At 27.5% G+C, this 137,755-nt stretch overlaps 2 protein-coding genes across 6 annotated transcripts; both read right to left on the minus strand.

Moving 5' to 3' along the window:
- Positions 1-4,849: 4,849 nt before the first annotated feature.
- On the minus strand, positions 4,850-71,202 carry LOC101235387 (nucleolar protein 14). Of its 4 annotated transcripts, none has more exons than XM_065795973.1 (31): positions 70,826-71,202; positions 70,666-70,707; positions 70,361-70,453; positions 66,975-67,116; positions 66,811-66,869; positions 65,602-65,670; positions 65,433-65,525; positions 60,130-60,213; positions 59,964-60,032; positions 59,816-59,895; positions 57,370-57,440; positions 52,448-52,468; positions 51,760-51,882; positions 51,196-51,251; positions 51,083-51,113; positions 50,401-50,461; positions 50,235-50,322; positions 49,667-49,752; positions 49,074-49,180; positions 43,815-43,846; positions 42,593-42,694; positions 28,925-28,987; positions 28,735-28,819; positions 28,355-28,421; positions 24,235-24,303; positions 24,041-24,151; positions 14,827-14,860; positions 14,231-14,352; positions 6,873-6,960; positions 5,066-5,136; positions 4,850-4,991 (listed from the first exon to the last, which is right to left on the minus strand). In XM_065795973.1, the coding sequence occupies exons 1-31, from the start codon at positions 71,006-71,008 to the stop codon at positions 4,886-4,888; spliced, it is 2,508 nt and encodes an 835-aa protein (XP_065652045.1). In that variant the 5' UTR covers positions 71,009-71,202; the 3' UTR covers positions 4,850-4,885. The 4 variants fall into 4 exon arrangements, with proteins under 4 accessions (XP_065652045.1, XP_065652044.1, XP_065652047.1 ...); XM_065795972.1 differs by having other exon boundaries at positions 52,430-52,468; XM_065795975.1 differs by lacking the exon at positions 24,041-24,151.
- A 511-nt stretch (positions 71,203-71,713) lies between these two features.
- LOC124818087 (uncharacterized) lies at positions 71,714-112,609 on the minus strand. Of its 2 annotated transcripts, XM_065795977.1 has the most exons (5): positions 112,533-112,609; positions 112,017-112,127; positions 83,414-83,579; positions 79,095-79,205; positions 71,714-71,980 (listed from the first exon to the last, which is right to left on the minus strand). In XM_065795977.1, the coding sequence occupies exons 2-5, from the start codon at positions 112,090-112,092 to the stop codon at positions 71,740-71,742; spliced, it is 594 nt and encodes a 197-aa protein (XP_065652049.1). In that variant the 5' UTR covers positions 112,093-112,127; positions 112,533-112,609; the 3' UTR covers positions 71,714-71,739. The 2 variants fall into 2 exon arrangements, with proteins under 2 accessions (XP_065652049.1, XP_065652048.1); XM_065795976.1 differs by lacking the exon at positions 112,533-112,609 and having other exon boundaries at positions 112,017-112,162.
- Between the last annotated feature and the right edge of the window lie 25,146 nt (positions 112,610-137,755).

Here is a 137,755-nt window from a genome sequence, read left to right on the forward strand (position 1 = left end):
AAATCTTAAATAATAATTTTTTTGTAAAGTAATTGTTATTTTTTAAATTTTTATAAAATTTTGCTTCTTTTGAGACCCAACATGACATACTTTTGAAATTTTTTTTTTTATATAATATTAGGGACCCATTAAAATTTTAAAGGTCTGGAGGCACCTCAAGAAAATTTCCTAGAGCATTGATATTTTTCCAGAGTATTTCTGAAATGAATAGACAACTTTTGCACACCCAGGCTAAATGAATTGTAAAAAAAACTAAAATTCACTCCACCCTATTATACAGGCCTACAAAAAGTTTATTGGATTAAATTTGGCACTATCTCTTACATAATTTTGATACGCTGAATTCAAATCTGGCATCAGATTTTTATGGTAAGTTACAGATTTTTTGCAATACCTTTCTATTTTGCAAATTATTAGCAACAATCCTCAAAAACAGATTTGAAACTTATTTTGAAATCCTAGGATATTTTTTCAAAAATTTGTTTACAAAATTTAAACAAAAATAGAAAGCAGATTAAAATAAATATTAACTGCTTAAAATTAACATTTTAAAAATGTCAAAGTCTTATCAAAGTTATCAACTATTTATTGATTGATAACAAAATAATCTTTTACTTAAGTTTTAAAAAAAATTGTTTTAAAAGATTAATTAAAACTACTCAATCAGGAAAAACCTTTTTCTTGTTGTTCTTTCGTTTATAAACGGTTATAAAGTCTTCTCGCTTAATAAGTGATGTGTCATCACGATCTTCGATTGTCTTGAGATCTTGGTGAAATCACTCTCTTTGATCTTCTCCAAGATTTTCAGGAAACTGGTAACTATTTATGAAATGAAGTCTTATACTCATTTTATATTTCACAAAATGCTTTTAACATTCCGTCAATTAAATCTGCATAGTTTTCTGCTTTTTTATTTCCAAGAAAGTTTTTTACAACAACAACGAACGACAACGAAGCCGTTCTCTCTTTGGTAGTCATTGTTTTAATAAACTCTTTATCATTTATAAAATAGCAAATTTGTGGCCCATTAAAAACTCCTGCCTTTTTTTCTCTATTGACAATCCTGGTAATGCTGTAACTATGTATTGAAACCAATTACGCCAGTTTTATTATTACAAAAAATTGTTTCACGAATCCAAGTTTAAGATGGTGTAGCGGAAAAACTATTTTTTTCGACTAACAATCGGTTCATTCACAATACTTTGCATGCACACTATGAGAGTATTGCGAATGAGCCATTCTTTGACTGTCCCACATACAGAGATAACATGGAAATTTTGTAAAACCTTTCTGCTAAGGAGAAAATCAACCATTTTTAGATCTACACAAGTAGTAGTATGTAGTGTTTGTGATATTTGATCATTTAAGCATTATTTTAATGTCATTGTAAATCTCTTGCAAATAAACAACGATCAATTGGTACAGAACCAAAAACATTGCCGTTGTGTAAAATAACGCATTTGAGGCTTCGCACAAACCGGAGACTCTTTATTGATAGCTCGACTATTAGTCTCCATTCTGTTGACTCCATTCTGTTGACTCCATTCTGTTGGATTGTTTACAGAAATACCCAACTGTAATAAGAGACCTCAAACATCATGACAGTAAACAAATAAATTGACTTCTGAAAAAAAGTTAACAAAGGTTTCATCTCTTGTTCTAAAGTAAGAAACTTTTGCAAAGCTATCAAGTAGGTTCTTTTTCTTTAATCGAGACGCTAATAATTCTGCAGCATGCTTAGAATGTCCTAAATCGCGAACAGACTAAAACACTGAGGCAAATTGAATTGTTTAGCATTAGGTCAGAAGTCTTCCAAATCTGATAAAAATTCTTCTGTTTCTGTAGCAAACATGCTTTGTTCATCGTCTGACAAAAATTAACCTTTAAAAAATGTAACAGGAATCTCGTTAGAATGTTGAATTGGTCTAATAGCAGAAGGAATATTGCGATAAGCTATTTTTTGTCTCTACATTCTGCCAATACCAGGAATATCGACAAGGCAAAAGTAGCAGTCATTAATGTGGTTTAGAGGTTTTCACCAAACCATGGGGATTCCGAAAGGTAAATTTGCGAAGACTTCCTTCACAAATACGGCACTCAGTATGGAGAACTTTTTGTCTTGGTCACCAAGATTAATATTGAAATACGATTTACATGCTAGTTTTACAAAATTAGTAATGCTTCATCGTTGTTGAACAAGTATATAGCAACCACAGATATAGCAGAATGAATTAGGATTCTGCTTGAACTTATGTAGATATTAAGAAGCCATCATATTATATATTTGATCTGAAAAAAACTATGACATTGTTACTTTTTTTTATAACTATTGAATGAAAACACCTGAAAAAATCATAACCTTTCAAAAATAATAGATTGGTTATTGCAAAAAAGAAAAAAATAAAGCTATAGCTTGCCAACAAAAACGGAACTTATATTTAGATTCAGCGTTTAAAAAATATCTTAGGCAAGAGAAAAAATTTTTTTTTTTGTAGACCTGTATTGTTATGTGTTAATAATAACATGTGAATATGTATTACATGAATAATTATGTGTTAATAATAATATGTGCAATACTTTTTATATAATTATTACAATTATAATAATTATCTATACTTGTTACCAGGGAGGCACAGTGGGCCAGGTGGTGGACAAAACCTAAAAAATAAATATTTATTATATTCAAAAACATATATTAAAACATATTTGTAATACTCTAATTTAAAGTTTTGAAAATTGTTTTGAGTATAATAGTATCTTTTAAAGCCACAAAAATTGGTTGCGGTTTCATTTATGATAAAAAACTTTTTTTTTTTAAAAAAGCGTGAATTTTTTTTTTTATACATTGCTATAATAAACAGTAACTTTTAAAATCTTATAAACTTACGGAATTAGTTTACATATTTAAAATATTTAACAGTAAAGCTTTTCGAAAAAAAATCTAAAGTAAAGATCAGTCTTTATAATACACTTATAATCTGGCTTTAAAATAACGAGGTGAATTTTTAACATTTATTACTTTTATTTTGTACAAAAAATGTCATATTATTTAGGGAGCCAACGAGAACCTATATTAAATACTTGAACTAGTAAATGTAATATGTATACAATCGATTTAAACTAAATACATTGCCCTTAACTTCTCCTTTTGGGTTTTTTTAACTTTTCAAAACAATGACTTGTAACTTATGTTATTTGCTTGAAATCAACTTTTATTTCTTGTAAACAAAAATACATGTTCTTTATTATTTAATTTCATAACAATTGCACTGTTTACTTAACAATTTTTTTGTTTAGTAATAAAATAAAAATTGGCGGCATTTACGGATTTATTCAACAAAATAAACTAGTTCCTAATGATATACCATTCTTTTCATTGAAATTAACTGTTCTAGTTTCTGCAGATATTAAACTAGAGGATTCTGAGTGAAAAACTTTATAAAATTATAATGTAAAAAGTTAATAGCTGCAAACAATGATAATACTCATTTTGAGAGAAGTAATGAAAATTGACTAACTCAGGATTTTCAATACACCTACGGTACATTAAATGCTACATCATCAATCATCAGTTAATGAAGTTGGGAAACCATGTGGCTCTTTTGAAAAGCTTGTAACAGAACAAAAAGAAAAAGCCTAAGAATGTTAGTAATATTTTATTTACCCATAAATTACTTCATGCAATAAAATTAAAACTAAGAAGTGTGCTTAAGTACGAAACTGGCACAAAAATTTCTGAAATTTGAAATAAAAACCTCATTAAACCTGCTTAGATATATTCACCCGATGAAACTTTATCATTAACTATTAATGGTGATATATCAAAATCAACATACCAGCTTCTAAGAAATGGTGCTGAAAAAAAAGGCTGCCACATATCCTTTATATAATGGTATAAGATCTTCAAAAGCTAAATACTATCCCAAGAACACTTAAATAGATGGCTAGTCAGTACAAAATATCGCTAAAAGATCTTTTAAAACACACTCTTAAAAAGCTATGTGATATACAAACTACTGTGCTTAGGAATTAACTTAACTAACATTTATATGCAAGACTGGTTTTGATGGTGCTACAGAAAATAGTGACGAATGAAGAGTGCCTGTTAATTAGTTGTATAGTACCTTTAGAACTCAGTAGACTTTATAACAATAAAAACGTTGTAATATCATTCACCCAGAATCTGCGGCCAATATATTAAAAATAAAAGATTATTATATATAGAGATGATAAATAATCTACAGACTTATTCAAAACGTCGTGAACATGTAATAATATCAATGATAGAGTTTAAAATCTATTCACTTATTTATATTTTTTATTTATTCCTATATTTCAAATCGATTTCATAATAATATCGATAATAGTTTCAAATCTAGTGATAAATTTTTATTTTTCCCGAAGTAAGTGCGCATTTTATGATTAAAGTTTGTTGCATCAATTTTTATTTTAAGTTTATTCCGCCAGAAGAGTTGGTTATTCATTTCCACGATTTTAAGAAATTTTAAGGAGTTATATCCACGATTTTAAGAATTTGAAATTAAAAAAACTTAAATACGCGTTTTTAAAGTCTTATAAAGTTTGTTAAATAATTTTTAGTATTGGCAACTATTTAACTAAAATTTATAATAAAAGTAAATACATCTTAATAAAAAGTGGTTCTTTGGACATATAAAGGGTTTTAGTAAAAAAAAAAAGATCAAAATAATTTTGTCTAATATCCGGCCTACTGTGGGATGTTAGAGTATTTGGGATCTAACTTTCTTGCTAAATCCTAGATTAGTTTAATATTCTAACAGGTTTTTATTAAAAAGCAAATTATTAGTAATTATTAAAAAATAAACGCAAATAAATAAAAAAATATATATACAAAATTTGTAAATATTTATTTTCTTATTTTTTTAGCACTTTTTTGCATTTCTCGAATTTCTTTTCGTTCATTAGATAATGCGTTTTCTAAAGCGCGTACTTTTTTACGTCTATCTGCATCCCTGTAAAAAAAACCCATTGTTTTAAAAAACTCATTTGACAATAAATTTAAACTGATTTAAAATTTAATACTAACCTATCAAGCGTTTCTTTTAATTGTTCTTTTGCTAAGAAGTGAGCATCCTTACGAATTTCACGCATTGCACTCTGGAAAAAACAACAACAAAAAAACATTAAGTACAACTTTAATTTTTGTTTTAGGTGCCACAGAGCACCGCGGAAGAGCATTTGACAAGGAAGTTCACGACTCCTTTCGTACTGATGGAGCGAAATATTCCCAGAGCTCGCGTTCTAACCACTGCGCTACGGCCGCTCAAATTATTACAATATTAAACTTCATAACATTAAGCGCAATTTTTGACATTCCAAAAAAATTATGAGTATAGTAAAAGATCTATCAAGTAAACTAATACTGAATGAATACTGAATGCTGTTTAAAAGGAGGAAACGTGCGGATTGGTTCAAATTAAGGGTTACAAGGATGTACTAGAGACCAAAAAGGAAAAGTTATTTTATCTTGAATTTGGTTATGACATCATCGAATTAGCCTACCATAAAAATAAGTTTGAAAAAACCCCCAAAAACAGACATGTTGCCCAGAAACTATTTAAATAATTGAAAACAGTTATAAGTAATTGAAAACAGTTATATGTAATTGAAAACAGAAGGGATCATCCATAAAATACGCACGCAGTAAAAGCACTGCTTAAGGAACCCCTCCTCTTTGTACGCACCTAAATGCTTTCAACAACCCCCTCCGCCGATGCATACGTACGCATAATTCATTATTCATTACAAACCCCTTTCCCCGATGTGTAAAGTTTTCAAAACATTAAAAACATTAAGTTAATTCGACATATTTCTGTTACATAACAAAATATTGATTTTTTAAACTCGTAAATTCAATGCTTTTGAAAAAAATAAAAGAAATCAAGTTTTAGGAGAGAAAGAGAACGAAAGTTGGTCAAACTGCGTACGTACTCGCTTTCTTTACCGCCTCTTCCCCCCAAACCTGCGTACGTACTTTATGAAAGACCTTTAAGTAAATGAAAAGTCCTTTAAGTAAATTAAAGCCTAAATAAATAAATAAATGAAAAAAAAAAAAAAAAGATTTGTTTTTCTTTTAATTTATTCTAATTAGCCAAAAATTAAACTTAAAATAAACGAAATAATGTAATCTGCAATTTTTATTTAATTTAATTTTTGACTTTGAATAAATATTTCCTAAATTTTATTTTTATTTCTTATATTGGCCAGTTTTTATAGTAAATAATGAAATCACAAACAATGATAAGATTTAAATACGTTTCAATCTTTTAATGTCGTTAATCTGTCCTCTGTATAAAATACATCACTTTCAAATAGCCTTAATCTCCCCTATATATAAAATACACCACTTTCAAATAACCTAAATCTCCCCTATATATAAAATAAACCGCTTTCAAATAGCCTAAATCTCCCTTATATAATGTGTATAACTGCAACTATTTTGCAAGCAACACATATTACGCCTTTGTACGTTTAGTACAGTATGGTTTTGATTACCCTAATGATTTATCTTTTGATTATCCTATTGTCATGTGATTACTTGTAATGTGGTATAATTGTGGAAAGACCATTTATATAACATATAACATCATTTATATAACATATATTGAAATTTTCATTTCAATATATTGAAACTCATTTATAATATCGCAAAATGATACTTTGTAAATTAAATAAATTTGAAAAATGAAAAAACTACAAAAACAAAAAACAATATGATACTTTGTAAATTAAATAAATTTGAAAAAAATACAAACTACAAAAACAAAACAAAAAAAAAGAGAAAATCTAAACAGTATTTTTATAAAAATGAAATAAACCTTGGTTTAACATACCTTGGTTTCTTTTTTAATTTTATATTTTATTTTTTCTTTCTCATTTTGATTTTTATCACCAGCTCTGCGTTTTGATCGAGGTTCATAACTGTTGCGATAAAAAATAAAATCATAACTATTGGGAGAAAAGTTTCATAACAATTGTTGCTATGATAAAAAAAAATCATTACTGTTGTGCAATCATTTCATAAAAATGCTGTCAACGAAAAATTGTAAACACAATTTATTGTTGGCACTAATTTGTTAAATATTAAAAACGTGCATGGCACAGATTATATCAACAATTACTATTCACAGGATACAGATATATATATATATATATATATATATATATATATATATATATATATATATATATATATATATATATATATATGTGTATATATATATATATATATATATATATATATATATATATATATATATATATATATATATATATATATAAGCTGCTAAATGACGTCAACGACAATCCAAGTTTGCTTGAAAGGGTCATAACTGGTGATGAAACATGGGTGTACGGTTATGACGTCAAAACCAAATCACGATCGCCGCAATGGAAGCACCCTGAATCACCAGGACCGAAAAAAGCACGTCAAGTTCGATCAAATGTTAAGGTTTTGCTTACTGTTTTCTTCGATTGTAATGGCGTAGTTCATCATGAGTTCTTACCACAAGGTCGTACGGTTAAAGGAGTATTACCTTGAAGTTATGCAATGTTTATGTGAAGCAATCCGAAAAAAACGCCCGATTTATGTCAAAACAATTTATGGCTTTTGCACCACGATAATGCACCCGCGTACTCTTCGTTGCTTGTTCGTAATTTTTTGGCAAGCATAGATGACATTAAAAGCGCATCACTGAATGAACTAAAGGCTATCCCAAAGATCAAGTTTGAGAAGAGTTTCAAGGATGGGCAGAAGCGCTGGCACAAGTGCATAGTATCAAATAGGAACTACTTTGAAGGAGCCAACATTAATGTAGACAAATAAATAATTATTTTTTTAAAAAAACGAAAATTCCGGGTATTTTTTGAACACACCTCGTGTATATATATATATATATATATATATATATATATATATATATATATATATATATATATATATATATAATATAAATATTGTATTTTGTCAGGTCATATTATAGGTACATTATATAAATATTACAGGCATATTATATAAATATGACAGGTATATTATATAAACATGACAGGTATATAAATATTGTACTTTGTCAGGTGCATGATTATCATGATCACCCTACTACTGGTAACATGTAAGTATCTAGTGCAACCTTTTACATGTCCTGCTGCCTCGTAGGATTCGCTTTTTAAGCAATGGCTAGAAGAACTTCCCACTTCCTGTTATCAATAATATCTAATATCTGTCATGTCTATAATAGTATCTATATTCGTCTGTTATATAATTGGAAATGTTTTAGTTACTGTTAACTTACCTGTAATTTACTATATACGAATGTTTGTGTTCTGTTAGAGCCTCTAGCATGGTGTTCAACCACCCAAATGTTACAACATTTATGTTTGTGTAGTGTGCAAACCTATGGTTTTGTTGTAACTCAACCCTAAACTACAATATGTATGTTTGTGTTCTGTTTGAATCTCTAATGTAGTGTTAGCTCAAATAGTGATTACAACTACATAACTATATAACTCATTCCTTGATTTCCAGTATTCCTATAGTTATAAAACAAATTTAGAAGGACAAGCTTTTCTAGGCAAAGGCTAGAAGAATTAAACTCTTTTAAAAAAACTGTCTTAGTTCTCTTTGTTGAGTAAATGCTAGAGTTAGTGTCTTGATAAAAATAATCATTTTCCAAATCATGATAACTGTCACCGCCAAAGATGTTTGTCTCTGGAAGATACCTGGGCTAGTTTTTTAGAATCAGAAGTCAGTTATAAATCCATGTATAGGTGTTAAATCCATCATGGCTTTCTGGAGTATGACTGGGCTGGCTTGGTTTAGTTCAGAGATATATCTTTTATGCTGATTACTAACAACCCAAGACTCTAATGAACAACATAAACAGCACAGACTTACACATTACACCTATACACCCTTATGCACATACAGCCTGTTTACACCGTTTGCATGCTTTAGATATTTCTCAATTTTAGATATGGTCTTTTAGAAATTTAGATATGGTCTCAAAGCTACTTTAATTGGGACTGTAGAGAAAAATTTACTTCTAAATAATATCTTTTCCCGCTTCGTACATCGTTTTTTGTATCACAACTTATATAATTGTTGTATCACCCAAAAAAAATTTTTAACGACTAATTTGGCTAACATTTATCTGGTCTTATTACAGTATTTAGTTAGTCTTATTACAATATTTAGTAATATGTTATTTATCTGCTAATTTTCATACTATTACTATTATAAATTTCTATTATATAGAAATTTTTGTTTATTATCTTACATTCATTACTCAGCTTTGCTTTAATTTTCATATGCACATTTTTTGTCTTTTATTATTATTCAGAGAATTTCTTATATCCTTTACTACATGCTTACATTTATGTGGATTACATTTTTAATGGTTTTTGTGCGACATTTTTTCAACATTATTAATTAAAATACATTTTTCTCAAAATATATTTTAATTAATATAATATATTAAATATAGATTAAAATAAATCAAAAATCGTAATATCAAATGATATCGCACACTTGCCAAAACTGGTTCAAAATTAAGATTACACTACCCATTGCAACAACAAAAAGCGCGTTTAAACAAATTTTTCTATCTTGGTCTTTTTTATGTGGGATCTATCAGTTATTAATTTGAGTTAAATTAATTATTGTTGTGGAATTTATTTTTATTTATTTTAATTATTGGGTTATTTTTTAACAAATTATTGCATGATTCAGTTGACTATATACTTACTTTATGTTATAATATTTTTATTCTTATAGAGAATTCATCCAATGAAAATCCCTGAAGATCATCTTTCTAAAATTAAACACTGCATTGCCTGCAAGTACAGCCTGTAGACATTTGTTTAGTGTAATTTTTAGGCCAAATCATACAACAATGGTGGATGAACACTTTGAACAGCAACTGTAATTGCATGTTAATAAAAACATTTCAAAAGACTTTCGATTTTAATAATGAAAATTTTAGGATTAAACTTGAATATTTGAATATTTTTCATTTTATTTCTATATTAATTAAAGTTTTATTTAAAAAATAAAAATGTTTCTTTTTATTTAGAAAAGTACTTTTTACTTTGTAACAAAAAAGTATTTTCAATCTATTTTACTTCTTTACTTTTACTTAAGTATTTTCAATCTATTTTACTTCTTTACTTTTACTTAAGTATTTTCAATCTATTTTACTTCTTTACTTTTACTTAAGTATTTTCAATCTATTTTACTTCTTTACTTTTACTTAAGTATTTTGGTTTGCTGGTACTTTTTACTTTTACTTAGTACATTTAGCACTTTTACCTTATACTTAAGTACATTTAAAAAGTAATGATGATGTTAGGCTCAAGAAATTTTTAGAAAATCTTCAACAGTGCCATTAACAAGAGTAAGTCTAACATTTTTAGTTCATAGTTAATTTTATTACCTCTCCAAAGGATAAGAAAGAACTATTTGTAAAGAACTTCTAATTTGACTTTTTGAGTATGGCCATTAGATTTGAATCTAATGGCCATACTCTTCCTACCATTCGAGTTAAACAGGTTAACACATTGTTAGACATCCAAATCACTCCAGCTTCTGTTGCTAAATCCATTTCTCATATAAACTCTTCTTGTGGTCCAGACATTATTCATGTTATAGTCTTAAAAAAGAGGTAACAGGAAATCATCTCTATAAAAAGTTGAAACCATGGATTGGAACCACATCATTTTCCAGCAGGTAAGCAAGATTCAATCAAGCATTTATTAAATAGTCTTCTCTCTATTATTAGCAAGATTTTTGAGCCTTTAATCAACAAAATCCTGACATCTCATCTTGAATCTAATAACTAACTACTCTTTGAAAATCAATATGAATTTCGAACTTTTGATCTACAGCTGACTTGCTAACTGATGTAAATAAAAGATTCTATTGTTTATTAGATGGAGGCAGCATGGCAAGGAAAATTGCTCTTGATATATCAAAAGCTTTCGATAAAGTTTGGCATGCTAGTCTTCTCCATAAGCTTGCTTTATATGGCGCATCTGGAAAATTTTTTGAGAAAATGTTTAATCATTTATTTCAACCTGCAGTATTAAAGTTGTCTTCGACAGACCAACATTCTTTTTCTTTTCCAGTAACTTCTGGGGTACCTTAAGGTTCTATCCTTGGTCCTGAATTGTTTCTTATCTGCATTATTTTTTTTCCTGATAGTTATACATCTAAAGTAACTCTATAGGCTGACGACTCAATTTTTTACACTTGTCTTGACAACAGGCGATTGATCTTAAATCTGATTTCTCCTCTGAAACAACTTGGGGCTTGCAGTGACTTGTGACTTTTAGTTATAATAAAACTCAGTTATCTACAACAAACAAATATTACAATATAGTTGACATTCCTATATTAATTAATAGCAACCCTTTCACTGAGTCCGCTACTTTGCGCTTTCTTGATAAATAGAATGCTACATACCACAAATTTGGGGTCAAATACATAATTGTATTTTTATTTGGTAAAAATAGGCTAATTTGGCGTATTTGTATTCATATTGTATTTGATTAAAAAGTTTCTTAAATATTTGATTGATATGCATTTGCAATTCCATAAACTAGGTTAATCGGTGTTATTTTGGGAAATACCATAAGCTTCTTTGTTTTTTTGATTATTTATACTAAAATAAATTAAAAATCTAATTTTAAGGGATATTTGTTGGAAGACTTGTTTTCATTCTATTTAGTAGACCATTTTATCAGTCTTGTCTTGAAAAAATTTTTATATTTTTTCTTAACCTAAAGAACTAATATTTGTATTTGGAAAATGTCAATTGCATATATTTTTATTTGAATTTTAATTTGGTAACCTACAACTAATGTATTTGTATTTAATAAAATGTATTTGACCCCAAACTTGTCTATTACATAAAATTTTTATGAATATTTAATGATACCTTTCTTAAAAATTCATATCCGATGATTCCTTGTTTCAAAAAATTATTCAAATTCAAATTTACATTCAATATCTTAACATACTTTGCAACGATGAGATAAACTTGTCCCAATTATCTAAAATACTGATTTTTTTGTCAGGATGTACACCAAAAAATTTGTTCTTTTCATAGATCAGTCTGTTTATTAGCCTTTAACATCATGTAACTAATCTTTCAAATAACCCAACTTTCAACCTAAACCTACTACATTTGACTAGTGTGTAGAGATAGCATCTGCTTCTCTTTATCAGACTCTCCATTTTCCACTTGTTGTAAGGTAAAATTTATAGTTTTTTAAGTCTTCTGTCAACCGTTACTCTTTAATAATATTCTTTGTTTTCTAGTAACTCTCAACTTAATAATACTTGAATTAGTTTAAAAATACCAAGAAGAATTCAAATCAATTAAACTCTTTTAAATTTCTCATTAGTAAATATTGATTTTGCATAATAGTTACCATGCAAAACTCAACCTGTTTCTTATTAAGTAGACTATAGTTGTTTTTTTCTAGCTCATGCTGAGTTGTTAACTATTGTTAAATACAAGGATCATCCAAATCATAAATTGAAATATTTCATTGTATTAGTAAAATATTATGAAAAAATCTGTAATATATTTTCCACCTAATTTTGCTTTTAGCTGAGTTGTTTCCATTTTTTTTTAAAGTTTTCTTTATTTTTGTATAAGCGATGAGTGAAAAAGCTTAAAAAACACATATATTACAAAAATATATACCTAAATTTGTATGTATGGTAAGCATTTTAGATATCTGGAAAAATTAAAAATTAAGAAAAATATCTGGAATTCCAGAAATATCCAGATAAAGATAATCCTTGTAAATAAATTATATCTGAAAAATTTATTGTATACTGTAATTTTTTAAAAAAATTTTTTATTGTATTTTTTTAAAAAAATTTTTTATTGTATTTTTTTAAAAAATTTTTTATTGTATCTTTTTAAAAAATTTTTTTATTGTATTTTTTTAAAAAAAAGCAACAGGTATATGCAAAAACACCAAAAAAATCTCAATAACTTTTTTATTATTTGCTTTTAAGAAAAACTGTTTTGAATGTGTTTAGAGTTGCTTAAAGTTCTTCCCAGCTAGTTTGATTTATTTTTAAGAAATAGTTTTGTTGTTACTGTTAACTGAACTTTTGTTGTTTTTTGTATGTGTACCCCAAAAACCGCATTCAATTTATTGATTGTATCTCTGCAGCTAGTGAACCTATGAGGCTGAAATTTGGCGTGTCCTAATATTATTTGATCTGCCTTAAATAAAACCAGTTACTGCTAACTTCATCTTGGAGAAAGTACCCAATGCACCACAAAAACCACAAGATAGGTATACCTAACATTGTTGTAGTAACCTATTGTTATAATAATTTAATAAAGTCTGCAGCCATTTTAGATGTCTGTGTTATTACTGCTGTGTTCAAATATTGTTTTTAAGAAAAATATATATTATTTTCTTTAAAAAAAATCAAATACAATGGTAATTTATTGTTGTTGTTTTTTATTTCAAAACATAGTCTATAAAGTGATTTCTATAAAATGTACCCCAAAAACAACAATAATACTTATATAAAGATTTATAACTAGTTGAGAAAAAAAAAACAATTTTCAGTATCTAGTTATAATCCATAGGTAATAGAAAAACTATATTTTGCTAACTTATTCTCTGATATGGCTTCTAGGCTCCTACAAAACAAAAAAAACTAAACACTTATATAATTGAAATTTTTACTATACTGCAAATACCATACTGATACTGCAATTGCCAAATATTTAACAAATTAACATTTTATTTAAAAAAAACATTTAACAAATAAAAAAACCACTAAAGCTGCTTTAATTTATATTTACTTTTAATTTATATTTATTTTTAATTTATATTTATTTTTAACTTTCATTTATTTTTAATTTATATTTGTTTTTAATTTATATTTATTTTTAATTTATAGGCTGACATATTAGCTATCATAACACATCAAGTTTTTTGAATCTTTTTCTACATGCTAGGTCACTTTAGTCAACATTGTGGTTTTTGCGGTATGGTTGTTTTTGCGGTATGGTTGTTTTTGCGGTACATATACCTGTAGTTGACTTAAAAAATTCATAACTCCTGAAAATAAAAATCATGACTGCCATAAATATTTAAAAAAATAAATATTATGATATAAAAAAGTTTTTAAATGTATCAATAATTATTAATTACATACTCAACATCAAACTTTGGTTCAAATAATGGTAATGGAATAGGTTTTCTTGCATGAAATGTTAATGGGGTCCGTACTAAGCTATTCTTGGAGCACATTAATGATAAAACTTCTGCATGAAGAGACTAAAAAAATAGTTAAATCAATCATGTGTAAAGTGTGTTTAAAAGTTAATACAGCTTTAAATTTAATGTCAACAGAGTCCTGGCTTACCTGGGTAACTCGGTTTAGTTGGCTAACCAAGTTAAGCTGATAAACTAGGTTTATCAGGTTTAGCTGGCTAACCAGGTTTAGCTGGTCAACCAGGTTTAGTGCTTAACTATGCTTAGCTGAAACAATGTCTGAAAAAAATGGCTGAGCGAAAAATTATTTATACCAATTTCTTTAAACAATCTACTAGAGTTGGTATCTTAGTCATCTAGGTACAGATGTTAACAAAATGTACAAAGCATTTTCTATTATTTACCATTACTGATTTTTCACGCAGTTAAAAGATCAACAACAGCATATGTAACAATGTAACTAATTTAATAATCTGTAACTTTAATTAAACTCTGGTGCTATTTTAAAAACAATTAATAAAAATAATAAAAAATTACTTTTATAGTCTTTGGATATTTGTCAGTGGGCATTCTAAAAATAAGGCTATACTTGTCAACTTTCACAAAAAAAGAAAGATTTTCAAAAAGTTTGAAAAAAAATAAATAAAAAAGGTGTTTAAAAAAAAGGAAACAAAAATATAAATACTTACATTCAATGTTTTATTTTTTAACCACTTAACGAACCGATTAATTTCCAAAAGTGTGTCAAAAACAAATCTATTTTTTTTTTAAATTGATTTTACTGTTTTAACCATGCAAAAAAGGAAAATAATAATAATTAATAAATTTTAATATATTTTAATAATTTATGACCTTCCTAATTGACCTTTGAAAACTTGCTCGACATATGTCGAGCATTGCAATATTGCAATATTGCCAACCCTAACCCTAACCCTGCACGCACGTCTGCAAGCGTAGGCTCATCTTCTTCAGAATCATCGTCTGAGAAACCTTCACTGTCACTGGAATCACTCCTCTCATCGTCAGACGAACTAACATGAACTGAGTCGGTATCGCCCAATAAACTTCCTTCGTCACTGTCGGAATCCATCATATTTATAAGTAACACAAAAAATGGGCACAAATAATTCAACAATGCAGGTTACGCAACAGATAATTCATGCAAAATTATCAATCACTTAAAAAAAAGTCACGAAACAATGCAATGCACTTCCAACCGCCCATGTGTAAACACTGGCGCGTGGCAGTCATAAAAAGAAGAATTTATCGTACAGGAAGCGCATCAGATATCATAATAACCAATCAGAAGCTTTGCTCGACATATAGCGAGCTAGCTCTCAAAGTATACCAATTTTTGGTAATGCTCGACATATCTCGAGCAAATTTTTTTTGGCTAAAAAAGTTTGCTCGACATATGTCGAGCAAATTCGTTAAGTGGTTAATACTTTAATACTTATTTAATAACTTTTAATACTTATTTAAAAATAAATATATAATACCAATTTAACTCAAATATTTAAAACTTTTTAAGACTTCATTCTAAAATTTGAATAACTTTTTTTTTTTTTAAACATCATCGCTTCCAACAAGGCTGCAAGCAACCACTAATTAAAATTAAAGTTGGAAGTTACTGGAAGAGAAAAGATGAAGAATGTAGAGCGAGATAACGATTGCCAGACAACTTGAACGATTGCAAATTATATGAATCAGGAAAGCAAGACGAAGGAAGCGAATTCCAAAGAACTGATGTTCGAGGAAAAAAACTAGACGAATAAGCGTTTTTGGAGCACTTAGGAACAGTCATAGAAAAAGAATGAGACTTAATTGAATGACGAGTAACACGAGAATAAATTTTAGTAGATGGTACAAGAGACACTAGCTCTTCAGAGCATTGCCCATTATAGTATTTGTAGAAAATAGAAAGTGAAACAACTTTACGACGATGTGATAATGGTTGGAGGTTGGCTACAGGAGCAGGTCCAATTATGTTTACAATGTGTTTTTGCACCTTGTCTAAAAGAGAAAGGGCATCATTAGAAGATCGGTCCCAGATATGGCAACAGTATTCCATACAAGGCCAGATTTGAGATTTATAGAGATAGAGAATAGAATCCGAAGTATGAAAGTGTCGAGCTCGATAAAGAAGTAACCTGCAACCTGCAAGCTTAGCAACCTGCAACCTTAGCAGATGCTAATTTTACAACTGATTTGAAATATGGTTTCCAAGAACGATTGGAAGTAAGAGTTGATCCTAGAAGATGAAGAGTAGATGACTCATCGAGTACATCACCATTCATAAATATAGGGAGATCTAAATTATTGCAATAACGATTGGCTGAAAAAAATTGAGTTTTATCTGAATTAAAGTTCACCAGCCACTGTGAGCCCCATGCTGTAGCAGAAGTGAGATCCTTTTCAAGCTCAAATGCCCCCTCCAAGCAATCAGAGAATGTTGGTTTCTTATCTCGACAAGAGTAAATGGTAGTATCATCAGCAAACAATGCCACCTTAGATGTGAGAATATCTGGAAGATTGTTAATGTAAATTAAAAAGAGTATAGGGCCAAGGATAGAACCTTGAGGAACCCCTGAAGTTACAGAACAAGAAGAAGAGTGCTGTCTGTCGAGGGCAACTTTTATACTACGGTTAGAAAGGAAGGATTCAATAATCTGTTGTAAGGTGTTGCCAGATACACCATAAGAAAAAAGCTTATGGAGAAGACCAGCATGCCAAACTTTATCAAAAGCTTTTGAAATATCAAGAGCGATGGCCTTAACCTCTCCACCTTTATCTAATGCACGATAAAACCTATCAGTTATTACTGTTAGCAAATCAGCTGTAGAATGAGAAGATCGAAATCCATATTGATGGTCAGAAAGTAAGTTATTAGATTCAAGATAAGAAATTAGGTGTTTGTTAATTAAAGATTCAAAAACCTTGCTTATGATAGAAAGAAGACTTATGGGACGGTAGTTAGACGAATCAGATCACTCTCCAGAATTTTTGAAGATAGAGATAACAGATGCCGCTTTCCAGCAGGCTGGAAAACAAGACTCTGATAAGCACTTATTGAACAGTTTTGAGAGTATAGACGATAGCTCCGGAGAACACTTCTGCAAGACAATAACAGGTATGTTGTCCGGGCGACAAGCTGTAGAAGAGCCTAGGCAGGAAATCACTTTAGATACAGAAGCTGGAGTGATACGAATGTCAAGCAATGGATCAACCTGTTTGTTGGCAATATCAGGTAGTACGCAACTTGTGGAATCAAGAGATAATATTGATGAAAAGTTTTTAGCAAATAATTCAGCTTTGTCTTTAGGTGAGGTGACAAAGTCTGAACCATACAAGAGAGGTGGAATTAAAGATTTACCCTTATTATTGATACTATTAAAGATTCTCCAGAAGTCATGAGAGCCTAATTTTTGAGATGAGATACGAGATTTCATGACCTAAGAATAGCGGGCTTTGGCGTTAGACAAAACCTTTTTACAATGGTTTCTAGCAGTAATAAACAGACTTCTGTTTTCTGGAGTATTGTTTTGCTGATAAATATTGAAGTAATGGTTTCGATTGGCAATCGCAGAAGCACAGTGTGAGGAAAACCATGGAGGAGAAAACCAGTGAGGCTTGACCTGGAATAGTCGAGAGGGAACAAAAGATTCCATGCCAGCCTGAATCCATGTATGTAAGAAGCACGTTTGTTGATAGGAAGACAAAAGATTTCTACCCAAGGGCCATCACGAAGAAAATCACGGAGAGAATCCCAGTCAGCTTTATTGTAGTTGTAAGAGGTTCCATAATAGGGGGATTCAGGTGATGAAGAAGAATGAGATATTAGTTTTAGAGATATCAAACCGTGATCAGAAGCACCTAAGAGTGAATGTGGAGAAACTGAGCACTGGCTAGGATCAGAAACAAGATATAAGTCGAGTAGAGAAGGTAAATGATTCGGGTTGTCTGGAAAGCGAGTTGGAAAGTTGACTATTTGAGTTAGGGATTGAGAAAGGCAAAAGTTGTGGGCTTTAATGCCTGCCGAATCACTGACACTAGAGCCAAGCCATTCAGAGGTGAGCATTAAAGTCACCGACAACAACTATATTAGCTGATGGATAAAGAGTGAGGGCTCGGTCAATATGATCAGAAATAACGTCAAAAAGTGTGCAGTCTTGAGATAAAGGAGAGCGATATAGAACAAAGAGAAAGGCAATAGAGTGAAGTGGTGCTAAACGAAAGCACATAAAAGAATAGTCTGTGGGTTCAAACCTAGTTTCACAACAAATGGGTGAATTCTTACAAATGTAAATGCCCAGACCAAGCATGTGACTATTGGTGTCTTTACAAATTAAAGGATGATAACCATCAACACTAAGATTGCAAAATGAGACAGCCGAACTCAAATTATTCTCACAAAGAGCAAGTAGGTCTGGTGAACTTTGCAAGAGATAAGACTCAACAGAAGAAAAGTTACTTCGAAGACCACAAATATTAGTGAACGATAGGTTTAGAGAACTTGGAGATGATGATGGTTTTTTGTGTTTTATAGTTTTTGGTACTTTATTCATTTTTAAATTTGATTGAAGAACTTGACTCAAAGCATAGATAGTACTCAGAACACTGCTTAATAGCCCAAGCAAATGCTGTAACAAAGGGCTCCAAAGTTTGGGAAACCTGACTACCAGCCGGCTTCAGAACTCTAAAACTGAGTTTTAGAGCTGTACCCTTATTAGGAGATAATAGAACAAGTTGCCTAGTCATAAAAACAGAGACACAAGCAAAACCCATGCATTGAGTCAAGAAGATCCAGCATTCAACATCCTAAACCGGAAACAATGTATTAAAAATATATCTGCGTCAGTCTAATAGATGAAGAAGGGGTGCGGGGCTGGTCAACAGATAGAATCTATTTACCCCTTAAGTCTTTGCCTAGGAGGCCTTCTACAAGACAGTAGCCAGATGCATTTTACATCTGCCCAAGATGAGTATTTTTATTGAGACACCATCTCTAGCCTTTACTCAACCAAAAGCCCCAAGGCAGGGGGTGTTTTAAGTCGGAGTTAGCATCTCCTAGCCTTCGCCTAAAAAGACATATCCTACAAGGCAGCAGGATATGAAACAGATTGTACTGGGTTACATGGTACCAGTAGCAGGATAACCTGACCTGACATAGGTAGCAGGATAGCAGGATAACCTGACCTGACACTTAAAATATGCTCCATAATAAAAATTTTAATGTTTATTCAAATTTTTAAATAAATACTCCAATTATTTTTCTATGGAATAATAATAATAAAAATCTATAAAAATTTAAAAAGTCTATAAAAATTTAAAAAGATATGGCTGCTACTTTTTAGAAAAAAACATAGCAATTTAAAATTTTCAAACTTTTCAACATTTTCAGAATTTTTTCTACAATGCCCATATTCATTACAGCTCTAAAACTCTTTACAAACAGCATTATGAAAGAATCCTTCTTAAACTTTTTACATGGCAGATTTTTGGGAGAACATTTTTAAAGCAGTTTTATGTTTTAAAATGTTTCAATTTTTCCTGGATGCAACATTTACATAAAAGAGGGAAAACACTTTTATACAAATTATGTAAAATTTATTACATGTATTATTATTACAATGTAAATTTTATACTAAGTATGTAAACTTATTTAGAACCAGAACCAGATATTTAAAAAAACTTTAAATGGTTCCTATTCTATATACTAAATTCTATATATAACATAATATATATAATATATAACATAATATATAACATTATATATATGGTAGTGGTAGAATGCTTGTTTCATAAATAAGCAGTTTTGAGTTTGATCCCTGGTAGTATCACATTTAACATATTTCTACGCGTAACAACCTTATTTGGTGTTTTGGTGTTAAAGAACTAAAGATGGATTGTAATAATAATTTAAAAAAAGAAGAAGAAAAGAGAAGCCTTCTTGGTTGCAATTGCTCAAATAGCCTTCAAGAGGTAAACACAGTATAAAAAACACAATACTGTGCATAAGTTCATAATTGTTATACTTTATATATAGTCTACTGTCAAAAAATGTTTTTGTAGGAAACCATGAATTTTTAACCATAAAAAAACCATAATTTTTTTTTTATAAATGCTAAATAATAAGTTTGGATTAATGCTAAATGATCTACGCATATTAGTATTGCCACATTTGATAATATTGTTGTGATGACTCATTATTATAATGACATAAATATATAATATACTGAAGTTTTTAATCTCTCTCCCCTCTTTCCATTAATACTTTTATATCATTAATATTTTCTTTAATATAATTTAATCTCATTAATACAGGTATCTTTCCACTTAAAACAAATCTCAGTACTCTTCTATCTTTTTGAACTCTTATTAACAGCTCAATATTTACTATCTGTTTGTAAAATCTCCAAGACTACCCTACTACTGACAGGTCTGTAGATGTTAGCAAGACTACCCTACTACTGACAGGTCTGTAGATGTTAGCAAGACTACCCTACTACTGACAGGTCTGTAGATGTTAGCAATCAGTAGTTTTGTTTTATTAAAACTTTTTCTTTTTTATTTCTTATTTTTTTGTTTAAAATTGACGTGGTCTCAAAGGTTTTTCTAATATAAACATTGTTAAATATTCAGACTGTCAAGGAGGTGATAACCCTGTTACCCATGTTTTAACCCACAATATTTCTGTTTAGATTTTTAAAATTTTTAAATTCCAAATACTTATCATTTTTTAACTGTTGTATTTTGTTTTTCCTTCTAATTTGCTATTAAAAAATCTTTCCTTACATTTTAGATATTAAAATTATCTTCAGTACCACTCCAAAATTATAACTTAAAATCATCTTCATTACCACTCCCTCATTAACTTAAAACTATTTTCTTATTTATAAAATTATTTTCATTAACTTAAAATTATCTTCATTACCACTCCCTCATTATAACTTAAAATCATCTTCATTACCACTTCCTCATTATAATTTAAAATTATCTTCATTACCACTCATTATAACTTAAAATCATCTTCAATACCACATTTACCTTTTCAAATTACTTTTTCAAAAATATTGGTGCTTCACAAATTTTGGATGTGGTTGGTTATTAGCCACTTGTAGTAAAGTCAAATTTACTCAATATGGAACAGACATAAACAAGTTAAAACATATATGGTGATGATTTTCATCTGACGGGATAAACTAGTCACTGTTGCAATAAAAATTTTTCACTACACAAATTATGTTTATACATTATATATATATTAGCATACATTAGCAATAATATTTTTTTTATTTGTCTTTTTTCATTTGAGTGCTATTTTTAGTTGATTTTTACTTTATATTGTTTTAATATTGTTGAATTACTGAAAATCATACTTAAGGTTAGTTTTAAGCAATTAAATATCACTTGTTACGTATTTAAAAAAAAAAATTCTTTATTAAATAACATTTAAAAGATCTCAGACAATCATCCAAACATCTTACCCAATAGTTAGACAAAAGCTTCAAAAAAATCTAAAATATGATTAACTTGAATTGAAACATCTAAATTATTATTATTTTTTAATTAGTTATTTAGGTGCTCCAAGAAGTCCTAACAGTCTTATCACGGAGCTTCACAGAATAGCATTGGTAGGGAATATAAAATATGAAACCTGATTAAGTAAAACATCCATCCAATTAAAAACTTTTTGCAATGTATATATTTTATTTACTTTTTGCAATGACATATTGCTTTACATTAACTATTACGAAATTATAATTTTAAATTATAATAATTACAGCATATAATAATTATAACTTATAAATAAAAAAGATATCACTTTTGAGAAACTTTATTATTAGAAAATCCATCAATCTATTTTAAGATGTATGCTATTATTAATTTATAGCAATAAAATTTAAGTTCTCTAATATTTATGGTCTTTAAAGCAACTCTTAATTTTCTCTTTAAAATAGTAGTGAAATTCCATGTATTCATTACTAATTTCATAAACAACCAAACTAGCAATATATAATTGTTATATATAATGACTGTTATAATTGCTATATATATAATGACTGTTATAATTATTATTGTTGCTTATTGTTAAATGTATATGTTTTAATGAAATGAATGAAAGTAAAAATATTGACAAAAAACTGACAAGTTTTAAAAACTGAAGTTCTTGTCAAACAGTTGTCAACCAGTTCCAGTGCCAGATGCTGTCCAACCTTCACCAATATCATCAACATTAGGACCAATTATTTGTGCCTCCACTAACTTTTGGTTTAATTGTCAGCCACCATCCATAACTCCCAAGTTCCAAACTATCAAATTGCAAGCAAGTTTAAAATATTTTTTTTTTTACAACTAAATGAAGAAAATGTCAGAAACCAAGTTACAAACCAAAAAATCAAGCATATTGTTATTGACATTGCATTAACTTTTTGAAAAATGGCACATGATAAAATCAGGGGAAAAACCTAGGTTATATCTTATTTCTTTCTGGAATGAGCCGTAGTTGAGCTTGAGCAACCAGCTTGTTAAGAGCTAGAAATGTGATCCTTATGGAAAATTAGTTAACTTCTTGGTCAAGTTTAACTTTTTTTGATATTGGGTCATCTAATGTATACAGAAAATCAGAAGAAAAAAAAAAGTAGAAATTGAAAGGAGACAGGATATTCAGAACAAAGTGGACACAGAAATCAATAATGAAGAACAGAATACTTAGTAAGTAAAGAATACAAAAGATTGGGACAATAGTATTTAAATCACAACCAGTACATGACAACTTAAGTCAAAAGCACTTTGGTTCAGAAAAGAAGTTCTTTGCAAAATTCAGAACTGCTTGGCCTGCATTGGATAAACTATATTATGAGAACAATAGATGGCTATACTATAAGCTAGTATTGGTGTTGATGTACCTATAAATGATATGCAATTCATCCACAACATAATACAAAAAAATAGACCAGGAAGTATTAATTTTTCATTTTAAACATCTTCAATTACAACAAGGCTGCAAGCAACCACTATTATAATTGGAAGTTACTGGAAGAGTAACTTGTTAAAATTATTTAAAACCCCTTTTATTTAAAATGTGTCAGTTATTTAAAAAGTTCACTTGTTTTTAAACTGTTACTACAGTGCTAAAGTTATTAGAAAAACATTGAAATTGTTTAAAAAGATTTTAATATTTCATGAAAGCTTAAGCTTATATAATTTATTCAAAAATTGTTAAATAGATATATTCCATTTTATATTTATAATATAAACATATAAAAAGGAAAACTATATATTTACTACGATATATTTTTATTGTAAACAATTTTAAAATTTTCAAAAAAACTTTATTCAGAAGCGATTTATGCAATTATAGTATCAAACTCATTCATAAAAAGTTGAACTACAAACATTTTTCTTTTTCTGTTGTTCCAAATATCCGAGTAAAGAGCAAGAACACAATAAAAATAAGAAGGTTTTGAAAATAGCTTGTGTAAACCAATTTAGGGGAACATGGGCACGAGCAAGAGCTAAAGCATTCATGCCATGGCTTGTATATTTATGTGAATGATTTCTGAAAACTCTTTATTTATAAAACGTTGCATAAAATAAAAATTTGACAAGTGATTTATATATATATATACACACACACACACACACACACACACACACACACACACACACACACACACACACACACACACACACACATATATATATCTATATACACACACACACACACACACATACATAAACAACTTACTGCTCCAATAGAAATGAACAGGGTTGAAAAACCTCAGAAAATGTTTCAAGATCAATATATAGTGTACACAACATCTTGGATAATAATAGTATATTTTTTATACAAGAAAGTCTAAAAAAAGACATTAAATATAAAAAAAATTAAATTTATTTAAAACAAAAATATGTAATCATCTTCAAAAAAATAATTAAAACCTTGTTGAGATACTTTCTTGAATATCAGATGTTAATAGAGAAATACTTAATGGCATCGCATTTTTTGTTCTAAAAATGATACAAAAGGATAAAATATTAATATTATCAAATTTTATCAAATAAAATTTTAAAACACTGGTTATTTTCAGACACGTGTAAATTATTTCAGGTTGATACCTATTTTTATAAATGAATCTTGGTTTTACACTTGTATAAATGGGCAAACTTTTTAGGTATGAGAACAGTCAAATGTTTATCAAACAAAAAATTTAGTCACATCTAAAAGTATTTTGGTATAATATATATGCAACATTTTATTTGGAAAATGACATTAGTATAAAGCAAAAAATAAAAGTGTGTTTACAAATTTTATTTAGTGCATCATTTTATTTAGAGAACTCACATTAAATTACTATAAAAAAATTTAAAAGTAAACCAAATCCTGTTCTTGCCATTATAATTCTTTTCAACCAATCATAATGTGTTAGTAACAGTATCATCACACCCATGTTCAGTTCATAAAATAAAAATGTTCATTTAAATATGAAATAATATAATTGGCAATGTTTCCAGCAGATCTGGAAAAGAGTCAAACTTGATGTGTCTTTGCTCTACATATGAAATTGTGAATGATTATTCCTTTTTTCTCTTTCAATTTTTTGTCAACTATAAAACTGTGAATACCAAACCTCTTAACACTTAAAAAATTAACTGTTATTGCTCTGTCTAATATCCATATCCATAGGAATTATTAATTAGATTCTAATGCCTCCAAAGCCACTGATGAAGACTTTAATGGCTTTGGAGACATCACAATCCAACTTTTTATCAAGTGTTTCTCTATCTAAATGGCTTGAACAAGATTGTGATGATAAATTATTTTTGTTCCGTAAACTTTTTTATTATTTATGCCTTTTTGTAATTATTTTTTTACATCAAATCTTTCAATTTTACAAATAACTTTTTCCCTGCTCAAGAATTAGTACTTTAACTATAACTTTTTTTGCTGTTTTATACAAAGTATAAAAATTATTAGAAAGTTACATATTATAGAAATAGACAGCATTCACAAATTTCAGTGACATTTTGCAGTTTCAGCTATTTACAATTTAATGTATTTAATGTATTAAACTCTCGCATGCCAATAGTATGCTGTCATTAATACGACACTATGTTCCCCAACAAGTTTTAATATCAATTTACTATTCCTTGTTCTATTCACATCTAAGTTATTGTTGCACTGTTTGGGGTCAAAAAGGTAGTTTTCTATTACATCCTATAAACAGTTTACAATGCACTTCTTAAGAATTATGACATCTTCTCCCTTACGATCTAATATCGAAAATAGGTTTTCTGAATTAAAAATTTTAAAATTTCAAGATCTTGAAAAGCTTTATAATTGTGTTTGATTTTCTTCAAAATAAACTACCAAATTCCTTTAATCATTTTTTTATTAAAACAATTGACACACAAGTATTACACGCGAAATACTGAAAATTTTAACTTGCACACTTCCTTTTTCAACACTATTAAATATAGCAGGCGCTCTATAAAACATCAACGTATTTCTCACTGGAACCAAATAATACCATTTATAAAAAGGAATTTTTTTTAACTAAATACCCTACTATTACCAACATTTTTTTCTCAATCAAAACCAAATTAAGAAATTTTATTCGAGTTTATATTTAATGAATATTAATTTTATCTTTTATTATTATTGCTTTTTTTATATTACTGTATTTATAAAACTATTATTACTTTTATTTTATACTGTCCTTTTTAACTCTACTAATATTACTATTATTAAATATCTTAGTTTTTTAAATCTTATTAACATTATTTATAATGATAGTGATAGTGATTCAATTGTAGTAATAGTTTTTATGGTTATTGTCTTAATTTTTGCAATAGTTATGTTTATTTTATTAATTTCTATCGTAGTTATAAACTTTACTATAATTATTTTTACCATTGTTTTTATCATTGGTTATAATTTTTAGTAAAGTTATCATGATATAGTTACTATTTGTTTTTTTTATTCACATTATTATTAATATTGTTATTTTTATTATATTATTATTGCAATTATTAATATCATCTTTATTTATTAGTGGTTTATTTTGCTTTCTTTCTTTTTTTTTTTCTTATTTATAATTCTATCTGTGATTTATTTATTATTATTATTTTTTTTAGGTGTCACTCCATTACACAGTGATTTAGAAACACTTGAAATTTAGCTAAAATAATGTGGTTTTAAAAAGCTGATTTTTAAAAAAAAATAACAATGTAAAAGCTAATACGACATTTATATATATATATATATATATATATATATATATATATATATATATATATATATATATATATATATATATATATATATATATATATATATATATATACATATATATATTGCTCAGACACGTCAGGAAAAACTCTCAAAACATAAAATTTGAAGTTAATTTATGTCGTATTAGCTTTTACACCATTAATTTTTTTTATAAAATCAGCTTTTTAAAATCACATTATTTCAAAATGGGGCAAGTTGGGGCAGCTAACTTTTTTAGTTTCTAACAGAAGGATACAAACTCTCTTTAAAAAAAGAATTGGCTTCGCAAAGGAAGTCTCAAGCAAAAAGTCCTAGCACTATAAAAATCAGTTTAAACTCATAAAAATTGCATTTTTTAAATGCATTTTTTATAAGATGTATCAATATATATTTACATTTTTTTATAAATTAGGATAAATTTATCTATTATATTTGTATACTATGAAAATTAAATGAAAAGTTTTGTATTCAGGGAGAAAATTAAGTTTTGATAATGATAAAATTTTAACGATAAAAAAGAGCTGTTTTCAGTCATTTTCAAACAAAAATTAACAATTAAATCTATTATTTCAGTATTTATTTTTTTATACTGATAGAAATATAAGAAACTGTAGAAAATAGTTAGCTAATAACATTGTTTAAATTTCGCTACTCAAAAAACTATATTTTGGCCAAATTTCAATTCTAAATCACTGTGCATAGACTAGCTTTTAACTGAGTTACACATAACCTTATTTTAACTGAGTTACACCTAACCTAACCTATGAGTGACACCTAACCCTATTTACTATATGAGTGACACCTAACCTTATTTACTATATGAGTGACACCTAACCTTATTTACTATATGAGTGACACCTAACCTTAATTACTATATGAGTGACACCTAACCTTATTTACTATATGAGTGACACCTAACCTTATTTACTATATGAGTGACACCTAACCTTATTTACTATATGAGTGACACCTAACCTTATTTACTTTATGAGTGACACCTAACCTTATTTATGTGAGTTAATAAAATATTATTGTAAATTTTCATAATTTATGGTTAAATAAATGGATTAAAAAAAAAATGTCATTCAACACAAACAAAACTTTTTTTTGGATTTTTTCTATTCTTTTATCATACTTTTATCATACTAGACTGCAACAACTGCAATGGTATCCACTTATTAAGTGGATAACTCTGTAAAGTTTTGCTCTGATTTTTGAAGTTTTGTCACAAACTTAACACTATTTGAAATATCATCCGAAAAATCATCAATTAAAGCTATAATGCAAATAAGCTATTTTTTTTATTTTGCAAGGAATTCACCAATTTTTAAGTTTTAATTCCTGCTATTTTTGTTTCTTTTTTGTATATCACTTTAAAAAATAAAAGAAAGCTATAATTTTTGTAAGTGTTTGGTTTTAGGCAGCATTGGTTTCAGACGTAAAATATTATTTTTGCATGTTTTTGCAATATTAAACAACCAGAAAAATTATTATTTAAACCATGAACAACAATCTCATTTTACTTACCATTCCAGTATATTATTCTACTTAAGTAGTTCCAAGCTACTTATTATAAAAATTATTCAACTATTAGAAAATAAATAAAAAGTGAATATTTAAATATTCAAGGGTGAAAGCAGAAACTTAATGAAATTATTTGTTTCAACTATATAAATAATTCTAAAATTTTCTGATGATTAATTTTTTTTTTTGAGAATTAAAGGCTAATTTTAGGTATTTATTAGCATTTTTTAAACACAAAAAATAGTTTCTCTATAATTCACATACATTTTTTCTTCAATCATCAAGTAATTTTGTTCTTCTTTGTGTAAATTTAAAATCCAAAACGAAGTTTCTAAACACAATTAAATCTAATGTATGTATGTATGTAAATACAGTGTGTACATACATACATACATACATACATACATACATACATACATACATACATACATACATACATACATACATACATACATACATACATACATACATGTGTATGTATGTATGTATGTATGTATGTATGTATGTATGTATGTATGTATGTATGTATGTATGTATGTATGTATGTATGTATCTACATACTTATATAAGTTTTTGACTTTAAGTTAAGCAAAAATGAAACAAATAAAAACTTTTGATGGAACTATAAATTTCAAAAAATTTACTTTTTTTCATAGGAGTGGCCAAGTATAGTAGTTTACTGACAAAACATATTGCTTCTGGTATATAGCGTTTTGATAGTTTGATATACTGAAATTCACATCATATAATAAAACTGAAAAAATATTACAAAGAATAACAATGTTATATTAAAACAATATTTATACATTGTATGTTTAAAAGAAATATTCATACGCCATAAAGTATGTTTAAAAGAAATATTCCACTGTACACATCTTTAAAACATTTAAAATGGCACTAAAATAAAAGAAATATTCCACTGTACACATCTTCAAAACATTTAAAATGGCACTAAAATAAAAGAAATATTCCACTGTACACATCTTTAAAACAATTAGTGGCACTAAAATTAAAAAAAAAAAAAACTAAATTAAAAAAAATTATTAAAGAGCTGTAAATTAACTTATTTCTAAAATGTATTCTCTCACCCTAAAACTGTGTTCTACATAAGAAAATAACATTTCTTTGAAAAATTATAACAAAAATATATATTAGTGGTTATAAATAAAATATTAATAAATTAAAGGTTTCTTAACAGTAAGTCAACCTGGGAAAATATATAAAAATTTCAAGAAGCAAAATTATATAAATTATTTAAAAGTAATTTCGGGAGCGAAACCACAAGGGAAACTATAAAAAAGGCTGTAAAATACATTTTTTAACCAAATTATGGTAGTAAAATGAAAAAAACTGCAATTTTTGCCATTTTCAGAAAAAAATAGCATAGTGGACATAGTAGGCAACCTTGACAAAATATAGTGGGTAGTAAATAACTGGGGCCCTGGCACCAGCTAAAAATGAGACTTTTTTCAAACCCAGCCCCAGCCTCGGCTAAACTATAAGATTTAGCAGGGGCTGATAGCTGGGGCTAGAAAAAATTTATAATACTTTATATATTACAATTTTATGCTTACATTTACTATTTATTAAATACATGCATATATTTATATATTTTCAAACTCCAATTTACTTCCAACAAGATTGCAAGCAACCACTATTAAGTTATGAATTACTTTAAAAAAGAGAATAAGTAAAAATACCAGGTAATGGTTAACTGAAGACTTGAAAAGTTGCAGGTTGTATATAAAAGAAAAACATGAAGATGGCTAATAGTTAAAAGGTTTTTTTGATGTGCAAGGAAAAAAACAGGATTAATAAAAGTTTTTATAGCATGAAAGGGACAGATACAATAAAAGGATGCAACTTGTTGAATATGAATTGACCATAATTGTATTTGTAGAAAAAAGAAAGAAATGCAACCTTACAACAATGAAAGAGTGGCTCAAGATTAGCAGATAAAGCAGGTCTAATTTATGATTATTATTATTTTTTTAATGTTAACTCACCTTCCTAAGGCTGAAAACGCCACTACAGACAAGGAGGCTACTTAATTGTGGTTATAACCCTCTCTCAACTATATTACTCCAAAACATGAACCTTGACAACCAAGGTTGCTGCGCAGAGAAACAAGTTTAGCGCGGCTCTACCAGGGACGTAGTAAGAATCAAACTTGGTATCTCTCGTTTATGATGCGAGCGCTCTATTACTACACCACGACTGCATTATATTTACAATTTTTCTTAGACTCTTAGCTCTTAGACTTTGTCTGAAAGTAAGAGTGTTAGTATTCATCAATATAGGAATACCAACATTATTGAAATATTTTTTTGCAGTAAATAAATGAGTTTTGTTGTCTAACAAAAATTGCTGATTTCAAGTCCAGAATTTAAATCCATAAGCCACAGCAAGCCTTAGACTGTTACAGAAGAGAGATCAGATTAAAAATCACCTGCTTGATCTAAGCAACCAAAAAGTGAAGATTTTTTTGTCATTATAAAGTTGAGTTGTTAACAAATAGAGCCACTTTAGATATTAAATTTTCATGGAGATTGATATTGTAGATAAGAAACAATACAGGAGCAAAGATATAAGGGTACCACCAGATACCTTGTGGTACTCATAAAAATACTTGAAATAGAGAAGAGTATAGGCCTTCAAGAACAATTTTATTACTGCAGTTAGTAAGAAGTATTTTAATAATTTTAAAACCTTTATATAAAGAAACTAATAACAGAGTGAAGACTAATCGTAGGATAGTTGGAGAGGTCAAAGTGTTTTCTAGAGTTTTGAAAAATGGAACCACTTATTTAGCACTTTTTAAAAACTAAATATTAAATTTTATATATTTAATAAGATTAAATGTTAGACTTGCTTCAGTTAATGACATTGTTGAAGACTAACCAAAAGTTTTTAAAACCTAACATCTGATATAAGATACAAGATTTAGTAAACTGAGAATAACAGAGCTTAACATCAGATGGGACATTTTTACATTGGCTTTTTGGAATAATAAAAGGGCTTGTTCTTAAGAGAGATGTTCTTGTAAAAAAGATGAAATAAAAGCTTAATAAAGCAACTGCTCAAGATAGTGAAAAATATGGAGTAGAATGAGGTTTGATTTAAAATTGAAGAGTAGGAATAAAAGCTTTCAAACCAGAATCCAGAAGGAATAAAAGCTTCTGAGATGCACTTTATGCTTACATATTATGGACATAAAGATATATACTCTTCATTTAGATGCTGGCATACAATATCCTTTCATATTTATATAAACTTTAGTATTTATATGGTGTAGTATTTGCCAAAAGAGAAGATGATGACGATGATGATGGTAATGATGATTATGATGATCATCTTGATCATAATAATGTTTATATATGCATATACATACAAAATATAACATGAATTTAAAAAAAATATACTTTTAAATATACTTATAAATGTTTATGCTGCCCTGGTCACAAACCCAGCTCCAGCTATATTTTATTAAACCTGGCCCCATTCAAATATTGGCCCCGGTCAAATATCAACCCCAGTCATTCACTTATAGTGGGCATAGTAAACAAAAAAAAATTAGCATAGTGGACAGCCTATTTATTACTTTAACCATTCATATTTTGGGAAAATCTTAAATACCTCGCAGCATCAGTTAAACAAATATATCAAAAAAAATTCTCAAGAAAACATTTAAGATAATGATTAATAATCTTTTGTTGTAACCATTTGAATGTCTAGCTGTAATGCTAGCTATTAGGGTGCAACAGCTAGACAGCTAAGTATTAGGGTGCTACAGCTAGACAGCTGTAATGCTAGGTTTTAGAGTAGGGTGAAAATTGCTCTTTTAAAAAATTTCTACTGTTGCACCCCTAGGTTTCTTCTATATAATAAGAAACCTAGGGGTGCAGAAAAATAACACAATTTAAAAATTATAAATAAAAAATAATTATAGGGGTCCTAACTGTCTCTTGAATATTTAACAGTTCCTAAATATTATCAAAAAAAAAATTCTTCAAAAGTATGTCAATCTGGTGCTGGTAAAAGAAGCGAATTTTATAAAAGTTACAAAATTGGTAATTTTATTAAAATATGATTACCAATCAAAACCTGCTTTAAAACAATTTATTTTTAAAAACCATAAAAAAAAACTTTAGTTTTTGTACATTAGTTCGTAATTGTTATTTTTTTAACATTATATCTATTATTTAATTTAAATATTTTCTTTTAATATTTTTTTTTTTTAATATTCTCAATTGGTAGGGTTTAAAATAGCATAAGTTACTGTAATAATTTACAGCTTAAGTTATAATTTAAAGTTGCAGTTATAGTGTAATGAGCAATTAACTTATTTAATACTATTTCAATATTACTTTTAGCAATTGTTTTTACTTAACATAACATACTTAAAAAAGTAAAAATATAATGAAAATAAATATTTCAACCATTTAATTAGTTATAGAAAACTATTTAACAAAACATGTTTTATCATCAGCATGAACAGCTATGCTGAAAATCAAATACATTTTATTTTTTAACGAGTATTAAATTGTTATTGTAAAAAGCTATAAAACAAAAGTAAAACAAACTGCAAAGTTGTGTCAATATAAAGAGCTTGTGTTAATATATAACTTAATGACATTGTCTTATTGCTGTTTTATACAGTTTATAACATTAATAACATGAAACACATTTAAAGTAAAACAAAGTAAATTGTTCTAATTATTAAATTAAAACATAATTGTCATAAAAAAGTTTTTTTTTTATTTACACAAAAACATGCTATACGTATAGACAAAACAAGTAAAATCAAAGCAAAAAGCGTGGCAGACATGTAAACAACACACCCTATTGAATACTTACAATCATGACTATTCCTGCCCCAACCCTTACCATCAATCAATGAATATGCATTTCCTCTATGTTAATCCCTGATAGCCAGTCAATGCGCGTAGATTTAACTTCATCTTTTATTCGTGATTAAATGATGTAGTTATACTCTAATTAATTATTTAATTTTATTTGGCAGTAAAATATAATTTTTGATTAAATGTGTTATTAAATTGGGGGAAGGGTGCACTGTTTACATGTCTGCCAAAAACATTAGACGTTTTTATTCAAATGGCTTTTAAGTTGATGTTTTCATTCAATATTTTTGTTCAAATTGCTTTGCAGTAAAAAGTGAGAGAAAAAAATTTGATTTAATAATTATATTTCCATAAGTTCAATTATATGTTTAAATCATTTTTTTGGAAAAACCTTTTTTTCGAACATTTAATAATTTATAATAAAACAACAATTTTTTTTTTTTTAAATTTTTTATAGTTTAGTTTTTGGTTTGCAATAATCACTGGTTTAATGTAGAGGTGTCCTGAATATTGCTATTCGGTATCTGTTATTCAGCCAGGTAATAAAATAATCCAGTTGGTTGCGCCAGATATTTCATGTTAATAAATAATAAGAAAAAAAAATGTTTTAAATATTGCTGTAGTTTTAAAGATACACAGTTGAGACTTGATCAAACCATTAGGTAATTAACAGAGTGAGAGAACCTAGAACATAAATTCTAAAGTGTAAATCTTTTAAAATTATCTAATGTTAGTAGATTTAAAAAAATTTGGTTCAAGTTATATAGTTCAAATAAATAAGAATTAACTGTGCACAAGGAATACAACTCATTAATGAATTTATTTGCATTAATTTGTGTTAACAATAGCATTTCTCCACGCTTTTTCTCATAAATATTTCCATATTTAGAAAACAATCTCTCCGAAAATGCAGAAGATGCTGCTTATGCTAATAATTTAAGTGCTAGATTTTTTAGCAGTATATGATAACCAACCATTTTGTATTGCTAATACTAATTGGTTATGTTACTAATGATTGATTGGTTGGTTATCTAAAGTAATTATCATAGCTACTTTTTATTTGACTTTTAATCATTTAATATCATTTATCATATAATTTTGATGAATATTATAACTGAAATTAGTTTTAGATGTGAAATGAAAAAGCAAATGTTTCAATTGGATAAACATTTGCTTTTCATTTCATTTTTTTAATAATTAACATGCTATCTTTTGAAGAATCTTGTGGAGTTGAAGTACCTTGTGTAGTTGAAGAATCTTGTGGAGTTAAATTAGCCAAAGGTTCAATTTTATCTTATCCTATTTTTACAATTTTAATTTTTCTTTTCATAAAATTTTTTGATGTCATAGTGCAGTGGAGTTGTAAAAAATGATTTTGACTAAAATTTCAGATCCCCAGCTAATTTGATTTTTACATAGAATACATGCTGTTGTCGGTTCAGAGGGATCATTTATTTTAAAAAGCTTTCATTTCAGAATTTTTACCATGGCCGTATTTTAAAATATTTGAATTGTCAAAATATGCATTGAAAGTTTTGTAAGAAAAACATCTGTCCATAGATATAATTACCTAAGATAATATGTGGTTGGATAAATGAGTGGATAATTTTTGATCGTATGGCTATCTGGTATCTGGCCAGATTTTTGAAAAATGCTATCCCCGAAATCCCTAGTTTAATTTTTGCAATAGAATGTTTCTATTTTTAAAACTATTTTCAAGAAACAAAAAATAATGACGACTATACAAAAAATATTTTACTAATAAAAATATTTATAACTTGAATAAAACTTTCATCTTCACTTGCACTATCTTCCAAATGTGATATTCTTACTGTAGCTAGATCTATGTTTGACTATGTTTGACTATGTGCTATATAAACTTACTGTTTATATAGCTAGATCTATGTTTGACTTTCAGGAATTTTCAAAATAGCAAGTAAACTTTCATTTAAAAGGTAAAATTAGTATGACGTACTTCATGACCCCTAACAAAAAACTTAGACAAAAACATTCTATACTAAGAATGGCCAAAAAACTGCTAAATTAAAAAAACTAATCGTGAAGGTATGAAAAACAATTGCGATTTGTGATCGCAATACGCTTAATTCAAGACCTGAAAATTGTCAAAGAAAATAAGCATCAACAATGCAACAATGAAAAGCTGTGTTAAAATGTTGAAGACTTTAATGTTGCATAATCTTGGTTACAGTTCAAACTGACAAAAAAAAAAAAAAAAAAAATGCAAAAAAGACATAAGTGGGCAAAAAAATACAGGAATTTAACTCTTGGAAATCATAAATTTAATTAGGATGTAACATTAATTGAAAAATATTTATTTTCTTATAAAAATAAAATTTACTAAACAATCCTAATGTAATGCTAAAGTGACAAGATTATTTTCCAAGTGTTAACAAAGATGGCTTAATATGTATAAAAAAAATTGGGGAACGTATTGGACCACATCATTTAAACTGTTAAAGATCTACATTGTTGAGAAAATAATGAATTAGTTGCATAATAAAAATTTTCAAAAACAAAGATGGTTGCCACAATTAGCAAAATGGTTTGGTCCAGGTGAAAGAAAAACCTTTATGCAGGACTGGGCTCCATCTTATGTGACTAAACCAATCAAAAAATATTTATCATAACAGAACACTCTATTACTGGATTGGCCACAAAACTCTCTTGACTTTAAAAAATAAAAATTCCCGACAAAAAATATCAGGGCACTCCTTAGTTAGGAAATATCTAAAAAGAATATTACAATAAGATGTATTTAATCAGCAACATATCCAGGCCAATTTTGATACCAGTATACCAATATGGGCCCCCCAAATTTCTGCTCAAACTCAATATAAAATAATTTTATATTAGAATCAAGCTTGTCATAAAAAAATTAAAACAAAACAATTCTTTAGTATTTATTGTCTTGCAAGTGACTTTTAAAACAGATTATAAATGTATTTTAAGTCAATCAGAATGCTTAATTTGAATTTACATGGATGAAATATGAAATATGTTACAATTGGATTAAAATGTAGAATGCTTAATTTGAATTTACATGGATGAAATATGAAATATGTTACAATTGGATTAAAATGTAAAACCTATGTTTTGATTGGATTAAAATATGAAACGCTAAGCATATTAACTTGCTTTAAAATAAATTTAATACAATTTTCTCCTCTGCTTACATTTTCATAACTATATTTTACAATGCGATTAAACTCTATAAACTTCAAACTTTCTCATTTTAAATAATAGTAAAATTGCTGTAAGAATATAAATAAGCGGTTTTAAATAATAATCTAAGTAAATTAAAGTTTTTTAAAACGTAATAACATTTCGATAATCATTTCAAAAAACTTGATTTAAGAAGTAAGAGAAGACTTAAGAATGAAACTTGCAATAAATATGCTATGTAATAAATCTTTTTAAAAATTAAAAACTTAAGTATATTGTTTAGATAATTATATACAAACATAAAATATCATATATAAATTATTAATATAAATACATTGTTTATTAAAAGTTATAGTTATAATGCTTCTGTTGCGATTACCCATATTGGGTACTCATGGGTAGAGCTTCCAGTCAAAATCTTTTTTTAAAAGTTTGAACCTAAACATACTTGAACTATTGCAGAAAAAAGCTCAATCAATTTCAAACTTTATTTTAGCTATGTTAAAACACACTAAAGTAATACAAAGTATACGTTAATTTATTTATTGGTTTATTATCATTAATTAGGACAAAAGTAAATAATATTAATGAGTACTCTTCATAGTTTGCTTTAAAAAAGTAAGTGCATTCAAAGTTTTGTCCTTTAAAGAACTTCTTATTTTAGTAGCAAAAAATTCAAGACTAGAAAAAGCTCTTTCAGCTTCTACGGATGTAGGAATAATTGTTTGAAGAGCTTTAAAAAGTAAATAAAACATTTTCTTTTAAACAAGGTTTGTTCCAATTTCCTTATGGTCAAGTTTCATTTCAGTGTCTGATTGTTTAATAAAAAGTTTGAGTTGTTAAGCTAAATTCAATTCATTTTTGATTTTTAACTTTATCAGTTATACTATCAGTATTTACTTCCTTGTCATCATCAGAGATATTGTCAGATGGCTGAAATAATCATTGAATGAGATCAGTAGTAACCTTGTTGCCAAATCTTCATTCAGATTTGAAAAGTATTTCATGAGATGAATTAAATTAATGTTTTTTCTTTTAATTATTCTATATTCAAATAACTGTTTAACAAGTTGACTTGAAGGGAGTATTAGCTTCATGAAGTTTTTTTCTTGTAAATTCATTCTCAATTTCAGAATACAAAAAATCAGCATCTCCTTTTGAAAGAGTATTAATGGCCAATTTTAGTGATTTTAAAGCAACATAAAAGTTCATTTATGACATCTAGCTCATTTTTAGTTAAAGGAAAATCAATATTCATACCAATCAAAGCTACTTTTACTTCTGCTTGCACCTCCAAAAAACATTCAAGCATATCAATATTACTGCTCAATTACAAATTAAAGCTTTATTTTGTCCAAACTTGTCAATTATGTTTGGTTGAAGTTCATCATCATTTCTCACTGGTAATCTACAAAATTTTTAAACCTATTTTCTAATTTTTGCCAGTTTCTTGATATTCAAGTTTCAATAATGGAATAGAATCTTCGCTAACTGCATTAAAAGTTTTTTTTATATGATTACCAACATCAGTCCCATCTTCATAATCACTGTAACCTGATCATAATCTACAGCTTCCATATCACCATCAGGGTTATTATAAGAACCATGGGCATCAACTTTGTTTTTGTAACGAGCACATCAATCACACATAGATGAATAGCGTGGTTGTAACACATTTGATGTTCAGCTTTAGTGTCATGACCAATTTTTTTCATTAAACTACCTCCAGTAACAGAAGCTACAATGACTTTATCCAAATTTAAATCAAATAATTAAGCTTATCACTGATCAATTTAATGGCTTTTGTTGCTTGCATTGTACCTTAGATTCTTAACAATCCAAGTGATTGAAATCCTTCATTATGATGTAGATTTAAGTTTATATATCTTAACAAAATTTTAATGATCTAGTTTGTGGGTTTTTAATTGTTAAAGAAATCACCATGTGATTTTTTTTTAACAATTAAAAATATGTAATGCATATAACTATTTTAACTTTAAACATTCTATATCATTGGTTTACATATTCTGTTTGTGACTTAAAATTTAAAAGTGTCGCTTTTGAAAAAAATTATTGCACAACAAAAAGAGTTTGTTAAAAAAATTATAATTAAGAACCTAATTTTGATATATATACATGTTCTAACTTTTAGAGAAAAAAAGTTTGGACATGAGACTCCTAACTGGTTGTCAGAAAGTTTTTCCGTATTTTGTTGACACAATAAAAAAATTAAAATGCAAGACCGGAATTTTTTTTTTTAATTGATAGACTGCTTGCCCAACCAAACCCATAGTTGATGTAGCAACACTCTCTTGCGAGTCAGACTATAAGATAATTGATGTAGCAGCACTTCGTTGCGAGTCATTCGATGTGGCAGCACTCCCTTGCAAGTCAGGCTATTTGTCATTTATATATTCATTTTTATTTAAAGTTTTATTTACTACCTCCTCCAACGCGTTGAAGTTTTTAGACTTTTCTTGAAACCTCCTTATTTTACGCTACTAATGCGCCAACTTAGTTTGTGCATATATTTAATTGATTTTTGCAATGAAACAAAACTTTCAGGAAACAACCACATTTTATTGTTCTATCAATATATTATAGTAACTTTATTTATAGATATAGTTTGGAAATCTAACAATTTACTTTCTTTCAATTATTGCTTTTTTTTTTATTGAAAAATTCGAATCACAAATATAGACTCAAAAACATAATCAATCACTTTACCACTTTAATATTATACAATATGATTAGTTAATATGTTGTTTCAAAAGATAATCAAACTTTTTTTGGTACTAACTAAATGTTTTGCTCTATGCCCTGCTATTGACAAAAGAATATCTTGCTTCAATGCTTTATTTACACACACTTTTGAGTAGTCTTGAATAAGTTTTAGCGCTCTTTCGGGAGGCTCATTTACTAAATATAGTTTATAAATCCAGTCCTTAAATCTTCTGTAAGTGCTGTATTTCCCCCATTCCTTACAACTAACTTGACACCATTCAAGATCGTTCTTTGTAAATCCAAGGTTCTCAAAAACCAACCAACTCATGCCTCCTACAAATGATGACAGATTAGAAGTATTTGGGTTCTTGTATTGCTCTTGAAAATTTGGCTTGCCAACATCCTGTGTAGAGTCTGAGTTAAACAGCTTTTTAGCAACACTTGGGGCATTAGTTCCTTGTCAGCTATGGAGAAAATAACTGTTCTTTGGTCGTGGTACCAATGATGTTGTTTCATCACGTCAATGCATGCTTGGGCAATATCAGGTCTTTTTATTTTATAATTTTCCATATCTCTGATTGCTTGTAAATTCATATCTGGAGCTGTACATGCAAAAGGAGCTTTTAGAAATCAAAAAGTATTAAAAACATCAACAAACTTAGCAAAAACTGTAAAACGTGACATATCGCTTGCAGAAAAAAGATTTGAATCAAGCTGTGGACTAAGAAGGCAAGTACAAGATAATATACTGATTTAGCAAGATATCTTGCATGATGGAAGGCACCAGGTTTTTTAAAATAAAATCCCGTGACAAATCCGATAAAGTATACAACTGTTAACTGGCAAAGGTACTTATAGTCACCTCTGGGAAATATGTTTTCTTTTAAAGCTTCACTGCAAAACTGTAAGACTTTATCAGCCTAGAAGAAATATTTAGTTAATTAATTACAAGAAATTATTTGTTTGTTGATGAAAATATGTTTTATTAATGTTATATATTTTCTTTCCTAATAATAAGTCTTAGCAGTTTAAAATCTCTAAAATATTTTTATCTCACCTTATTTTCTATAAACGTTCCATGGTTACTTTTCCAGTCAAAACTTGTTCATATTCTCATAATTTATTCCTTTAGCAAACACGTTATCCCAGTTATCGCGTAATGTTTTAAATGTAGTCTGTAGGTCCGGTTGTAATTTTGCCTGTCGCTTTTTCTACTTCTTTAGCTCAGAATTCTACAACATGGTGTCTACATGCTAACCAAATTAGTGGTTTGCCTCTCCATCTCTCAATAATTGACACTACTCCATTAATCCATCTAGTATTACTCGCAGTTGTAACAAAGGATACACTATCAACTGCTTTGAAAAGAATCCATTCATTTAAAACCTTTTTTATTGCAGTAGCCTGGGTTATTCCACACCCATCAGAAATTCCAAATACTCCAATATGCTAGGGCTCATTGAGATCTGGTGAGCTTACAATTACTACCAACCTTTCCACATTTTTGCAATGATTGAGAACATTTGTAATTTTATTTGTGTCCAAGTGAAGTGTCAGAGATAAGTGTTTAGCTTTTGAGATAAAAGAATCCTTTATTTTACTTCCTTCTTGAAGTTGTTTCTGATAGTGAAAACTTATTGAAATCTCGATTGCCTGCATTTATGATACTTGCAATTATAGCTAACTGACCTGTTGAAGAAACATTGTATCTTTTTGCAACAATTGATGTTGATTTAATTATAACTTTAGGCAAAGAAACCGTTACAAAATCGTCAGTTATTTTCCTTTTTGAATTGTATTTTTTAAAGTCCATATCTAACTCATCTGAGTCTACAAATTCAGTATCAGAGTATTTTTGAAGACTTGATTGAAAAATGTTGTCAGACAATTGTCGATCTATCATTTTTGCTTGAAACTGATTTGTTTTTGTAACCTTTCTTTTTATAAACTTTTCATAATTTTTGTCCTTACGATCCATTGACCAGTTTCGCAGGCTTTTTTGGTCATCCAAAAACATACAATCTTCTTTTCTAGTTGGAAGTGATTTAGTTTTATCTTTCATTAGAACTTCTGAAGGAGAAATGTAGAAAAGATTACGAATTTCTTCCTGAAATTCTATGCACAACTTTTTATACCCAGCAGATTTTTTTTGTTTGCTTGTAATCTACTTCTGTGATTTTTTAATTCTATAATGTTATTCCTATAAGATATATGCATAAGTTAAAAAGTTAATTACTAGCATTTTATCATATTTATACCAATATTATTTCCGTCAAAATTAGAAATTAAAAGAATTATTTATACCTTATTTGTCTATGACAAATAAGATATAATTTATTATACCTTAATTGTCATAGACAATATTGGAATTAAAGCCTTTTCCCATATATTAACTAAAGCTTTAGTAACACACATCAAGCTGTTCTCTTTCGTCTGACAACTACCAGATTTGTTACATTTAGGTGTAAAAAAAAATTTAAAAAGGGAGCAGGCAACAATGTCCTGAAGTCTAGCAGATTTAGAAATTGATGTCAAAGTATTTTCTATAATGAAGATATCCAAGCACTTCTCCTTTTGTTGGCAGCTTATTATCAGGTAGCTTTTCAATGGTTTTTTCTACCAAAAAAACCTTTTTTGGTCTTGTTTGAGACATCGCATTTATTTTTCCCAAATTCCCGATAATAATAACTGCAATGTTTAAAAAATTCCTTAAACATGTTTACAATGTCCCTAGAGATATAAATTAAAATTGTGCGTGAACAAAACCTTGAATTATACATATGTGGAAGTGGTGTAGTGGTAGAGTGCTCGCTTCATAAGGGAGAGGTTCCGAGTTCGATCCCCACCATGCCCCTGGTAGTACCACGCTCAACTTGTTTCTCCGCTCAGCGACCTTGTTCATCAAGTTTCATGTTTTGGAGTTATAGAGTTGAGAGAGGGTTATAACCACAATTAAGCAGCCTCCTCGTCTGTGGTCTTCTGGGCCTTGGGGAGGTGAATTAACAAAAAAAAAAAATTAAAAAAAAAAGAAGGTAAAACTATGATAATAAACCTATTTTATTGTAAGATTTTTAACATTTAATTTTCCCAAGCGAGTATTTTATGTTACAGAAAATGTTAAAAATTTCAATAGACTGGAGGAGGTAGTAAATTCAACTTTAAAAAAAAATGTTTATAATTTTCTCTATGTACACATCAAAATGCAACAGAAATCAAATGACGACCTTTAAAAATTTTGCAGAAATGGCGGGTGCTAATATATATATATATACACGAAAAAAAAAAAGTTTTATCTATATTCTAAATAAAATAATTTGTACGTTATAAAACCATATTATTACTGTTACTTTCAATAATAGTAATAATACAAATTATTTTATTTAAAATTTAAATTATTGAAAATAATAGTAATAATATGGTTTTATAATGAGATTCTATATCATAATTCAATATCAATAATTCATTTACATCATAATTCATTTTTTATGAATAATAGCTATTGAGTTAAATGATAAAGACGGAACATTTCTAGATACCGCAATTAGCAATCACTTAATTTGAACCTTGTAATAATCTAATACTGCATGTCTCAACTTATTAAACATTAGAAATTTTAAATATTTAATTTTGTAAATTCAATTAAATAAGTTTATTGTGTAGTGTCAAACTGATAGCAAGTAAAGTTTTGTTTCAATTAAGGTTAGTTTTGTTGAACATTAAAAAATATTTTCACCTTGTTCATGACCATTGCAATAAGCACAAGAGACGGAGTTGTAACACTGTGGTTAAGATCTGATGTTGGATACAATAATGAAATTAGCTTCAGAAATAACAACTATGAAAAAATATTAAAAATAAATAAGTAAAGAGTTATAAATATTTAATTTTTAAAGAAGTACTTATACAATGTTGCATAAAGCCATGTTTTGTACAAAAAACGTTTTAGTTAAAAACAATCAAAATATAGTAAAGATTTGATTAAGAATTTAGAAATTTTTAAAATAATTTACAAAAAAAAAACAACTCATTTTAAAGATTCCTGAAGTTTTTGCTATTATTTTATTTCATTGTTCTATTTTATTTTCTTTTTCTTTTTTATTTTATTTTTAAATTTTTTTGATTTTATTTGCCAATAAAATCATAAAAATGTACATTTTATGATTTTATTGGAACTAAAATCAAAAAACGTTTGAAAATGTTCAGAAGAACCAGCCCAAATATGAAAGCAGTATTTTATACAGGGAGAAATAAGAGATTTGTATAGTAAGAAAATGGAATCAGGAGTAAGAAAATAATAATGACCACAATTAAGAAAGGCAAGCTTAGCAAGTTTAGTATATTATTAATATATATATATATATATATATATATATTAATAATATATATATATATATAATATATATATATATATATATATATATAATATGTATATATATATTAATAATATATATTTATATATATAATATATATATATATATATATATATTATATATATATATATATATATATATATATATATAATACGTATATATATATATATATATATATATATATATATATATATATATATATATATATATATATATATATATATATATATATATACAAACATATATATATATATATATATATATATATATATATATATATATATATATATATATATATTATATATATATATATATATATATATATATATATATATATATATATATATGTATAATATATATATATATATATATATATATATATATATATATATATTTATATATATATATAATACTAAACACGACTTTAGATATACTGGAACACTTTTCTAAAACATTTCTTGAATTCGAATTCTGTCTACTAAAGAATGATGACCTAATATTAAAATAATTCAAACATTTCAAAAATAAAAAATTATAAAAAATTCTTTAATTTAAAAATACAAACATAAAGAAAATAAAAATTACCTCTTTTAAAGTAGGAAACATATTGCTGTTGCCTTAAAAAAACATGAAAATTTGTTAATAATACAATTAAAATTTGTTCAAATAACTTTATATAAATAATCTTTTAAATAATAAAAACAAAAATTTTCAAATTATGCAAATTATAAACAACAAAATCATAAAAATAAAATTGTAAAAATGTTTATTTGTACAATTTATTCATCCATACCATACCAGCACTCATTTGTTCATACTTATATTTATACATCCATTATATAGAACCATTATGATCACTGCTTATCAATAAGTTAATACATACAATACACAACACCATTTTATCTGTACTGATCAATATTATTTTGATTGATACTATCATTATGTCAGTATTGATAATTGTTAGTGATTAACATGTTTCTACTAAAAATGGCAGTTTTTACTGGTTTGTCAGTAACAATCTCAGTACAAATTTCAATAAAAAGAATCATTATAAAGTTTTAAACCATAAACTGTTGATTATGAATAATATTATTTGTAATTGTCATTAAACAAACATTTTTCTTCAAAAAACTCTTTCACATACTTAATTAAATATGGTAACTGGTACCATGTAACTCAGTACTACCTACCCCATGTCCTGCTGCCTTGTAGGGTGTGCTTTTTTTAGGTAAAAACTAGCAGAAACAAACTCAACTTAAAAATCTACTGCTTTGGGGTTCTTGGTTGAGTAGATGCTGGAGATGGTGTCTTGATAAAAATACTTATCTTGGGGAGATGTTAACTGCATCCAGCTACTGTCTTGTAGAAGGCCTCCTTGGCAAAAACTTAAAGGGTAAGCAAAATAATTCTCTATCTATGAATGAGTTAAGTTGTTTTTATCTCACCAAAAGTAATCATTAAGAATGGAATCTATGATTCCTTCTCTTTAGTTCCAAGTCAAGCTTCATTCTGCTCCATGGTTTTCACCTTCTTGCTGCTATAGCATAACCATTTTTTAAATCTTTTTCAGAGGAACAACTCCTTGAGAACAAATGGCTCTATATTATTGTAAGACATCTATGTAAAAAGGTGCTGTCTGATGCTAAGATCCATTATTCTAATAAATAATCTTATTCACTAAATCTCATATGTTATCTCAGAAGTTAGGCTCTATTGAGTTTTGGAAAATCTTCAACGGAATTATTAACAAGGATAGGTCTAACATTCCACCTCTTATTCATGGGAGTGATCTTATTACCTCTCCCAAGGATAAGGCAGAACTATTTGCAAAGAACTTTTCTTCTAATTTGACTCTCGAATCTTATGGCCATTCTTTCCCTTCCATTCCAATTAAATAGGTAAACCCATTGTTAGACATTCAAATCACTCCAGCTTCTGTTACTAAAGTCATATCTTGATTAAACACTTCTACAGCTTGTGATCCAGACAACATTCCTATCGTAGTCTTACAAAATTGTTCTTCAGAACTCTCTTCAATTCTCTAAATTATTTAATAAGTGCTTGACTGAGTCTTGTTTTCCTGCCTGCTGAAAAATGGCATCTGTTGTTGCAAATAATTGGAGAAGACTGATCGGAGATAGTTGGAGGGGACAGAATGTTCTCCGAAGTTTTTTAAAAACTTCGGAGAACATTCTGCCCTCTTTTATCATCTCCAATCAGTCTTCTTTGTGTTATTAGCAAAGCCTTTGAGTCTTTGATCAACAAATTTCTCACATTCCATTTTGAATCAAATAACTTACTGTCAGACAATCAATAAAATTTTCGATTCTCATGCTCTATGGCTGACTTGCAAACTGCCGTGACTGAAAAGTTTTATCGTGCATTAGATGGAGGTGGAGAGGCTAGGGCTATTGCTCTTGATATATATAAAGCTTTCAACAAAGTTTGGCATATTTGTCTTCTACATAAGCTTGCTTCATATGGTGTATCTGGGAAGGTTTTTGAGATTATCAAATTGTTTCTTTCTAACTGCTTTATTATTTACTGCTTCATCCTTGTAGGCCAACACTCATTATTTCATTATGGTTCATCTAATGATACTCTTTCTCTTCTAGACAAGGTCCAAAAACCATTGTAAATATAGTTGGACTCAATCTTTCTGCTAAGTTTGAGCCTCTTTCCTATCATCATAAAGTTGTCTCTTTCTCTTTTCTACAAATACTATCATGGTCGCTGCTTAAGAAGCATATTAGTTCCATCAACTAAAGTTTATGCTCGCTTGACTCATCATTCAGCAAAGTCTTATTTGTTTACTGTATTTGTTTCTGTATGTTCTAAAAACTTTTATTTGTCTAGTTTTTTTCCCCTCACATTTGGAACTCTCTCCCATCTTCATATTTTCCTGACTTATACAACCTACAACTTTTTAAGTCATGTCAGCTATTTCCTTGCTCTGTAACTCTATTCTTCTTTTTTTCTTTCTAGTAACTTCTAACTTAAAAGTGGAAACAGGCTTTTACCCCCAAGATTGAAAGTAAAAGCCTGCACCTCAGCATCATGGCTATATAATATATATTTATAACCTATAATATATATATATATATATATATATATATATATATAACTTATTTCATTAACTTGATTATTTCATTTAAATCTAATATGTTATTTTTATTTGTTTCTTATAATTTTATTTATTGAAAGGGTTAACCTGCATAATATTTATATTTAAAATTATTTCTGTTTTCTATTTTTACATTTAGGTCAAAATCTAAATATTTACTGTATTAGGCATCCTATATTTTTTAGTTATTTAAAATTTAAGTAATATTTAAAATGAAATTATTTTCAGAGGCAGGTTTCTTTCTTTTTTTTTTTTTTTTTGTTCTTTTATTAAAACTTTACAAGTAGGTGATTATAAATATAAACTGATTCATTTACAATGTATAAAATAAAATGATTCTTTTACAATATAAACTGATTGTTTACAATGTATAATACAAACTGATTTGTTTACAATGTATAAAATAAAATGATTCTTTTACAATATAAACTGATTGTTTACAATGTATAATACAAACTGATTTGTTTACAATGTATAAAATAAAATGATTCTTTTACAATATAAACTGATTGTTTACAATGTATAATACAAACTGATTTGTTTACAATGTATAAAATAAAATGATTCTTTTACAATATAAACTGATTGTTTACAATGTATAATACAAACTGATTTGTTTACAATGTATAATACAAACTGATTTGTTTACAATGTATAATACAAACTGATTTGTTTACAATGTATAATACAAACTGATTTGTTTACAATGTATAATACAAACTGATTTGTTTACAATGTATAATACAAACTGATTTGTTTACAATGTATAATACAAACTGATTTGTTTACAATGTATAATACAAACTGATTTGTTTACAATGTATAAAATAAAATACAGTACATATAATAAGAACTTTTTTCAGTACAAATAATAAACTTAGCACAAATTATAAATATAAAAAAGTAACGCTGTTAAAAAATGCAGGAAACTTGCAGAAGACCATGTGATCTTATCATCAAGAAACTACTTTTAGTTGCAATATTTTTGTATAATTAAATTATTAAAAAAATTTCTATTTAGCAAAGTCTCATGGTGACATTAGAGTGAGATATAAAAAGCTATTAGATAATCAAAAACAGAGTAAGGAAAATTTTTTTGCTTAATTTGAGCTATTTAAAAATAAAGTTAGCAATAAAAATAAAGAACTAATGATATTAAGGTCATAAATTCCACCGCTAAGTTTAAATAAGTGCATTTAGGCCATAGTGCAGTGGTTAGCGTGCCTCAGAAGCTAGAGTTGTTCAACACTAGAGTTGTTCAACAGCTGAAGCTAGAGTTGTTCAACAGCTGGGCAATTTTTTAATTAAGAGAATCCTAAAAAATACCATTTCTTAAAAATAATAAACAAAAGTTCCTTAAAAACTAAAAATCACCCAATTGAATTGTATCAAATACCCGATTAGCCAACTAAATTCGTCAAAAAACTGACTATAACTCAAAAATCACCTTTTTGAGGGGGTAAAACATCCTTGCCTAAAATTGTTTTTATATGCAATCGTTAAACATAAAAAATCTTTGTTTCTTTAAAACACTCTTTGTATTTTTAATGAATATTTTACACCAAAGTTGAGAGAAGTAAAAGCTAGAAATATGTTATACACAAGCTCAAAAGATAAGCTTATGCGGAAAACATCTAATTGTGTTGTTTTACAAAAGTAATGTAGGTAAAAGTAACATATAGAAACTTGAGTGTTTTATTGCATTTTTAAAATAATGCACTATTCTTAAATTGACTATAAAAATTTGACTAAAAGATGTGCATTTTTTGCTTGTGGGTCTTTATTACTTAATGTTTTTTGTTGAAATATTCAAAGAATACCCAAATACTACAATGATAAAGCACATATTTTTGAAACAAAGAAATGAGTTTTAAAAAATTGTATAATAACTATGAAGTTTATTGCTATAAAAACTTTTTCAAAATTTCCAGAAATTTTGAGCTAAATTTTTCGGAAAATTTCTGGAAATTTTCCAAGAAATTTTTCACCCTACATGTCTTTGAAAGAAAGGTGAAAAAAAAACATTCTGGCTTTCCGGCCTGAATATATTCCAGCCGGAACCGAAATAACATAAAAGTCACAAATTCTGGCTGGAAAAGAATTCTGGTACATCCTTAGTAAATGTTTAGGCTTTAGTCTAAAGTCTATTTACAATGACACTCATGATTATACCAAATTATAAGGTTGCAACCTTATAATTTTAGAGTAATTATATTATGTATTAGAGTAATTATATATGTATATAAGTATTAATTTCTTTTAGAGTAATTATAAGGTTGAAACATTAAAATTTCTTTTATGTAAATTATAAGCTTGCAACCTTAATACTTTATCGATAAAATCAAACTTAAAAAAAAACAAAAAACTTTCAGTTCAATACAAACATTACTGTAATATAAATGATAATATGGCAAGTAATATAAATTTTACTATAAGGTAAACTATTTAAATTAATTAATGTTACTAATTAAATTATAAGATTACTAACATTTGGTATTGTTTTAACATTTGTTAAACATGTTCTAAAATTGTTGTTGAAACAATCCTTTATAGTTTTTACTTTACTCCCGATAAAAAAAATCTTTTATTGTTTAACTTTTCTTTGGATTTAAACTTTTAACTTTTATACCCAATATTACATTATAAATATTGGGATTTATACCCAATATTTATAATGTGAAATAGAAAACAAACCAATTTTATATGAAATGAAATCAAACCTTTTGAATTTACTTGTAATGATATTTTTTTGAAAATATTTTTTAACTTTTCTTGCATTACAGATGTTCCGTGTTTTGGTATATCTTGCATTAACTGTTGAATAAAACTGAAAAACAATAAATTATTTTATATATATATATATATATATATATATATATATATATATATATATATATATATATATATATATATATATATATATATATATATATATATATTTATGTGTGTGTGAGTGAGTGAGTGTGTGTGTGTGTATGAATATATATATATATATAAATATATAAATATATATATATTTGTGTTTGTGTATGCATGTATGTATGTATGTATGTATGTATGTATGTATGTATGTATGTATGTATGAATGTATGTATGTATGTATGTATGTATGAATGTATGTATGAATGTATGTATGTATGTATGTAAATATGTATGTATGTATGTATATATATATATTTGTGTTTGTGTGTGTGTGTGTGTGTGTGTGTGTGTGTGTGTGTGTGTGTGTGTGTGTGTGTGTGTGTGTGTGTGTGTGTGTGTGTGTGTACTTAAAATATCATTTTAAGTACACACAGCAATTAAATTTAATTACCCAGACAAATCATTAACTAAGCTGAGTTTTGGTTTTTCCATATCACAGACATAATCAAAGTAATTCAGAAGAACATCAAAAAAATGCTAAAAAATTTAAACAAACAAAAATATAACAACAAAAAATATATTGAAAGAAAAATGATAACAAAGATAATAAAATAATAAATACAACAAATTCATTTGTAACAAATTAATTTAAAGTTATAAATAAAACAATTTTGTGTTATACAAAAAATTTTTTGCTTTTCTTTTTTTATACTTTTTTAATGCTTTAAATATTTAAATTAATTTCTAAATATTTATCAGTCTCAATTTCTGTTCTTTCTTTTAACTCTTCTTTATTATAAATATTTATTTTTTAATTATTTTTACTACCTTATGACATTTTAATGTGAAAATATTAAAATTTTCTTATTATAGTGACATTAAAAAAAGAATAGAATTTACCTTACAAATAAAAATGTGAAAAATTTTCTAATTTCAGTGCTTTTAAAAAATTAACAGAATTTGACAAACAGTAAAAAAAAGAACTTAACTGACAAATTAATACAAAATACAAGTTTTACATTAATCTTGTTAGTTTTTTTGCTTCCATGTATCTTTAGTTGCTTGTAAATATTATTAAGGGCAGTTAAAACATCTTGATTTGATTTACTGAAAACAAAAATGGTTTCAAAAATATTATGAATTCTCACTATATACAATGCTCTTTTAAAAAATACCAAAATTTACCAATCTTTTAACATTTCCATTAAATTGTTGAGGTTAACAGTGTTGGAGAGATTAGTTTGAGCTGAAAATTAAAGTAATAATTCAAGTAAAAATGAGATTTACAGTGTTGGAGAGATTAGTCTGACCATTTTTGTTTAAAATTCATAATAATTTTAGAAAATTAAAACAATATGATAATTATGTAAACAATAATAAATAATAACAAACAAATTTTTATTTAATTAAATAGAGCTTTAGTAACTATAGCAAAAAACTATAAAAAACTATAAAAAAGTTTTAGTAAAACTTTTTTTAATTTTTAATATTGAACAAAGAATCACAATAAAACCAGGTCAAACTAAAAAAAATCAAATAACAAAATCCTTTGTTAAATCGAAAAGAAAAAAAATCCCATTATTACTTTCCACAAAGCAATACTTTTAATATCTTAATTTTTTTAAATGAACTTCCCAATTTTAATTTTTAATTTCCTATAATTTCTACATTTCTAATTTTCTATATACATACGAGTCACATTTGAAAATGAAATTAGAAACTGAAAAAACTTTTTAAAAACAATTTATAAAAATAATTATTTTTGATTGAAGTTCAGTCTCAGTATGTAGATTTCACTGTCCCAAAAAAATCAATCAATATACATAATATATAATACACACAGCCAAAAATATAAAAACACAGTTACCATCCAATTCAATAGTTTTTTCTTCTTTAGTCTGTAAAAACATAAAGTCATCAGATAGTAATAAAAAAGAAAAGCAGCATTAATGGAAAAAAAAAATCAAAAAAAATATATACATTTTTAACTGTGCATTTTACTTCATTTCCTTTATCCAGCATATCTGATTCTTGATCTAAAATTTATATATGTATAAAAAAAAAAGAAAAAACAATTGATTTTTTTAAATCTAAGTTTATTTTTTAGTAACTCCAAACATAAATAGTGGTTACTCAGAGTCCAAAAGCAAAACAAATATTATTTTTACACAATGATTAAGTTTAAATTTTAATGAAAATGAAGTATATATTATATAAATTTTGTTGTACCATTCAAAAACATGTACTATATGTCTAAGTGATGACGGATTAGGTCAACATCTAATCCAACTTTAACTTAGTTAAACTACTTTTTTCTGTCTCCTTATTAAGTTTAAACTGTTGTTAATGCATAAATCAGACTAGATTTTTTCGAAAAAAAGGAATCAACAAATTAGAACTTTCCTTAAAAAAAAAATTGGTTTCTTTGTTTTAACTTATCACATGAAGATCCTTTTAAAATAACATTTTTCAATATTGTTCAATATCTTTGTATTAATATAAGTAAAAAGTTAATCAAGTTCAAGAAAAGATATCGTTTGCTACCTGAATATATATCAGAATCGTCAATTTCATCATCATTTGTATCAACACTAGTGGAGTCACTATTTTCGTTATCACTTTCACTTTGATCATCATCTCTTTCATTTTCTTGTTCATCTATTTTACCTTTTGAAAATTTAAAAAACACATATAAAACTCAAAAATAAAATAAAAAAACCCTAACTCAAACCATGAGTACAAGAAAAAAACATTTATTCAAAACATGAGAATCTCTTAAAAACATGCATACATGTGCACACAACTAACACTAAAAAGTGATGCTTAAAACAACATTTTTCTTTATATTACTTATTTTTTCTATAATTGAATAACATAAAGGAAATTCAAATAATATTTTTAGGGCACCACATGGTTTTAAAACATTTGACAGGTCCCTAACAACATAAGAAAAAACTGGAAAAAAAATTGTTTATATAGTCTTAAAATAAGAAAGAATTATATATAAAATGACTACTATTTTTGCAATTTTTTTAAATTCACTTTTCCAGGGCTGTGTGGATACCCTATGAATATTTTTAAAAAATATCACAATTAAGTGTTATTATAATGCGAGAACACATCTCTTAAAAGTCATACACATGTCTATCTCTTAAATCCTAAAAACTTTTACTTAATGTTAAAATATAAATGTTAAAATAAATATAAATTATACTTAAGTAATTATATTGACCTCCTATTGAATTTAGTGAATCTAAAAAGACAAAAATACAAATGATGCTTAGATTAAAACATTACAAAACTAAAACAAAGCCACAGAATACAAGATGTGTATATATATATATATATATATATATATATATATATATATATATATATATATATATATTAAAATAATTTAATTTTTAATTTTTGAGATGTTAGGGAATATTCATTTGGAATATTTTTTATATTTTATTATATTTTATTTATGATGGGAAAGAATATGAAATAACAAAACAAATAACAATTTAAGAGTTGGAAAAAAAAAAAGTTATTGATTTCGACCATTAAAGCAAAAAATTGAGTTACAAAAAAGGTCCTCAAATAAACAGTGCACCACTTGGAAAGCCTTTTATTAAATAAAATTAAGAATGGTTCATACATTAGACTAAATAGAGGCTAGTTAACAAGCTGTTAGATCTGCATGAAATATCTCTGACAACATAATACTTAAGTAGAGAGTGCTTCAAAGCAATTTCTATTTAAGTAGAAATTGCTTTGAAAGCTTCAAAGCGAGGCCTTTGGTAAGTAAAACACATACGTATCACAGCAAAATAAGTGATGATTTTATACTACTACTAGCGTAGGTCTATACAGTGCATTCTACATTACATACATAGATACAGTGCATTCTACATTACATACATAGATACAGTGCATTCTACATTACATACATAGATACAGTGCATTCTTCATTCTACATAGCACACTATTGCTAATGTAACTTTATATTCTGGAAACTTTTTTAAATAATAAAATATGAGTAAATAATAATAATGTCCTTCATACATAGATACTGCCTGCTCAAATGCAAACACTAAGATAAAATCTTCAAATTGCATACAGGGGGAGACATAATTAAATTTAAAAAAAAAAAAAAACATTCTTGAAACCGAGCACAAACATCACACAAGAAAGTATTCTATATCAGAAGGACAAATAAAGAAAAATACTAAAAAAGAAAAAGCATATGTTTAACTGCATTTGATTTTCAGATGATTTTTGTCTAATAAATCAAGATACTAGGTAATAATTTTTTTTTGAACTGCTCATATTATTTAAAAATACACAAGTCCTTTATTTATATTCATTACCAGGAATGCTATATGGATTTAAAAGATTTAACTTAAGTGATAAATTTTTTTTTAAAAAAGTTCAATTTTAATTTTTTTTTGCTGATTATTTACAAAAGTAACAAAATAATTTTTGTAAAATCTATAAGATTTATTAAATTTGTAAAATCTTTTAAGACTTATTAACTTCTAAGTCCAATTAATTAAAGTGAAAAAAAAACTTTTAAAAATTACCATAAGAAAATGCAAGCTTTATCTAACTCAAGCTTTACCTAACTCAATTTTTATTAAGTTCAAGTTATGTAAATTTACCATTAAAAAACAAACTGCATATATTCATTATGATGATTCTACATTTTTCATATATGAGCTTGTGAGAATCATCATGGTGTAAGTGAAAAAAAAACTATTTATAATACATAATAAAAATAAAAAATATAATACAAAGGAAATAATAAAAATACAATCAAATTTAAAGTTAATATTCATTACACAAAAAGTGTTGTACAATAAAGGACAGGATGTTAATATAAGTTAGATTAGAACAATTCAATACTTCTGTGCTTAACTTGCTTGCTTAACTAAGGCTTCTGCCATTTTATATAAAGCTTTTCTTTAATTTCTAATTCAGTTTCTCTATTGGCAGAATCCAGAATGGCAAAACATTCTGCAGTTGCTTTATTAAAACAATCAATGTTGGATTTAATATGTTGAAGTATATGTGATTTTTTATCTTCCTTAAAATGTTCAATATATTATTATTGACCAAATTGGCGGAGTTGCAGTTTTTCTTTTCTTTTTAATGGTCTTTTTAATATTATGACCAAATTGACGGAGTTGCAATGGGCTCTCCTTTGGCTCCTGTGTTAGCTAACCTATTTATGGGTGAATTTGAAAACAAGTGGATTGAAAAGTATAACGGCACTCAGCCATTGTTTTACAGGAGATACTTTGATGACATTTACGCATCTTTTCCATCTAAAACTGACAGTATAAATTTTCTTGATTATTTTAATTCTAAACACCCAAGTATTAAATTCACTTGTGAACGTGAACAAAATGGTAAATTACCTTTTCTTGATGTTTGCATTGAAAACCAAAATAACCTCATAACTAGAATATACCGTAAAGAAACTTTTACTGGACTATTGAATAATTATTTTAGTTTTACATCATTTCAATACAAATTGTGGCTAATTAAAACTCTCATTGACAGTACATTCAAAATAAATAACACCTGGGCAGGATTTCATGAAAATATTCAGTAAACTAAAATAACTTTTCTTAAGAATCAATATCCTAATAAACTAATAGATAATTCTTTAAAACTTAAACACTCTGAACCTTTTGAAAAACCTAAATATGAATGTAAATATTTTAAATTACCCTATATTGGTGAACGATCTTTAAACGCTCAAAACAAAATATCAGAGTTAATAAAGCTGTTTTGCTTTTTAAGAGAAACTCATCATAAAATTGGCATTTACTTCTACTAAAATTCAACAGTTTTTTTCATTAAAAGATATTATTCCCAGAAATTTAAAATCTAACATTGTTTATAAATTTAATTGTGCAAACTGTAATATTTGTTACATAGGGCGAACTGTCCGACACATTCCTCAATGTATTGATGAACATTTTAAGGCAGATAAAAAATCACACATACTTCAACATATTAAATCCAAAATTGATTGTTTTAATAAAGCAACTGCAGAATGTTTTGCCATTCTGGATTCTGCCAATAGGGAAACTGAATTAGAAATTAAAGAAAATTTTATATAAAATGGCAGAACCCTGATTTAAACAAACAAGTTAGGCACAGAGGCATTGAATTGTTCTAATCTAACTTATATTTTTTATTTTAAGTATGTATTATAAATAGTTTTTAACAGCAATTTTTAATGGATTTTTAATTACTTTGTAACCTATATATTGAAAAATATTATATTGGTCATTTTAAACTGATGATGAACTTTGAAATTCCAAACATGTACTTCAAACTAAAAAGTGTTTTTTATTTCACTAAAATAACAATATCATTTGTGTTCACCAGACCTTTCGTATATATATATATATATATATATATATATATATATATATATATATATATATATATATATATATATATATATATATACATATATATATATATACATATATATATATATATATATATATATATACATATATATATACATATATATATATACACACACACACACACACACATACACTATACTAATGTTAGACTTTTTTTCATCAGATAAAAGTATTGGTCATTTTATTAGGTTTATCATATATTATGTTTTATTAGGTTTATCATATATATATAAAACTGTTATTTTATGATTACTATTCAAACTAGTTAAAAAAATTCCAATGAAGATAAAAAGACTATTTGGCTAATTTTCTTAAAGCAATCATATTAAATTATAAAACTTGCCAAAATAGCCAAAGCAAAATGGCTAATTTGTTTTATTAACTTTAGAAAAGGATTGAAACTTCTCAAAAAGAATTATTAGTAAATAAGTTTTACAAATAATATTTTAGAGTTTAATCATTTTCATACTTTCAACTTTTATTCAGGTTAGGGAACTTCTCACAAGACAATATTAAACCAGAAGACAATATCAAACCAGGAGACAACTTTTCCTAAAAGACTTTTTAGAAACAACCTTCTTCTTCTTGATGGTGAAAACCTACCTGATACCTGATGATAACCACCTGATTATAAGCAGAGTATCCTTTAAAAGCTATAATGGAAATCTCAAATAAGCATGGGTAAAAAAATGGACAAAGCTACATTGCAAAAAAAACTCAGAAAAGACTAGAACCTAATATATCAATTCAAATTAAGGAGCTGCATACCATATTGTCAGATTTTTATGATGTTAAAACTGAATCATTCATTTCAGGAAATGAAGAGATAATTAGAAATTTGTAAAATAATTTTTTAATCAAAGAAAAATGTTTGAATCTTTATTGCACTGTTGCTAGGATTTGAATTGATGGTGAAAGGGTTTTCAATTGATGATGGATAGGTTTTCAATTAATGGTGGATAGGTTTTCTTAAATACTTTTAATCTATTATGCAAACTTCAGAAGGTCTAGACTGTTCTGGTGTAAAAAAAGATCTTTGGTTTTGACTTAAGTTTAAGATTTTTCAGGACATAATGGAAAGTTTATAAAATTACTTTTATAAACAAAATCTTATCAACTAAATCTTTTAAAACCATTAGAATGATGTAAAATAGCCACTAGCATTCAAAATATGGCTTAAATATGGTAGTTAACTTATTTTACACTTTAACTAATTAATCAAGATCTTTACACTTTAAATTACACTAATTTATCAAGAGTTCATTTTTCACATCAAAAATGGTGGTTTTTATCAAGAGTTCATTTTTCACATCAAAAATGTTTTTGTCAAACTTTGTTTTAAAGTGTAATGCTCTTTATTTTAAATAAACCTTTTTCACAACATATGTTTTATATATAACATAAATTTTAGAATTTTAAAGAAAATAGAAAATATTTTAACAGAGCATTTTTAGTCTAGACAAAAAATTCTGATGGCGACTATTTCCCCCTCTCCCTCTTCATAGGTTTGAAAAAAAAAGTCTAAAAGTTCGTTAAAAAACTTAAAAATTGCTTCAAAACTTAAACAAAAAAAGTAGAATAAACAAAAATTTACTTTTTTTTTACTCTTTAAATTTACCCTTTTGGTCAGAGAAGAGTAGTGTAATACAGTCTGGTTTTCAAATTTGCATAATGAAGCATTATTATTTTTCTTTATTGTTTAAATAGAAAAAAATTCTACCTATTCCTTCTGGCAAAATCATTTTACCATCATTGTAACGAACCTCATATCGATTATCAATTTTTTTGTAACTGAAAGAAATACAATTATTAAATTACCAAAAAACTTTATAAACACAAATCTAGTTACAAAAACACACATAAAGTTACATAAACACAAATCTAGTTACAAAAACATGCAGTTACAAATGCAAAATATCAAACCTTAAACTTAATTCAAAAAAAGAAAAGATTTAAAAAAAATAAAAAACTATGAATTAAAATATCTACAAAAATTGATTTTTAAAATTTTTTTATTCTTTTAAAGTATAAAATATTTATACACTTTAAGGTTTTTTTTTGTTGTTGTTGTTTTTTTAATATTTTCAAGATATTTTATAACAATTGAACAACATTTCTTTAAGAGGTTTCAAAATTAATTTCTAAAAGTAAAATTTTTGAAATCGTATTGAAAAATACAAACATTTACAAAAAATTTCTTCTTAAAAAATGGATAAGAAATGGAAAGAAAATACCCGAAAATGAAAGTTATAATTTGACAAAATTTTTAATTTCGCTAGTAATATAAAAATATTTATTTTATAATATTTTTTATAATATTGTTATATTTATTTAAATAAATAAAACAATATTATAAAAAAATATATAAATATATTTTTTTATAATATTGTTATATTTATTTCACATTTAAATGTGTTTATCATTTAAATAATCTTTAGTTGAATCTTCTCATTCTTTATTTCATCTTCTTAATTTATAACTTGTGTTGGTTTTTATTATTAACCAACAGAAGTTATAAATTTATTATAACTTCTGTTGTAATAATAAATTTATAACTTCTGTTGTAAACTCATTAAATTTAAAATTTGATGTTGACAAATGTCACTATTGGGCTTTAGTATGAAATTTGATGTCAAAACTTTTTTGTGAATGTAACTATTCTAAATTGAACATTATTTCACAATCCATTAATTTCTAATTTATGTTACACATACAGTTATATTACATATAAATGTATTTATGCATATATATATATATATATATATATATATATATATATATATATATATATATATATATATATATATATATATATAAAATATTATAAAATCACTTAACGTAAATTTTTCTCATCTTACATTGTGTTTCATCAATTAGGACTCATCAGAAATGAATGATCAAATTAATAAAACTTCAATTTATACCAAAAATTAAATTACAGAAAGTCACAAATGTCTTAACTACTGTAAATTTTCATACATATGTAGAATTTGCTGACACTATCATAAAAAGAACTCTTTGGAAATGATTACTTATGTTTTTTTAGAAAAAATATCTTTAAAAGGGGCACTTAATGTAACTATTATTTGAGCTTATTTATTTTTATAGTTTTTTAGGAGAAACTTACTTTTGTGCCAGTATTTAGAAATTAATTCCAATTTTTTGTTTAATAAACATTCTTGGTTTGCATGTGTAATTACTTCAAATTTTTCTTGTAGGCATAATATACATTTTTTGGAAATACTCTTATATGCAGGCGCTGTTTTAAGGATGGACCAATTCAGTAAAAAATCATCAATATTTTTATCTTTTAATTCCCATATATATTTTGACAGCATGGTGTCTTTTGAATACTTTTTATTTTTAAAAGATTGCTTATGATTGGCAAAATGTTTTTTCCATTCACCCTCTGTTATGCCAATATATTGTTTATCAGGTACATTCTTAGAGGAAACAATACATTTATATACCACATTTTTTGATAAACCACTTCTACTCATTGGACAATTGTTTTTTTATTTACAATTACAATTTTCTGTAGTTTTTTCATTTAGGATTTCTTTTTTGTTTAACAAAGCATTATTATATATATCCATATAATAAAACTTTGTAGAAAAACCTTACCTTATTTTAATAAGGAAACTTGGAAAAAGAAAAACATAGACGACTGCTTTGATGTAACAATGGGCAGTTATGAAAGTGCAGAGATTTGTGAATTTGTTAGACTATGCATTTTAGATTTATTGAGTAAAATAATCAATATAAATGGCAAAAAAATAATAATAATAATAAACCACTGGAAAGTTTTAGTTTTGTTTACATTTACTTTTTAATGACACATTTCTTTGTAACTCTACAAAAAATGGTGTCTTTAAAGCGGTTTATTTATGTTGATTTTTCAAACTTATTTTTCCAATAAGATAGTTACTAGTTAACTTTAAGTTATTTATTTTTAAGTTAACTCTTAATTTCTTATAAACTATATGCTTGAAGCAACTTAATACTAAAAATTGCTGATACCTAATATATACACATTGACTGTGAGTTTAGGTTGGGACAGTGATGTGAAAAAGAATAATGCATTTGTGTTAAACTAAAAGTCAAAATAACATCACTTAAACTATTGAGTCTATTTGTTAAAAACATATATATATTGAAAAACATACTTTTCTATAATAGCATCGGCAGAAAGATATGTCACATTATCATCCATAAAATTATCATTCATTCTCATTTGACGTTGTTTCTAGAAAGAAAATATTTCTACTGTAATAATTACCTAGCAGATTTTAAAATGTATTTAAAACTTATTACCTCTAGCTCTTCCAAGCGAATCTTCTCAAGTTGTGCAATCTCTTCAGTTGATTTTAACCTATTAGTTGCCTAAATCAATAATAGTAACAAACACAATATTATTAACAAATACAATAATAGTAGCAAATACAATAATTGTAATATTTTGAAAAAAGTCTCAAAGAACCTGCGCTTTTGCTTCAAAAACAAGTTCTTTTACAGTCTTGTCATAATCATCTGGCTTAACATCTCTTTTTGAACTACCTTTAGGCTAAAATATGAAAAGAACAAACTATTTTTCAATAAGTAAAATGAAAATTTTAGTCAAAACTTAAAATATATATACAACTAAAATACTTAATATTCCCAAGTAAAACTATTTTAATTTTATTTAACAATTTATGATGACATGTGTAAAACAAGACAAATGAAAAATATATAAGATATAAAATATTGTTAATATGTAAAACAAGGCAAATGGAAAACTTGAGATATAAAATATTGTGATTATTTAAAACAAAACCTCCACTCATGACCAAAATCAAATTACTGACAGACCAAGCTTGCAATTGCAGATCAAAATTTAAATAAGATATCACTATCAAGAAGCAGTATCGTTGTTGAATAGAAAACTGTGAGAAAGCAGGAAAAGAAATCAAAAAAATGGTCATAACATTTTTTATATTTCACCAAGCTGCTGCCTCGTTTAAGCCTGACTGAATAAGTTTAGCATACTGGTCTTTTTATGGTTGAAAAGGATCAGAAAATTCTACTTAGTGTGTTTAAAGTTTCCAGAAGCACTGGTATTGCATTTTTTTTTTGGGAAAAGTTTTATTATATGATGTTACTATTTCAACCACCTTCATTTTTGATTTAGCATGCCTAAAGATTCGGTAAGGGCTAGACAGGGCTTTTGTGGATTGCATGTGGACATAATACTATTTTGTCTAGTGACTTTAAGAAAGCATATGAGCTATTGTTAGGTTCTTTTATTGCACTATTTGTATTTGCATTGGGTATTTATTGACAAAACAATTTGCAAAACTGATTCAAGGAAAGATCTTGGCAACGGATTTTAAATTAGCATTGCAGGTAAATGTTTTCTGTTGTTATTCTTGTAAGAAAATTTAGACAGTTTATTCCAAAGCACTATTTGAACACAGGTGTTTTTCATCAGATGAGATGGATGGCTAAAGCCATTTAGTTCTGAAAATTTACTTGTTCAAAGATTAGCTCTCGGTTTATGGAAGGCTAATATACAATTGTAGCCTTTATTATATGTATGTATATATGTATATTGCCTTATACATAAACTAGAACCAAGAAATGACTAGATATACTCCTTTTAATGATTGTTTTGATTTAATTTGTGATTGATTTAACCATCCTCCATAATTTATGCAGTCGTTTTTTGAGAAAAAATGTTGATTAAAGTTATTTTTAATTAACAAAATTGATTTCAAAATTTTGGAAAAAAAAAGGAAAAGTTTAAAGAGTTGAGCAATAATCATCAGTCTGATGCTTCACAGTTTTTCAGTTTATGTGAACATGGTTCTCAAGGATCATTTATGCAATTTTCAGTTTGATGCTCTACAGTTTTATCTTTAGTTTATGTAAACATGGATCTTAAGGATTGATAGTTTGAACTAAGTTATCCTTGATAGTTATCATAACAATCTATATCTTCCTTTATTTAGTAACGGCTCTAGATCTAGATCTTCCTATATTTATGAACGGTGTACTGGATGAGTACATTACTGTTTACTCGATAGTTGGACATGCTCTTGCAGCCAACCTCCAAACATTATCACATCATCGTAATGTTGCTTCTTTTTTACTTTTCTATAAATACTGTAATGGGTGCTGCTCTATAGAGTTAGCGTCTCATGTACCATCTACTAAAGTTCATTCTTGTGTTACTTGTCATTTAATTAAGCATCATTTTTATACTGGGACTGTTCCTAAGTGTTCCAAAAATTCTTATTCATCTAGTTTTTTTTTCTTGAACATCAGTTCTTTGGAATTTGCTCCTTCATCTTGTTTTCCTGATTCATATAAATTGCAATTTTTTGTCGTCTATTAATCGTTATCTTGCTCTATAAAATTCATCTTTTCTCTTTCAATAACTTTCTACTCTAATAGTGGTTGCTTACAGCCTTGTTGGAAGTTGAAAGATGTTAAAAAAAAAAAAAAATAAGACAAATGAAAAATATGTGAGATGTAAAATATTGTGAATATGTAAAACAAGACAAATGAAAAATATGTGAGATGTAAAATATTGTGAATATGTAAAACAAGACAAATGAAAAATATGTGAGATGTAAAATATTGTGAATATGTAAAACAAGACAAATGAAAAATATGTGAGATGTAAAATATTGTGAATATGTAAAACAAGACAAATGAAAAATATGTGAGATGTAAAATATTGTGAATATGTAAAACAAGACAAATGAAAAATATGTGAGATGTAAAATATTGTGAATATGTAAAGCAAGATAAGATGTGAAACTTTTAAAACATTTAATGAGAAATTTATGAAACAGCTAAAATGTCAAATTAACGACAGTTAAAAATACAAAATTTACAATTATTGCTATTATTTAGTATAATATGGAACTTACTGTTCAACCATGTGTTTTTTGTCATAAAGCTTTTGAAACAAAATACTATACACATAATATAACAATTTTGGACAATAATTTATTCATAAATTTAATATAAAAAAGTTTAATTACTATCTTCTTTTAAATATAATTACCTACAGGCTCACAATTGATTCACTTTTGTAATGAGAAGAAAACGATTTAAAACTTAATGTAAAATAAATGTAAAAAGTAACTTTTAATCAAATAAAATTTATTAAAAAAAATAAAGCGCATTTTCTTCTTTAACTCTGTTTGTGAATTATTATGTAAAAAATTATTTAAACATCTGTTGCTGTTGTTTTAATCAATTAATACACTTATTTTAATCAAATTTTATTCAAATTTATTTCACAACTGCAGTTTAAATGCTTTTTTACAATAATTAATTATGACCTAATGTTTTCTAAACACTTGCTGCATAAACAATATCAATAGATAATTTAAATATTTCAAGTGACTACAATTTTGCCAAAATGCCAATTTTGTCAAAATTTTTGGCAAAATCCATGCAAAATACAATTTTGCCAAAATGCATGCAAACTCGTTTATACACATTGACCCTTTATCCATGCAAAATACAAAGTCTTTTTATAGGCGAAATAAAGTTTGTGGAAAATACAATTATTTTTTCCAATACAGCAAAATTCATTAATATTTTTTAGGTCAAGTTGTATTTTCCTTTCATAAATAAAATTAGTAAAAAGATCACTAAATCATTTATTCAAAATAATATTTAAAAATGTTTAAGAGGAAGAATATCTGGAATATCCAGGATGATGGTATGTTAACACATCTTACAAAATTATTTACTTATTCACATTCTTCAAGTTCTAGGCAACTTGGTAAAAAAAAGTTCTAGGTATTTGGGCAATGACTTATCATTCCCTAAAATTCAATCTGTAGTGGCTATATGAAACAAATCAAACTGCTTTTATAAGTACTATGTAATTATGCAATAATAAAGAAAAAAGAAAAAAATGTTTATTCATTATTGAATTTTTGTGAGCGTTTTAAAGGGAAAAAAAACTTGTTATTGAAAATTTCTTTTTAATGTGTCAAAATATTTTAAAAAAAATCTATTTGCTTTTAAATAAACTCAATAAGATCAGTTTGAGTATTTCAATTAAAATCATATTAAAACTGTAAAAATAAAAATAAAAACTACAACAAAAAACTATAGAGCTTAATAGGTTTTAAAAATTTTTATATTTTGAATAAAAATTTTTTTTTTAAACTAATTATAAAATTTTTCACCACTAGTGCACTCATGTACTCCGAGGCCTACACACATACCACGCACACACACACACACGCGCACACACAGATTCCTTTGTTACACCCTTAATATGTTCTATATGATAAAAAAAAAACTGGTTTTGGAAAATTGTCGAATAAAAAATATTTTTAGAAGTCCTTTCAAGGGTCTTAAACATGTTGTTACATGATCAAGAAATTTTCTTGATCATGTTAGGAACTTATTACCTTGAACATGTAATAAGTTCCTAATATTATCAAGAAAATTTTTTTTTAACTATTTCCAGCTGCTTGATTGTACAAAAATAGAGACACATTGATTTTTATCAGCATACAAGAAAGATACTCTTGGTAAATTTTTTTTTTTGCTGCCTTTAGTATCATTGTTGCAATAGATAATGCTGTAAAGCAACTGTTAACGTCAAAGACAATTTTTCAGGGTCCAGAGTCTCATAGACTTTTAAAATACACATAATTCTTGAACGCATTGAACAATGCCTTTGTAAACGGAAATTAGATTATGAACTAAGGCTTAAACAAGCAAGAGAGTCATACAGAATTTTAAAAATATTGGTCACCATTTGAAATTAATATAACCATTGATGTGTAATATGGAGGGCATTAGATGAAGTTGTAGAATTTAGTTCAAAACATTCTAATAATTTTTTTTCTATGTATTTTTGTTTTATTTGTTGCTTTAAATCAATTTTTTTTTTAACATTTAATATAAAAATATTTATTAAAACAATCTATTAGTTCTTATAATTCTAATACACTTGTGCATACAAGTGCATCACTACAAGTGCATCACTACAAGTGCATCACTACAAGTGCATCACTACAAGTGCATCACTACAAGTGCATCACTACAAGTGCATCACTACAAGTGCATCACTGCAAGTTTTAAAATATGGAGAAGTTCTATTGCTCATTTTATAAAAATATTGCAGCTAGCTGAAGTAATTTTTAATAGATAACAATTTATAACTTTTACATAATTAAATTGTAATGCATACATCAAAATCGAAAAAAGAACTTTTTTTGGTTTTTAATTTGAGGGCCCCTGTGCATATTTTTCTTTTTTTTGGGTAAAATAATATATAAAATCGCATATGTTTTTAAATCCTGAAACAATGTATATAATCATATTTTTTTTTTTTCATAAAAGAATATATGAAGCCTTTGAAACAAGGATAGACATTCAACCTCACCTCACTGCCAACCTAAAAGTATTTGAGATTCAATGTTATCATGGTGAAACCTTTGTGTTAAAAACTTTGCGTTGACCGGATGCCAACCAAAAATAGTTCAAAGTCAACAATTTTTTTCCCACCTTAATTTTTCTAATTCTGAGGGCTGTATATGAAGTTGTATTTATTTTTAGATCATGAAACAAATAAAAATTTGTTTAGAAAATTTGTTAAAAACATTTTTTTAAAGTTTTTAGCAAATTGTAGTATAAAATAAGTTGTGAAATTTTATAACTAGATTAAAATCAAATATATTGTTATTTTATATATATATATATATATATATATATATATATATATATATATATATATATATATATATATATAAAATTGCATACCCGTTGGATTAGTAAAGATTGAATATCTTTATACTGTGAATCAAGTTTTTGTGTTAGTTCAAATGTTTGTTCTTGTGTTTTTTGACGCTCAAACTAAAGAAAAAATAGAAAAAAATATAACTAAATTAAAAATGAATATTGCCTGATGTGATCATTTTTCTAAAACTACCTTTTTTTTTTTGGAATTAGCAACAATTTCATCCATAATTTGTTGACGAGTCAATTTTTTTCCATCATTCTAAAATAAACAAAAAAATTCAAACTGCGATACTACTTTAACATCAAGATGTCAACACCAAAGTTTTAACATCAAAATGTCAACACCAAAGTTTTAACATCAAAATGTCAACACCAAAGTTTTAACAAATTTGATTTTAATATATTTCAATTTTATAAATTTAATTCCAAATAAATGTATTTCAAATTTTTTAATTTGATTCTAGACAAGGATAAATAAATTTCAATTTTTCAAAATTGATTCTAAGCAAGGACAAATATATTTTTAAATTCGATTTTAAGCAAGAATAAATATTTCATAACTAAAATTTTTTTTAATCATTAGTTTGCAAAACTCTATTAAACCAAACTATTAGAAATAAAATTAAAGTGTTTATATCACTCAAATGCAAGGAAAGAACTATTTAAGTTTTATTAAAACAATAAGAATTTGTTATTTTAAAAAAAATTCATTAATTGCCAACTAATTAACCAACTTAAAAATTGTAAACTTTCATGTTAAAAATGTCATGTTCAACCTTTCAAAAAATACTTTCCAGCCACACAGAAAGCCAAGTGACCACCCACTATATATCAACATAATTTCTAATCACCCTTAAACCATTATAAAATCTATGCCAACGATGACATCTAACAATATTAGCAATATTTCATCTAGAAAGAAAGTTTTGGATAGAGAAACAACATTTTACAACAACAGTTTTAGCAGCAAGTGAGTATAGTGAAAAGTAATTATAATAAACAAAATATAAATAAAAAAATATTATCTCATGTTTCCAATATAATCATTCCAATGTGTGGCAAACTTCACAATGTCCTCTGCAAGGTGTCTTAGTAATTTCAATTTTTTAAATAATTATTAATAAATTTAATTAAATTTTTTGTAATTTAAACATTAAAACATCACCAACAAACAAAAAAAAAGTAATATGAAGATCAAGGACTAGATTAATCACCTAATTTAAATCAGTGTCCGCTTCAAAAGAAATATAAATTCTCAAATATGTTTGAAATATATTTATTATATATCATCTTGTTTGTAATAAAACATTGCAATAACAAGGCTAATTGAGGCAGTCCTTTATTAAATTTATATTTATTAATAAACAATTTATTAAAGCAAAGAAAAATAATGAAATACCTTATGACTTTGTTCATGAGGTGATTTACTTGTAAGAAACCCACCAAAATGCTCATGTACTAAAAAACTCATTACTTGTTATATGTCATAAATATTATATTATTATCTTTATATTAAAATTTTATATAATGCAACAAAAAAAAAAAAAATAATTTATAACAAACCATTTTCATCTTCATTTTCATCAAACAGTTTTAATCCTGCATCATCAAAAGTCTCAATGTCAGCAAGTCTCTGACCATAATGGGTTAAGTCTTCTTCATCATCATCATCCAGATTGTAAAGACTTGACTTTTCATGGTGGCGCTGTAAAATGTAAGTATTTAAAATAAATTTATTCAAAGCAAATAATAATATAAACTTATATAAGTAATATAAACTTTTTATGTTACTTATATTACTATACTGTTTAATTGTTTACAACACATATTTATATTACTTATATTACTTAGCTTTAAACATATTATAACCAATACTTCCTGTGAATGTACTTCATGTTGTTTATGAGTGAAAGTATAATGAACAAGATGAAAAAGCAATACATTTCATGTATCAAGACTTAATATAGATAAGAGCAAAAAAGTATTTAGTGAAAGCATAATGTAAGATATAAGAGACCTACAAGGAAAACCTAGTGTGCCTGCCAAAGACATTGCATAAAAAAATATTGCAAGAAAATTCTTTTATTTAGCAGAATTTCAATGATTTTGATCTTGTGCAGTTCAAGGAGTTGCAGTTGCAAGTTATGCTGAGTTGACAATATTTTACACGTATTATAGTAAAAAATATTTTCTACTAATGCTCAATATTCAACTATGTATGAAATTTCCTTCTTAAAAAATTTATTAAACTAATTATTTTTGTAGTTCCAGGTGCATACATAAAAGAAAAGAGCACAACGAAATATGCTTTCCAACTTGGGAGCGGTTAATTTGGCAGCAACTGATTGGCCACTTGTGCAATTTCTACTTGGGTTACTACCTATAATACTACTTCCTGTCAAAGTATCATTTGTTATCTGAGTAAATGGCACCTATTTATAGATAGTTTGTTTCAGAACCTCAAAATAATGCTAATTCACAACAGAAACACCTATCCATCTCTCCCTTTGGTTTACTGAGCATGCCAAAAAAGACCAAACCAGTGTCAAGCTATCAAGAGTGAAGCATAACAACTATGGAGGTCATTTGATTTTTCTTAATAGTTTCATTTGTAATTTGTCCTTTAATTTCACAAAAACTTTTGTTTCTTTATTTTTAGGTAAGAAATAACAAGGCTGAAAACTGCAGTTGGTTGTAACTCAATTTTTTTTTTTCAAAAACAAGGTGCTTATTGCGCCTCATTGTTACTAATTCTTGATTGTCATTTTGACTCAAGGAGAACATGAGAGATCACTAAGTGAAGTAAGCTTTTACTAAGATACTTTGGATTATGAGCATTATGATCAAGGACAGTATAACAAAAAACATGACAAGGGACTACTATGATGGGCAATAGATCAGATCTAAAAAACTCAATAAATACATAGGTTTACCCACAGCTACTGTGCTTTTCCAGAATAATAAATAAGTAGGAAAAACACTCGCTCAGCTGTGCAATAAATTTTTATATAACTAAAAGATTCTACTTCCGAGGGTTTTCTGGTGAAATAGTTTAAAAGTTCTAAAGTTGATTACTTAATTTACATAATGACGCAGGTGCTTCATGGATATTTGTGCAATATTAAAAGAACCTTAAAATAGATTTTTTCTCTGACTTTCAGCCAATGCAAATCTTTTAATTTTCTGAATAAAAAATATTTTCAGGGGTCCCTCAAGAGCCTTGAACATTTAACGAGTTCCTGATATTATCAAAAAAAAAAGTTCTTCAAAGGTGTAACATGTTGGGTCTCAAATTAATTATATGAAAATTTCAAAAATTATAGTTATTATAGTATAATATAAATATAAAAATGCAATTTTTTCAGAAATATTGTTTTTTAGGACACCATTTTTTAGGACACAAATGAAGGGTGCGTTATGTTTAAGACTTTAGAAATATAACCAATAATAAAAATAAAATTATTTTTTTTATTTTTAATTTTAAAAGAATATTGTTTTAAAGCAATTGCTAAATTTTGTTTTAATATTTTTTAAATTAAAAAAATGAAGGGATGTTTGTAAAACTAAATGGATTAAGCATATAGATGAACACTTTTCTTGAACATTGTTTATCTATTTTCTATGCTTTATGTAACATGGCTTCCCCTGAGAGTTCTGTTAACAAAGACAAACAAAATAATATAATTGTAAACAATTAGGGAAAATTTGGAGATCTAAGCATTTTTTAATATAGAGATATCATGCTTTGAATTGATAAATTATAAGAAAAAAACTTCATTCATTCTAATATTACTTATATATTACTTCTTTTTATAAAATCTTAAGTAATATTTAAACATCTTGAGGTAACAGATCCCCATAAAAATCAAAAAAAAATTTCTAAATTTTTGGAATTAAAAAACAGAGATTAGTTATTAAAAACAGTTTGTTGTAAACTAGTTTAGTTTTTTAAATAATTTATTTTTAATTCTATTAATTTTAATTCTATTTTCTTATTTTATTCATATATTTCTTCTATTAAACTTTTATTCATTTATTCTATTAAACTTGTACTTCATACTTTACATTTTGGTTCATGGAATCCTAAAAAATCAAATTTTAACTCTTTAAGTAAATTTAACTAAAAATGATTCAAACTACCTGTGAGCTGAGTCAATTATACCTTTTTCACTAGCTAATAGCCTAAGCAGTTTTTATTGGTCAATAGTGTCAAATGCAGCACTTTAATTGCTTAACAAAAAATTTAAATACATCATTGTTGTGTTTAAGTAAAAGTGTTTTTGTTAAATGATGTTTTTCATTTACATATTTATGAAGATTGTTAGTTTTAATGTGGGAATCAAGACAATATGAAAATATTCTTTCTATTGCTAAAAAATACTAAATTAGAAACTGGTCTATAATTTTTAAAACAATATCTGTAGCTGAGTCTATTTTCCTTATTATTGGAAGTAATGTTGCATTTTTTACATTGAATTTGTCATGCATTCTGCAATAAGTTAAGCCAAGTGTGACTTTATTTTTATAACATTAAAAGCAATGTCTAAAAGACTTTTGAGAAATTATAATTAAATATACTTTTAAATAAAGCTATTTGATAAAATACAATTTGATTCACAAAAATAAATTAGAGTAATTTGAAATTAAAGTAAAAAGTAATTCAAAAAAGATTAGAACTTTCACTGAGATTTTTTTATTTTATTAGATTTGCTGTGCACCTTCATAGTAATTTTTTGAACAATAACATAAACTATTTGTTTGTTTCCAGGTTATTCTTGTGACTATAAAGACTAAAGTTGTAGTAGTCTTACTATAAATTCTAAATTTGAAGTACTTGGAAGTCAGAAACAAAAATTGTGTTACATAGAGTAATAATGAGTGCAAAATAATCATGACTCATAACTAATATTTGATTTATATTCAGAAAGTAACAAAAAAATGAAACACACTTGTTTTTCCAGGGTAAATCTTTTCAACATTTTTTCTTCTGCTGAAATAGTATCATCAAATTCACCAAAACGACGATCGATTATAACATTTGCCTATTTAATAAATTTTAAAAGTTATGAGGTTTAAAGAAATCTTTTATTTTGCTTTTATTTTAAAAAAAAAATGATCCATAATCAGATAGACAAATAACAGAGAGTAAAAAATTATCACATAAAATAACAGAGAGTAAAAAATTATCACATAAAATAACAGAGAATAAAAAATTAATACAAATAACAGAGAGTAAAAACAAAACTAAAAGTACCTTATTTCTTTGCTTATATTCTTTAAGTAACGTTTTTTTTCTCTAAAAAAACAGAGACCAAAAAAAGAGCTATTAGAAAAGGATAAATAATATAAAATTTAATAATTAATTATGGCTCATGACATATTTAAAGATTATCTAAACAAAATGATAAAATCACCTTTTCATTTGCTTTTGATCGTGATAATCCAGGTAATCCTTTATCTGTCTTTATTTTTTTTCCAACAACATCATGTTTTAGCTTGCTGACATGAATTTCAAACGGATTTCGTTTTATGACTGGTAAAGAAGATCGTTTTTTTTTTCTACTATTCTCCACTGCAAAGCATTTGTTTTTTGCCATATTTTTTTTTCCTACTCTTCAGTTTATAAAATGTTTATGATTGTTATTAATTATAAAAACGTATTTTGTTATTGATGCTGCTACAACATTTTATAAACAGCAAAATGGAAAAGCATACATAAACATATTATATAGCAGAACATCAAGCAACCAGTTTTCTTAAACATTTTACTTGTATATAAATAGCGCTATTAAGTTAGCATAAAAAAGTGGTTTCTGAAGCATTTTACTTGTAAATAAACAGCGCTATTAAATCAGCATAAGAATGAAATATATAAGTTTTTAATATGTTTATAAATAGCTCTAACAAGCCAGTATTAGCTGTTTCTACAATAATACAAAATAGGAATTAAATAGTTCTCATTCTTCAAAAAAAGCATAAACAATTTAGTAACATAAGCAGAAAGAGAAAATGACAAAAGTAATAGAAACAAAAATAACAGTAAGAATAAATAAAAACCATTCAGTTAAAACATTCTTGTTTTTTTCCTTTGTGTTTTTTAAAGAAAAAAAGTCTTTCTTAATCTTTTTTGTTTTTTATCATTGTCATAATGTTGTGTATTATGCTTTTTATCATATCAATAATGTTGTGTATTATGCTTTTTATCATATTAATAATGTTGTGTATTATGTTTTTTTTTAATCAATGTTTTAATAAATCATTATTATAGTTAAATAACCCTGATAAAAAAAAAAAAGAACAAATTTTCTTCTAAAATTTAAAATTAACTTTAACGCCTGCGATTAAAAAATAAATAATTTATAATAATTGGATTAATTATTGTCAATGTTAGAAGTAAGTATTTCCAAACATTAGAAAGACGATTTTGATATTCCAATTCATTTTCAAGAATTCCTAATCTCCGTTGCATGCTTGCGTAATACTGCTGCATTGTTTGCATATCTTCAAATGAATTTCCATAATAGTCTTCTTGTCCAGCTATCATAACTGACCGTTTTGGAGATACAATACTAAAAATATTATGAAAAGATACAGTTTTTATTACGCTTTGATAAAAGAAAAAAAAATTATTATTATTGGCATAAATTACAGACCTAAAATTTATTAGTAATAGAATTTTATGCTTACTAATGTAGTTACATATTATTGAACTTTAACAACATAGTAGCGTAAACTAATATATTTTACAACCTATTGTACATAGTATTGGTAAAATATAGTTACTAATCCATATAGTTTAATAAAATAGTTATATTTTATATATATATATATATATATATATATATATATATATATATATATATATATATATATATATATATATATATATATATATATATATATATATATATATATATAGCAAATGACGAATCTAAAAGTATCTAATGGAGTTATGCAACTTCCTGGTTGCAAAATACTGCAGTTATTACATGATTAATTACAATAACTCCCAACTTCCTGTGAAATAATTTTTCTATCATTTGAACTTTTTGATGTTAAGACATTCTTCCTGATGAACCTAGTGATGGAGAACATGCTGTTAAAGACAACTAAAAATTAGATAATTGTTTTTACTTATTTATTATTTCTCTGTTCTTTAAGAACATTGAGTACTCTATTTGTAGAATACACTAACATAATTTTATATATATATATATATATATATATATATATATATATATATATATATATATATATATATGTATATATATATATGTATATATAAGTAAGTTTAATTTTGCTGTGAGCATATATTCAACAAGAGTGCTCGATGAATGATATCAGAGCTATATAATTGATTTTTTGACAAGATTGAATAAAAATAACTAAATGATTTTTACAAATAAAAGTTTCATGCGTTTAGCAATCATCAGGTTAAAAATACATTGTTTTTTTCGTTAAAAAATATACACAATAAACATTGTGGCGTTCAAAACTGTATTAAGCTTAAACTGAATTAAGAACTGTATTAAGCTTAAACCAATGGAAAAATACCACTGATGCAATCAAATGGTTTGAAAATATACTAGATAAACAAAATTGCGTTTTTATTCAATTTGACATTGTCGATCTTTACCCCACTATTACATCAGAAATACTAAGTAATGCAATACTGTTCGCAAAAAAACACACAAGTATTAGCGAAGAGAACATCAGAGTCATTAAATATTGCAGAAAGTCCTTGCTATTTTTTAAAAACGAAACATGGAAGAAAAACTTAACACACGACTGCTTTGATGTCACAATGGGTTGTTTTGACGGTGCAGAAGTTTGTGAACTGGTGGGCCTATATATATTAGACTCACTATCTAAAATAATAAATAAAGAAGACGTTGGACTATATCGTGATGGTCTGATGGTACTTCGTAAAAAAACTAGATCACAAATTGAAAGAATACGAAAAAACATAATTAGAGTAATAAAAATGATCGGTTTTAAAATAGAGATCCAAAAAAACCTACCCGCAGTCAACTTCTTAGATGTATCCTTTAACTTAGAAAAAAGCTCCTACCTTTCAAAAAACTAAATGAATATCTACGTTACATCCACTCTGATTCCAATCACCCGCCGCAAATAATAAAGCAAATCCCCGTCTCTATCAACAACAGATTATCACAAAATTCCTCTAATGAAAAAACATTTAATTTATCTATACCAGAAAACGAAGATGAATTAAGAAGAAATGGCTTCACTCATTTTAATTTAAAGCATAACCCCCAAAAAAGAGAAAAAAAGACAAGAAAAAGAAATATAATATGGTTTAACCTTTGTACAGTAAAAGCATTTCTACCAATGAAGTTCTTAACTTAATCAACAAACACTTTCCAACATCCCACCCCCTAAGTAAATTATTCAATCGAAACACCATTAATATCGAAAGTATAATAAAAAGCCACAACAAGAAAATTAGTTTAGAAAAACCAAAAGAATACCCACCCTGCAATTACATAAAGAAAGAAAACTGCCCTATAATAGGAAAATGTAGAGCCTCTAATGTTATTTATAAATGTATAGTATCCTAACACCCCAAAAAAAATATATATTGGCCTAGCAGAAGGTGAATGGAAGAAAAGATGGGCTAACCACAAACACTCATTCACAAATAAAAAGATGAAAAATTCAACCACCCTTTCAAAGTATATATGGCAGATTAAAGAAAACTTAAAAATAACACCAAAATTAACTTGGTCAATAATTAAACAAGTCCCCGCCTACAGCAACATAAAAAAAAAATGCTTGCTTTGCCTTCATGAAAAAGTTTGCATAATAAAGCACTTGGATATAATTTTTTTTTTTTTATTTAATAATTTTTCCGTACAAAGGTACGGAAAAATTATTAAATAAAAAAAAAAAACTTATATCCAAGTGCCGTCATGAAAACAAGTTCTTGCTTGACAACCATGAGCCCAAAGATTAAAAAACCAAACCACGCTCGCAAATAGTTATAGTTTTATGTTTTTGAACGCCACAATGTTTATTGAGTATATTTTTTAATGAAAAAAACAATGTATTTTTTACCTGATGATTGCTAAACGCATGAAACTTTTAGTAGTAAAAATCATGTAGTTATTTTTATTCAATCTCGTCAAAAAATCAATTATATATATATATAGTTTAACAGATTAGAGTTGCTGAATAATATTGGTATTTAAGACTTAAAATCTACAAAATTTACTTGTTTAACAATATAGTTAAATAATATCAACAAATTTTTACTGTTTAACTCGTCTTGCGTTGTTTTTTTTGTAGACTTAATTTTTTATTTGTTTTATTTGCATTTGTGTGTGTTTGTATCCATCTGCTTTTTATATGTATATATTTTTTTGTAATTCAACTCCCCAAAGCCGAGAAGGCCACTACAGATGAGAAGGCTACTTGTGGTTATAACTCTCTCTCAATTCTTTAACTCCGAAGCATGAACCTTAATTAACAAGGCCGCTACGCGGAGAAACAAGTTGAGCGCGGTACTACCAGGGACGTGGTGGGAATTGAACTTGGAACCTCTCGCTTGTTAGTATACATATTATATATATATATATATATATATATATATATATATATATATATATATATATAAACAAACATACACATGTTGTTTATATATATATAAAAACAAACATTATGAGCCATAATAGTTGCTCCTCTAAACAGCTTTTTACAAGAGCTTTAGGTTTTGTAAGAGCTATTTGTTTATTCATTAAATAAATTGCTTATTAAATACAAAATTTGATTTTATACTTGTTATAATTTATATAATTATATAATTATATTAAAATATATAATTATATAAATAAATTATATAATGCTGAACTTAATAGTTCAGCATAATTATATAACTTTAATATTGAATAATGAAGTAAATGCTTCTTTGCACTTTTTAATAAGAAAATGTAAGAAATTTTTATTTAAATATACAAATATGTAACTTACATTGATTTAATATTTTGTAAAATATTGTAAAATTTGTATTATATAACAATTCTATTTATTTAATATTATATACAACATAGTTGAGTATGTTTAACTATCAGCTAAAATTTATTCTAGCATTCATTTAAACTACCAGGGGCGTGGTGGGAATCGAACTTAGAATCTCTCGCTTATGAAGTGAGCACTCTACCACTACACCACTACCGCATATATATGTGTGTATATGTGCATATATATATATATATAAATATATATATATATATATATATATACATATATATATATATATGCACATATACATATATATATATATATATATATATATATATATATATATATATATATATATATATATATATACATATATATATATATATATATATATATATATATATAAACGAACATTATGAGCCATGAGAGTCGCTCCTACACTAACACGTACAAGTACACTAACACGTTTGGTTTTGAAACAATCAAACATGTTATACGAAAAAACAGGTACTAATACCTGAACCACTGATGAATTTCAGTCTGCCAATGGTTACTAATACTTACCCTGCTTAAAATGTGCAGGGGGTGTAGTGGCCCCAGAGACCATGTGGGATTCCTAAATGGTCCTTTCACTTTTTATTTAAATATTGACCTTTTACCAATTTTTACATTTTCTACATTCTGAAGAAAATCCACAAAATTTTTATATCATGCACAAACTAAATTGTTTAATTAATTGTTTGATTTAAAGTGTTCAACTTTGAGTGCAATTAGTATTTTGTATAATAATTGTTACAACATTGGCTTAAAACCAAAGAAATATTTAAAGAATTATTATGATATTTTTCTGAATACACAGTAATAGTGATAATTGTATTAAGTTTAAATTTATTTAAGAAAAGTGTTGTGATGTTAATTTTTTAAGTTAGTTTTGAATAAATATGAATTCATCTTTTGAATGCCCCTGGCTGGAGAGTGATATTTCCATTTTTAATTTTGAAGTATTACAAACCTCAATTTATTGGTGTGTATTGATGATTTATTTGAATAAGATCAGTTTTTGTCACATGGTCTTTCTAGAGCCCCCTGAAATATGGCCTGAAACTGTATTAAAGTTAATTTGATTATATTATATTCATAAATTTAAAAAGTAGATAAATGTTTTGACTAAATTATACTTTAAAAGTTATTAGTTTATGTAGGAAGGCAAATAGAAACAATCTAGGCTATATATGTCAATCATTGATTCATTTATTTACATGACTTACAACTTGATTCTTGAACTTATTATAACTAAACAATTTTGTTTTGAATTTCAACACACAAAAGTGTTTTCTTTTTTGATTTGTGTTTGTATTAAAAATCTGAAATTCCATTCTATTCTCATGATATAATATGTTTATTAAAGTATATAAAATATATATTTTATTTAGGATAAACTAACATAAATGAACTTAAAAACATAAATTAACTTTTTTAATAAACTTTTTTAGCATAAGTTAAATAGTTATAAATAAAAAAATGTTTAGCTTAGTTTTTCAGTTATTTGCTCCATCACATTTGGGGTATTTATTTTTCATCAACTTTGATTTATTGACATGTATGCAGGCTTAAATCATGGGTAATTATGAGTTATTTCAAAGTATATTTTTGATTTTTCAAAAATATTATTTGAACACCTTGCACTAACAGCCATTTTTTTTACAAATTTTGAAATTCTTACTGAAGACCTGATTGTGCTACAGACATGTATATAACATAATTTATAGCTTATCATGTCTATATGTGAAAAAATCAAGTTCCTATCTCTATTGGATAACTTTGCGCAAAATACTTTAAAGTTTTGGCAAAAAAATCGTGCTAAATCAATTAATTGCTAAAAAGGTGAAGGTTTTTCAAACAAGACAAACTCTTTTTTAGCCTAATCCAGTTTTAGATTTCCTTTCGAAATTGTAGGCTTTGGATCTAGGGTTTTAGGCTTTGGATCTAGGGCAACAGTTACTTTTTATCTCATCTTTAAAGCAATTAGGTAAAGACTCATCTCTGTTGGGGAAGGCAAAGATAAATAATAAAGGGTCTAAGTACTGTACTTTCCACATCTGCGAAAGATGATTGCTGCTTGGTAAATTTTCTCCAAGTGGATTATTTACCAAGTGCTAAAAAAGTTTAAAAGCATTTAAATTATTGTTAAAATAATACTAAAATATATTTAAAATAATATATTTAAAATAATACACAATAAATAAAAATACTTTTTTAATTTTTGAAATAACCTGGATTGCTGAAGTATCTAGTTTTTCAGCAGCCAAAAACTTAGGATCATGAAAGACTGAGATAAAGTTTATAAATCTCTTTATGATCCTCTCCTAGTTCATATTTAAAAGCTCCTTAGTTTAATTGTCAAAAAAGCAAGACCTTAGAGTAATGCTCTTAGCCATAAACCCCACATGAAGAACTGTATTAGGTTTGTGAATATGGGTAGGTTTTCCTTTCTAGATCCAAGAACATGAGGACTAACTTAGCTAGTTCATGATAATTAGTTTTTTTCTTTTGACTTTATAAATTGAGATTATATTTATTATTTATTTTCATAACAGATATTTAGAATAGAAATTGTTCTATCTTACATTTGAAAAAACTTTATAAAACTGACAATTGTTAAAAACTTGAGTTTTCACACTCATCCTAATTCAATAATTAAATTCATCTAAAAATGTTAAAGAATTATATATGATACATATGACATCTGTATGCAATACAAATAACATATGCTAAATGCATGGTTTTCCGAATCCTCATTTTTAATAAGAACTATAAGCAACTTTGTTAATAATATTGATTTTCATTCAGAAAATTGAGGATTGAGGATAACAAAAAGCAAAAGACTTTGAAATCTGCTTAATCAAGGTTGCTATCATTTTATTGTTTGATATGCTCATTCCTACAGCTGTTCTCATGGTTTACTTATTATCTTCTTTAGTAATGGTTTGTCCCTGTTTGATAGCATTGATCAGACTTTTTTTATATCACTCAACCAGAACAAAAAAAATTATAAGTTATTACATTGATTAATGTTTACTTTAAAATTATTTAACTATTTCTTACAATCCGAAAAAATATTTTCTGCAAAAATATTCAGAACAATTCAAGAAAAATTGCAACTTATGAATAAAACAAGCATTTGAAACTTGAGTACAAATGTACTTAAAGGAAAATTTTGACACTTCTTTATGACGTTAAGTATTTAGACTGTTGCCATTGGTGAGTTTTTCACTTCTACTCCACTATTATAAAAATGCAAGGTGATCAAATAGAGATAAGAACTTGATTTTTTACACAAATCACATAGACATGATTTGCTACAAAATATTTTATATACATAATTTATATAGCACAACCAGGCCGCCAGGTATTTTATAACCAGTAAGAATTTTTTTTAAGTTTGCAAAAAATGGCATCTGTTGGGGCACGGAGTAAAACCCTTCTTTTTCAAAAAAAAAAAAAATACTATGAAATAACTTACATTTACCCATCTTTTAAGTCTGTATAAATGTCAATAAAATAAAAAGATCCCTAAGCTGCATCTTATTGGCTGTGTGAGCTTATATTAATTTCCTGTTATTTAGTCAGCTGCATCTAATTGGCTGTGTGGGCTTTTAACAGTCAAACATAAAAATAAGATTATAAAAACAATTTCTTAACCTTGAGTAGTCATCCTCAGGATCAAACTTATCTTGAGTTGATTGAAATAGTGAACTCTCACTGTCATTTACATCTGCACCATCACCCTCCTGGTGCCAATTAGGCGAATTTCTATAAAGATGAAATAAAAATAAAAAACTAAAAGTTATGACAAAAAAAGGAAAACAAGAAAATAAAAAAATTTTTTTGTTCTAATTATTGAAAGAAATTAAAAAACTTTAGAAAAAACTTTTTTTTTGAAAAAGTGTTTAAATTATAAAACCAATTATAATAACTTTTCATATCTTCTCGTTTACAAAGATACCTACATATAAACTTACATACAAAGACACCTACATATAAACCTACATACAAAGACACCTACATCTTTTCTAGGGCATAATTACATACATATATTCTTGCTATATAGCTACTATGTAGCCCACTACATAGCTTTAAAATAGCCCAAAATATAGGTACTACATAGCCTGCAGGCTAACCGCCCACTACATAGCTATGATAAAACATGCTACTACATAACTTGTTATATAGCTACTAAATAGCGCGCTCATTGCTACTACATAGCCAGCTACATAGCTACCACATAGCCTGTGTCCCAAAACATAGCTACTACATAAGTATGTAACCTCTACATACTTATGCAGTAGCTATAAAAAAAAAACTCGCTACATGTCTACCAATACAAAATGTAAATACAACATATTTTAATAAACTTTTTACAAAATACTTGACGCTAGTGTTATTGATGTAATAACATGTAAGTTCTAAATGTATTAAATAATGTAAGTTCCAAAAGTTATCAAAATTAAAGTCAAAATACTTAATTTTAGCTTAATTTTCAAGGCAAAAGTTATTTGCGTTAATTTAATTGATAGGATAGCCTGCGCAATCCCGAGGAAAAATTAGTCCAAATTTTAACTTGGCTGTAATTATAATTTAATTTTTATAGGATGTAACTGCTACATAGCCTGCTATATGGCTTTTAAATAGCCCAATATATAGGTACTATATAGCCTGCAGGGTACTCGCTCACTACATAGCTTTTATACAAATGCTACAACATAACCTGTTATATAGCTACTACATAGCCCACTCATATTCATAGCCACTAACCACTAAGCCACTACTACATAGCCCACTTAGCAACAGCCCTGACTACTACATAGCCCACTAAGCAACAATACTAAGCAACAGCTTACTAAGCAACAGCCTTTAAGCAACAGCCTTTAAGCAACAGCCTTTAAGCAACAGCCCACTACTACATAGCCCACTAAGCAAAAACACTAACCACTAAGCCACTACTACATAGCCTACTTATAATCACTAAATATTACATAGCTACTACTTAAGCATGTAGCCTGCCTATATTACCTATATAAAAAATATAATCATACAATATATGTGTCAAACAAATTTAAATAAAATATATTATGCTAATTTTAGTGATGTAAGAGTAAAAATTGCGAAACCAAAAGAAAAAATTTTAATAAAAAATAATAATTTTTAATGAACTAAATTACCTGATTTTTGCGATTTTTAATCAATTCTAAAGTTGTATACGTTAAGTTGACGTCATAAGTTGTCAAATAAATTGCAATAGCATTTTTTTAAATATTTGAAACATTTTTTTTTTAAATTAAAGCGACCATATATCTTTATTAAACTATTTTTTTTTAATTTTTTTTTTTGCTAAGATCACTTTTACATTGATTATACAAATAATAACAAAGTTCATTTTTTAGTTCTTTTTATGTAACATAGTTTTTGAGTTTACCTCGAAAAATGAAAATGTTCACAGACTTTTATATAATATATATAGAAATTTAGATATACAAAAAGTTATAAAAATTCATTGGAATTAAATATGGTTTAATATACAGATGAGATATATGATAATATATCTCGCCAATGTAATATAGGAAAGATATATGCATACAAACCAAAATATTTTTTGTTGGTATTCAGCCGATTAATTTATAAATATTTTTTTAATTGTCGTTTTAAATATATAAAAATTTTAAGCAAGTTTTGAAATACACTACACTAATATTTTTTTTATATATTAAAATATTAAATATTTAAAATAAATACTTTTAAATAAAATCAAAATATAAAATATTTTAGTATGGTGTATTGCAAAGTTCATCACATAGTTTTACAATTAAATCTAATATTTGTTTTGATGTTACTTAGGAATGTTCAAGTTATTTAAATTACTATTATAGATAGTACAGATTTTTTTAACGATTTAAAAAACTTTTTTACATTAAAATCATTTTTTACATCAAAATCATTTAAATTAACTGCTATATATCCTAAATTATAAAAAATATCTTCCTGTTAGGAAAATAACATTTATAGTTTCAATTTTTAAAAACTCTAGAGGTCATTCGAACTTTCGCAAAACCAGTCTTCTTACTATTAGCAAAGTCATTGCTTTAATTAACAAACTTCTTATCTGAGCTAATAACTTATTCTTTGACAATTAATAGGGATTTTAATCTTCTTTTTCTACTGCTGACTTTTTAACTCTAATAACAGAAAAGTTCTATAGTGCATTAGATGATAGCAGTAAGGCAAGGGCTATTGCTCTTGATATATCAAGTTTTCAATAAATTCAGCCATGTTGGCCTTTCCATAAGCTCATAAAACTCAGTTCATTGCTAATAATTATCACAAAGTTGTTAATACTCCTATATTGATGAATAGCATCACTCTTACTGAGACATCTACTTCACATTTTCTCTGATTATCTTTCATAAATGACTTCTTAAGCTTATAAATGCTTCATAAGTTTCATAAATGCTTCATAAGCTTCATAAATGACTTCTTAAGCTAACATCTGATTAAATTGCCTCATTTTATCATGCTCGCCATTTTATAACTTCTGAATTTATTCTTTACTCTATAAATCTCTTATTTATCTTTGTATAGAATACTGTTGTCATATTTAGGCGACTTTTTATAATAAAGCATTTTCCTTTTAAAATCAAATTGAAAATGTTGCTGGAGCTAGCTGCCACTTATATAGTGGTTCCTTACAGTCTTGTTGGGAGTGAATTTATTTAAAATATATATATATATAAGTATATTATCAGATATAAACGCATTAGTATTTTATCAAAGATAAACAAATTAAATTAATGACACAATAAAACAAAAGACAGTAGGGGAGACCGGGGAGACTTTTGATTCTAACTGGGCTTATTTTTAAAAATTTTCGTTTTTTCAAAGTAAATATTTCTATGATTATTATAATATTTTTTATGAGAAGTTGTTTATTTGATTAAGCAGTTTCTGGTCTGCCACATAAGATGATAAGTAATCTTCACCTGCAAATGCAGTTTTATCGAAAAGCCAAATACCAGTGCATCTAAATTCATTTATATTTGTAGGATTAGCAGCTCTATCCCAAGCTTGGAGACAAATTTGAGATATCATAAATGCTAACAGTTTGACAAGGGTGGGATAACATCCATTAACCCAGGCCACTATCGTTAAAATGCTTAAATGGCCCAAATACAGTTCTGTTAACCAAAACCAAGCCCTGCAAAGCCTGGAATACCTTGCATTATTTTCTTTTTATCAAAGCGGTGACGGAAAAATCCAAACAGGTGGTAAGGCATGATTAGCCACACTTATGATCCCTTTTTTTTTCCGAGTTATGAGAATGTACACTTGGTTTTTCTCTTATAGTTTCTGGTCATCTTTTGATTTGTGATAAAAATAGCAATAAAACTTAAAACTTGTTAAAAGCCTTTAACTCTCTTTTGTTTATTCTAGTAACTACTACTCTTGGGTTTAGTGCTACTAGCGGTACAGCTTTTACATACATTCACTTGAGAATTCCTTCATGCAAAATTAATCTACAAGGGAATTATGGTGTGGGTAATGATTGTGCAAATAGAAATTTACAAAACTTTAATAATGGGTTCTAAAAAAAATTGCACAAACACTGGCAGAGTTTATAACTAGGATCTGAACGATTCGCTTGGAAATAAAAATTTTACATCAAAGAACCAAAAAATTGTTTATTCACTCTAAAATCTGTTTTTTAACATAAAACTGTCACCTGACTATTTTAAAGCTAAGAGGGTATGTCTACCTACATATTGACCATAGACATCATTGTCCTAATGTTAACAGGGTAGGAGATTTAAAAGTGTCCATTCTTCCCTCATGTCTGAAGTCTTCCTAGTCTCGCTTATAACTAACAGAAAATAGTAGTTATTAAAAAAATTTTTGTTTCCTTAAAACTTTTTTTTATGGACTGGTTCCTGGAATGGTAAGTAAAAACAATGATTATAAATTAAGCTAACCGCTTATATATTCCTGAGCTATGGTCTATAGTTAAAACAGATGGGGGAGAATGCATTCCTGCCATAACTTCATCTGGATTAATAATTGGTGGTTCATCAAATGTAATAGTATACTTTGATCTTGCTTCATCTTCGTTATCATTTCCATCATAACCAGCAGATAAAACTAAAACAAAAAAATATATTGTAATATGGCCTGAAATAAATTTGTACAGAAAATATATAAAATTTACTTAAAAAAGCAAAACTGTTCACTCAAGACTCATTTTCTTGTGAAAAACAATAAATGATTATTTATTTAAAATACATTTTAAATATTTTTAAAATCTATATATTTACTTAATGAAAGTGGTGAAGTGTGAGTTCTCCACATCATCCTCTATATTTTTTTAAGAAAAAAAACTAATATATCAATATTGAAACAAAAAAAAAGCTCAGTATTTTCAAAAACTCATTTTTTAAATCATGGTACAATAGAGCAGACTTGTGTTACAGCCAATGGCCCAGACGCTCTAAATAATGTCCCTTACCCAGAGTACAAAAACATTTATTGAGCATCACGTAACAAACTTAACTAAAGAGAGTTTAAAGAATGTAGAAATCTTGTTTAGAGCAAGTCTGCTCTAAGTCTAAGTCTCTAGTCTGGGATATAATCACAATTAAGTAGCCTCCTCATGTGTAGTGGCCTTCTTGGTCTTGGGAAGGTCAATTAACATAAAAAAATAATAATAAAAAAAAAGTCTTCTCTCGTCACCAGGGTATGGCTCTTTTTGTAAAGCATTTTACAATTGCCACTTTTTCTTTAACAGAAACCTCATCACTAAATAATGGATGCTGCTAAATGGAAGTGCTGCTAAAAGGAAGTGCTGCTAAATGGAAGTGCTGCTAAATGGAAGTGCTGCTAAATGGAAGAGCTGCTAAACAGAAGTGCTAGATCTGCACTTAAATGTCATAAGTGGAGTTGCATTTTTTTTCCCTTTATTTTAACGTGAGAATATTTCTGTCATTATGAAAATATTTCTTAATTTCTTTTAAATAAACAAGATCTTTTTTTTTTCATTTTTGTTGTCAGAAAAGCTAAAAATCAGAAAAATTCATATATTGTGTTTATGAAGAAACAAATTTTTCTTAAAACCCCAATTTCTTTATTGCTGACATATTAGTGGTGATAAAAATTAATTATTTTTAAAAAGAATATACCTTTATTCATTAGCTGTAAATTGCACAATGGTAAACTACAGGAAAGCAAATAGATGATACATCATCATTATTTTTCAAAAAGAGAAGAGCTTGTATTACAAATTCTTTAAAATCATCAAGAGTGAACAAGAATCAACTTCACTTCACATTAAAAATTCAATTTTTGATCCTTAATACCAAATATGCACTTCGATTTTTGTTCAATTTTTCGATTTCACACTTTCGATTTCAATTCAATTTTTGATCCTTAATACCAAATATGCACTTCGATTTTTGGTCTTTTTGATATAGAAAATGCATCAAACATTAGTGTAGATTTCAAGAATGTACTGTCGGCAGGCAAATAAAAAGTCTTTGTTTTATTGACTTTTCTATAACAGTGATTGCCTCATTATTACTTCCTGTATTACTATTAATTGTGTCAAGTGAAAACTTCAAGTGAAACCAAGTGTAAAAATCTTTTTCTACTGTTTCTGCAAGAGTTTTGTAGAATGTAGTTCTATCTCCTATTAGCTTTGTTTGTATTAATTCATTAATATTAGGTTTTACATCAATACCTATTCCAGATATGGATGGCGTTTTAATCATCATTGCTTGTTAAGGTGTTGCTTTAGTTTAGCCTAAAGCTGCATTGAAATGTTAAAATTTTGAACATTGATGATACTTAAAATGTTGTGAACATCTAGGATATTTGTCTTTGAATTGATCACTATTAGAATCACCATCTAAAATCTGAATTGTAATGATTTAATGATTCTGAAGATAAAAATATTGTTACTTGCACCTTACTTTCCGTTTTTTATTGAAAAATTCTCTTCAATAAAAAACAGAAAAGTAAATAATAAAAAAAATGGTGAATAATAGGGAAAGTTAACTCTTTTTGCAAGGTACTTGTGAATTACATTCACTGGTGTTCGATGACTTCTTGCCACTTTTAAAGTGATTTTTTTTTGCAAATTATTGCATATTAATTAGCCAATCAGAAACAATTGGTTATTTAGAAATTCAACACATTGTAATTACAAAATTTTAATAAAAGAAAATGAGAAGACAAAACTGTATAGTGTGCTACACTTAACTAAAAAAAGAAAAGATTTTTTCCTCCTGTGATGCACCTCATTGCGAAATTGCCTTACACTGCACCGGAGAAAGCTGGTTAATATTTTTCTTATCTTGTCAAATTCTTTTTGCTGAAGTATTTACTCTCAGGTACATAATGCAATGGAGGGGAAGTTTATTAACATTTTGAAAATACAGCCACCCTGAGCGTATTAAAATTCATTAAATTCCTTTGTTTATTTAACTTCACTTTTTGTCAAAGATAACTGCTGATAAAAATAAAAACTTAGTGTAATCAGCCTTTAAAATGCCAAATTTAAACTAACTGATCAAAATAAAAACTTTCATTGTAATCAGCTTTTAAAAATTCGCTAACACTAAACAAGAATTCAAACAATTTTTTTTAAAGTTATTTTAAGTTTGTATTGAAAACTGAGGAACTTGTAATGCTGATGTTATACATTTTTTAGTTGTTTGTCCGCATTTCGATCCCAGAATCTTTAGTTTTAATTTATTCAATATTTGCACGACAAAAGCAAAATGGTACCCTATTTATTGAACATATTGAAAAATTTAAACTAAAGAATAACTGGCAACAAAGAGATGATGTCTGTTGGGTACTATTGTTGTATTTAACTGTAGTAATCAATGCCCCATAAGAAAATCAAGGTGAATATATATAATGTTGAAATGAATGTTATGTAACTGAATATTGCTATACAAATAAACTTTAATTTTTTTGATTATTATATTTTTTAGTTTCTTGAGTTTTTTTTTTTTTTCAAATTGATTATTTTTGTTTTAGTTTATTTGTCTTGGATATATATGAAATTCATCTTTTACAAGCACAACCTTTGTTGGCATCAATACCTGGTGAGCATTTCACCTTTGTCAGTGGCAAAATTCCAGATGACTGTTTCACTAAACAATTAGCCATTTATGGGTTATTCAAGCACAATGAGAAGATCAGTGAGCATTTTATTGATAATTTATAAACTAGTAAATTGGTTGGAACAACACTTAGCAGAGTAAACATAATGTAAGTGCTGATTAAAATCTTTCTTAACAATGAAGTTCCGATAGCCAACTGTCATTTTTACTGAATGGACATCAACAATATGCATTCCCACTCTCTTTTGAAACATACTATTACCAGGTCAACCTGGATTGGATGTGGAATTCACATACTTTTAATTTTTATAACCATAAACTTTCATTCTTAAACCATAAACTTTCCCTTTTGTTCAAATATTTGCTTGGAGACTTTTCTGTAATAAACAATGCTGATGTGATATTAATTTAGAAGTTTTTTGAAAGTTTTTGATTATCAGTCACTAGCTTGCAGTTTTCTCCAAGAAATTGCAGATATTTACAAAGAACAGGCTGTAACACAAGTCTGCTCTATTGTAACAAGATGGACAGCCCACTATAAAGCTTACAATGCCATCTATAATGGTTATCAACAACTATAAGATTTAGTAAATCTTTAAAGAAGTGAACTAGAAACCATGGGCTTATTTGCTGCACTTGTCTCAAAAGAATCTTTGGCAACATTTTCAGCTATCTCTCCCATAAATATAAAATTACAGAAAAGTCACAACATTTTGTGCCTGTGATGTGAATCAATAATTAACTTTAAAGTAGTTATTTAGTTTTGTTTTTTTTATTTCATTTACATTTATATTATAGGGTTTTCTTTTGTTATCTATTTTATCGTTATTAAAATAAAATTTTATATAATCAAATCTTTTAATTACTATTTCCTTTTAAAACAGATACAATATATATTTATAAATGAACACAATTTCTTCGCATTTATTTTATTTAATTATTTATCTTCATTATAATTAAAGAATATATAGTATTAAAACTATTGTTTGTGCTAATGTGTTTTTAAAATATATGTGGCTATGAAAACATCCTTTTAAGTTTCAGTTTAAACAATATATTGACGCAAAAGACATGTCTTTTGCGTCAATATACTGTTTAAACAGCAATATCGTTGACTTTTTTTTTTTTTTAGGCAACTAAACTATCTATTAAAATAAAAATATCTATAATGTTTTTATTACTTATTATTTATTACTTAAAAATTATTTATTCTATAATATTATTATTTATAAAAATTATTATTCTATAATATTATTATTTATAAAAATTATGATTTTATAATATTATTTTTTATAAAAATTATTATTCTATAATATTATTATTTATAAAATTTATGATTCTATAATATTATTATTTATAAAAGTTATTATTCTATAATATTATTATTTATAAAAATTATGATTCTATAAAATTATTATTTATAAAAATTATTATTCTATAATATTAATATTTATAAAAATTATGATTCTATAATATTATTATTTATAAAAATAGTTTGAAAAATTTTTTAACTAAAAGTTACAAATTTTTAAAATTTTTGAATTTGAGCGTCTAAACTCTCTCTTTCAATGGTCAAATGTTGATTCAGAAAATCTAATGAATGAGCTAAATATGCATCTCAAAAGCTTGAAGCAGCGTATTTTTGTTATCAAGGGCTTTTTACTCCCTCTTCAGTGTGTTGATTTTGGGGCCAAATTCTTCTTAGAGTGCCAGATTAACATTTAAAGGCAACCTCCAAATGCAAAACTGAATCCTGAAGAATCATTCAAAAATGTAAAAACTTGTAATTTTCTTCAGAGGGCAATAACTGAGCTTAAAAAAAGACTTCCAGAGGACAGATCAATTTTTCACGGTAGATTACAGTAGATTACAGCAAACAGATTATTTTAATCTTATGATTTAGTTTTTTTGTGATGTGAAAATTTATATTGATACTATTAAATCAGTTCTTGATAAACTTCTTGCTTGGAACTGCATTTGGTTTGTAAAAGAAAAGTTTGACAAGTTAACACAAATTGGTTCAAAGAATAATGAATAAAAAGATTGCTACCAAACCCCAAACTTTCAGTCGATGTAGTAGCACTCTTTTGTGGCAGGAGACTATAAGATAATTGGTGTATGTACTGAAGCCCCTGGAAGCAGGCTATTTCAGTATGACATCAGACATGTTGTCTAAACATACATTTATACATTTTATTTTTGTTACTATTCATTTAACTTCTTTAGAACATTATTTCTTTTTTCAATTTTCGACATCATTCATTAAATTCATTTGCAACACTATTCCTTTTTTATTTTGTTTTCAACACTATTAACTAAATTCATTTGTGACACTATTCCTTCTTTTTTGTTTTCGACACTATTCATTAAACTCGATGGCGACATTATTCCTTTTTTTACATTTTTGACAATCAAATTTGCGACTTTAAGAATTTGCAACAATCAAAATTTTGTGACACTATTCCGCCACACCGAAAATGCACCACCATTAACAATACAAAATACCAGTACAACCTGCTTCATGTCCTGCTGCCATGTAGGAGACACTTTTTTAGGCAAATGCTACAAGAAGCTAACTCTGACTTGATAAAACCCCTGCATTGGATTCTTGGGTGAGTAAAGGCTAAGATAGTGTCTCAAAAATATTTATCTTGAGCAAATGTTTAATGCATCTGGCTACTGTCTTGGAGAAGCTGTCCTAGGCAAAGACTTAAGGGGTAAACAGATTCTATCAGTTGACCAGCTTTGCACCCATTCTTTATCTATTAAGCTAGCATAGATGTACTTATAATTCATGTTGTTGAATCAAAAAGTGATGTTAAATGCTGGAACTTCTTGACTTAATGCATGGGTTTTACTTGAGTCTCTACTTTTATGACTTGGCAACTCATTCTAATGCCTCGCAATGAGGGTACAGCTCTAAAACTCAGTTTTATGGTTCTGAGGCTGACCTGTACTCAGGTTTCCCAAAATCTGTGGTAGTTCTCAGAGAAGCTGATTCAATCAACAGCTGTCAAATATCAAAGTACTAACAGTGCCATGTTGCGCATGAATAGTGTTTCTGTTCTTACTTCTGGTGTGCATTGTTGAGGCCACATTTGGAGCCCTTTGCTACAGCTTAGGGTTTATTGTTAGTAATGAGCTAATTGCTTAGGCTATTAAATAGTGCACTGAATACTATCTAAGCTTTGAGTCAAGCTCTTTAACAAACTTAAAAATAACTAAAGTACCACAAACTATAAAACACAAAAAATTATTATCATCACCAAGTTCTACGAATCTATCTTTCACTAATATTTGTGAGCTTTGAAGTAACTTTTTTTTCTGTTGAGTCTTATCTCTTGCAAAGTTCACTAGACTTACTTGCTCTTTGTGAGACAAATTTAAGTTCAGCTGTCTCATCTTGTGATATTAAAGTTAATGATTATCTTCCTTTAATTTGTAAAGATTCCAATAGTTTCATTACTGGTCTGGGCATTTACATTCATAAGAATTCACCAATTTATTGGGAAGCTAGGTTTGAACCCACAGACTATTCTTTTATGTGCTTTCATTTGGTACCACTTCACTCTTTCACCTTTCTCTCTGTTCAATATCGCTCTCCTTTATCTCAAGACGCACTCTTTTCAATGCTATTTCTGATCAAATTGACCAAGCCGTATCTCTTTATCCTTCAGCCAATAACGTTGTTGTTAGTGACATTATTGTTCATCGCACTGAATGACTTGGCTCTAGTTTCAGTGACTCTGACAGAGTTAAGGTCCATAACTTTTGCCTTTCTCAATCTCTAACTCAAATAGTCAACTTTCCAACTCACTTTCCAGACAACCCGAATCATTTACCTTCTCTACTCGACTTATGTCTTGTTTCTGATCCTAGTCAGTGCTCAGTTTCTCTACATTCACCCTTAGGTGCTTCTGATCGATTTGATTTCTCTAAAAATACTATCTCATTCTTTTTCATCATCAGAATACCCCTATCATCGTACCTTTTACTATTACCTTAAACCAGACTGGGACTCTTTTCCCATGATTTGCTTCGTGATGACCATTGGGTAGAAATCTTTCATCTTCCTGCTAAAAAATGTGCTTCTTACATAACTTTTTCGATTCAGGCTGGTATAAAAACTTCTATTCCCTAACAACAATTCTAAGCCATGGTTTTCCTCTCATTGTGCTGCTGCAATTTCTAATCGTAACCATTACTTCCACATCTATCACCAGAATAATTCTTCAGAAAACAGAAGCCTGTTTGCTATTGCTAAAAACCATAGAAAAAAGGTCTTTTCTAACAACAAAGCATGTGATTCTCAGGTCACAAAACCTTGTTGCTCTTCTCAAAAATCAGGCTTCTGAGAATTAAATTGACATTCATATCACTTCAGCAACTGTATCTAAAAAGAATTCCTACTTTTTTTCTTTTTTTTTTATATATATATTTCACCTCCCTAAAGCCGAGAAGGCCACTACAGATGAGAAGGCTACTTGTGGTTATAACCCTCTCTCAACTCTATAAATCCAAAACACGAAACTTAGACTCTTCTACAGCTTGTGGTGTGGATAAAATACCTATCATAGTCTTAAAAAGCCTACTGTAAAGCGGCATCTGTTTTCCTTAATTTCAAAAACTCTGGAGAGCTGACCTGTCTAACTAACATCCCATTAATCTTCTTACTATCATAAGCAGGGTTTTTAAGTCTTTAATTAACAAACACTTAATCTTGAATCTTAAATCTTACAACTTACTTTCTGATCATCAATATAGATTTTAAAAGCCAACTTTCACAGATTCCTTGGAGGGGGCATTTGAGCTTAAAAATGATCTCATTTTTGCTGCAGCATGGGGCTCTCAGAGGCTGGTGAACTTTAACTCAGATAAAACTCGATTTTTTTTTAGCTAATCGTTATCGCAATAATCTAGATCTTCTTATATTTATGAATGGTAGTGTACTTGATGAGTCATCTTCCCTTCAACTTTAGGATTAACTATTACATTGGAAACCATATATTAAATCCATTGCAAGATACCATCTGCTAAGGTTGCATCTCTTAATTGTGCTTGCCATTTTCTCACTCCAGATTCTATTCTTTATCTCTATAAATCTCTAATCCATCCTTGTATGGAATACTGTTGTCATATCTGGAATGGATCTTCGAATGATCCCCTATCTCTTTGAAGCAAGGTGCAAAAATGCATTGTAAACATAGTTAAACCTGCTCTTGCAACCAACTTTCAACCATTATCACATTATCATAATGTTACTTCTCTTTCTTTTTTTTATAAATACTATAATGGCCGCTGCTATAAAGAGCTAGCGTCTCATATGCCATTTACTCAAATTCATTCTTGTGTTACTAGAATGAATTATATTCTTATCCTTTTACTGTGATAGGTGTCTCAAAAATTGTTCCCTAACTGTTAAATGTTTTTGCACAGGTTAAAATATTTTTTTACTTAGTTCTTGCCACTGAAACAATTAATAGGATTTCTAGACAGTATATTCAAATATTGTTGTTAATGAACTGAAAAATAATAACCCGAAAGCAAAAATTTCTTTATGAACAATCTTTATTGTTATTTTAACTTTTTATATCAAATGCATCTGTTTATGCATTAGATCAAATGCAGCTGTTTGTAGTTTAGTTTATAGTTAAATTCAACAATGATACCTCCTAATGTACCTTGGCTATAGGTTAAAGGTATTTTTTTTAAATATAGATAGCTTTGCTAGATAATGAATTGAAACTAGAGAAATAACCACATTAGCAATTCATTTGATCTAGCTTTGACTATTATAAGTTTGAGAACAAAGTCAAACAAGAAAATGTATAAAATACAAATATTGGGAACAACCTACTATCTTTATTTCATTTGTTTAATGTCTTTTATTACCTGATTCTTTACATAATTGGGCTTAAGAGGTAACAGGGTAAGATTGGCTGTTACTACTTAACTATTAGCATACTCTGTCACACTTTTTAAGTTTTTAAAAGCATGCTGAAACTTTGGTTTTTGTAAATGATTATTTAGAAACAGTTCATAGGTGATAGGTGAAGGATGATCAGATAGAGCAATTTGTTCATAGATATTCTGATAACTGAAAAACAGATTGCTCATAGTGGACAAAATTTAATTGGTAATTAAAAAAATGATGTCATTGGCAATAAAAAAATCTAATAAAAAAAAACCTAATATACCAAATAGCTTCAATAAAAACAGCACAAAAAGCTTTTATCATCATAGAAATGTGACATTATTCATTTTTTGTTATATTTGTTTTTATATTGTAATTGTTTAAGTTATTGTTTAAGTTATTACTCTATTTACAGAAACTGACATTGTTTAAGATATATATTATGATCTGGAGCAACAACTAACTTCTGTATGTTAGTTTCTTATGCATTCTATGGAACTTTAAAGAAACACTGGTGTTACAAAGATAAAAACTTCTTCTTGATTGTTGAAATTGTAATTCACTTATGTTATTTTGTTTGAAGTTGTTAATGTATGCACAAAAAGGTAGGATTTTGCAAACTTTTTTCTTTCCTACAATATGTCCACAATATGCTTACTTTGCCAGGCCCAGGATGCAATGTCATCATTGAAGGTCCCAGCAAACCAATTGCAATTGCACTATTCAATAGCCACCAACTTCACCATTCTCCAAACATGATTGACATTTATTCAGCCTTCTTAAAGCACAAGGCACCAAAAAAGAATTGTCCCCACATTGGTCAGGATATTTCAGAAAAAGGCATTTATTATTTGCTGGACAAAAGATGTACAGACATCAGACAAGAAGAGACAGCACAGCTGTTTCAGTACTGTGAAGATAATCTCGGAAATCAACTTCTGAAGGAAAATCCTAAGATAATTAACAAAAACAATTAGGCATTTCTAAAAGCACGAAAAAAACTGGCTATTATCCCAGTGGCTATTAGCGTCAGAAGAACAGAATTCATTCAAATAAGACAGGGACACAATAAAAATATTCAGTCATTCTATGCAAAAATGAAGGGCAAGGCTGCTACTTGCAACTACACTGTACAATTCCACTGCCACCCACAAACAACTGTTAACTTTACTGATGTTATCATACGAGACGTTGCTGCAAGATTATCAAACATCGACATCCATAAAGATGTACTTGGATGTGTCTCTCTTGACACAGCCTCAATCACAGATATCATTGCTTTTATAGAGGAGGCTGTAGTTTAACAACAGCAAGTGTACCAACTTTCAGGAAACAAAACAAGAGCAATACACAGGGTTTAAAGAGACCAATATTACAGCCAAATCTCCAGATTGCTCAAAATCTTACAGTTTATTTACAGAATCATCTAGAGGATGGAACACGAAACCCCACAAGCTGTCTAAACTGTTAGAAGAAACTTAAATTTTGTACTTCTAAAAGTAACAACAGAATCGTCCCAAATGATATGAAATTGAATGCAACTAAAGATATTGAGGCCAGCGGACTTGTGTTAAAATTGAGCGTAATTGAGCATTCAAATCGAAAATAAATAAAATCACAAATGATGACCAATGTGAAGCAATGCTCTGCACAAATAAACCATCACATATTTACCCATGATAAATGGGTCACAGCTCAATTATTTGTTCACCCTAAAATTCAGCTGCATGTGACTACCAACAAATCAGACTACAACGCATTAGTGTCCTATTTCCTCCCATTATACCAAATATCTACAAATTATTACAGATACTGGTGCACAGTCTTGCTTATAGTCTAGAAAAGAGTTTGACAGTACACATTTTAATGCAGACAATTTGATACCTGTGAAATATAGCATGTCAGCTGCCAACAAAACCCAATTTCATATCAAAGGTGCAATTTCATATCAAAGGTGCAATTTCATATCAAAGGTGCAATTTAATGGCAACAAAGTTGAATGTGCGGTTATGATTTACATAAGTCCAAATGCAAATGGATTCTACTTATCTAAAGAAGCAATAACATGATTGAGTATCATTTCTAAAGACTTTACAGAGATAGGCAGTGCTCTTCATGAAGCAATTTTTATTTGATTGAAAAAGAAACTTTCATTTGATTGCTCTCCTGAAAACAAGGAACAGATGCTTAGCTTCTTGAAAGATACTCTGCCTCAACATTATAATTGATATAGAGGGGCCTCCAACTAGTATTTTAATCCAAGAAAATGTCAAACCAGTTGCAGCATTTACTCCAGCCACCATACCAATCCATTGGTAAGAATAGGTGGAGAAGAATTTAAAGGATTTGTACTGTTATCTCCATTGAAAAAATACTGCTACAGAGAAACTCATGTAATGAAACTGCCATTCCAACTAGCTCATTCAATCCCAAGAAATTCTTGGAAAACTGAAACCGATGCATGGAATGATTATCATAGCTCTCTGATACAGATTGAAGATAGACATCTTACCACCTTTATTACACCTTTTGGACCCTATAGGTGCATTGGACCTCCTCAAGATTTTGTATCCAGCGAGGATGGCTACAACAGACATTGTAGCAGACTTTAGTGGCAAACAAAGATGCGTAGATGACACCCTCCACAACTATGAACTTGTCAAACATTGGTGGCAGACAATTGAATTCCTTGAGCTTCTTGGTAAAGCTGGAATCATTTTAAATCCACAAAAATTCCACTTGGCTAAAAAAATAGTGGACTTTGCAGGTTTTAGAATATCTGAAAATGGAGATGAACCACTGCCTAAATATATTGATGTCATTAGACCATTTCCAACACCATTCTCAATAACAGACATCCGATCTTGGTTCGGCTTAGTGAATCAAGTATCACATTATGCTTAATTTTAAGAAATTAAGGCTTCATTCAGAGTTCTCCTCAGCCCTAAATCAAAATTCTGTTGGTTGGATGAACTCAACACTTCATTCAATGTGTTTAAGAAAAAGATCATCAATGCAATTAAAGACGAAGTCAAAATATTTGACATTACCAAGAAGACCTGTTTAAGATACAACTAGTTGAAATCGGGAATAGGGAATCGGGAATAACAAAAGCCTAAAACATTGTGAATGTAAATAGGACTTCCCAGATTGCTGTATAGACAGATGAAAAATAACTCTTGCAGGATCCAGAATCTTGTCATATGCCGAACAATGATATGTGCCAGTTGAGGGCAAAATGCTAGAAGTGGCATGGAGCCTGGAGCAGACTATTTATTTCACACAAGGGTGTGATAACCTTTCGACAGTAATTGACCATAAACTGCTTACCAAACTATTAAGAGATAAAATAGATGAAATTGCTAACACACAAATAATGAAATAGATGAAATTCGATGAAATTACACACAGAGTTATTTAGAAATTAGATGAAATCATTTGGAAATTAGATGAAATTGCTAACACACACTTGATGAAATTGCTAACACACAAATTTTCCAACTAAAACAGAAACACCTTGCCATGGAAATTTATCATTCAACATCAACCAGGAAAAATTAATCTGGCATTGGATGCTACTTCTTGTTACCCTATAGAGAACATGAATAAATTTAATTCAGCTACCTGCAATCAAAGTACCGATTTTGACAACATGGAATCACCAATAATAGCTTAGATACGAAACGACATAGATAAAAGGATTGCAGTGACATGAGAATGTGTCTCTACTCTGGTAGAGACAGAAAAAGATACTGATTTTAAAGCATTAATTTTAGCAATAAAAAATGATTTCCCAAAAGATAAAAATAACTTAATACCAAATCTTTTACCATTCTGAGAACACCGTAATGACTTGTGGGTGTCCATTGGGGTTGTAATATACAACAACAGAATTGTAATCCCACCTAGTATACGGCATGAAATATTGAATGTACTGCACTCAGCCCACCAAGTAGAATCAGGAATGACAGCTAGAGTTCAAATAACTGTTTTTCTGGCCGGGTATTAATTACAGCATACAAAGTAAGCGAGATAACTGTCGTAGCTGTAATCGAAACGCACCTTCTAAAGCACATATCATCCATCTAACCTCACATCCCTGTGACGCCATTCGAGTGCATATTTGCTGACTATTTTGAATTCCGTGGCTGGAATTATCTGGTCATTGGAAACTTTCTGGATAGACCGAAGCCTTCAGAATAAAATCAGCCTTCAGAATAAAATCAGCCTAAAATTGCCTCCTCGAAAATGTGGGACCAAATGGTGATCTTAATAATATTGCTTTGTGAGGGCAATGCTCACAATAAGAAACAGACCAGACCCTACTTGTCAGTTGCTCCTGCTCAAGTTTTATTTGGCCATCCAGTTTGTGATGCTATGCCCAGGGTAAAAACCAGAATACCTGTTTTTGATAATGACCAATACTTGAAAACATGGAGACATGCATAGTCTGCGAAAGGTGAAGTATTACGAACAAATATCTTGTTGCAAAGACCCTTGAATCACTTCAAGAACATACATGTTTTCTTACACCACAACATGATAGAGACAGTGTTTTCATACAAAATCAAGTATGAAACCACCCAGTCATGATAATTCTGTCAATTTGCCACAATTTATAGAATATGTCCCAGAAATTAGCAACAAAGTCAACCATCCCAACTGAAACCAGCACCATTTGCAGTATTGTTATCGCCTCCTACATCAGAACTAACGGTACCACCAACACCTCTACCAAAAACACCACTACTTCTACTGTCATCTATGTCATCTAGCGATTCCACCCTTTTTGAATACCGAAGTCACTGGTTGAAACATTTAATAAGGTTACGTATCACCAAGAAACTCTACCAACCAGAAACCAGGAAATCTTTGACGTTAGATGACTTTAAAAAATTAACCTGAAAATTATGTTTATATTCATTGACACTTAAAAACATGGAAGGGGATATAGAAATATGACATTCATTTCTTGTTATATTTGTTTTTATATTGCTGTTGTTTATGCTTATTGTTATTCTATTTACAGAAACATTGTTTAAGATATATATTATGAGGTGGACCAACACCTAACTTTTGTTTACTGCTTAGACAAGCGACTCACTTAGCTCCCTAGGCCCATTTTACATGAGCTTGTCTCAGCTGGTAAACTAAATTAAGGCGTTAAAACGTAAAACACAAAAAGAAAAACATAAAATACATGTAAAAATACATGAAAAAGATGAACAACTGTTCATACAAATGCTTTTAATAACTTAGATATGATAACTAATTGCACCTTGTATACGCATCTTTGTATTGAATAAATATGCGTTTTTTTTAAACAAAAGCATTGAAATTGTTTAACATTTTTAATATTGAAAACAAGTTTAAAAAATCAATATTGCAGAGAAATGTTAAATTAACTGAAAGATTTTCTTACTTTTAATGTATAGAAAAATCTATGCATTAGGAATGAGGGGGTTAATTTCTTAATAATATTGTTTATACTGTTAAAAATATTCAGAATGCTTTTAAAAACATTCTGGTGATATAAATTTGCGTTTTTGCGGTTTTTTTAAAAAACGATTAATTTGTAATTAAATTAATGGATTTTACTTTCTGACAACACGCAAATGTTGGACGAAAGTCAAAAGTAATTAAAAGTAACTAAAAGTGACATATTTGATGGCATAAGAATCATTTTTTTCCTTCTGTACTCCCAAATGCAACGAACTATAGAACTCTATATATATATATATATATATATATATATATATATATATATATATATATATATATATATATATATATATATATATATATATATATATATATATATATATATATATATATATATATATATATATATATATATTTGTTCTTTTTATTTATTCAAAATAAGTTTTACAATATAAGAATGAATAAAATACGTATAGTCAGAATTACAATTTTGTTAACGTTACAACAAGAACGCGGATACTCGCAGAAGATCATAAGATCTTGTCATCGAGAACCGCCTAAACAGATTTTAAATAATAAATAATCCTTTAATAATTCATAGACAAATATTCACACATAAATACAAATATAATTATTTATACATATTTAAACATACAAACATGTAAATAAATATACTTACACATCAATATATATATATACACATACAAATAATACGCACAAATACACATACATATATACGTGTATGTATATATATATATATATATATATATATATATATATATATATATATATATATATATATATATATATATATATATAAATATATATATATATATATATATATATATATTGTCAGATCAGGTTATCCTGCTACTGGTAACATGTAACCCAGTACAATCTGCTTCATGTCCTGCTGCCTTGTAGGATACGCCTTTTTAGGCAAAGGCTAGGAGATGCCAACTCCGATTTAAAACACCCCCTGCCTTGGGGCTCTTGGTTGAGTAAAGGCTAGAGATGGTGTCTCGATAAAAATACTCATCTTGGGCAGATGTTAAAGGCACCCAGCTACTGTCTTGTAGAAGGCCTCCTAGGCAAAGACTTAAGGGGTAAACAGATTCTATCTGTTGACCAGCCTCGCACCCCTTCTTCATCTATTAGGCTGGCGCAGATGTATTTTTAATACATTGTTTCCAGTTTAGGATGTTGAATGCTGGATCTTCTTGACTCAATGCATGGGTTTGCTTGTGTCACTGTTTTTATGACTAGGCAACTCATTCTATTATCTCCTTATGAGGGTACAGCTCTAAAACTCAGTTTTATGGTTCTGAGGCCGGCTGGTAGTCAGGTTTCCCGAACTCTGTGGTAGCTCTCAGAGAGGCTGATTCCATCAACAGCTGAAAAATATCAAAGTATTAACAGTGCCATGTTGCGCATGGATGGTGTCCCTGTTTGTACTTTTGGTGTGCATTGCGGAGGCCACATTTAGAGCCCTTTGTTACGGCTTAGGGTTTATTAGTAGTAATGAGGCAATTGCTTGGGCTATTAAACAGTGTTCTGAGTACTATCTATGCTTTGAGTCAAGTTCTTCAATCTAATTTAAAAATGAATAAAGTACCAAAAACTATAAAACACAAAAAACCAACATCATCACCAAGTTCTCTAAACCTATCATTCACTAATATTCGTGGTCTTCGAAGTAACTTTTCTTCTGTTGAGTCTTATCTCTTGCAAAGTTCACCAGACCTACTTGCTCTTTGTGAGACTAATTTGAGTTCGGCTGTCTCATCTTGTGATCTTAGTGTTGATGGTTATCTTCCTCTGATTCGTAAAGACTCCAATAGCCACATGCTTGGCCTGGGCATTTACATTCGTAAGAATTCACCTGTTTGTCGTGAAACTAGGTTTGAATCCACATACTATTCTTTCATGTGCTTTCGTTTAGCACAACTTCACGCTATTGCCTTTCTCTTTGTTCTATATCGATCTCCTTCATCTCAAGACTGTACACTTTTTGATGTTATTTCTGATCATATTGACCAAGCCCTCTCTCTTTATCCATCAGCTAATATAGTTGTTGTCGGTGACTTTAATGCTCACCACTCTGAATGGCTTAGTGTCAGTGACTCTGCAGGCATTAAAGCCCACAACTTTTGCCTTTCTCAATCCCTAACTCAAATAGTCAACTTTCCAACTCGCTTTCCTGACAACCCTAATCATTTACCTTCTCTACTCGACTTATGTCTTGTTTCTGATCCTAGTCAGTGCTCAGTTTCTCCACATTCACCCTTAGTTGCTTCTGATCACAGTTTGATCTCTTTAAAACTAATATCTCATTCTTCTTCATCACCTGAATACCCCTACTATCGAACCTCTTACAACTACAGTAAAGCTGACTGGGATTCTTTCCGTGATTTTCTTCGTGATGGCCCTTGGGTAGAAATCTTTCAACTTCCTGTCGACAAATGTGCTTCTTATATAACTTCGTGGATTCAGGCTGGCATGGAATCTTTTATTCCCTCTCGACGATTCCAGGTCAAACCTCACTCTCCTCCATGGTTTTCCTCACACTGTGCTGCTGCGATTGCCAATCGAAACCGTTACTTCCATATTTATCAGCAAAACAATTCTCCAGAAAACAGACGTCTTTTCATTACTGCTAGAAACAACTGTAAAAAGGTTTTGTCTAACGCCAAAACCCGCTATTCTCAGGTCATGAAATCTCGTATCTCATCTCAAAAATTAGGCTCTCGTGACTTCTGGAGAATCTTTAATAATATCAATAATAAGGGTAAATCTATAATTCCACCTCTCTTGTATGGTTCAGACTTTGTCACCTCACCTAAAGACAAAGCCGAACTGTTTGCTAAAAACTTTTCATCAATATCATCTCTTGATTCCACTAATTGCATTCTACCTGATATTGCCAACAAACAGGTTGATTCATTGCTTGACATTCATATCACTTCAGCATCTGTATCTAAAGCGATTTCCTGTCTAGACTCTTCTACAGCTTGTGGCCCAGACAACATACCTGTTATTGTCTTGCAGAAGTGTTCTCCAGAGCTGTCGTCTATACTCTCAAAACTATTCAACAAGTGCTTATCAGAGTCTTGTTTTCCAGCCGGCTGGAAAGCCGCATCTGTTATCCCTATCTTCAAAAATTCTGGGGAGCGATCTGATTCGTCTAACTACCGTCCCATAAGTCTTCTTCCTATCATAAGCAAGGTTTTTGAATCTTTAATTAACAAACACTTAATTTCTCATCTTGAATCTAATAACTTACTTTCTGACCATCAATATGGATTTCGATCTTCTCGTTCTACAGCTGATTTGCTAACAGTAATAACTGACAGGTTTTATCGTGCATTAGATGAAGGTGGAGAGGTTAAGGCCATCGCTCTTGACATTTCAAAAGCGTTTGATAAAGTTTGGCATGCTGGTCTTCTCCATAAGCTTTCTTCTTATGGTGTATCCGGCAACATCTTTAAGATCATTGAATCCTTCCTTTCCAATCGTAGCATAAAAGTTGTCCTCGATGGACAACACTCTTCTTCTTATTCTGTAACTTCAGGGGTTCCTCAAGGTTCTATCCTTGGCCCTATACTCTTTTTAATTTACATTAACGATCTTCCAGATATTCTCACATCTAAGGTGGCATTGTTTGCTGATGATACTACCATTTATTCTTGTCGTGATAAGAAACCAACACCCTCTGATTGCCTGGAGGGGGCATTTGAGCTTGAAAAGGATCTCACTTCTGCTACAGCATGGGGCTCACAGTGGCTGGTGAACTTTAATTCAGATAAAACTCAATTTTTTTCAGCCAATCGTTATCGCAATAATTTAGATCTTCCTATATTTATGAACGGTGATGTACTCAATGAGTCACCTACTCTTCATCTTCTAGGATTAACTCTTACTTCCAATCTTTCTTGGAAACCATATATCAAATCGGTTGCAAAATTAGCATCTGCTAAGGTTGCATCTCTTTATCGAGCTCGCCACTTTCTTACTCTGGATTCTATTCTCTACCTCTATAAATCTCAAACCTGGCCTTGTATGGAATACTGTTGCCATATCTGGGGCGGATCTTCTAATGATGCCCTTTCTCTTTTAGACAAGGTGCAAAAACGCATTGTAAACATAGTTGGACCTGCTCTTGCAGCCAACCTTCAACCATTATCACATCGTCGTAATGTTGCTTCTCTTTCTCTTTTCTACAAATACTATAATGGGCACTGCTCGAAAGAGCTAGCGTCTCTTGTGCCATCTACTAAAATTCATTCTCGTGTTACTCGTCATTCAATTAAGTGTCATCCTTTTTCTGTGACTGTTCCTAAGTGCTCCAAAAACGCTTATTCGTCTAGTTTTTTTCCTCGAACATCAGCTCTTTGGAATTCGCTTCCTTCATCTTGCTTTCCTGATTCATATAATTTGCAATCTTTTAAATCGTCCGTCAATCGTTATCTTGCTCTACAATCTTCATCTTTTCTCTTACAGTAACTTCCAACTTTAATAAGTGGCTGCTTGCAGCCTTGTTGGAAGCGAAGATGTTAAAAAAAAAAAAAAAAAAAAAAAATATATATATATATATATATATATATAAATATATATATATTTTATATATATATATATATATATATATATATATATATATATATATATATATATATATATATATATATATATATATATATATATTTATATATATATATATATATATATAAGTTAAGATAAAAGATTTCGTATATATAAATTACGATAAAATATTTCCTAAGAGTATTAATAAAAAACAAAACAAACTTAAAAATATATCAGAATGTTTTCAGCTGAGAAAAGAATTTCTTTCAATTTTCTTTTAAATAAGAAAAAGTTCCATTCATGAGAGAAATCAAAAAGTTTTAACACTATTTTGTTACATAAAAATGCTCCTCTAAATGAAATACAAAATTTACCAAAATTAGTTTTGAAAACTGGTTGAAGAATAAAATTTTCATTACGCAAATTGTATTTATTTTTAACTTTTAAAGAATATAAATTGTGAAAAGAAATTGGAGATTTGCGAGACTTACATTTGAACATAAAACATAATACATTAAAAATATTAAGTTGATATATATTAAGAATATTCATTTCGTTTAAAAGAGGCTTAGCATGATAAAATCGATGTTTAAAATTAATAAGTCGTGCAACATGTTTCTGTTGGCGATAAAGTGGTTCTAATTTAGTTTTACTTACACTACCCCAAGCCGCATTAGCATAGTTTAGATGGCAATGAATAAAAGAGTGGTAAAGCTGAATTAAAGTATGTTTATTTAGCATGCTTCTTATTTTAAATAGTATTCCTATACTTTTGGAAATTTTAGAGGATAAGTTTTCAATGTGTTTTTTCCATGTCAGATTTTCATCAATAAAAACCCCTAAAAAATTTGTAGCCGTTACTCTTTTAATTTGAATGTCATCTATAAAAAGAGCAGGCAATTCACTTGGTAGAAGATGTTTTTTGTAGTATGGATGAAAAAGAGACCATTTTGTTTTTTCAATGTTAAGAGAAAGCTTATTTAATTTAAACCATTCTGAAATTTTAATTAATTCTATGTTCATACTTTGAAATAGGGTAATTATGTTACTATGAGATAGAAAAAAATTTGTGTCGTCAGCAAACATAATTGTCATTAAATTAGATGCTTCATAAAGATCGTTTATGTAAATGAGAAATAGGAGAGGTCCTAGGACAGACCCTTGAGGAACTCCGCATGTTACATCTAACAAGTTTGATTTCGATGATACGTCATAGTGAACAAATTGCTTTCTATTACTTAAATAACTTTTTAAAAGCTTCAAAACATTGCCAGAGATTCCATAATATTTAAATTTTTTAAAAAGAATTTTATGATCTATCGTATCAAAGGTTTTAGACAAGTCAATAAAAATGCCTAAAGTAAATTTGGAACTTTCAAATGATTCAGTAATATATTGTGTTATTTGGAGTATAGCGTGTTCAGTGGAGTTATTTTTTTTAAACCCATATTGATTTTTGTATAGGATATTATTTTGAGAAAGATGATTAAAAATTTTATTATAAAGAATTCTCTCTATAATCTTTGAGAAAACAGAGAGAACAGATATTGGGCGGTAATTACTAACATTAAGTAAGTCTCCACCTTTAAATATTGGTGAAACTCTAGCTATTTTTAATTCATCAGGAAAAATTCCTTGTTGAATTGAACATTTAAATATTTTAAAAAGGATATTATTTATGATATCATATGAATCAATGACAATGTTTCCATTGATATCATCAGGACCGACTGCTCTATTAACTTTAGCATTTTAAAAGCTCTATCAAATTCATCAAAAGACAATTCAAAAGAATTTAGATAAGATATTAAAGGAAAACTACATCTGTTTATTGTTTTGTTTATGTTTGAAATTTTTTTTGCTAAATTTGGTCCAACTGAAGTAAAGAATTCATTCATTTTATTAGCTACCACTCCTGGATCATCAAATATTTTATTATCAATTTTAATAGCTTTAGGTAAAGAGCTAGCTTTCAATTTCTTACGGCCTGTAATTTCTCTTAAAACTTGCCATGTTTGCTTTGAATTATCTTTATATTTTTCTAGTAAATTTATGTAGTATCTATTTTTTAAATTTTTTCTTTGCATTTCAAATTTTTTATAAATTGTTTTACTTTCTAATGTTCTCGTTTTTAAATACTTTATATACAACTTTTGCTTAACTTTAGAACTTTTTCTGAGATCTTTTGTAATCCATGGTGACGTGAAATATTTTTTTTTTTTAGTATTTTATGTTTAGGAAAATTAATATTATAAATTTCAAAAAATGTTTTTAAAAACGAATTATAAGCTAAATTAGCATCATTAGAATCTATATGTTTCCAATGAAGTAAAGATAATTGTTCCTTAAAAGCAGAGCGATTCGCTTCTGTAAAAAAACGTTTGATGAAAGGTTTATTATGGTGTAGAATTTTTTTGATGTTTGTGTTTATGGAGAAAAAAATGGGAAAGTGATCAAAGACGTCACTTTTAATAATACCTTTTTTTAAAGATAAGTTAAAAACGTCAGTTGTAATTATATTATCTAATATAGAGGCTGATGTTGATGATATTCTGGTAGGCTTATTTATTAACGGTATCACTCCAATTTCGAAAATGTCATTGTAAAACTTTTTAATGTTAGTATTAGTGTGGTATTCAAAACAGTTTAAATTAAAATCACCAATTATGTAGTTTAATTTCTTTTCATGTGAACTTTTTTTAATTATATCATTATGTAAAAAGGCATTAAAATCCTCAATTACCCCATTTGGTGGGCGATAACAACAACTTAAAATTATATTTTTGGCATTTTTAGTTAAAATTTCAATACTTAAAACCTCTTTATCGCCATCAGAAATGCTTAAGTCTGGCCTGTTAATAAACCACAAGTATTCATTCACGTAAAAAAGAATACCACCACCTTGCTTTTTATTTTTACGCGCTAAAGAAATTAAATTAAAACCTGGAAGGTGGAGATTTGAGTTTTTAACATCATCAGAACTGCACCATGTCTCTGTAATGCATATTATGTTAAAAATATTAGAAGTTTTTTCTATATTACTATGAAAAGTATCAAAGTTTTTTTTTAAACTTCTTATATTAAAATGAATAACATTAAGAAAATCCCTATTAAGATAACCTTTCAATTCATTGTTATAAAAATAAGAGCAGTTTTGCAGAGCACTTGCTTCACTAAAATAATTTATGTCAGGATCGGATTCATTATCAAGTAAAAAATCATTAAATTGAAAAAAGTTAAATGAAATTGACTCAAAATTTAGTTGGTTTGAATCCATTTCAGAATTTTAATAATTTTATAACTATGAATTGTAAAAAAAAAAAAAATTTACTTAAAATCGCATGTGAATAATTTGTTATAAGTAACCTTAGCATACTTTCCTTTACTTCGTAGCTCCTTTGCTTCCGCGAATAACTTTCTTATTTCCATAGTAGGTTCGCTAAAATCTTCATTTATAAACAAATTTTCATTCCAGAGTTTTGCCTTTACAAATTTATCCAAAATCGCATTCTTGTCTTTATAGTTTAAAAATTTTACAACAATAGTTCTATTTATTCTTTTAACACCCATCACCTTTTTTCCAACTCTATGGGCTCTCTCAATTTCGATATTACCATTTAAACCCAATTTAGTTTTTAAAATTTCTCTTATTTTACTTTCAGTTTCTTGCCAGGTTTCAATTTCTTTTTCTTCTATACCATTAAATCTTAAATTATTTCTGCGACTCCTATCTTCAAGTTCAGCCAACTTATCTTTAATAACGTTATCATTTTCTATATTTATTTTTGTTTCGTTCAGTTGATATACTGATGACATTGCTGTTTTTTTAGAAACATCTATTTCCAATAGTAAATTTTCATATTTGTCACTGACAAATTCAACACTTTTTTTCAGGTCACTTACTTCATTTTTTAAATTTTTATTTTCTTCTTGCATAACTGATATTTTACTCTCTAGTTTATCAATCCTGTCGCTAAATAGCTTCATTATTGTGTTTTCGTGAATATCCATAATTTCTTTTAAATGAGTAATTGAAATACTTTTATTAGCCATTTTTAAGTTTAATAATAAACACGTCCGTTCATATATATATATGGGTAATTCCGCATCAAATCATCCAAAATTTAGGAAATTTTGAACCATGGGTTCTCAAATTTTTTAAAAACTTCTTTGGCTGTTGTATCTTAAAAAGAAAAGTTGACACATAAAATTTCAGCTAAAAATGTGGAGGGGTTGACAAGATACTGCAATTTTAATATTGACCTAGTTTCCCAAAATGACCCGGTTTTCATAACATTCTGAAAAAACATTTTTCTTAAAAAAACAGGAAATAAAAATGGCAAAACTATGAAAATAAACATATATAATGTTATTTTGACGCTGAATTCAATAAATGTACTTAAAATGCTGAAATATAAAAGGAACATGCTTAAAAGTTAATAAAACAACTAGTTTCTATAAACCAACTTTGGGGCCCAATATCTCAAAACACTCACGCCAAATTTTTTTTTTTATGCTGTTATTATTTTCAGCTGCTTATAATCTTACTAGGCACAAAAAATCTAACTGGAAAAACAACTGAAACATATGGAACTTTAATTTCAAAGATATATCAAATTTTCAATAAATTATTTTAAAAAACTTGCAAATAGAGTTCTGTAAAATATTAAATTTGGTTTATAGACTCCTTAAAAAAACAAAAACAACTTTGTTATATTTAAGGAAGTCTTAATTATATGATAACTTAGTTATTTGATCTTAATAACTGAAAAAAACATTTTAATCAGTTTTTATATAAAAACAATTGTTTTTATATAAAAACTAATTAAGTGTGATACTGATGTGCATTTGTTTAAAAAAAAAATTTGACAACTATATTTTGTATAAGTTTATAATAACTAGTTTATAAAAAGTTCAGGCATAGAACAGCATTTATTGGTGAAATTTTATTCAAATTTTAACAGATTAACAATTTGACAAATATATATAGATTGTATATATATATAAATAAATCTATAAAGAAAATTAACAATATCTATTAGTGTAAAAAATTATACAACAGGGATTCTGAAAAGATTTGAATTATTTCTATATTAAAATTTTTTTTCTTTTGAACTGAAAATTAAGTAGGAAAGAAGAATTCTCTTTTTTTTTAAAAATACATTCATACTAAGTAATTTATTATAAGATGTGTTCTATTGGCTTAATGACATCAGATGCATGCAAAGGCCAACAAGGTGTTATTGAAACTTTAAGCAATGAAGAAAAAATAACTATATCATTACGCTGTAACATTGAACTATCAAACTTAATAATGTAATGTGAAAGATGTACTACAAAATATTTGAAAATGTATCCTATATGGCAGAAAGCATGTTGTGATCCATTTCATAAACATACAAAGAAAATCCCAAGTAAGTAGAAGTAGAATTTAAATATTTTAATATATATACTTTTTTAGAAGTACTGCAAAAATATTTTGTACTTCTAATATTGACCAAGTTGGTCAATATTAGAAGTACAAAATAATTTTGCAGTTACAGAATACCAAGCAAAAATGGCTAGACAAATTTTTAATAAAAAAGGATTGTTAGCTATCTCTCCATTGTATAAAGGTAAAGTCTTACACAAAGAAATAAAAGATTCTGTTAAATTTTTTCATGACTTGAGTGATTTATGTAGAGCTATGCCTGGAAAAAAGATTATGTTAGCATTCAAAAGAATGTCCATAAACAAAAAAAACTGCTTTTGTGTAATTTAAAGGAACTATATGTATTATACAAAGAAAACAATCCAGAAATACAAATAAGTTACTCAAAATTTGCTTCATTTAGGCTAAAGTGGTGCATTTTGCCAGGTGCAAGCAGTACACATTCTATTTGTGTTTGTTCTTATCACCAAAATACTAAATTGCTAGTAGATGCCTTAAATATTGGACTAAAGTATAAGGATTTACTTTCAAAAACCATTTGTTCAGTAGAAAACAAAGAAAGCATGCTTTCACAGTGTGATAATTGTCCTGGTAAAGAACACCTTACCAAATATTTGTATGAGATTTTTTGAGAATACGAAGATGATTTTGAGATACACTACAAGCAATGGCAAACTACTGATCGTGTAACACTATTGAGTTTAACAGCAGATGTTCCAACATTTGTTGAACTATTAGTATCTTGCTTTGAAAAGCTACAAGCTCATTCTTTTATTGCTCACTCTCAATCACAGTACCTTAACCAATTAAAACAAAATATGGATCAATCAAACATTATCATTATTGGCAACTTTGCTGAAAATTATGCTTTTGTAGTCCAAGATGAAATACAAAGCTATCATTGGAACACCTAACAATGTTCTTTACATCCATTAGTGATATACTATAAAGATGATAAAGATGTACTGAAACATATTTCTTACTGTTTTATATCAGACGACATTACACATGATGTAACTTATGTGTACAAAATATTTCAACTAATCATGCCAATATTTAAAATAAAATTTTTCAATATGTCCATATTACATTTATTCACTGATGGTTGCGCAGGACAGTACAAAAATTGTAAAAGCTTTTACAATCTATGCCAACTAGAGAGCGAATTTGCCTTTAAAGTTGAATGGAACTTTTTTGCCACGTCCCACGGAAAGTCACCATGCGATGGGATTGGTGGTACTGTAAAAAGATTACCAGCACAAGAAAGTTTAAAACGACCATACAGAAACCAAACTCTCACTTCAGAAGCTATGTATGAATTTTGCATTGAGAAAATCAAGGTTGTTAACTTCATTTTCATAAAGAGATTGGACTTACAATTGCAACGTGAAGAGCAAAAAGAAAGGTACACTGGTGTAACAACTCTACCTGGTACTCGTAGCTTTCATCAATTTATTCATCTTGGAGATAACAGGGTTGGGGCAAAGAGGTGTAGTACGGATACTAATTATACAATAATCCACAATCTTAAAAAGAAACAAGATATATTTCAAACTGATACTGTTACTTTAGGAGGTTATGTAGCTGTAGTCTATGATGATAAGTGGTGGATCGGCATTGTAACTAAAACCAACCTAGAAGAAGTTGATGCTAAAGTTAAATTTCTTCACCCAAAAGGTCCATCAATCTATTTTAACTGGCCTGAAAGAGATGACTAGTGTTTTATTCCCAAGACCAACATATTGAAAAAACTATCTGTTCCACAAGCTTGCTCTAGTTCCGGTAGAAACTATGTGTTTAGAAATGCTGAAATAGAAGAAGTACAAGTAAAATGGGAACAATATCATGAACTATTACAAACACAGTCAAAATAACTTACATCTTCGATACCTTTGAAAATCTTGAATTAACTTTTTTTCATTTTATTTGCAAATATTGTTTGGAATTTCTTGAAAAAATAACACATCTTTGAAATTAAAGTTTTATATGTTTCAGTTGTTTTTCCAGTTAGATTTTTTTTGCCTAGTAAGATTAAAAGCAGCTGAAAATAACAACAGCAAAAAAAAAAAAATTTGACGGGGGTGTTTTGAGATATTGGGCCCCAAAGTTGCTTTATAGAAACTAGTTGTTTTATTAACTTTTAAGCATGTTCCTTTTATATTTCAGCATTTTAAGTACATTTATTGAATTCAGCCTCAAAATAACATTATATATGTTTGTTTTCATAGTTTTGCCATTTTTATTTCCTGTTTTTTTAAGAAAAATGTTTTTTCAGAATGTTATGAAAACCGGGTCATTTTGGGAAACCAGGTCAATATTAAAATTGCAGTATCTTGTCAACCGCTCAACATTTTTAGCTGATGTTTTGCATGCAATATTTTTTTATAGTTAGGAATGTGTCAAAATATAACACAAAAAGAAGACACATGGTTCAATGGACTGGGTGATTTGATGTGGAATTACCCATATATATATATATATATATATATATATATATATATATATATATATATATATATATATATATATATATTGTATATATATATATATATATATATATATATCAACCCTATATATATATATGTATATATACATATATATATATGTATATATACATATATATATATATATATGTATATACGTATATATACATATATACATATATATATATATATATATATATATATATATATGCATATATGTATATATATATACATATATACATATATATATATATATATATATATATATATATATATATATATATATGTATATATGTATATATATGTATATATATGTATATATATGTATATATGTATATGTATATATATATATATATATATATATATATATAATATATATATATATATATATATATATATATATATATATATCAACCCTCGGAATTAGGGTCGGCATTGCTGAATGTTGACCTTAAAATATTTGAGGTCTTGCCATAAAACAAAAAATTATTTTATGGTAAGACCTTTGTATCAAACTTTGTTTGCCAACCTGATGCCGACCTTTAAAAGATTGAGGTCGGCAAATTATTGCCAACCTCATTTTTCCTAATTCCGAAGGTTGATATATATATATACATATATATATATATATATATATATATATATATATATATATATATATATATATATATATATATATATATATATATATATATATATATATATATATATATATATATATATATATATATATATATATATACATATATCAGGCTATTACAGGATGTGGGTGCAGTTGGACCCCTTGTCTGTCCACACAAAATATTTTCTTAAGATAACTTCACAACAGCTTTTTTGCATGTTTTTAAACATTAGGCATTTAAAAAATTCTCAGTACAAAATTAAGCTAAACTAAACATAAAATAAGGAAAAAATAAAAAAAATTTATAAACTAAATTAATAAAATTAAAACTTTAACCAAAATAAAACTCAAAGTCTAGGAGGAAATTATTTTAAAACATTTATAGTGCGCGTTTGGAATGAATAAATTTGAAACTTCGATTTTTTCTAACAACTTTGTATTATGCAAAAAAATTTTAAATCTAGTAACAAATTACTTATGATCAATGTTTATTACTTTATTAAAATGTTTATTTGAATTATCAAAAAACATTTTATATAATATAACTAATAACTTAAATAGTATGTATTTTTCACAATAAATAACATCGATATTTTAAAATAATTTATAAATATATGTTTTTATATATTATGCAAATCGCTTTTAAATAATAATAAATTAGATCAAACAATTGTTTATAATAAATAAATTTTATACATATATATTTATACTAACACTGAATATGGACACTTTTTCATGAATGAAAAATAAGTGAAAAACTTTAATCCAAAACATAAAAACTATATATATTTAACTTCAATATTAACCTTAAGGTTATAAAATTATTAAATAAAGATTAGTTATAGATTCAAAAGTGTGTATTAAATAACATATAGAGTGAAAGGTATATTGATGACTATTATAAAAGTCTGACCTTTCTGACCTTTAAAAGTTCTTTTTTGTATTGAAAATAATTTAACTAACTTCAAAAATAATCTTACCAATTCTCTCAGGGATAGACATCATTTTGTTAGTACCATCAAACATATTACGTGGCTCACTACTACCAGTATCCATATTTATAGCAATGTTAGACCATATTCATATAAAAACTAAATAAGAAATATCTATTGAAAAATTACACTACATATACATAGAAAAATTATATGGAAAAATTAAAGTTAAATTATTTCTAAGATGTTTATTAAGCCTTAAGACTTTGTTAAAGCTCAACCTTTACACCCTTATTATTTGTACGAATGAATTATTATGCATTTGTATACAAATGCAATTATCTTATCTTTTGAAAAGATAAGATAATTGCATTTGTAACAAATGCAATTATCTTATCTTTTCTAAAAAATGCAAGATCTATTACATTTAATTTTGTCTTAAAAATGCAAAGTCTTACATGTTAAAAAATGCAAGATTTATAATGCATTTAATTGTATTGAATTTATCATTAGATTTATGAAAATACTTGTAAATTAATTCTGCTTACTAAAAATTAAACACACCTGAAAACCTAGAAACGGAAATGAAACCGCACCGGACCCTAAAGGTTACCGTACTTGTATCCATTACGGCAATTTACGGAACTTGAGACAACATGATTACTTTCAGGCTGTGATTATTGTTCCGGCACCGGATCCCAAAGTAAAATGGCTATTCTTCCGACATATATGCGGTACAACTAATTTTTTCTTAATTGTACGCGCGTATTTAAACAAAAGTTATTATTAATTTTTTGACAATTTCACTTAAAATTCTTGATTAATTCAACTTCTTGTCAACGATTCTTGATTAATTCAAACTTTTTTATACAAATTAAATTAATTTATAAACTCAACTTAAATTATAAAAATACTTTTTTTTTGTTTTAAAGAATACCTGCCCAAACCTAAACCCTAAGTAGATGTATTTACACTCCACTGTGCTCTATTTAAGTCAGTATACTCCACTGTGACTAAATCTAAATCAGTCAATTTATGTATGCATTGATGTACTTATTCTATAAAACTTTGAAAGATGAAATTAAATAAAAAAATTTAACTATAAATAAACAACAATAATAGTTAAAAAACATAAAACTACTTAGAGATAAAACATTAAAATTAAAAATAAAAAATCTCCCCAAGAAGGACTCGAATCCGGAACCCGGCCAGTCACGCCTCAACATGAGGAAAATTTACCACCCATAGAACTACTTCAATGTCTTATTTCAATGAAAAATTAAAGTATATAAACATTTTTCACGTAAAAACAAAAGTTCTATAATGGTAACTTTATTTGTACGCGCGTATCAATAATGACTTCGTATAAAAAAATGTAAAAATTTTCATGAATTAGAAATAAGTTTTCACTTATTTCTCATTCATGAAAAAGTGTCCATATTCACTGTTAGTATATTTTATTATTTTCGCTGAAAAACTTTGATTACTAATCATGCGTATGAATAACTGCGCATGTGGCCGGAATTATAGCCATTTTTCTTAGGGATCCGGTGCCGGTGTAGTAAGGCAGGATTGAATAAACGGTGGCGCACACTGTATAGTAAGCCATACCGTACCGGAAGGTAACAAACAGTGCTCGCCGCCTAGGTACAAACCACTTAACAGTAATTCCTACCGACCAGGTATCAAACACTTAACTCTAGTATCATGTACAGGTATCATGGTTAAAAAAAAACACTTTTAATGTTTAAACTTATTAATTTTTCATAACTTTTATAAGATTATATGATAATTATACTCTAATAGAGTTTTTATAAAAGGATGTCCTTCATGGATTTGACTGAGAAGATTACCTTTCAGGGTTAACGTGGTCCTACAACCCTTGCTGACATGTAATTAGGGGGTTTTACTTCATAGTTTTCCTTTGCTTAAGTTGACTTCATTACGGTTAAGGAGTCTCACTTGCCTCATAAAGCAAGTTGTATCAGATTACATGTTTCCAGTAGAAGAGGGTGACCAGACCTGAGTAGCTAAATCAATTCGAATGTCTTATTGCTGTTTATAACCACAATGTTGGTATAAACCTTTAGAAATAAAATATATTTTTAAAAAGACCGCTTTTCACTCTGCTTGACTCCTGGAGTTGTAAGTTCTGTTCACCCCTCGCTTCTTGAATTTTTTTTTTGCTTTAATAATTGCTTGCAGTGTGACTATTTTCATGAATATACTTTTATGAGAATCCATGAGCGTAAAATTCGTTGTATAAAACATTACTTTAACTGACGCACAAAATTTATCTGCATTTTATTTTTTCATTTAGTAAAATTTCTAGATTCCTAGACACGCTATTGGCCCCTAAAATTTTGTAGTTCCTTTACCACACTGCCTGTCAATGGTAAAGACAGGACTTTAGAAGATTACCAATCTGATTTGAGGTTGGTTGTCTTCTAAAACTTCAATTTTAATAATTAACTAATTGGTAATCTGTGTTGCCATTTTAAATCACAACAGGTGTGTTTAAAAAAAAAAGAGGGAAAAGAGGTCAACCAAAATGAGGGAAATGAAATAAATTTATTGTTAAAAAAACAAATCTAAACTATTAAAAATAAATAAAAAATTAAGAAATTTTTAATGAAGGTCTTTACAGAAAAAAGATAATTTCCATAGTATTTTAAATTAACCTCGCTAATTTCAATTTCTTGCTTGCTAAAGCATTATCAAAACTTAAAAAAGGAGATAATAAACCAAGAGAGTTAAAAACCAGTCCATGATTAATTCTAGAAAGATAAATTCCATAATATTTTAGATTTACAAGAATAGTCAAAATAATCCTAATGTGAACAAAAATCAACCAACAGCAACAACCCTATCGTAATGAACACCAATATTTTGAAGATAAACTATTTGGTTGTTTTCTTTTATTTCCATCAGTTTAAAATAAGTGATGTCACGAATACTTGACGACTTAATAAATAAGGCAATTGTTTAATTTAAAAAAATCGTTTAAACCATGCTCTAAGTTCAGGTTGTCGTGAAAATAACATTTTTAATAAGTTTAGAGTTTTCTATACTAATTTAATCTATAGCATTTTCTGAAATTACCTCAGAAGTGCAAGATATACCTGAGCTGGTTATTTTTGAACTTTTCTGAATGGTTTGAAGAGTATGAAACTTATAGGCATAACTGTAGTTAAAATATTTGGTCTATCAGTCAACAAATAATGCGTGCTGAGACACAACTTATTTATAAATGTCCACAGAGTAGTTGACTCATGAATTCGACTATACTACAACGAAGCAGGTCGGAGACCTCAATATAATTAAGTATTGCCGAATATTCGGCTGAATATTCGTGGCATCTCTATTTAAAACCATTTGCATTTTGAAGAAGAGGTTTGTAAAAATACCACGAAAAAACAAAAGCTTCAGGAGGTTTATAGTAAACAGCAATCAGTGTAAAGGCAGTTGCTAATGCATATATTTTCGACATCAGCGCCCCATAATTTGTCATTGTTCATTTTTGAATCACTGATGTATTTTAAAACTGATTTTGATATATAAGCATCAAAAGCATTTCTATATTCCACTTTCAAAAGAGTATCAATTGCTAGTTGACGCATTGTTTTATAAAACTCTTAACTTCCTGACTTAAGGCTCGAAACAATTTCCCTTGCCTTCAATCTTATCAACTTTGATCGGTTTGCCCAATTGCAACTTTTTTTTTCATACCGCAAAGCCTTTCTTAAAAGATAATTTTTTACTTAAAGGAATATTCAACAAATAGCATTTCCTTGTTCTCCATTTACTATTAGTGGGTATAAAAGAGTTTGTTTTGATAGCAAAAACTTGGACAATTTTTAAAGGTTCAGATATATCAGACACCTCATCACATGTTTTTTTGAATCATTTCAATTTCAGATCTTTTCTTGAAAAGTTTCATGTTTGAACCATGATGCTTGGTACAAAAAGTTTCACCATTCTTTTGTTTTAATTGATAAAGTCCTTTATCAATAAATATTTCTATAACTTCGTATGGGCCATCCCAAACAGATTTTCCTTTAACACTTTTTCTATCAGCTCTTCTAAGATTATAAACAAAAACTTCATCGCCTGTATTGAATTGGATTTGGTTTTTATGACGTTTTTCATAGTCCTTCTTTTGTCATAATTGAGATTTCTTTATATTTTTTGCTACTTCATCATAAATTATACATTGAATGTTTTCAATTTTAAGTTTTCATGCAAGTCAACCTGTTTCAAAATACCTTAAAATCAAAAATAAATGAATAAAGTAAAATTTAATAAACTAATTTCATTCATTATTAAATTAAATACTATTTCAACCAGACCATTTGCTTGAGGATGGTAAGCAGAAATAATACATTGAAAGGTTCCAGTAAGATTTAACAAATTTTCAGAAACCTTATTACAAAATTCTCAACCTTGATCATTAATTTGAATCATGCACAACCATGACAACAAATGAGTTCATAAAGAAATCTGGATACCTCTTTAGCACTTTTATTATAAATAGGCTTTGCTTCGATCTATCTTGAGAAGTAATCTACAACTACACAAATGCCAATGTAACCTTCTGGATTTTTAGGAAGACTACAGAAATCAAAATTAACTTGATGCCATACTTTTGTTGAAACTGGTATTGGATGTAACTCTGGAGAGACTTTTTATTTTTAAATTTGATTTTTGACAAGATATACAAGAGGCAACATAATTTCTAACATATTTATTCATACTAGGCCACCAATGTCCTGAACCAATCAATTTCCATATCATTTTATCTCTCCCTACATGTCCACCTATAGCCTTCGATTCAGTTGATATGCCTAAAAATTTTTGTTAAGTGATTTTCTACTACTAATATAATTGCTCTGTTCTTTTAAGAACATTGAGCACTCTATTGTGTAGAATACTTTTTAAAGTTGTTTAAATATATATATATATATATATATATATATATATATATATATATATATATATATATATATATATATATATATATATATATATATATATATATATATATATATATATAATACAATAATAATAAACTCTTATTCATAAATTCTTATTTATAAAGTTTAACTTAAATAGTTGATTACATATACACACACCACAAGGTTGACATTTTTTTAACCATCAGAGAAATCTTTCACAGAGTAGTTATAGACTGGAATTTTAATTATACAATTTTAAAAAAATAAAAAATACGATTATCGCTGTAATTTAAATAAATTGAGTCTATACCTAACGGAAACAAGGCTACTTATTTAACAATAGATTTGACCAACGACAACATAAACTGATATTTATATGGTCGAAGGATTTAACCTACCTAACAGAAGCTTTACGTTTTACCTGCGCATGCGTGACAATCTTATTTAACGCCACACCGGAACAATATGCATGGCCTTACTTTTAGATATCTTAATATCTATTTCAATCATTTAAAAATCGTCGGTATGCAAGGGAAATGCACTAAATCCATTTTTGGCAGTATAGAGTGTTTTATACTACTATTTAGTATTTTAAATTCTCTATCGTTTGATATACCACACAAATTTAAAAAATTAATTTCTAATGAGAATCAAGATTTTTTATTTCAACTATTCTACAAAAACTAATCGCTTTAACTATTACGCAAAAGCTTTTTTGCTCATCATCTCAAAATGATGTTTTGGTGCATTTCCCTTGTATACCGACGATATACAAACTTTGTATGAACTGAATAATTAAAATAAATTATACAATTTGCATTACAAACGTTCATTACGTAAAAATTCTCAATGATAATGCCAATAACTCAATGTTTTTTGTAGAATGTAAAACATATTTAACAAAAAAAAAAAAGAAAAAAAAAAAGGGAAACGGTGAGATGTTATTTGGACATGCATTTACGCATAAGTTATAGGGTAAAGTAGCAATACACCTTTTTGTTATATCAGTTTCGGTCTTTATATCGTACACTTTTTTCGACCCAAATCAAAACAAACTTTGGCAATACGGACGTAATTGCGCTTTAACAAAAATCAAGCTTCTTTTAAAAACCTTGGTATACACTTGTGTTGCTAAAGATTTCCATAATTCTATTAGAAATATTATTAATTGGAAGAATGTATCTGTGAAGAACATGGGTGCCTTAAAACATCTGTTTTATGTTCTTGTAATACGCCTTTCAGGTTTGTTGTTGAGGCTAACTAACTCAACTTTAGTTAAAAGTGTTAATTTTAAAACTTTAGAAATAGATATATTTTTTATTAATAAAAACAAGTAAAATATGTTGTGAAAAAAAGAGTGTATAATTTTTAATTTTTCTTAAATTTTTTTTTAAATATAAATGCAGTAATTTTTTAAACTTTTTCAGGCTGTTTGCATTTCCTACCACATTGAAATGCTCAGTTAAAAGGAATACTTGGATAAAGTTAATTAACAGAAAAACAAAAGAAGGAAAACCTTGGGAATCATCAAAAGGCAGTCGTGTTTGCTCCAACCATTTTGTTGACAAAGAACCAAGCATAAAATTTCCTAACCCCACTTTAAATCTTGGATATAACGCAACTAAAAATTTGAGATGCTTTTATCTACAGACAAAAAAAGAATTATTATTTATCAGAATAAACCTTCTTATGAAGTAAAATTTTTATCCAACTCAAGTGGATCTGAAAGTTTTGAACTAGTAAATAATGTACAAAACTCTGCGACATATGAAAAATCATATTACAATTTTGAAAAAATTAAAAAGTTTTTGAGCATTAAAGATTTATTATTTGCAATATTGGTATCTATTATTTACAGTTTAACTAAATATATACTTCAACTTAAAGAACAATTAACTTGTGCAAAACCACTTTATAAAAAACTATTAACTGAAAAAAATATAAAGTTTAATACTAATCTGGAAAATTTAGGAATGTTTCACAAACTTCATGAAAAAATTTCACTTCTAATAAAGAGACTATCGTCAAAGGGATGATAGCAAAGAAAGGCATAATTTTCAATCAACACCAGAAAAAATGGGACCACCAATAAAGTTGGTTTCACGAGATGAAATGCTTTTATGTTTGATGAAGTTCATTAAATTGATGAAATCTTTCAGGTGCAACAGCACCTGAAAAATTTCATCAATTTAAAAACTTTTTAAATTGATGAAAGCCATTATTGATTGTTTGGAAATTTTCATAGAAACACCTAAAGACTTAGAACCCTAGAGTGCAACTTGGTCTGAATATAAACATCATAATATGTTAAAGTTTCTTATTGGTGTTGCACCAAATTCAAGTATTATATTTGTGTCTAAAGCATTTACAGGCTCAATTAGTGATAAAAAGATAACACTTGACTTTAAGTTTCTTGATCTAGTTCCAAGTTATAGTACATTGATGGCTGATAAAGGGTTTAACCCTTTATCAACTCTGAAGGGTGTGTTGCAATAAAAAAATTTATATTATTACTCCACCTGATTGTAGAGGCACCTCACAGATGACAGCTGGTGATGTAAGCAAAACTAGTGCTATTGCTAAAGTTGTAAACTAGTGCTATTGCAGGTTATAAGAAGATTAAAAACCTTTCGAATCATATCCTAGGAAGTACCAATAAATTTAATAAATTGTATTGATAAAATTCTGGTGGTTTGCGCTGCATTGTGTAATTTTAAAGAACCCATCATGACAGATTAAATTTATTTTTCAAGTTTATGTAACTTCATTTTTCAGTAATAAATTAAATAGAAATAAAAGCAATAAATACTTTTAACAATTTTTAACTTTATTTCGATGTCTTTCTTAAACTTCTATCTTTTCTTGAAAGGATACTTAAAAGTCTTTCCAGTTTTTTGTTTTTATTTGATGTATTAAAAGTATGTATTCATAGTATTAAAAGTATTTATTTATAGTATTAAAAGTATGTATTTATAGTTTTGAAAAAAAAAAATTATTGAAATTGATGAAAGAAATTAAATATGGATTTTAATTGAATTAGTTCAGTTGATATTTAAAAAGCTTTAAAAATTTTATGACTTTGAATTTTACGTGCTACAATAAAAAAAATTTATTTGGTTTATACTCTTTTTTTTCAAGCCATCTTGTTTTACCTGATCATCCCACATTTTAAAAAAATGTGCAGTAAAGTTCTGAAGCTCTCCACTACACATTTTTTTTTTTAAATGGAGCTCTGAAAAATTGTTTTTTTTTTGACTCTACTCTACATTTTTCAAAAAATCTGGAGAAGAGTTTTGAAAAAAAGTCCACATTTTAAAAAGATTTTTAACTGTTACTATTCCACATACTTCACATATTCCACTAACCCATAATATTCCACATACTTTGTTTATAAGTTTATTAGGTGTAAATATTTAAAACATTTATCAAATCTAATATTTTTAAAAACTTGTATAAACAATTAAAACCAACATGAATATTATGATACTTTTGCCCAAATAACTAAAAAAATAAATTCTAATTATTTAAAAGTTTAGAAATTTTAATTAAGTTTTTTTTTACTATGAATTAATTCATATTTGTTTTTCAAGATCTCCAAAACAAACATAACCTTTTGCATATATTATCCCAGAAAAGTTCATCAAAATTAACTTTAATAATGATACTACCTTCAAATGTAAATACAAAAAAGTAACAGTATTTTTTATTTGTTACTGCCATTTGACCTTGAACTTGATAATAATATTCGCTTTTTTTTTTCCAAAACTATTTCTTGATTTTTGTTCAATTTAATATGTTTATAGTTATCAGTTGATGGAATTTGACCAATCAATGATCCAGGTTAATTAATTTCTAGCATTCTATTTCTATGACAAATGCAACTTACTTCAAGATCAGGACTGCGAGAAATAAAAGGATATTGTTTAAGAATTAATATTCCAAGATCATAAAATGTACAATCTAAATGTTTTTTTTTTGAATAATGAAGTAAACTTTGCCTTAACATGAACTTCACAATTTAAACCATGTTTTATTTGCCATGTTGTATTTACTGTTTGATAACCCATTATCAAGATGATATTATCAAAGTGGTGTTCTAAATCTAAACCATGTTTGTCAACAGTATCAACAATTGATTTAAATCGCGATGCTGTAACTTGTCCAACACGATGATTATGCCACATAATGTTATTTAACTGTTTAACAGTTTCTTTATAAAGGTGTTGTATTTGTTCATTTGAATAAAAAAGGGAGTCTGCAAAAAAATCGGACAAATTACTAATTACAAGTACTGGATCACAATTTTCTACTAAACTCTTCCCGATTTCTAAAATTGTTGGTACAAAAAAATTTATCTTTATTTTTGTCTTTGCACACATATTTTCACAAAAACAACTTTTTGGAATCTTTAATAATCTCATAAAAGTCCTCACGAACACATTTACTGTCTAAAAGAGTTTTTACTTGGCTGTCAGACATAACATTGAAATTTCTTTTGAGATTTAATTTTTTAATTTTCGGAGTTCTGAGCTCTTTTGAATAGCTTTGTTCAAATAATTATCTTTTGAAAATAAGAACGTGGGTACATTCCAGTTAGATAAAGCACTAGTGCAAGTTACAAGAGACACCCCAACAAGAATAGCAGCTTTAATTCAAAATAATAATCCTGCTACACGATTACAACTACCAAGAAGACCAGCTGGACATGTGCAGTAAGCACTTAATATTTCACCACCAACACCATCTTCTTTGTCTTTTTGCACAACAATCCAAATAGTATATTGCTTCATTGAAACTTGTTGGGATGGAGTACATTTTGTGTAAAGAATACAAAATGTTAAATTTTCATCAATGTTGTTCAGAAAAGTTTCACTTATGAATGAATTAGTAAAATAAGCTTTTCCCTGTTTATATATTCACATTCAATGCGCGTAATCAAATCAGATTTCTTTCCAAGAACTTCTGCATAAAACCTTGAAATATCACTAAAATATAAATGAGGCCAGAGCTTAACTCTATCGTCTTCATTAAACCAACCAGTTTTCTAGTCAATAGGATCCAGCAAAACCTCGTTCTCCATTTGAGGTTTTTGCTTATACTCATTCAAAATACTTCTTTCTATGTGCTTTATTCCAGGGTCAACTTCAGCTCCTTCTTCGTATGCAGCAAATGCACTATAAGTAAAAATAAAAGTTACGAAGATAAAGTTGTAAAATTTCATTATCAAAATATCATTTCAAAATAAATATCATATGTTGTGAATATTTTTTTTAAAGACTTTTATCAATGCAGTAGATCTAATGAAAAGTAACTTTAAGTAAAAAAATATACTTATTTTTTACATTAAAATTACAGGCAATATGTAGCGATTCCACGGCTTCACAAAAAACATTTGACGTTTGACAAAAAAACGTAGTTTTCATAAACTTTGATTTCTTATATCTTTTTGTACGGTTAAGCAAGCGCCTTGAGGGCTTTTGCATCAGTTAGTGTTACTCAACCTTTTTCCAACCATATATAGAAAGTACTAAGCTTTGTGTGGCTTCATTTATATATTATCCATACCTTGAGATCACTTTTCATAAAAAAACTTGCCGCGGGAACGTTTTTTTAATACGAAGCTTTTGAAAAAAAAGTTTTTGAAAAAACGTCCAGGTGGAAATGGCAAGTTTAGCCTTTCCTTTATTTAAAACAAGTATTTATTTAAGTTAATCTAAAGAATTGGTACTAAGGATTTGCATAAATAAATTATGTGTATATATATATGCTTTTCTTCGCGTATTTAATGACGTTATCTATTTTTGCGTTTGTTTTGGTTAAATTATGAAAATTAAATTGAAAATGAAAGTATAATTCTTAAAATTTAAATCAAATGTTAATAAATCTTTAATAAATCCAGGTATTCTTCAAGAAAGTTAAAATCTTGATTTTTCCTATTTTAACTACAGGTTGCTCTTATTTAAACTGTTTTTTTTTCAAAACAAAAATCTAAATATAGTATCCAACCGATGCCCACGATAATGGATTTGTGTAAGTAATTCTTTATTTATTATTACATTTATTTTTCTATTATTTCATTATATTATGTTTACATTTGTTTGTTGGTTAAATACTATGAACTCTAGTAATAATTATTTTAATTCCCTTATTTTAGGTGTTGACATTAACAATACTCTCAACAAAATGGTTGCTCCATCTATAAGTCAAGACAATAAGTCAAAATTATAAATTAGGAATACTGTAGCACAAATTTTTTTCTTTTTAATTGAATTCTATTTATAATTTATTCTTTTTAATAGAGTTCTATTTATTGAAATTAAAGTGTAATGATCCACCCCTTATTTTTCTTTATGTCACTTAAATTAAGTTTACTTTTAATTTTAGCATCCACCACTGTTTTGTGTTATCTAAATATTAATGGAGGCATTGTATTCCTCAAAAATCCAGATTTGGTTTTAACCAATCACCATTTTTTACAAATTTGTAAAGAAAAAGATAAATTTAACTTGACATGGCCGCAGCTTTCGGTATTTTTTACATCCTTCTTTAAATATCCTATATATCTAAAGTTATGCTGATCAAGTGCCTTCAAAAGTCAAAAGATTTTATTGAAAAATTAAATCGTACAAAAAATTTTAATTTAACAAAGTATTTTTTAACCTCTGTTTTCTTTTTGAATGTTGCATTTTATGATGTCGATTTGTTATCTTCTGATGCTTGTTATACCCCTACTTCTATCCACAAAATAATGCTTAAAAAATAAAAATAAAAAATACTTTGTTAAGTCATGCGATAATTTTTTTTTTAACATCTTTATTTCCTACTAGGCAACAAGCAACCATTTTTAGATTTGGAAGTTACTGGAAGAGCCAAGGCGAACTTTATATAACAAGATAATAATTAACACACAATTTGAAAGATTGCAAATTATATGAATCAGGAAAATAAGATAAATGGAGCGAATTTCAAAAAACCAATGTGTTATGAAACCCTGACAGTGTTGCTATTCATCAATATAGGAATATCAATAGTATTGCGAAGACATAGTAAAGACTTTGCCAGATACAACATATGAAGAGAGCTTATGGGTGAGTCCATCATGCCAGACTTTATAGAAAGTTTTTGATGTCCAGAGCAGTAGAATTTGCCTTGCCCCGTTTATCTAATTCTATGTAGAATCTTTCTGTAACAATAGTTAGCAAGTCAGCTCTAAAACAAGATGATTGAAGCCCATATGTTTCTTATTTCATCTTGTCATGTGCAAATAGAGCAACCTTTGAACTTTTCAAGATGATCATTAATTTTGGTTAAAGTTAACCTATCACTTACTGACACTAGTGTGAACTCTGAGCGTTTAGTGCCACAGGGTCTGTGTGTTTTGTGATGTTATTTTTGTAATGTTTTGTGTTGATAGACAACTTGGCTTACCTTCTCTGGTGTCTATTGTTAAAAATGATTAGATTGTTATGTTACTAAAACTTGCTACTTCTAATCATTCACTAAAAACCAAGAAATAAGTTTTGGAATAAAAACATTTTTTTATGTTATTTTAATTTTTTAACTTAGGTGTTGTCAATAGTTCACATAAACAATCTCAAAGAGTAAATTTCTTATTTTATACTTATTTAATTTTCAATTTTTTTAATTTTTAAACAATTTGCTTATATAAATATATATATATATATATATATATATATATATATATATATATATATATATATATATATATATATATATATATATATATATATATATATATATATATACCTCATAAAATAGATCTCAGTAATTTACTGATATTTTTTTGATAATTTACAGTAATATACTATTTACAGTAGTATCATTATTTTATGACCAGTCTGTAATTTTCTAAAATTTAATTTTTTATTTAATTTTTAAAACGAATTAAAAAAATATTTTAAATACATTGTGTATCTTTGTTTCTAATAATAATTTTTTTACATTTTTAGGTAGAATTTCTGCTGTTATACCTGCCTATTGCTGTTGTAAGTACTCCAAATTTCAGAAAGTTCATTTGCTATAAGTTATTTTCATTAAAAATTAAGTTTTAACTTTATTGAAGAATCTTCTGTCTCGTAAATAGGTCATTCTATAAAATTCCAATAGATTTCGAAGCCTTTATGCAGTAATTTACTGACCCGTCTGTAAATTATTTAATAGTTTCAAAATGATGTACTATTCGGACTCCATGATTTGTTTATGCAAATTTGTATGGTGTAATTATAATATAACCCCAAATTTTATTTTCAAAAAATAAGTAAATAAGTGAAAGCCCTCAGTCTGTAAAATAGAAGATTCTGGAAAATCTAGTCAGATTAACAAAAAAATTTTGGGGCATTTTATTTTCTTATAGTCGGTGGATCACTGTTGAAAATTTAAAGTCAAATGTAATAATGGTTCATAAGTTATTCTAAAATCAATACGACACCAAAATTAAGTAAATAAGTTAAATCCCACAGTTTGTAAAATAGACGATTCTGGGCGATCCCGACAGATGTAAAAAAATTTTTTTGGTATTTTCTTTTCTTATAGTTGTTGAATCAATATGGAAAATTTCAAGTCAAATGTAATAACGGTTCAAAAGTTATTCAAAAGTCAATATGATTCAAAAAGACTCCCTTTTTCGGTGCCATAACACTGCAAATTTTCCATACTTTAAGCCCTATACCTTTCGTCAAAAAAATCATCAATTTTTTCGAAAGAACTCCAATTACAAGTTCGTCAGAGTTTGAACTTGCTGCCATATTTGATATTATTGTTATTCGGGATCGAATAAAGTTTGTTATGATTTTGGTCGAAAAAAGTATTAAACAAGGTACGGAATTGACATAGTAAAAAGATGTATTTCGGCAGGGAGATAATTTTGGCACCCCATCAAAAGACACCTAAAAATATTTATTTATTGGAATATTAAAATTATAGTTGGGTATTGTAACAAGATAAACAATTTTCCTAAAAGTATTGGTTTAAACTTTTGTTTATGATTATTAGCTTTTTCTTTACATTTTTACCTTTTTGAAAATGTAGGATAAATGATTTTTTTCTCAGAAATTTTTACCAAAAGTTGTTATTTATTTTATTCAAAAATATAAACTGAATAAAATGCGAGCAACAATAAGATGAAACTCAAATTATGTTACAAGATATAAAAGTTTCCCCAAGGATTGCTCTAAGGAGATAATTTCGGCTGATAAATTAGTTTTTAATTTCGGCAGTGCCGAATTTGCGACCTGTGCTTTCTCTGAAACCAAAATGGAAATAAGCGTTCAAAATATTATGTATAGAAGAAGTTGATTCTAGTAATTCAAACTGTAATAAAATAATAATTTATTATATACAACAATATATATATAATAATTTAGTTATTTTATATATATATATATATATATATATATATATATATATATATATATATATATATATATATATATATATATATATATATATATATATATATATATATATATATATATATGTATATATATATTTATGCATATATATATAAATATGTGTATATATATATATATATATATATATATATATTTATATATATATATATATATATATATATATATATATATATATATATATATATATATATATATATATATATATATATATATATGTATATGTATATATATATATATATATATATATATATATATATATATATATATATATATATATATATATATATATATATATATATGCGGTAGTGGTGTAGTGGTAAAGCGCTCGCTTCATAAGCGAGAGGTTCCGAGTGAGACCTGAATTTTTAAATAAAGCCCCAAGTTCTGGTGGCAGCAAAAATGGGTGTATAACAACTGATTTGTTTGAAAAGTGGTTTAATCATTTTTTACAAGCAGTCCAGCCACAGTCAAGAAAACAACCAGTTCTTCTAATTTTAGATGGACATTCAAGTCATAAGAAAAATCTTAGTGCTATTATAAAAGCTCGCGAGATAAATGTTATTTATATTATCAATTCCGTCCCACTGCTTGCACAAACTGCAAACACTTGATGTTTCATTTTTTAGCCTCAAAATTTTCTATGATCAAGAAGTTGGTACTTGGCTTTGTCGCCATCCAGGTTGCCCTGTAACTAAATTAGAGGTTAGTGAATTATTTGGAATAGCTTATGGGAAAGCTGCAACTGTTCAATTGTCAGTCAGGGTTTAATAATTGTGGAATATATCCATTTGATAGAAATGTGTTTACTGAAGAAAACTTTGCTGCAGCTTAGGCTACTGATCACTCGTATATTCTATCAAAAATTTCAATTCTGATGAAACCTCATGGTATTACATTTGGATCACTAGCTGGACTTGACATTAAAAATACAAAACGTACAGGTATAAAAAGGAGGGTAAATCATGCTGAAAAAATTACTGGATCACCATATAAATCTTAGCTAGAGGAATCTTTAACTTTGAACTGTAAGAACAGACAGCCTCGTAAAAAGTGCATTTAAAAAAATACATCTACACATCGAAAGATGTGTTTGAATAACCTTGATGCTAAAGGTGCGATTAATAAACAACTTTGTGCAATGTGTCAATACAGTTATGGTGATCCTGTCGATCTGTATTTAAAGGATAATTGGAATAAATGCCATAAATGCTGTAGATGGTGGCATGAAACATGTGCTGCTATATGTGGTGCTTATGCTAAAAAAGTATATAAAACACTGATTCTTTAAAAAAAAATTATATGTCATATATTGATAAACTGTTTTTTAACTTTCTTAAATAAATCTCTATTTATAAAGTTTTCTTTGAACTTTTTTTTTTTTTTTTAATGTTTAACTATTGAAGTTATGTAAAATATTATTTTATGAACTACTTATGAGCTTATACACATGAATTCTGATTTAAACAGAATTTAGAAATAATCATCGAAATCATAAAAAATAGTAATCATTTATTTACAATTTTACTTTGGAAGCCCATTTTTCTAATAAGGTTTCTGTTTTGGGTGATATATTCATACTTTACTAAAATAGGTGGTTCAAAAATTATTAATCTTTGCAATTGCAACGCTCTTAATTAAATGCCAATTAGGAGTAACAAATTCCATTTAAGAGACAATTACTTTATACAATGCAAATTTATAGCTGTTTATTCTAATTATATTAATGCGTTTTCAACGAACGTCTTAATTTTCTTAAGTATGCCGAATTTATCGTATCATTGTGCCGTAAACACCATACTAGGTCGCTAATTTCGTCATTTTTGAGTATTTTGTAAAACAAATTTTACATACTAACTTCGTAAATTTGAAGCAATTTTTTAACTATTATTTAATAGGATATCTGCATGGCATCAATATGCATGATTTTTTATGGTTATTAAAGCAACCATCGTCAATAAACAACAAAATACGTCAAAATTACTTTACCCTATAAACTATTAGCACCTCGCTGCTTGCGATGGATAAAGAACTTATGGGGTCTATCTGCGTACAGCGCCCATCGAAATGTCTGAGAAAAAATACAAAATAATTAAAGCTAATTTTATCTATTAATGTTAATAACAAACTTTACCATAGGAAATCGAATAACACCAATAAAACAAAATGCGAAATTATTGTTAAATAACTGTGAGTGTAAAACATTCCAGCAACGTTCCGCAAACGTTTTAGACGTCAAAAATCTCTGAAAGACGTCTTTTAGACACCTTAATAATAACTTTTGATGGATAGTAGTAACAGTATCGAAAACAGCCAAACTGATTAATCTCGAAAAGGTACTTTCCGGAATAACATCGAAATAGAGAATAACATCGAAATTGTAAAAAAAAAGGAATTGTATCGAAAATCCGAAAAACAGAATAATTTCGAAATTGTAAAAAAAGGAATAATATCGAAAAGGGACTTTTCGGAATAATATCGAAGAAGGAATACATCAAAATTGTCAAAAAAGAAATAGTATCGAAAATCCGAAAAGCAGAGTAATCTTGAAATAGCTCAAAAGAGAATAATATCGAAAAAGGACTTACCGGAATAACATCAAAATTGTGAAAAAAGGAAAACTATCGAAAATTCAAAAAATGGAATTAGATCGAAGTTGTGAAAAAAGGAATAATATCGACAGGGGACTTTCCGGAATAATATCGAAATAATGAAAAAAGGAATAAAATCAAGAGGGACTTTCCGGAATAATATTGAAATTGTGAAAAAAGGAATAAAATCAAAAAGGGACATTCCGGAATAATATCGAAAATGTGAAACAAGGAGTAGGTTCGAAAATTCCAAAAGCAGAATAAATAGAAGGCCAATTTTATGCGCTTTGAATGAAAGTGTAGAAATTATACTGTATAATTGTATAATTTATACAATATAAACTAAAAGTTCTATTAGTAGAACAAAAAACATTGAATGTTGTGTTGTTGGCTATTTATAAAACGATTTAAAACAAGATGTTTTGATTTTATTAACATTTAATGTCAACAAACCAAAAAAGGTTACAAAATTTTTAGTCAAAATCAATAAAGACTTACGAACCATAAAAAGTTTAAAGGATAAAGTTATTTTTAAATGCGGCAGTGGTGTAGTGGTAGAGTGGCAGTGATGTAGTGATAGAGTGGCAGTGGTGTAGTGGTAGAGCGCTCGCTTGCGTGCATGCGGCAGTGGTGTAGTGGTAGAGCGCTCGCTTCATAAGCGAGAGGTTCCGAGTTCGATTTCCACCACGTCCCTGGTAGTACCGCGCTCAACTTGTTTCTCCGCGCAGCTGAATTGTTCGTCAAGGTTCGTGTTTCGGAGTTATAGAGTTCAGAGAGGGTTGTAACCACAAGTAGCTTCCTCATCTGTAGTAGCCTTCTTAGCCTTGGGTAGGTGAAATACAAAAAAAAAAAAAAAAAAGTGAAAAAAAAATACGCAAAACTATATGCCAACTAAGTCATCTGTTATATGCGCAAAAAAATGTCAAGAAAAAAATACTTTAAAACAAGGAGAGCAGGATAAAAGATCCTGCTTAATAAAACGATTAAAGAAGCTAATTCAAATATCCTCATTAATAAAACAAGAAGAGCATGCTAAAAGATCCTTTTTGATAAAAGATTATAAACAATACCCACTCTACCTCCAAATACCATCGAAAAATACTGTTACATACTGTAGTCATCTGGTCATTCTGTTCCAGAATGTTTAACATTGTAAATACTAAAAAAATATTGTTCACATAGTTTTAAAAACATTGCTAGTATGGTATGTAGCTACCAAATGTTAAAAATTAATTATCATATTGTATTTTACAAGATTTTATTTAATAAAATTTCCATAACAGAAGTTATTGAGTTTATTATACAAGTTGCTGAGAGCTTAATTGAAAATATTTTACTAGTGGTCTATTGTCTTTACATAATGTTTTGTAACTTAATTGAAAATATTTTACTAGTGGTCTATTGTCTTTACATAATGTTTTGTAACTTAATTGAAAATATTTTACTAGTGGTCTATTGTCTTTACATAATGTTTTGTAACTTAATTGAAAATATTTTACTAGTGGTCTATTGTCTTTACATAATGTTTTGTAGCTTAATTGAAAATATTTTACTAGTGGTCTATTGTCTTTACATAATGTTTTGTAGCTTAATTGAAAATATTTTACTAGTGGTCTATTGTCTTTACATAATGTTTTGTAAATTAATTGAAAATATTTTACTAGTGGTCTATTGTCTTTACATAATGTTTTGTAATAGTTATAAAAATCCCCTACATATTTATGTTACTTTCCTATTTACAAAATCATGCAGAATCTGTTTGATTTGGGTTTTTTTTTGAAGAACTTAAAACAAAATAAGGAAGAAATTAAAAAATACTGATAGATATGCATTATTTTAGTGTTATACTTCCATACAATTAATTATTCAAAGCATACATTATATCACCATTAAAAATCATTTGGAAAGATTTTCCATTGCTTTCTTTATTGAAAACACATTCTGGTAATATTGACACAATAGAATATGCAAAATTATTACTCAATATTGGCCCAAAATGTTACAAGATAACTGTTTAATATTTCATGAAATGTATTTACAAAAATATACAGAATACTCTGAACTTTGAACTAAAAAAAACTTAAGTCTAAACTTTTCAAAAATGATATACAATAGAAAATTAAGAACATTCATTAAATAATAGGAACGTTCCGTACATAATAAAAACTGCTTCAGTTATAAAAAATTGATAGCAATTGATTGAGAAATGAAACCATTGAAACTGTGATTATTTTTTAAACAGTGTTTTTGGTGTGCAAACATATATATTATATTGATAAGTTCTCCAACGGCATTTGGGAATTTTGAGTTTCTTAAAAGTTTCTTAAATTTCAAGTTTTAAACTAATTAAACTAATCATTTAAACTGCTGTTTTCCATTGTAGATAATCATTTAAACTGCTGTTCTCCATTGTAGATAATGCTAACTTCGTGTAAAGTTGATGCGATATTTTGGTGAAAAGTTAGGAAATATTCATCGAACTCTTAAATAAGTTTCTTATTAAAAAGTGACTTAGTATTAAAAGTTTCTTAAGAATTTCTCCTAGTATTAGCTTTTCATAGAAAAAAAAAGTGTGATCAGAAAATCATATTTTTGATGTTAATCATTAAAATAAGTTTTCGATCTTATTCCGTTTTTATTGTTTCCGACATTATTTAGAAAATCACATTTTCGACGTTAATCATTAAAACGAGTTTTCGATCTTATTCTGTTTTTATTATTTTCGATATTGTTCCACATTTGTGAATTTCGATATAAAAACTTTTCGATATTAATCTGAAAATCACATTTTCGATGTTAATCATTAAAACGAGTTTTCGATCTTATTCCGTTTTTATTGTTTTTGATATTGTTCCACATTTGTGAATTTCGATATAAAAACTTTTTGATATTAATTTGAAAATCAAGTTTTCGATTTTAATCATTAAAATGGGTTTCGCTCAGTTATTTTTCGATATTGATTATTTTTTCGATCAGTTAATTTTCGATTCTATTCCGCTTTCCCCTTTTGATTACAGGGATGCACGTATTTTGATTACAGGGATGCACTGCATATATTGTATTTATCTGCACATAAAATTATTTAACTTAATGAATGCATATTATATAACTTCCACTGAGTTAAATTTTATTAGTGAGAAGGTTATTCTTATAAACCAACTCCTCCAAATCGAAGGTCGGATGTATCGACTCCCCTAAGTTAAAGGTTGGATCCCCCGCTAATAAGACCTTAATATTGTTGACTTGCTGAGAAAAGCTACTATCAGAAATATTTGAAAATATACTTTTAATATTATATGTATAATCTTTAAAAAGAATTTTTTTTAATGGGATTTATACTTTGTTGTTTACAGTCCTTTCTAAAGAAATCATGCAATATCAGCAAAAAATTTTAACAAGGAAATATAGTGTTATAGCTTTATTTTTAGTTTTTTTAAAATTATTGAAGCTATAAAACTTACCCAATGAACACAGACGTCCGCGGGACGTCTATACAACGTGTGGACGTCTATACAACGTGTGGTGTCTGTATGACGTCTTTAAGGCATCCAGCAGACGTTCTGTACCCGTTGGGTAGTTTGCAGAGGTATTTAAAAAAGCAACAACTTTGCTAAAACCACCCAAATAATATCTTAATGCTTGTATGCTCTTACTCTTGGAAAAAACTTAAATTTAGAGCATAATTATAACGTGGACACAACACACCATTTAAAACACTTGAATTTCAATTAAATATCATTTTTGCAATGACGAAATAATAGTTTCATTGCCCAAGGATGATGTAATTTCAATTTGATAACTTTGATCATGCAAGTAAACAAACCCAACAAAATATTCTTGAACTGTTCCATTAAACATCAAATAACGTAACGCTATAGTCATTTTTGATTTAAGTGATGCATCGGTTGTTTCGTTAAACATATTAGCTTGATGACTTGATTCTCTAACACTACTCACAATTTGTTCACATTTTTTGTTCACTCTACTTGTTTTCAAATATTTTTTTAAACTTGAATTATCTCAGTTTACTCTAAATTTTTCCAGGTCTACATTACCTCTTATCTTCTTTTGTCATCACATCAGGATTGTCATTGTTTATGTCTAATCAGCCACCTTTATCTATGTAGAGTCTAAAAAAATACTTTGCCTTCCCAAAAATATAACTCCTTCACAATAAGGCATCGTTAGTTTATTATATTTTTTTAAAAATGTCTATAGGCTGTGACAGCTGCCTTTTTCTTTGATTTCCATCTTTGTCAAATAGTTCCGCTAACACCTGTAATAGTTGTTTTAGTTAGCTTTAGCAGTGTTAGTTGTCTATGAGATTTTACAGCCCAGAGTACAAAAATAATTCACAATATCTGCAGTAAAGTGCAAAAATTAATTATATATATATGTATATATATATATATATATATATATATATATATATATATATATATATATATATATATATATATATATATATATATATATACGGAAAAAAAACAAATACTTACGGAAAAAAACACATACTGAAACTTTTTAGTCCCTGTGTAATAAGATATATACATATACAAAATCATCAGAAGTGAAGGGTAATCCACTGTTATTCAGCGTGGTAACCCTCCCACCTAAATTTGTGCAACTATGGCAAATGCAGATGATACTGACACCAATGGAATGATTGCTGTGCGAAATGAATTACTATGTTTCTTAAAGAATAAATCAGATGTCTTAAGTTTTGACGACAATGTTCAAATTATATGTGACTTTTACAAGGAAGAGGAAATATTTGATGCTAAAGCCATTATTATTAAACTACTTCCAGATAAGCGCTTGGTGAAAAGAAGTGGGAATGATAAATGCAAAAAAACTGTTGAGGATATGCTAAAGTTGCTTCTAGACCCAATGAATAAATTACCAAGCTTTTATGCTATCAATTTATTTCGTCTTTCTCCTGTTGGTATGGACCACATCAATATTAGTGCTTTGCTTCAGGAGGTTCATTCTGGAGTATTGTAAACTGGAGGTTCATTCTGGAGTATTGTAAACTGTTTTACTTCAGATCTCCGATCTGAAGTAAAACAGTTTACAATACTCCAGAATGAAATGAGACATTTAATGAGAGCAATGAGCAATAAAGAACCTTCTAGTAATAAATTCCAAAATGATTCTAGCAGTTCTATTAGCCTTTATGTGATTAATAATACTGAAAACCCTTCTTCTACTAGTGACAAACCTATTAAAATTACCACTGATGTCAGATATTGTTAAGAAGTGCGGACATAATCTACCTGTAACCAAAAAAGTTGTCCATTCAAAAAAATACATTTTAGGTACATCAGACTCCAACAATAGACTTATACCAATGTCTTTAGATAAACTGTCCAAGCGTAATATTGATATATTTGTCTCAAGATAAGATCCTTCTACAACAGAAAATGAGGTAATCGATTGCACTTGTGATATTTTAAAAATAGATAATGATGACTCTGTAAAGTGTGAAAAATTAAAATCCAAATTTAGTGGTTATTCCTCGTATTATATATCTGTATCTGTAGATTCCTTCCAGTTAAAAAATAAAGTTGTTTGTTTAATGTCTACTGAAGCTTGGCCTAAGGGTCTACTGGTACGAAGATATTTTAAACCCAAAAATGGCAAATAGCAACAGTATATCTTTTTGTACATTCAACTGTCGTTCTTTTAAAAACAGTATTTTTGCATTTAAAGAATTGTGTTCAACATACGATTTTGTTTTATTACAAGAGCATTTGTTATTACCTAATGAGCTTGAATTATTAAACAATGACAGATGTGAACAATTATAGAGCCATAGCTGTGTCTTCTGCTATGTAAAAAAATTTTGAGAGCCTTTTCTTGCAGAAAACCAATTTGTACAACATTAATAAAAATAATGATTACCATTTTGGCTTTAAACAAAATCACTCAACAACGTCATGCTCAAACTATTTTAAAAAGACTGTACAGTACTACACATCTAGAGGAAGCCATTTATTTGCTTGCTTCATAGAATTTAATAAAGCATTTGACAGTGACAATTACTGGCTGTTGTTCAAAAAAATTATTAGATACTGGTCTGCCCAAAAAACTTTTTTGTTTGCTTGCATTTTGAGATAGTAATCAACAAATGTCTGTTAGATGGCAGAAAACAAAATCAAACAGTTTTGGAATTGGGAAAGGGGTTCGTCAAGGTAGTATATTGTCACCACTTTTATTTAACTTTTACATAGAAGATTTAATTTCATCAATATCAAACCTTCGTATTGGATGCAATACAGGTGGTATATCCATGAATGTGTTCGCCTACGCTGATGATATGGTTCTAATTGCACCTTCTTGGTTTTCTCTTCAAAAAATAATTACCTTTACAAATAAGGAATCTTCTTTAATTAACATGTCCTTTAATACCAAGAAAACTGTATGTATGGTGTTTAATCTAACTCAAAAATCAAAAGTTATATCAAACTCCTTCCCAGAATTATCTGTGTCAGGGTGTGAAATTACTAATTTCACACCCTGACACAGATTTAATTAAATTAAGATTTATAATTAAAAATGACCTAACCGATGACCTTGATATAACCAAAAAGGTGAAGAACCTTTACACACGTACAAATATTTTAATTAGACGCTTTCATTTATGCTCTACCAGAGTGAAGGTTAAACTGTTTAAAGCATATTTTATTTGTTTATATGGTGTATCTTTGTGGCAAAATTATAATGATAAAACAATGGCACGCCTTCAGCATTGCTACAACAAATGTGCTAAAATGTTTTTCGGATACAACAAATATGATAGTATATCTTTCATGTTTTTAGAGCTTCAGAGTTACCATCTTTTCATACAATTATCTTAAACTATAGACATGCTATTCGTAAACAGTTGATGGCTTGTACCTTGGTGAATCACTCTATGCATTCACTTAACCAAAGTTTAAAATAATATTTTTCTTTTAAAAACTATGGATCTGGCACCTAATTTGTACATGCCTGTTGTCTGAAATATATTTTATTTATTATTTATTTGTTATTATTATTATTATTATTATATATATATATATATATATATATATATATATATATATATATATATATATATATATATATATATATATATATATATATATATTATATATATATATATATATATATATATATATATATATATAAGTTGCTTAGTTTATTATTAAATAATAACAATCTTTGGCAGTTAAAGAAATGAAAAGATTTTAAAATAGTTGACAATGTAAGCAAACTTCCATCGTTATTGACTTTTTTTCAATTTTATTTATACACGGATTTCATATGAAACTTTTAGCTACTGTTTAAAGGTAAAATGTTTATTGTAAAAATGAAGAGATATAAAAAGCCATCACTGCTTTATTGTCGAATAAATCAGGTTGTGGTGATGTATAGAACGAATATGAAACAAATAATTTTATGAAAATGTTTTGTGGGAATATATTTGTTTTGTGCAGTTAAATATAAAAAAACCCTTAAAAATGTAATATATTGATTTTAATTTTAGGGTTAGAGTTAGGTTTAGCATCCGTGTTGAAGTATTTAGAGCTCTAGCTTCAAAACTCTGGCATATATGATTATCATTTGTAAGGAGGGAGTTGTGAACTTCCTAGTTAAATGCTATTACACGGTGCTCTGTAATAAGACCGCTATGACTTCTTGGAGCACCTAAATAACTATTCATGAAAAACAATTATATGATGTATGGCACTATCCAAATGTATTTGTATAGAAAAAAGTGTCCATATCTACTCAAGACATTAGACTTGTTTGAATATGTTTTTCCCACACGTAACCCACAAGAAACTTTCCTGTAAAAATATAGAGCGGCGTTTGTTCTTATTTAGAAGGTTTTTAAATAAACGTAAGGAGAACTTTTAATGAATATAGTTAAAATTTACCCAAAAGATGTATGCTTAACATTTTTATTTATAAATAGTTGTAGTTCTCCCATCACCAATTTTGCACAAATTTTTTAAATTAGCAATGTTTTATCATACTTGAGTTACTTAACGCCATTTTAATCAGTCAATTATGGGGCTGTCTATAAATAATGTCAACAAAAAAGGGGGAGAGGCTTCAGAAAATTTTGCCAACTGTTGACATGGGTGAAGAGGGAAGTCAAGAAAAGGTGACGTTAACAATGTTACTTTTTTAATAAATTTAATTACTTAAAAAAAGGATGTTTAATAACAATAGTCTGTATTAAAAAAACTGGACCTTAATTGTGAAAAGAGGATTATTCAAATCAGAGTTTTAAACCATAAAGGCAAATGTTGCCTTAAATAAGGATATTGGAAAGTGAGAAAGAAATGTTTTTGTTTTGGAATGTCACAAAGGAGATTGAAGATTGATACTAAAAACCAAAGAGAGAGATCTATTTAGAAAAATAAACAAAAGTATAATCAAAAAAGTTTATCATTTTAAACTCTGGAGCTATGCACTAAGCAGCCCTGTTTTAGTAGAATAAACCAACAACGCAAACGGAATAGATGTTTTAAAAGCAGCTAGAAAGCTTAAGACGTTGAATAATTTTCAAAAAGTACACATTAATATAGATCAAATTGAGATGGAAAGGAAATAAAAGAAAGAACTAGTTATTGACAAAAAAAAGTGCAACATGAATTTTGTATAATCAAATCAAATCAAATGTATTTTGAAATAGTTTACAGCACAAGAACTAATTTTAAGTAAACACCATAATGAAAAACTAAAAAAACGTAAACAGTACAATACTTAAACAAAAAACTTTATGTAATAATAATAAAGTTAGAAGTTTAATATATTTA

The sequence above is a fragment of the Hydra vulgaris genome, chromosome 04 (assembly GCF_038396675.1).
Source record: "Hydra vulgaris chromosome 04, alternate assembly HydraT2T_AEP".
NCBI classification, from domain to species: domain Eukaryota; kingdom Metazoa; phylum Cnidaria; class Hydrozoa; order Anthoathecata; family Hydridae; genus Hydra; species Hydra vulgaris.

What these genes read in the sequence shown, in the direction of transcription:
- LOC101235387 (XM_065795972.1), bottom strand. Translation starts at nt 71,008, where the DNA reads ATGGCAAAAAACAAATGCTTTGCAGTGGAGAATAGTAGAAAAAAAAAA. An exon ending in TGAAAATGAAGATGAAAATG is followed by an intron (nt 66,870 to 66,974) that starts GTTTGTTATAAA and finishes TGAGTTTTTTAG; the next exon opens with TACATGAGCATTTTGGTGGG. An exon ending in ATGGAAATGTTAAAAGATTG is followed by an intron (nt 50,323 to 50,400) that starts GTAAATTTTGGT and finishes TTTTGTTTTCAG; the next exon opens with TAAATCAAATCAAGATGTTT.
- LOC124818087 (XM_065795977.1), bottom strand. Translation starts at nt 112,092, where the DNA reads ATGGATACTGGTAGTAGTGAGCCACGTAATATGTTTGATGGTACTAAC. An exon ending in GTCTATCCCTGAGAGAATTG is followed by an intron (nt 83,580 to 112,016) that starts GTAAGATTATTT and finishes TTTTTGTTTTAG; the next exon opens with TTTTATCTGCTGGTTATGAT. An exon ending in AGCTCAGGAATATATAAGCG is followed by an intron (nt 79,206 to 83,413) that starts GTTAGCTTAATT and finishes TCATCTTTATAG; the next exon opens with AAATTCGCCTAATTGGCACC.